This window comes from Lotus japonicus, chromosome 2 (assembly GCF_012489685.1).
Source record: "Lotus japonicus ecotype B-129 chromosome 2, LjGifu_v1.2".
In the NCBI taxonomy this organism is placed as follows: domain Eukaryota; kingdom Viridiplantae; phylum Streptophyta; class Magnoliopsida; order Fabales; family Fabaceae; genus Lotus; species Lotus japonicus.
Genome location: NC_080042.1, coordinates 74,284,684 through 74,428,862, shown reverse-complemented (window position 1 = coordinate 74,428,862; position 144,179 = coordinate 74,284,684). Strand labels below are relative to the sequence as shown.

Genomic DNA, 144,179 nt, shown 5'->3' with positions numbered 1-144,179 from the left:
AATGTGGTCCAAACATGTGGTTAATGCCTTACATGACCGACTCACTCTTCCTCCTGGTCATCCGGCTACCGAGGATAAATGGATGCAACTGCCAGAGATGGGATACCTTGTAGCAACCAGGTTCCAATTGGTTTTCATATCCATCTCCTCTAAGGGTTGTTGGACATACCTTCCATTGAGAGGACTCGGTCCACCAGATGTGCATAATGTTATAGATGTTGGTCATGTGGTTAATCACTTTGTACAAGTATTTTTTGATTAAATACACTAATATCCAATTGGTGAATTAATTTTTGTATTTGCAAGTTATCTAATTTTATTATTATTCTCTATAATGTAGCTCCATCTAACTCCTGGACATTCTATGCCGCCAATTGCTCTCCAGTGGGAACGGTATGTTGATCCTACATCAGTAAGCTGGTGCGCCCCATATGGTACACGTTTAGGCAGATTCACATCAGAATTCGAAGCTTGGCTTGTTACTTTTGGTGTTCCTCTTAGTCACCAAAGCTATGTAGACATCACCTCATATTGACACCACATTTTGTATAATATTCATTTGTAAACGCTCTGTAATATTAATTTGATGGGCCTTGTCCTTATGTTGTTCATTTGCTGCTTTTAATAATATTAATTTGATGGTCATTGTTATATTGATGGGCCTTATTATTTCGATGGACATTTTATATTAAACAGCAGTTGATTGAAACAGCATCAGGGATAATTAACATAGACAACCACTCCGTCATCAGAGTCTTGTCATTTCCAACCACTCCGTCATCAGAGCCTTGTCATTTCCAACCACTCCGTCATCAGAGTCTTGTCATTTTCATCCACTAAATGACGAACTTGAAACCTGACATTACTCTCTACCACCAACCAACCCCAACCACACTTGTACTATCCACCAAACACCATAAATCTTTTGACCATTCTGCTATAAATCTCTCTAGTTTCTCTATTCTTCTTCTTCATTCTTTTCTTCCTGTCTTGTAACGAAGATAAAAAAAAAAACATATAATGGAACAGGACCTGAATGCATTCGTCCGCCGTTGCAAACGTCAAGGCAACACTTCTAGCAACTCTCGTCCTCTCATTCCTGGCCCAGCTGGCGCCGTCCAGGCTGCGATGTATGCCCGTAGATCCAACACTAACACACCACTCATTCCGACCCAAGAAATTGTGAGGTGTGCGCTCGAAGACAGATCAACTGAAACTGATCCTGATTTCAATTCAAATGCTTGGCTTTCAGCCCTGCAATTGGTGGAATCTGCCACTCCGCTGGGCACAATCACAACAAATGTTGAGAGAGTAGAGAATGTTGTTGCTGTTATTAAATCATGCACTCTCAATGGTTTCGGAGATGCCAAAGTTACCCTCAAGGTATTTCCTTGCTTTTGCCCAGGTACTTTAACCGTACATTTTTTGCCTCCTTTTCTCTCACGATTGCATCGATTTAGGACCCTACGGACACCGTTGACGCTAGCATCCATCGCAAGGCCTTCACTGACGGCGAATTTGGGAATGTCATAACTGTTGGATCTGTTCTCGTTCTCCAAAAGGTCTATCATCTATTACCTAAACATTAATCTTGCTTCCTTTGGACAAGTACGCATGGTTAGTTTTAAATCTGCAATTTACTTGCAGGTTGCTGTGTTTTCACCGAGTAAATCTGTTCGTTATCTGAATATAACGTTGACCAGCGTAGTCAAAGTATTTCCACAGGATTGCGGACCCCACGACTTCATCGATATCGCTGAGGATTAATTTTGTTTACGTGTTGCTTCTGAATAATTTCGTGTACCCTTTGAACTGCTTGCCATGGATTATTTATGTTACTTTTCCTGCCTTTGATTATTTACGGTGTAGTTAAACAGGTTTTTTTCAATGGTGTTTGCTATGGTACCTTAACTCAAATCAAGGTATGGTACCCAAAATGAGATAATTCAATAATAAAGAAGCATGTACAAATTATAATTTTGATGTTATTTTATCGTAGTGATGCAACATTTCATTCATAGAGACATGAGATTTGTAGGTTGTGTTTTTTTAGGCTTTATTCATCTGTCAATTATGGTTATTTTACATGCATCTCAACCATAATCGTTCATCTCTACAACTAAATCATTTTTCATTAAAAAACAAATTTCATGAGATGAAATTAATTGAATAGGAAAGTGAAATGCGGAAATGTAAAATTTACCGAAAAAATATAATAATCATCTATTAAATTACTCAATGCGGGTACCATACCCAAAATATTTTATGGGTACCACAGAATTTACCTTTTTCAATATAAGAGTCTAAATATAATGAGTGGAAATAGACAGCCTGATTAATATAAAGAGAGTCATAATACAAAGAGACACATGTCATAATATAAAAATATACAAAAAAATATACAAAAAAAGAGTCAAATATGCAGTCAATCACTCGACCCGACCCCTACCAGCCCCCCTACGACCTCTAGGTCCACGAGCTCGGCCTCCACGGGCACCATCTCCACGGGCTCTGCCTCCACGCGCTCTGCCTCCACGACCTCTGCCTCCCGGAGCTCCAGCTCCTCGGACAGCAGCAAAGGCTACTCCCTGGGTACCAATGAAGGAACTGGATCTAATAAGATCCAGCGCCCTCTCAGTGAGGGATTGGGCATGCGTGCCCACTGCAAGAGCGTATGGCACCTCCAGTGACTGCTCCAACAAGTCCACGGCCCGACGCACAACCATCTGCAAAAATAATGTACAATACATGTTTAGGTACAAATAAAAAATCATGAACAAAAATCACAATTGAATGGAAAAATAAAATTCAAAGTTACCACAGCACTGAGCTCCTCCCTCCTATCATTATGGATGATGAACCGATGGGACACCCCGCTATACCACCTCATGTAATCCTCCACAGCCTCTCCTGAATAAGTAGCAGGGATCCCTTGAGGGCGCAGGTGCGGCACAAAGTCAGCATAGGCAGCATCTGCGGTCTCAGCAAGGGACCCAATCATCTAGATCTCAGAGAGGTGTCGAGGGACATCCTGTATGTAGCCAAACTGGCGCAGAACCCTATCTGGTAGATGTCGTCGAACAGCACAGCCAAATGGCGTCCGGATGTAGCCAGAATACATGGCCCTCGGATCCCGTGGTCGATGAGCCCGATGGTCCTCAAATAGGGTCCATATAATGTCATCCACCGTCAGCTCATCGAGCATGACTAGCCTCTCATCGAGGCCTGCATGCCCGACCCGGGACGTAACCCACCGCCGCGCCCTAGGCTGGTCCTGCGAGTAGTCCGGATCCGCCCTTCGGATAATGACGCAGTCAGAAAGGTACTCGTAGGCCCATCCGAGCAAGAGCGAGCCGAAACCTCCCATCTGTGCCGTCCCCCTCCTGGGCGCTCGACCAAGCTGGTCGTACAACGTAGCAAGCGCAATCGCACCCCACGCGTACTCGGACACTCACCAAGATCCTACAACATCCCTCCGCTCTTGCTAGCAAAGAGCATCGCGCCTAGTTGGTTCACTAGCCAAATCCGCGCAGCATCCTCGTATCAGTGATCTACAATGAAATGAATTGAGTTAGCAATTTATAATAATACAATAACAATAGATACAATTTAATCAAGTAATAATTAAGATATACCCTCCAACGCATCATCATACAACGTCTTCAAGACCCCAAAGCGAATAGTCTGGCTCCTGTTCGTATCAAACTCAGCATGATAACGAGCAGCAGATCCTCCCATCAGCTCAGCGCAGAGCGCTGCACACTCGTCCCTCTCCCCCCTCCCAGGCGTATAGAACCTCGACCCCATGGGGAGATGGAGAAGAGCCGACACGTCGTCCAGGGTGATAGTCATCTCCCCGAACGACATGTGGAAGCTACTAGTCTCCTCATGCCATCGCTCCACAAGGGCCAAAATGAGGCCTGCATCTGTCTCCGGGTATCCGCACTAGGGTAGCTGATGAAGACCCGTCTGCTCAATCAACTCTCGAACCCGCCTATGACTGTCTGAATCACCATCACAAGCAAGGTTCCATACCTTCCCCCCAGCTGTGGCCACCTTCAAGTGTCGACGGTCCTCATACCGATCGTCTGTGCGTAGGAGTGCATGCCACGTCCAGGGAGCCTTGTGATCAACATAATGCGTGAGAAGCGACAGCTCAACAGGCCCCCTCGGAAACGGCGGCAACCTCTGGATCAGGTCCTCCTCGCCACCATGTGCCCCCTCCTCTGGCACGACATCAACATCAACATCAGGAGGAGGAATACTATCCTCGTCGGATGTCTCCTCGCCGGATGACTCCTCGCCTGATGACTCCTCGCTTGATGACTCATGGGGAGATAACTCAACCATGGGAGACGACGGAGAAGGAACTGGATCAGTAGGGTCAACCACGGGATCCAGCACAGTCGCATCCATAGCTGAAGCTGAAGACTCTCCTCTGGTAGACTGCATAGTGGCAACTGGAGCCGAAGACTCTACCATGAGCGACTGCATAGTATCAACTGGAACTGAAGCCTCCACCGCCTGAGTGGTTGCAGCATGATCGTCGCGCCGGCTAGAAGCATGTAAGCGTCGGTGTCTATCCTCAGTAGCCCCCACATCCTCACTACCTCGAGACCTCTTTCTGTTCTTCATTCTCACTATATATTCAGAGCAAACAAATTTAATAGCATTAACATCAATTAATTTTATAGTCTCTCAATTATTAGATCTCTCAATTAAATCTCTAAATAAATTCACTAAATAAATTATAGTCTCTCAATTATTAAATCTCTCAATTAAATCTCTAAATAAATTCACTAAATAAATTATAGTCTCTCAATTATTAAATCTCTCAATTAAATCTCTAAATAAATTCACTAAATAAATTATCTATAAATTCACTATATAATTCACTATCTTAATTATCAATTTAAAAACATTTTCTAAATTTATCAAGCTAATTAGATTTTTGCTTAAAGACTAAACAGACCCAAAATACGGAAAATGAAGTTCCATATCAAATACGGAAAATGATGTTCCATATCGAATACGAAAAATCATTTTCCGTATTGAACCAGAACCTCCATTAACGCCATTGCTGAATCGGAACTCGCCCCAAAGCCAATTTATACCATTTCAGCCAACATAACCTCTACCTAAGCATCAATCGACTACCCTAGGGTTGAAAGATTCACATAATTTCAAGTTAAATGGTGAAAATCCAAACTTACTTACCTCTAGGTTTCAATGCAATGAATGGGGAGAATGGGTTTGATGAATAGCTTTGATGGAGATGATGGAACCCTTTCTAGATGATGATTGAAGCAAGGAGAGCGTCGGAGATCGAAGATTGAAGAGGAAAAAGGAGAAGGTTGGAAGAGAGCGCTGAAATGGGTTTGAAAAAACCCTCTGTCGTTTACATACTAATAGAATACGGAAAATTAAATTTCCGTATTTTTATTCGTTTACATACTAATAGAAAAGGGTTGTTTACAACATACAATCATGAACACATTCTTTTTAACTGCTTCTCTCCTAGCTTAATGACACCACTCTCAATCATCTCACTTTACAAGTCATTACCCTCTTGAGTTCATTCTCCAACACCAGCAAACACAGAGAAACCACCTAATCAATGGAAACAATCAGTATGAGCATCAACTTGCAAACAAACATATTCACAAAATAACTTAAAGGTATAAAGCACATAGGCTTAATCCTCATATTAGTCCCTGTCTTTGTGTCGCCGTCTGAACCAGGTCCCTAACCGGAAAAATTTGTGGATTAAATCCCTCTCTTTTAAAAATGTATGGAGCCAGTCCTCGCCGGAGCTCAAAGCTCCGGGGAGTGATGATGTAGCCTGCTGACTGTGTAAATAAAGGTCACATGGCACTAAAAAAAATAAAAAAATAAAAAAAAGGTGATGTAGTTATTTCCTATGTTGTTCAGCAGGTGTGCTTACACATGCATGCTCCCCACACCGACCGTATGCTTGCTCTCAAGCGTGGCTTACACTATGTTTGTGGCACTCTGACTTACGGTCTTCACTTGTATCCCTCCCCTATTGAGAAACTTGTTTCTTATACGGATGCTGACTGGGGGGATGTCCTGACACCAGACGCTCTACATCTAGCTACTGTGTTTTCCTCGGTGACAATCTTATTTCTTGGTCATCTAAGCGGCAACACACCCTATCTCACTCTAGTGCTGAAGCTGAATACCGGGGTGTTGCTAATGTTGTCTCCGAGTCTTGTTGGATCCGCAATTTACTTATGGAGCTTCACTTTCCTCTATCTCAGGCAACATTGGTTCACTGTGACAATGTTATTGCCATCTACCTCTCTGGAAATCCAGTGCACCATCAGTGTACCAAACATATAGAGATGGATATCCACTTTGTTCGGGAAAAGTTCGTGCGTGGCCAGGCTCGCGTCCTTCATGTTCCTTCCCGTCATCAGATTGCGGACATATTTGCCAAGGGCCTTCCTCGGGTCCTCTTTGATGATTTTCGTTCCAGTCTCAGCGTCGGTGAACCTCTTACTTTGACTGCGGGGGTGTGATAGAATAGAATATTCTTGTATTTATTCTTATGTAATTATACCGATAATTAGGGTTTAGTGTTTATTATTAGTCAACAGTGTATTTGTATAAATAGGGTGTTCACCCATCAATATTATTCACGGAAAACATTTCCTTCAGATACCTTGCAACTATCTTTTTCCTTTTTAGTTGATCATCATTGTTTGATATGGGTAGCTTTGTTCAATGTAGTTTATAGTTTTTAGAGGAGCATCATAGTTCGATTAGGTGGTTTCTCTGTGTTTGCTGGTGTTGGAGAACGAACTCGAGAGGGTAATGACTTGTACAGAGAGATGATTGAGAGTGTGGTCATTAAGCTAGGAGAGAAACAGATGAAAAGAATGTGTTCATGTTGTATAGTGTTATTTTATTATTAGTTTAATATATTCATTTTATAATTTCGTAACCTATGGTTGTTTCATAAAATCAGGGTGACAGCAAATGTGCTCTTGTGTATGGTCAAATGAATGAGCCCCCTGGTGCTCGTGTCGTGCCCGTGTTGGTCTTACTGTTGCAGAAAATTTCTGTGATCTTGTGCTCTTGTGTTGGTCTTAGCTTGCTGTCTTTTTTCTTCAATATTATCCTAGTATAATTCGTTGTAATTGGATTCAAATTTTCGGTAAGCTTCTCCTGGAAAAGGCAAAACGGAACTTTATGACATTTCTTCCGTTTTATCAAAAAGTTCAATTGCTTCTGTGCATGTTCACATGTGTTTACGTACATAAACAACCTTTGTTATGTTTTCAGCTGTTTTGGTAGCAAATTTTCGTTATGGCTTCATATTTGCCTTGGCTTGCCTTGCCATGCTCTAAGCAATAACCTGTTTACCATGGTTTTCCTTCTGAGCTAACTAATACATGATCAATGATTCTTATGTTGCTTTGTAATTGACAGGGTGTGTTGGATGGCAAATATGATGACCTACCGGAGCAATCATTCTATATGGTTGGAGGTATTGAGGAGGTCCTTGCAAAGGCAGAGAAGATTGCTAAGGAATATGCTTCTTAGTCATATCCACACCTTCTGCTCCCATTTTAAATCTTATTTGTGATGATTTCAAAAAATCAATCATTTAGGAACTCTTGTCATACAAGATGACCGGATTGTTCAATTTTTTTTGGTATCAAATTATCCCATTTTCATTTTGATGTGAAGGTGATACCGAGCCCTGTGACCAACTGCCCCTGTTTTAAGTTATTTAATAAGGGGTGAAAAGGTTGGAGGACATGTACATGTTAAACATTTGTTGTTGAGAACATCTGATTAATCCTTAACCTTTCAATTTAATGATCAATGAGTAAGATTTTGTTGGAGAAGATCCAATCTCTTTATTTATTCTTGAGAGTTAATACTATGCATTCCTTTGGGACACAAGGGACAGACAAAAAAACACTGCATAGACCCTCTTGATATGGATTTACATGATTGATGATTAACATAACACTGCATAGACCCTCTTAATATGAGATTTACATGATTGAACATGCATTTGGGTTCTCATCATTAAAGAGAACCATCATCTTCATCTCTGGAGACTTGGGGTCACCCATTGCTTGAGGGACATTCCTCACGAAACCATTTGGTGCTTTCTTGTCATAAGCCTCTCTTACATAAGGATAAGCCATTAAGTTGTAGGGCACAAAGTTCCAAAAGTCAGCTGTCTTTCCTGTGTTCTTCACTTCTTCCAGGACCTCCTGTGCATCTACATAACCAGTGACGGTCAGCCTCTGTTGCTTTTGGTTTACATCAATGGATTCCACCCCTGAAACAAATCACCATTTTCTCATCACAATGGTAACTAAATGAACTAGATCTAGAGTTTGTGTGAAGTAGCTAGTAATAGACCATCTTAAGTGTTTTTAATTTTACATAAAAATTATAGGGCCAAAGGCATGATTGCTTAGTTGTTAATTATTACTATTTTCTCCAAAAACAAAAACATTGCAAACTATTTCACCTGAAAAGGTTGGGTAATTTACTTGATTTGGTATAGCTATATGTATGAAAATAACTATACTAAAATATATGGTATAGCTATACTTGATTTGATCTCTAAGTCTTAGAGATGGATAAAACAGATTTTTCTAATACCTGCAAAACCAACAAAGGTAGAAAGAACAATTAAGAGAGCTTTATATATGTACCTTCCAAGTCTTCCACTGCGTTTGTAACTTTTCTTACACAGCCTTCACAACACATTTTCACCCTGATATTAACCGTCTATATCATAGGAAAAAAATCAAAATTATAATTGAGTAGACAACTTAAAACAAAAGCTTAGTAGGGTAAATTCATATGCATCTGTTAAAATACAGACACACATAAGGATAGCTCAAGTGGTAAGAGCTAGGGACATAAGGGTTGGGTGGGGTGAAGGGTGAAGGGTCCCGGGATCGAACCCGGAGGAGAGATTAATTTACTAACATTTCTAACAACTAACATTTGCATATAAAAAAACATATATAGTGAAAGATGCAAAAGGAAGTTAATGAAGAAAACCTGTTTGGGCATACGTTTCTCCTTAAGTGGATTTGGTATGGAACAAGCAGTGAAACACTCTGGAAGATTGTCAAGAAACCCCATTTCTGTGAATTACTAGCAAACTTGATTGTTTATGAAATTCTCCATGTGTTTGGTCCAACCTTGGGACATATATATAGCAATCACACTACACTACTGCAACATGTTCGTTTATCTAACTAATTTTCCTAGTATCTTCATTTTGATACTACACTTTATTGTTACTTGCACGCCAGTCTAGTTTATATTTCAATGTCAAGCTCTCGTCAGCATCAAGAGCAAAATTACTTCGAAGCAGCATATCATATATTTATTTTAAAACAATTGACTTGACTTAGTTTTGTGTTGGACTTGAAACATAATTGAGAAATTGTACAATCAAATTGTACAGATATCAAATTGTACAGATATTTTTTTCAGATGAGGCTAGAGATAGGAAAAGATCATGAAAGACACATGTGAGATATTATAATTATAATGATTGACATATGATAGATAGAGATAGAAAATTAAGTAGTTTGTAGAAATTTTTGTAAAAAATATTATTCAAATACCAAGGTTTTTTTTTTTGAACAGAAGTTTTTCACATTGATGTGTTGGTTTGAATCGGTCTAAATGGCAGTTAGTTGTCTCTAGTAATTGTTGGAAAAGGTGGGGCAAAAATTTAACTTGTAGGTTTTACATGACTTAATTAATTATAGAACTATTCCGACCCTCTAGGAGTGGCTCATTTTTCTTTTTATGTTGAACTAGGAGTAGCTCTGAACAATGAAAATAGGCTATATTTTACTGATTAAGTCTTGTCTAGCTACTTTATACTAAGGGATTAATTACTTTTCACATATTTAAAAATCATTACTTACATATTTATTTTTGAACAAAAAACTCTTATCTTGGGCCGCCAGGATGCCGTTCAAAGGTATCTGATTCCAAGCCCAAGCCCACAAGTGAAAGGAAAAACTAAGGAATTAATAAGACCGAGTTGTTGTTAGGATTATTGTCATCTTTTATGATTAACTAAGTAAGTTGTGATTAGTTTCCTCCCACTTTGTTAAGTGGTGAGAGGTTCAACTTGTAAACTTAGATTGTTTAATATTTTTGCTTAGGTAGCCTTGTTGTCTTGTTGAGAAGGTTGTAGTTGAGTTTTGTCTCTACTTTTGATCCCTGAAAATATAGCAAATGTTGATTTTAGTTCATTATTCTTTTTATTAGTTTTTAATCCTAGAAAATACATATTTTTGTATATTTTAATCTATGAAATATATACTTTCAGGCTTTAAGGTACTAAAATCAACATTTGTTATATTTTGAGAGATTAAAAACATATTTAAGCCTAAAATTTATCGTGGACGCGGCTAATGATCAAATAAACATCAATATCAATCAATCAATATCAATCAATATATATTAGAAAAGAAGAACTTCCATAGTGACGTGTCAGCACCAGATTAATTCTTAGTGACGTGTCAGCACCAGAGTAATTCTCATAAAAATTATTCCACGTGTCAATTTGTTAGAGGGTAGAATTTTCAGTTGATATATGTTTTAATTTATATATTCTAAACTAATTGATTGATATTATTTTAGAAGATATAATTTTCAATTGATATATCTTTTAATTTTATATATTCTAAAATAATTGACTGATATTATTTTAAAAGATAAGATTTGGTCTTTTAATTTATTTTAAATTTATTTTTAGAATATATTAATTAATTTTTATTTAATTTTCGAATTTTTTATTAATTCGGAATTTTATGAGTTTTTATTGTGATTTTCTAGATTTTGTTAGTTTTTATCTATCTTTATTTAGTACCTTTTTTAATATTAGATTTGATTGGGATTTAGGTTGTTTATTTCTTAATTTATCTTATTATTTATTTAATTTTAATTCCATAAAATATTTTATTTTAGATTTATTTTTAGTTATATTAATTAATTTTTCTTGAATTTTCTGTTTTTTAATTAATTCAGGATTTTATGAGTTTTTATTGTGATTTGCTAGATTTGGTAGTTTTTATCTATCTTTATTTAGTACCTTTTTAAATTTTAGATTTGATTAGAATTTAGGTTTTTTATTTCTTAATTTTATCTTATTATTTATTTAATTTTACTTCCGGGAAATATTTTATTTTATTTTACATTTATTTATAGAGCATAATAATTAATTTTTATTGAATTTTCTGATTTTTAATTAATGCAGGATTTTATGAGTTTTTATTGTGATTTGCTAGATTTTGGTAGTTTTTATCTATCTTTATTTATTATTTATTTAATTTTAATTTCATGAAATATTTTATTTTATTTTTGAGTTATTTTTAGAGTATAAATGAATTTTTATGGTATTTTTATTGAATTTTCATATTTTTATTTAATTCAGGATTTTATGAGTTTTTATTGTGATTTGCTAGATTTTGGTAGTTTTTATCTATCTTTATTTAGTACCTTTTTAAAGTTTAGATTTGATTAGGATTTAGGTTGTTTATTTCTTGATTTTATCTTAATTTATTTTATTATTAATTTAATGCTAATTCTAAGAAAAGGGAGTTGTTTTGGTGCTGAGGGTCCACAAAGCTACCATGGACACGTAGATATTTGATAGCTGCTATTTCTACCTCTGCCACATGTCGCGATCAAGACAAAGGTATGTCATAAGATGATGTTACGTGAAGTAGAGTTTATCATGTTGTGATTGATGATTTGTGCCATTTCAGTTTATCTTTTGTTCGTAATTTAATCCTGGATTCTTAAATTTCACATATTTTGTGTGTTTCGATCCAAAAGTTTACAAATTTTTTGCATATGCAAGGGACCCTTTAACGAATTATTATTGAAGACGTAATGTTTTGATTCTGATGTAATGTTTTTTCTATTGTTCTCCTTTCGCTTTCGTATTTTTTTAAACCAGATTTTGGTATAGTTTGTAGAAATCCATGCGTGTGAAGTCATTCTAAACCAGATTTTAGTATAATTTGTAGAAATTCACGAAACTTATGATAGCCTGAATTTATATTCATTTCTCAAATTTTGCTCCTTTTTATTCATCATGTTTGAGCTGTGTGTATAAGCATACTATTTGCACTGTATGTGAATGATGCACAACTTACTAATTTTATTTTTTTTATGATGCACAAGTCAGTCAAATTGATGAAAGCATATGAAGAGCTCATATTTAATCTTCATGAGTATGTTTAGCCCATTCTTAAGGTTGGTTCATGTTTTCCTCAAACTCATCAGTTTTGCATATAATCATGTTTTAGTATGCCAATTGGGTGTCTTATCTTACTTTGCTATATATATTTTCTTAAGTTCAATTTAAATTGATTGTTAGTATAAGTTCATTGGTGAAGTAACCACAATTATTTTGGGTGGGAGAATTATTTTGTTTTTTTCTCACATATATAGATAATTTGTTGGGGTGTGCACATGTGGGGCATTGCACCATTTCTTGTTTCTCTTGACTGAAATGTGCCTTTGATTTTTTGTTTCACAAGGGTTCCACCCCAAGATTAACAAATACACTAGATACAATTCTTTCACCACAGTCCTTTCAAATTGGTGAAGGAGGGTGTTTTTGTTCTTCAAGACTTCATTTTGGGTTTCTGTTTCAATCTTCTTCATGAATTAATTTTGTTCTTCAACTAATTGTAAGACGTCATATGCTTCAAGGATTCCTGCTTTTCTCTTCTTAATCAAAAGCAAAAGGATTGAGGAAAAAAAAATCTTCTGGGTGCAGAGTATTCACTTATTGGATCTGTTTTCAATTTTTTGAGGATTATTTATTTGGACCATGATATCAGGTCGTTGTGCAGCTTGCAAGAACCAGGGAAGGAAGTGCCTTTCAGATTGCATTTCTCTCTTACTTCACTCCCAATGATCATCAAAGATATTTGACAGTTCACAGAATCTATGGTGGCAGTAACGTTGGAAGAATGCTTCAGGTAATCAATTCATAAAATTCTATGTAAATATACATATAATGACCATATTATTTCATTTGTTATAAATAAATTTTGTGTCCTTCTAACAAACCCCTTGACGACATATAGTAGTGTTACAACCAAAGATTTTGGATGCAACACTACTATATTACGATGATTTTGGTGCATTTCCTCTTGTATCTCATTCTTATGTCTTTTTCTGCTTCATGTGGATTAATCTCTGTATTAAGCATCTTTTACTATGTTAATTAATCAAGTCAGATTATTTAAGCATAAGTAGAACTGTTTGAAATGTTTTTATTGTACTTTTCCCCTTGACAAGGTCCATCTTTTTTTAAAACAAAATTGGTGTTGTGGATTGAAGTGAAAGATTCATGTTTTGATTGTTTGGGTTACTTTTGGTTTCAGAGACATGGTGAGCATATTTAAGGTATCCCAATGGTATGTTTTGTTTCAGAATCCTTCTCCCCACCATCAACCTCTTCGTCCCGCAACATAATAAATTCAAACGAACACGCATAATCACATTCATGATTAATTGATGTATCAAATACAATAGACATATTCCCTGTGCAACGCACGGGAAAAAAAACACTAGTATATTAGAAAAGAACAACTTCTAGCATGACGTGTCGCTCTCACAGGCCAAGTTAGTGACGTGTCGCTCCCAGATTAATTCTCACCTAATATTTTACATGTAAGCTCTTTCTCCTTGGCCCCACTTGGCACATGTGCCCTGATTTTTCCTTACCTTATTTCTCCTTAATAAAAAAATACATTTTTAAATTTTAGATTTGATTAGGATTTAGGTTTTTTATTTCTTGATTTTATCTTAATTTATTTTTGATTAATTTTTAGAGTATTAATTAATTTTTATGGTATTTTCATTGAATTTTCGGATTTTTAATTAATTCCGGATTTTATGAGTTTTTATTGTGATTTGCTATATTTTGATAGTTTTTATCTATTTTTATTTAGTACATTTTTAAATTTTAGATTTGATTAGGATTTATGTTGTTTATTTCTGTATTTTATCTTAATTTATATTATTATTTATTTTTAGAGTATTAATTATTTTTATGGTATTTTTATTGAATTTTCGGATTTTTAATTAATTCCGGATTTTATGAGTTTTTATTGTGATTTGCTAGATTTTGATAGTTTTTATCTATATTTATTTAGTACATTTTTAAATTTTTTATCAATATATATTAGAAAAGAAGAACTTCTATCAGGCAGATTTATTGACGTGTCATTTTCACGTTAATTCTCAGAAAAAATTCCACGTGTCATTTTCAGGTTAATTTGCATAAAAAAATACATTTATAAATTTTAGATTTGATTAGAATTTAGGTTGTTTATTTCTTGATTTTATCTTAATTTATTTTTGATTTATTTTTAGAGTATTAATTAATTTTTATGGTATTTTTATTGAATTTTCGAATTTTTAATTAATTAAGATTTTATGAGTTTTTATTGTGATTTGCTAGATTCTAATAGTTTTTATCTATATTTATTTAGTACCTTTTTAAATTTTAGATTTGATTAGGATTTAGGTTGTTTATTTCAGGATTTTATCCTAATTTATCTTATTATTTATTTTTAGAGTATTAGTTAATTTTTATGGTATTTTTATTGAATTTTCAGATTTTTAATTAATTCAAGATTTTATGAGTTTTTATTGTGATTTCTAGATTTTTGTAGGTTTTATCTATCTTTATTTAGTAGCTTTTTAAATTTTAGATTTGATTTAAAAGATTTGTCCTAATTATCTAAGATTTACCTAGATTACTCCTTACTAAATTTATTTCATCATGATTTAAATAGATTATTAATATCTGAAAAAAATTTTCATAAAACTTTAAAAGATTAAAAAACTAAAAATTCAATAAAAATACCTTAAAAATTAATTAATAAAAACTCATAAAATCCTTAATTAAATAAAAATCCAAAAATTCAATAAAAATAAAATAAAATTTAATTAATACTCTAAAAATAAACATTTTTTTAACCTAAAATTTATTTCCATAACAAATCTTGAAACCAATTTTTTAAATTTAATTTTAAATTTGAGAAACTTTTTCATAAAATATTAAAATCTTAAAATATTTGCCTTAATTATCTAAGATTTACCTAAATTGCTCCTTACTAATACTGCATCAGTCATCTCCTCCCCTACATGTCTCTACTGTGAACCGGTTGACATGGAGGAAAAATGAGGAAGATTACTCGAGTATGCAACTTGCTTAATGTGGTGTTGATAATTGTGTAAGTGTTTGACATAAATGTTTATGCTTCGCTTCCTAAAGGTTTTTTGTTACTGAATTTGATTGACCTAATTAGTGAGCACTATATTTGGTAGTGTTGATTCAATTCCTAAAAGCCATGTCCTTTAATTTTCTCTTAATTTGTTCATTGATCCCTATTTTGTGATTGTTTTGTTTAATTTCATATATGCTTAAGTATTTGTTGGTGGTCTCTGTGATGCTTCCATATCTCTTAAATAAACTAATGTTGTGATGTTTTTTTCTTATGCAACCCTTATTCTGAATGTTCTTAATCGGTCAATTGATAGCAGACTTACATGCTTTTATCCTTCCCATTGCAAGTTTATTTAATTGCATCATTGTCTTCCAGTTTTTGCTGTCAAAACTTCATCTACAATGTCAGCATCATGAAGGCAGAGAAACTCTTTCAGAAGAAGGGACGTCCAACAAATTTGACCCAAGATCTCAGTTAAAGAAATGAGATTTAGGTAAGATACTTATTCATATGATTGCTTTCAATTTCAGATTTTGCTATTTTTCTTATTAATTAATAGCTTTTTTTTGTTTTCAATTGTAATTCGCTTTTAGACATAGCTATAGTCTCTTTTATTTTGCTTTACTATCTCAATAGTGGAAGCTTTTTTTCAATTAGTACATGGGTTAAAATTCTAAACTTGCTTAACTAAAGGTCTGATTCTATTTGATTTTCAGGCAGTTTCCTATTTGGCTCAAGAATGTTTGGGGTTATGGTCCGGGAACTGCATCTTTATACCTGTCACATCCATGAGTATTAGTTGTACTCATAGCTGCATCTTTATAACTCATAAGTTACATTTAGTTTGGCTTCATAACTGATACTTGAACTTTTGCTTTGTGGGAAGCAAGCCTTAACACAGTTAATGAGCTGAATGGAAAGGGAATGTGGATAAGGAGAATGAATCATATAAAATTTCCTTATTTTCATTCACCAATTTATGGCCTTTGCTCTTGCTATCTCATTTCTTGCTGATAAATTTATAACTATTGATTTGTGTTGATTTTGGATCTTAGAATTATTAATCTGATCAAATAAGTAACTTTTCCAGCATGTGGTTCATTATACTTTTCGTCTCCATTTTTTTACTGCAATTCTTGATCTGATGTGGAATGGAGTTAGGATATAAGATTGGTGGCAGAATGAATAGTTCTTGGTTCATATAATGAGGATAGGGACTTTGCTGAGCTCTATGGACATCACTTCTCATCCCAATTTTAGGTAAGGGAAGAAATTTATTATAGTCTTCACACATTCTGATTGCTTAGTACAAAAAGATTATTAACTCTTATCCGGGTTTTATGGACTTGCATGTCTGTTGCTCACCTTTTTTTTTGGTAATTCAATTGTTTTCGACTACCTAAACATTATTTCATTGTTCCTCTCAATCTGTTTTGTCCATCTCACATGTGCAATGTAAGCTCTTGCTTGGTTTGCAATTTGGTTTTGTATTTTTTTTCTATAACATATGCATCATCTTGCACAATTTAAGATCATTCCCAATGTTGTAGAGTAAAAGAAAGACATTGATGCTCCCAACTACCAAAGAAGCATGACGATGATTGATGATATGTGATGGATTTGCAAGAAATGGAGCATGAGTTCTACACCAAGAATAGTATAAAATGTGTTATTCTAAATACAGTTGGTGGCTACTATACAGCTCTAAAGGACCACACTTCTTGATAAATGGTGGCAAAAAAGAGCATGCAAAGATCAATGTTTGTTGTAATGATGTTTCAAGGTGTTGCCACCTATGTATAAGTAAATCCTTCTCCTATTTTGACATGTGTTACACTGAAAATTTTAAAATCTTCTTTTTAACTTTAGAGATTTTTTTATGCATATGTAACGTGACATATTGTTTTATATAAAAAGTATCATTATATTTTTTTTAAACAATCATCATACTCTAAACTAATTGATTGATATTGTGTTAAATTACAAATAAAATCAAATGAGATACCAACCGAATGCATTCAGTTATAAATGGAGAGGAGAAATTTCTGCACCAAAAATTTATTACCAAAATAAATCTATGTTGGCTAATTTAAAAAATTTAAATATGAGAAACTTTTTCATAAAATATTAAAATCTTCTTTTCAACTTTAGAGATTTCTTTATGTATATGTAACGTGAGATTTTATTTTATATAAAAAGTATCATTATATTTTTTTTAAACAATCATTATATTCTAAACTAATTGATTGATATTATGTTAAATTTCAAATAAAATCAAATGGGATACCAACTGAATGCATTCAGTTATAAATGGAGATGAGAAATTTCTGCACCTAAAATTTATTGCCAAAACAAATCTATGTTGGCTAATTTGAAATCTATGCAAAATTATTTTTGTCGGTTTAAGGTTCGTAAATATTGTACAAAATCTGATATATTGCTATTTTATGACTTCAAATAAACAAAATGATGTCATATTTTATGATTTATCTTTCACAACTCTAATTTGTGCTACTATCACATTCTTTTTTTCCCATGATTAATATGTGTTTATCATCTGCTTTATTATAATTGTTCTTACATTCTTGGTATGTTAAATTTTTTATAATTTAAAATATGATCGATGTATCAAATACAATAGACACATTCTTTTTTTTTCATGATTAATATGTGTTTATCATCTGCTTCATTAAGATTTTTCTTACATTTTTAGTATCTTAAATTTTTTTATAATTTAAAATATGATCGATATATCAAATACAATAAACATATTCTCCGTGCAACGCACGGGTAAAAAGAACACTAGTTAGAAAAGAAAAGAAAGTTCCAATGAACTTATGTGATTCCAGTCAAGTCAATTCAGTTTGATTTAATGAATAGTAATTTTGGGTGGACATCCACGTTTTACCTAACATTCAATCGACATAAACTGCTGCAAAATCTTATGTCGATTAATATTTTGGTTTAATTAAAATTAGTTTACAAAACCTTACCGATACAACTCTAACAAGGTTGGTTGATTTATTTTTATTTATTAAATTTGATCCAATCTGACAGCCGAATGATCTGATTTTAATTTTGGTTGTTTAGTGTTTCGATCTCACTTGAGTGTCGTAGGCCTATTGCTAATATCCTACCATGGTGCTCCGCCTATCCATATATATTGCCGAACACCACTGCAATTACTTTGGAGTACGAGCTGCTAATCAGGAACTAGAAGTTTTGGAAGAACAATTACCTATTGGCTCTAGTTGTCCCTCTTTCCAATCCAACCTAAGCAGGGCAAAAAGACTCCTTAGTCTCAACTGCAAGTCAGAGACTGTGTGAACATTAAGGTACCTTAGAATAAATTATAAACACATGGAAATTATTGAATTAAGCAGTAAAAGAGTGACCATTTGGACACATATAAGGAGAATCTTCGCCAAACTTTGCTCCTCATGTAGAAAATTCCAAGCTAGTTTGTTGCTCATGTATTTTTAAACAAAGATCACAACTAATATGATAGAAACATGGTTGCTAGTTATATGACAAAATAATAACATACTGACATTATCTTTTCAAATGACAAACTCAGACTGTATTTACTATTTAAGTATAGAGCCTTGAACATATTATCGAAACCTTATCAACCAACATGAGGGAAGCTTCTTTTTCTATTTATCGATTGATGACTTGCAAGTCACCATCCTTCCTAGTTTTATATACAATTTGTCAAAGAACTCGGGCTGAGCACACGTAAGCTTCCGAGCCCATTTGAGTATTGACTAATTGAAGCTTAAGCTTCAATAAATTTTTTTGGTCTGCTTTCAAACGGTAATAAGAGGCATACGTCTTCACCAAAACCTTAAAATATTAGATATATGTGTCATATCTATTATACCGTTTTAATCTTATCTACCGTTATTAACGTTTTCACACTTGTAGTTACAACCACAATGATAAAAAAACTTTGAAGATATGAAGGTAAAGGTCTCTGCTAATCTGGAAATGAATTGAGCAAAGTATAGAATGGCCCTTGGCTTCAAAGTATTACAAATTGGCTTTGAATCAATTTGTAAAGTATGACACATTCAATCAATTAATCAAACACAAATTTATTGCTCTGTAAAATTACAATTAATTCCCTCACTTGATTATACTTAACATATCAAGCTTTATTCATTCCCTAGCACCATGATATCTCACTTTCTATATCAGAATATCAACATTTCATACACACTGCGAAACTTATGTATTTGAATTGAAACATTTGGAAGATGCATATATAGAAAATTACTTTGAAGAACAGCTACGACTCCACTTCTTCTTAAGATGCTTGTACCATATGCCTAATGCCAATATAAGCCCCAGGACCCCGACCGCAATTCCAATTCCGAGGCCAAATGATTTTGTTGATGAAGAAGATGAAGATGAATCATCAGATGATGCATACTGTGACGCTGGCAAGGGCGGAGTATATACCCAAGGCTTAGGCATCGTCGGAGTGGCCGGTGGTGGTGGTGGTGCATAAGCATCGTACGGTGGAGGAAGAGAAGTTGATGACATTTTAGTAATGAGATAAAACTCAATTGAAGTGAAGTGTTCTTATGGTGAAGTTTCTTTTAAAGAAACTCAAGTGGTTTAATTTCTCTCCTTATGCTCATGTGTTTCTCTTGAGTAGCTATCACTCAAAGGAGGAAATAATTTTATAGGAGCAAACAAGTAGTCAAGTATAAGTGTTGATTACAATTTTTTTTATTCTTGACCAGTACTCTTTCATTGTACAACTTGCAAGTTTGTCATTTAACAAAAACGAATGAAACTTCCTCAGGTACAGATGCTCCAAGCTACTGCATGTGGTTGTTTGATTAATCAATAATTCATTCTGTAAGTTTGAATCAATGGAGTTTAATTGAATTAGGTACGATCAATCTCCAAACCAATAATTGGATTGATCTACTGCTTTTAAGAATTAATTTAAGTACATCAGGCTGGGACCAAACGAAGGCAAACCAAATTATTAAATAGATGGGGTCAAAACTTTTTAAAACCTATTTATTAAAAGGCTTAATTGCAACTTTGGTCCCCGACATTTACCAATGCCATAATTTTGGTCCCCCACCTAATTTAATTACATGAATAGTCCCCAACGTTGTAGGTCGTGTGCAACGTTAATCCTACCGTTTATTTCTTAATGGAGGAGGCTTACGTGGACGTCTAGTTGGAGAGAAAAAGGAGATCTGAGGAGAGAGGGAAGCACGTGAGTATCACGTGAACTCACGTGAACCTTATATAAACCCATTATACCCAAATCTGAAACCCTATGAATCTAAATCGTGTTACCTTCTTCGTTCTAGGGAGGTCAGGGGTTTGGGTATAATGGGTTCAGATAAGGGTCACGTGATACTCACGTGCTTCCCTCTCTTCTTATACCTCCTTTCTCTCTCCAATTGGACGTCCACGTAAGCCTCCTCCATTAAGAAATAAACGGTAGGACTAACGTTGCACACGGCCTACAACGTCGGGGACCATCCATGTAATTAAATTAGGTGGGGGACCAAAATCGTGGTATTGATAAACGTCGGGAACCAAAGTTGCAATTAAGCCTTATTAAAAAGACCATACTTAGGCCATTAAGAAAGTCATATATGCTTAACAGACTGACTTATTTATATAAATATATTTATTTTTACTGAATTTTCGCTATAATATCTTAAAATTATTATTAACCTATTTATATGATTAAACATATTAGATTATTTAATAATTTAATCAGATAAACCTATTTAGAAATGGGATAATGACCTATTTACTTTCACTTAAACAATATAATGATTTTAATATATTTTAACTCGGTAGCTTATAAATTTGTTGACATGTTTACAAATAGATTTCCGGTCCACTCGAATATCTTAGTATAAAACAAGTCTTTAAATAAGTTACTAGACCAAACTTTAAAAAAGATATGGCCCGGGCCTCAAAGAAAGCCTATCAACAAGTTAGACTCAAGTCTTGAATATTTTAAAGAGTCCAAACCTATATAAGCAAAGTTCGGTCTAACTCAACCAATTTCTACCCTTTAGGTTAAGGGAATTGTTATTCAGACCCCCCCACAACTATTTAGACCCCTCAAAAAATGCAAAAATACTAAACTACCCTTAATAAAAAAAATCATCACCCCACTCCTTACATTCTCTCTCCTCTCTCCTTACCTCTTTCCTATTTCTTCCACCACCACCACCCACCACCACCACCACCCACCATCTCCGCCACCACCGCCGCCGCCGCCGCCACCACCACCACAAACTCCATCTTATGTCATTTTTTAAAATTTCAAACATTATGGAGTTGATTCTGTAGTTTTAAATTTTTTATGCAATTAAACGCACTTTAAAAGTACGTAGTTAACGCACTTTATAAGTGCGTGACAAACCCCCCTTAAAAGTGCACGTACTTTAAAAGTGCGTAGTTAAGGCACTTTTAAAGGGCACGCACTTTAAAAGTGCGTGAGTCAGACACTTCTAGAGTGCGTTTAATTGCAGAAGAAATTTAAAACGACAGAATCAACTCCCTAAAGATTGAAATTGTAAAAAATGACATAAGATGAAGGTTGTGGTGGTGGTGGCGGCGACGGTGGTGGCGGCGGTGGAGGTGGTGGTGGCGGGGGCGGAGGTGGTAGGTGGTGGTGGTTGGTGGAAGAAAGTGGAAAGAGGTAAGGAGAGAGGAGAGATAATGTGAAGAGTGAGGTTACAATTTTTTATATTTTTTTTATTAAGGGTAGTTTAGTATTTTTACACTTTTTGATGGGTCTAAATAGCTGTTGGGGGTCTTAATAACAATTCCCTTAGGTTAAACCAATTTCCACCCTTAAGGTTAGAGTAACACATTTATTTTTCTCTTAAAAATACATTTATTTTTCTCTTAAATAAGTTTTTAGTCTCTAACTTTTAAAGAAAATTGATTTTTATAAAAAAAAAAAACATTTGCAATAGATTCCTGATTTTTTATAATTGCAAATAATTGCAATAGGTCCAATTGAGTTCTCTTTACTTACGTGTCATTACTTTTGCCAAATCATATGTTTGTGTTGTGAGCCCAATCACCTTAAGTGTGATTACATAGACTTTTTCACATTAATTTTATTCACTCTAAAAAATTATTTTAATCACATCCCAACCCTTCTCTTCCCTCTTCTTGCTCTTCATCATCCCCTTTTTATTACTTCCCAATATTGGAATCATCTTTAGCGTGTCTTCCTATGGGTAATAGAGAAATCTGAGCATTCAACATCCTAATGCAATTTTGGAAATTTAAAAATTTAATGAAAAATCAGACAAAAATATGATCTCAATTAATTGTACTAAAAGTCTTGGAAACAATTACAATACTTTTTTTTAATGGGAAAAAACAATTACAATACTTAATTGGCAGCTAATGGTAAATTTTTAATAAGGGCTGCATCATTGGTCATCTTCTTGACACGAAAATATTTCTCATGATACTTCAAATTATTAGTGGGGAATTGAAATTGTCAGTGTTCTGGATTTATTGTTCAGCGAATATGGAGAATGTGACACACGTAGAAAAAAGAACCTCATAATTGATTCTTAAAATTTCACGTGGATGATCGGAGTATTCTAGAAGTCTCAATACCTCTCTAAATTAGCATAGTGATGACTCTCGCTTTCGTGCTATAAGAACGTGAACCTTCCAATGTCTATATATACATCGCGAAACCATATTCTTGAAGTGAAACAATATTAAACGCTAGGAGATATGCATGCATATATAGAGGATTGCATGTTTATTTTTATGACTCGAGATCCTCTCTTCATCTTACCAGCTTCTTCTTATAACATGTTAATGCGAACACTAAGGAGGTAAACACAATAAGTGCGAAGAGCCCACTCAAGATTCCAAAGATGATGCCAAATGATGGTGTTGATGAAGATGAATCATCATACGACATTTTCTAAGGCTGAATCAGTGACCAACGATGTATAGTGTAAATTTCAATATGTAAAACTGATCAAAGTGCTCTGTAATTTCTTCCTCTGTCTAAAGTGTTTCTTTTGAGTTGTGCAGCAAGCAAGTAATTAAGTATAAGTGCCAGCATGAACAATTTTATAATTTGTAACCCACACCTAAATATAAATGAAAGCAACAACACTGTTTATATATAAATTGTAGTCACACGCCTAGTGCGCAATCAATTGCCACACCAATTAATATTTAAAGTTTCAATTATTAAAATTTAAAATTATGATTTAATATTAATTAAATAATTATTAATCGAGAAGTTTTTTAACTAATAATAATAATTTAAATTGGCTTGACCTTTACATCAATAATATTTTAAGGATATAAATAATCATTATTTAATAATAAAATTTATTATATTAAATAATTACTAATTCTAAGTTTTTTCCATGTTTTATATTTAAAAATAAAAAAATTTAATTATTAATCACAACTAGAGTAAAAAAATTTAAAAATAATAATGATATTAGTAAGTAAAAGTAAAGTTGACACACATTAATAAAAATATTTTTTTTTTTTTGTACATTGGAAAGATAAAAGTAAAATTACTCCCTCCATGAAATTGATCTTTGGATCATTCCCTCCCCAACTCAACCCATAAGTCTAAAGTTCTTACCACTTGAGTTGTTCTTTGTGGTTAAGGCGATAGCCTATAGAGGTTCCTCAATTTGTTGGGAATTTTATGCAGATGTAGCCTGGAGGTTTGTGGAATGTATTGGGTGGGGTTTAATGTTTGCCTACTTGAGAAGGTTGTTCTCAAGAGATTTCAGCATTTGATAAAAGTTGACTTTTGCTTTCAATTTTTTTCTTGAGTTTCTCATATTTTAAATTAAAATTTAATATTATTTCAATTTAAATTATTAATCACAACTTGAGAAAAAATTAAATAATAATAATTTAAATTAACTTGACATCTATATTAGAAAAATATTAATCAGTATTTAATAATAAATATAATTTTTATTTATTAATAACCTTTTATAATATTAATTATATTAATTACTAATTTTTTTTTCAATTTTACATATTTTAAAAAATTATCATTATTTAAATTTCAATTATTAATCACAAGAAATGAAATTAAAAATAATAATGATACTAATAAGAGAAAGTAAATTGACTCACACTAATAACAATATTAACTTATCCTTTGATGATTTCAAAAAAAAAGCTTTTATATCATTCATTATATTTGTTTTTTTTAAGTATTATACTTGTTACAAATTGTAAAAAATTTTAATAATAAGATATTTTTTATTGATAAATAATTTAGATATAATATTTTTAAAATTTTAAAATGACGCTATAGGGTATCTACAATTGATTATAACATTAATGAAATATATGAAAATAATACTTGCCGTCAATGATTTGTGTTAAGATTTTTCTCTTTAAAAAAAAAAAAAGACTTGATGTGTTAAGGGCTAAGTTGGCTCTTTCACATGCTATACCATGTCATTTTCATGATAAACTTGCGACTAGCAAACTCCTACAAATTATAAATGAAGTTTTATTTATAAACTAAGCGTTCTAACTATTAGTACTATATATGGATAAATAAGTACATTAATTATGACACATGTCTTTTACAACCCTTCAACGTCTTTCTAGAGTTTTCATGCGTCGTGCGACTTAGACTTCACATCTCCACGTGTTCTTAGAACATTCTCGCTTTCCTGCAGCCTTGAAATGCATTTGAATTTAAATTAAAACATTTTCAATTTTTTTAAAGAGGAAACTATTGTCGCTTTTGTTTTCACAACTTAAACATTTTCAATTATACTTGGATACAAGGTCATCTGTCTCTTTTTAAGAAAATAAGTTGCCTCTCGTATTCAAAACTTCGACATTTTCTCCAAGTTTAGAGAATACATTTTCAACCTAAGTTAGAGTTTTTTGATGAATATTCTAGCACAAACTCACCAACTCTCTTGTTGCTTGATAACTTAACTCCACAATTCGATATAAATCTTCCCAATTGTCTTTTTTTTCTTGATAGTTTTATATTATATTTTATTCTCATAACTTTAATGCAAACATTGGCATATCTAGGCATGGTCAGGTAGGGGTCACGTACGGCCCTCCAAAACATTTATCTTTTGCTGTCTATATAGACTTTTTTCTATAGAATTTTTTTTTCTTAGTCCGACCCTCAATGATTTTGTAGACTTTCTAGAATGTAAATATATTTATTATATTCCTATCCATTTCAACTAATACTCGTTGTGGCGGCTAAAAAAATTATGAAGTTTATGAATTTTTTAAAAAATTGATTGATACAATTAATGTGGTTGTGCATCACCAAAAAGATATGATGAGCTACAAGAGCAGCAGACAATTAAAGATATATAGTTGTGTTGATCCCTTTTGATGAACTTGAGACTGGAAATTTTTTGAATCAATTTTGTATTTTACAATTGATAATAACAAGTTTGGTAAAAGCATGTTTGGTACAAGTGCTGCTGTTCTTGAACATATTAATGAAAATGCATCTAATTTCTTATTGATGAAGAGACGTGAGAGCAACTTCTCATAAATTGATAAATTTTGAATTTGTTTTTATGTAATATGTGATAAAAGAAATATTTGAAATCAATGACGATAGTCTTTATCCAACCTTATAACGACATTCTCAAAATATAAATAATACTTTGAATCTTTTGCTAACTAAGAGAGAATAGAGAATGAGTGAAACTTATGTTATTGAAATAAAATAACTAATAGCAAACGCTATAAGAGATTATAGATGCGCGCATAGACAAACAATTGCAGCATCAGCTCTATGACTCAGACTCTGGAATTGGATCATTCACGCGCTTCTCTATTTCTCAGCTTCTTCTTCTTCGACCTCTACACGGCCCACAAGGCTGTGATAAGCAATAAGCATAAAGAAAAATTCCCATGCCCAACATCACAACTACCATAGCTAAGATGCTGACTAATAGTAGAATTGATAAAGACATTGTTGCCAATACTACTTACTCAATGAGATTTAAACTCGATTTCAGGAAAACTAGCTCAAGTACTGATCTCTCTTCCCCTGCCTATATATACGTTTCTCTTGTTGACTAACTATATATAGCTATCAATCACGGAGGAAATAAATTTATAGGTGCAAAAAAGTAATCAAGCATTATAATTGCTTGCATGAAAAGTTTCAAATTTTGAATCAGGCCTAGTATAAGATCATAATTCATTTTATCAGTAATCAATTTGGTATCTTAGCAAATAGCAACCAAAGATTTTAGAATGAATAGACGTTCTTAATTATAGTTAATGCTTTGAATCTTGTGTTAATAAATAAATATTTTTTTGTAAGAATCGAAAGGCAAATGGTTAGAAGCTACTATACAAGAGTGTTTCATTATTTTGTAACTCCACCAAATTGAATTTCCTGACATGAAATTCCTTTATTTGTAAGGAATGATGGTCATAAGAAATAATATGAAGATATGTAATATCATTATAGAATAAATATATTTTATTCTACAATTAATTTACAACTATTTGAATTAAATAGAAGATTAAATGTAGAAGTAATGAAATTTCTTATACTCAACTCAGCTTTTGGAGGAAAATTTTAACTCATTTAATAGTGAGAAACTTATGTTATTGAAACAAAACAACCAATAGCAATGGATGCATAGGCAGACAATTGCATGTTTATTTTGATAAAGCTTAGTTCTATGACTCTGACTCTAGAATTGGATCATCCGCTTAGACCGCTTCTTTATCAGAAGTACCTTCACTATTTCCCAGCTGCTTCTTCTTCTTCTTCACACACGTCCACCCATAGTAAATCAAATAACAAATTGTCGTGAACACAAACGCAATCACGATCGCAAACACGATCACCATTCCCATAAATGATATAGGCGGCCCCGACATTGTTGCCAATACTAATAAAATAAAAAATGTGAAGTACTTTTTTCTTTCAGGAAAACTCAAGTGCTGATCTCTCTCTTCCTATGCCTACATGTTTCTCTTATTAACTGTATATATAGGCTATAGGCTATAGCGATCAAAAATCAATCACGGAGGAAATAAATAAGTTTCTAGGTGCAAATAAGTAATCAAGTATAATAATTGCTAGCATGAAAGTTTCAAATCTTGAGTCACGCTACTGTATTTGTGTAGTTTATACGATCACACCTAGTCAACATAATTCATTTTATCACCTACTCAATGTGGTATCTTAGCACATAATCAACTTTCACAGCAATAAACCAATAAGGTTCAGCATCATAATTTTAATAGATAATTGAGCTTATTAAACATTTAGTCGAATAGTTCGATTTTATAATTACGGATGTTCTTTCACAAGTCAAAATTTGGGTGGCAGTACGTACTCATAGCAAGTGTAGTGGGTTTTTGACAATTAAGATGAGTTAAACACGTGCGGAGCAAGACAGTGAAGATACCTTCAAAAGACATTTCGACACTCAAATCAGGGGGCAAGGGATATGCATAAAGTATAGAAAATCAATGAATCGATAAAGTCTATCTTTCTTTTTGTTGAGCTAGTCGATCTCGTCTCTTTAGTTTTCAAGTGCAAATGGCAATGTCTAGATGACATAACTAACCAATCATGTGGCATTATCACTTAACCATAGTTATAGCAGCCTAAATGGTCCAGCTTAGTTGGCTAGTTTTATTAGTGAAATCTCGGTTTTCCTCTTATCTAGTTTGAGTTTAGCACATTATGTTTAGGCCTTAGTCATTTGGGTCGGCCTAATGGCCTTCAGCCAGTTGAAATGTCCTTTCTTTCCTATCTTAGAATCATAGGGAAGGAACTCACACCTTCAATGCTGTGTTGAAATTCCATGAGTGCTCATTGTCCATGACAATAAAAAGACAACAAATCTCGAATATTGCTTCATCCCAACATTCCATAGTAACTTGTATGAATTTATTATTTATTTTCAGTTGTTCAATTCTCAATAATATCGAAATAGAATCATAGCGAAGGAAATCATTCACAAAAAAGAAGATACCCAGAATGTAACTGTGGCATGTTACTAATAGAATTAGATATTTAAATAAGTTTTTGATCCCTATATTCACATGACCTTTTAATTTGTCCCTTCACTTTAGTGGCTTGTATGCAGGGGGGAAAGAAACTGCAATTTTCATCTTCATTGCTAGGACATAATCTAGGAGGCTTGCAAGTTCTACATAAATGTATTGAAATATTGGTCCAACCTCATGTGACCCAGTAAACACTTTTCAGTGCAACTCAAATTTTGGATGAATTTTATAAGGTCCTAATTGTATGTATGGCAGCCAAAGATTCTCTACTGCACACAAAGGAGTGCATACAAAGTGGTGAGAAAGGCCATGGCCAAGGCTTGGAGATTTTAAGGCTATTATCAAAAGGGAAACCTCTCTTCTAGCATCAAAAACCAACAAACCATGGCCTTGTTTAGCTTGCTAGAAGAAGTCTAATCACAATATCTGAGTCATTGTTGAATTTTATTTCTGGATCAACACAAGCAAAACAAGGCAACAGGTCTTTGGTTTCCAAGCTAATCCACGCCGAAAGAACATAAGTAGCAGATGAAAGTGAATTTCCTCAAGTGGACGCAGCGATGTAGTCCTCTGTACTCATGTCAGTCATGTGACAAGCAAGTGAGACAAAATCCTAAACCTAAACTCATGTAGAGCTTAAAATTCAGAATATAAAAACACTCTCAAATAAAACCTGACGCATAATATAAATTTGTAGCAGAAAAACTGATCGTATTTACAATTTCTAATAGCATCAAAATTTGTAATAAAAACCACATATACGAAAGAAACCAGTTAAGACAGTTGCTCAGAGTTATTAATCATATAAAATAATTCAAAACACTATTTATAATAGAGGAAATATCAAAGCACCAATACGCATCTACTTAATCAAGACAGCTTCATAAATAATTAATGCCAACATGAGTTGAAAGAAGTTCATACCTAGGAACAACAAATACAGTACATAATTGATACAACTATCAAGAGGAATAAAGAGAACAAAAGAACAAGGGGACATAAAACTGGAAGACTGCTTAAATATGATCATTATAATGAGACCATCAACTTCCACCAAACATTGTCGTTGAATGAATATCATGTTACCCTATTCAATTCCATGTACATACCATTCTTAAGCATTTACTGCCATTACATGGACAGACATACTAGTTAAAAGTAATATAATTGCTGCATAGCTAATTTATTACATAGTGCAATTTGAAATCTCAAGTTTGATAACTCAAGCAACATTAAATTGGAAAATTTCTCTAATGTTGTCAATGGATCTATAAAAGTCCAGAATCCTGCAAGTGATGAGCTCTGATAGGTTAAAATAAACAAATAATACAGTTTATTAAGCTTCAATTTCACAAACTAGAAAAAAGTTACAAACTTCCACTTCTCACTACTAATGATGGGCAATTTTCATCAACAATACAAATCCATGTTTAGGACACAATTATAACTTGAAGGACCCAATATATAGCAACCTCCTGATGAAAATTAAGTGATTGAGCAACTAACTGTAAAACAAGGTTCACATTTTCTCTCTAGTTTGTGAGTTTCTTTTGTATGCATCTCCCCAATTTTAAACCGCAACATTAGAACATGATAACGCTCCTTCTCAACCCATTCAAAACACACACACCCTCTTGCTTAAAGTTGATGGTGTACCTGAGAATGTCTTGCTTCCTACACAAATATGTATGGCGCGGAAAGGTGTTATGAACCTTAGCGGAGGATCCAGTCACAGGTTTGGACACAGAGGTATCCTTCTTGCGACCTACTTTGAATAAGAGAAGCAAATCATCCTTGACAAAGCCCTTTTTAGTTGCACACAATTTTTTAGAAATTCTTGATTGATTTTATTCAATTCTGAAATCTCCTTTTCACAAGGGTTGAGTACAAGGAAATGGGGAAACTAGAATCCTATCCAATTAAAGGAAAAAGATCCTAAGATCTTATCCAATAAGATAAGAAACAATTATATTCTATCTAATAAAGAAAACAATCCAATCCTAACTTTTTTTTGGTACATCGGGAAGATAAATTACACTCCAGGGATTGATCCCTTCCCCTCCCCAACCCATATGTCCCCGGACAATCCAATCCAAACTAATAAAGATATAATAATAAAAATAGAAAAATCCTAAATTAACCTAACAAATCAAATCTGCATATTACTGAAACAAATAAGAAAAATAAAAACAAATCAAATCAGCATCCATATATTAATTCAAATCCGCATCAATATCAAAAGGTTTCTATTTCTATAGATTGAAGAAGACACCCAAATCATGTGAGAAGTGCCCTGCTCTTTGATGACATGTGTAAGATGAGAGCAGTTCCAATATCCTATGTGGATTATTATGGACGTGTTGGCAAGTATGATAGGCAACTCAGTTAGCCATGTCACTATTTAACAAAGGTTTAGTATGATGAGGAACTAAAACATTCCTTTGAAACAATTAGGGACAAGGACTATAAAGAAAAGTTGTTAGGGACTAAGATAACAAAGCCATACAAATATAGGGACTAATAACATATTTAAGCCATAATAAGTTTACTAATGAATATAAGTTTGTTGTGCATTCAATGACAACAGAGCACAGAAGGGATCTAACTTTTTATTCCAAGCATTATACAAGTTTTGATGGATACAAAATGTGTATCACTAGGCTTACAAATGATAATCACAATTATCATGCAAAGAATAAGCACCATTGTAAAAAAAAAAAACTCTTCCCCAAGAGGACTATGAAAAATGAATTAAAATAATGGGGTATGATTATGTCAAAAAAGGGCAGCCCGGTGCACAAAGCTTCTGCATACACGGGTCTGGGAAGGGGTCTATGTCAAAAATTAATTTAAAATATTTTGACAGAGGAGTGAGTTTAATCTGTATACCACTAGCCTTCTATGCATAATGTCATTAATGTGACATATCTCTGAATCTTTGTTGATCCACACTCTTCCAAGTATTAACCAGACAGAGTATTTAACGTGTGAAAACATTTGAACAGTTGAAGTTTGGCCATCAATCATCAGAAACAACCATTGGCATCTTATCCTGTAAACAAATCGAAAATGTATCAAGGCCAGAGGAATATAATGGTTACAGGAGGTATCAAGTATCTAAGGAAAAAAAGGGAATTCTTACCATGACAGACACATAAATATACACGATTATGTCTCAGGAACTTCACACCTCAACGAGGCAAAAACCCATCCAAATGTAGGGATGTCATCAGTCATATGGGAATGCCAAAACCAGAATAACAAATAATCATTCCTTCACCTTTACATCATAAGTTTATTCACCACCTCCAATTACACTCTCAAGATGCTGAAGTGCATGGAATTTATAGTCTTTGTTTAGATGCTTCAACAATAGTGCACTATGTGTGCAAGAATCAGGTTCAATTTCTCTATCTCGCATTTCCCTATACAACCTCAAAGCCTCCTGCCATCGGCCTAAGTTGCAGTTCTCATTTATTAAAATGGTGTAGGTGTACTTATTTGCATAAATACCCTTTGCTTGCATTTCCGCAAAAAAACTGTATGCCAGATCCATTTTTCTCACTTTGCAAAATCCATTGATTAAAGCATTGTAGGTGATCACATTTGGATCAACACCCTTCTCTTGCATCTCAAAAAAGTACTTAAGAGCAAGTTGCAGCCTGCCCCTAACTGCATATGAATGAATCAAAACTGTATAAGTAACAACTGAAGGTAATATCCCTTTCTCCAACATCATACGGAACACCGCACTAGCCTTCCTAAGATGCCCAGCCATCAAGTGAGCATGGATGTTGCTAGTATATGTTACATGATCTGGAACAAGTCCTTCGTGGAGCATTTTATGCACAAGTTCATTGGCTTCTTTCAAATTGCCCAATTTATAAAGCCCATCGATGAAGATATTATATACGATCAAATCAGGAGGAAAGTTGGCAAGCATTTCTTCCTGCATACCAAAAGCCTTAAATGGGTCACCAAGTTTCAGTTCACCCACTATCCGAGTTGTGTATGCAAGACGATCTGGCTGCAATCCTCTATGAAGCATCTCTTCAAATAGCTCCTTAGCCATTGGTAAGTTCCCCGTGATGCAAAATCCTCTGACAAGAGTTGTAAAAGTAAATACATCAGGATGAGGTCCGTGTCTGATCATATCATCTTTTAACCGCCTGGCTTTATCCATGTCCCCCAATCTGCAAAGACCGTCTATAAGCGTATTATAGGTCACAACAGTGGGAACAAGACTTCTATATCTCAACTCATCAAACAAGTGAAAAGCCTCCCCCATGTTGCCCAACCTGCTGTAACCATAAATTAGAGTATTATAGGAAACCAAGTCCGGCATCACATTTTTATTCATCATATCATCTAACAGCGGCCTTGCATCACTCACCCTTCCACACTTGCAAAGACCACACATAATCGTATTGTAGGTCGCCACAGTAGACAAAGCTTCTCTATCCAACATCTCCCATACATCCGCTGCTTCCTCATGCAGCCCTTTCTCACGATACCCGCGAATCAGCGGGTTATACGTGTAAGCCGAAACCTTCAGCCCCAATTTCAACATCTCCTCAATCAGTTTCCTCGCCTGCTCCAACTCCCCTTTGTTAGACCAACCATTCACCAAAATATTATACGTCACATCATCGGGAGCACACCTGGTTAGCCGCATTCGAGTGAGAAGCTCAACCGCGCGCTGAACCTCCCCTTCCTTGCAAAACGAATCCATCAAGGTGTTATAAGTAACAGTGGTAGGTCTTATCCCACACTCAATCATCACATTAAAAACCTCACTAGCTTCATTCACCATGTTCCTATCCCTAAGCATCCTAAGAACCCTATTGCAATTCCTCACACCAGGTAACAACCCATTATGAATCATCTTGTAGAAAACCAACAAACACTTCTCGAGCATCGATTTTTTCGACAGAATAAAAAGCAACAAATCAAGAAGCTTAACCGAAGAAGAAGAAGAAGAAGAAGAAGAACCACTAACCAAAACATCCATGACAGCATCCTCCATTTTCACAGCAACCACATTCTTCTCCATGACCCAATACGCAGACCTCATCCAACCGTTCCTGGCGAGAATATCGAGGATGGCGGCGAACGCCGATTCAGACCCAGTAAACCCGGGTTGCCTCTCGACCCAACGGAAGAATCTGAGAGCAGTTCCGGGTCGGGTTCGGACCGAGTGGAGGACCCGGACGAGAAGCTCAGGCTGGGAAACCGCGGCGCGCAAGTGATCGGAAACGGGGGAAGGGCGTGAAACGGCGTCGTGGTGGGTTGAGGAGCATGTGCTGAAGGAGAAGAGGAAGCGAGATTTGAGGGCTGTGGCTGCTGGAGTGGAGAAGAATCTGAAAGAGAGGGTCATTGATTGGGCGGTGGTGGCGGCGATGCCATCAATCAACGGCGGCTGAGTGGCGGGGACGGTGGTGCAGGTTTTAGGGTGTTGTGATGGGTTTGGTGTGGGAGTGGAAAAAACGAGTGAAACACCCGCACCCGTGGCATTTTCGGAGCCTCTTTTACAACCCGAACACGTTGTGCCTATATCCTTGTCAAGTTTTTTCTTCTTTTGGTTAAATGCTCACTTTTCTTGTTGGATTCAAGTTTGATTTGTGATCATTCAACCAAACCAAGTGGTATTGATCCACAAAAAAACGCTAGAGTAAGTGATTGAGAGTTGCAACCATTAAACTATTTCGTTATGAGATTACGTTAAGTGAGTAGGTTTCTCTCAACAAATGTTTCCCTGTACGTACCACTCAGAAATTAAACTGAAGACTAAATGTTTAAAGAGTTCAATTATCTATCAATTGTGCTACACTTTATTGGTTTCGGTCTCAACTTTTGTAAATGAAAAAACTGAGCTGGTTGTGGGGTGATGATAGATTGGTCTCATAGGCTCAAACTACTGATTGAGGGATACTTTAGTTAAGAATAAAAAAAAGTTGATAATTCACTAAAAATTAAGATGACATTGTTACATAACTATAAATATAAGCTATTTTAACATTTTTTCTACACATTAACATGTAATATATATACATTTTCTCCTGATGAATTATGTGGGCTAAAATGCATGGAAAAACAAAAAACAAAAACCATACACCTTTACTATATAAGGTAGAGGCACTATCCAACAAAAATTGAACATGAAAGAAATTAGAAATGACAAAAAAAGAGTAAATGAACACCCAAGTCTAAACGACATTAAGCTCAAGCATCAACCACATAATTTATTTCTCGAAAAATACGACTCCAAATAACGTGAGAGAAACCTTCAACAAGGATCCGAATCTGAGTAACCAACATCGCACAAGAATGATACCTCTCACACCCAAAGCTCAAAAACTGAAGGCTACAAGCTTAATACGAGTGAATGACAACCTTTTAGAACTCATTTTCATGAGTAAATAAAGACCCATCAAAATACCTCACAACTCTACATGCAATGCCAAGCGGGACCCAAGCTCCTTAGGGAAAGCAAAAACAAAAGTGCCAAAATGGTGCCTCATAGCACCTCCACAAGCTTACATATGTATCAGATTAACGGTTAATCTTGAATTCATGATAGATCTTATAAGAGTTATATAATTTTCGTTCCCTAAAATATTTTTGAAATTTCACTTTGGTCATCCACCGAAAATGATTTGATTTACTTCCTGCATCTCTCAAATGATAGTATGAGACTATTTTAGTACTTATTACAATAGGGGTGCGTGTTATATAAAAGAGATGAGCAATAGAAATATTATCTTATTCAAATATGTGCAGATTACATGAGTATAAATAGAGTATTTTGAATTACACATACAAAACAGAAAATATCTTGTTACAATAGAGAATATGCTAAATTTGAATTTGAAAGTTATTAACAGACTCAATCTGTTTTACTTATTATGCCAACACGCCCCCGCAAGATGGTGGAAGAGGCAACAACACCAATCTTGGATTTGAGAAGAAGATGACGTGGCGAAGCCAGTGGTTTGGTAAGCAAATCAGCCAACTGATCAGAGGATGGAATATGTCGAACTTGAAGTTCTTTATTGGTGACGAGATCACGAACAAAGTGGTAATCAATGGCAATGTGCTTCATTCGAGAATGAAAAACCGGATTAGCACAAAGATAAGTTGCACCGAGATTATCTGAATGAATGAGAGGTTTCTCATTGAGAGGGCAATAAAACTCCTTTAAGAGTTGCTGCAACCACAATAGTTCCATGGCAGTGGATGCAATTTTTCTGTATTCAGCCTCTGTCGAAGATTTGGCAATTGTGGATTGTTTCTTGCAAGACCAAGAGATAGGATTGGAACCATAGTATATTATATATGCTGCTGTGGGCACTCGACGTACCTTTGGTAACAGAATTCAGCCTCTCTTTGAGAGACATAACCCTTGCACGAGACTTGTTGCCAAATGGTTTTTGCAATTTGGACCAAGCATCAAGAGAGGAAGTGGCGGAGGACATGACAACTTGCGCCTCGGGGCCACAGGATCCCAAAAGGACCAAGGAAACATGGTGATCTTGGCGACACCAAAGAGAATAAGCGGGATTGGGAGTTGCATCGACGCCAGTCCCAACCTTTTCATCAAGGCATTGAGTAGTTCCAGTGACATAACCTTAGAGGTTATTGGCTTCCAGAAGATGAGGGATTTGCTTATGCCAAATAGGGTAGTTTGTCGAATTCAGTTTGATGGGTAGGCTAGAGGTAAAGTTGAATTCAACAAGATCAGAGGAAGCAGATGTACGTGTAGTGGGAGCCATGAAGGATCGATGGAAGCGATTAAGCTAGAGAGAAGTCTGATACCATATAGAAAAGAGATGAACAATAGAAATATTATCTTATTCAAATATGTGCATATTACATTAGTATAAATAGAGTATTTTGAATTACAAATACTAAACAGAAAATATCTTGTTACAATCGAGAATATGCTAAATTTGAATTTGAAAGTTATTAACAGACTCAATCTGTTTTACTGATTATGCCAACACGTGTGAGGGTGGTTGGTTGGGTAAAGTGCAACCCTATATGCAACAAGGTGGTGGAGCTTGACTTCATTGGTTTCTCTGTCTCTCTCTGAAATAATTGGTCGAGGCATGCAACTCTTACTATTAAGGCACAAGCTCTCTCTCTCTCTCAATAACACCAATCTCATGGGGAGCCATGACCCCCAACATTGCTCGTGTTGATAACTATTGAGGTGTGACTTGAGTAACAAGTGAAGATATTCTTAGCTCTAATAGAAGGTGTTTCTAGTTTTTGCTGGGCTTTGGGTTTCTTGGGTGGTTTATGGCTGACTGCGAGGATTTAAGGATTTATGTGCGTTTTTTTTGCAGATTTTTATAGACTATGTTGTTCACTTTTTTGGGCTTTTTGCAGGTTTTATGGATTGTTTGTTGGGTCTCTCTGAACTGATTTACATTTTTTTACTCCATTCTTTGGGGCTTCTTTCGGTTGTTTTTTTTTTTTTGGCTTTTTGATTCTTTTAAGGAGGGTGTGTATCTTTGACCAAAAGAAAAAAGAGGGTTTATATCCTGGCTATTTCCTCAACATTATATCAATACAGATTTTAGTTTCGAAAAAAAACCCACTCTGTTTAAGAACCAAATGAGAGGTGTATTTTGGTCTTTTTATTATAACCAACTTGGAGTTTGTGGTGCATTGATTTTTTTTTTCCCGACAACAATGCCCTTATTTAATTGAATTTTCTCTCTCTTTCCACTATCCACGATATTAATAATGCATAGTAATCAAGAAAAATGAGTAGAGTCATTCAAAAGAAATGAGTAGAGGGTGACTTTGGAAAGTTGATATAAATTGATAACAAAATTAATAAAATCATCAGGGTCGTGTACAAATATTTTGAGGCTTAAGGCAAAAATATTTTGGGGCCTAAGTACTTTAAAGAGATTTAATATATCATACAAATTATCAGTTGTTACATTAATCTTCTAGTTTTTGAGCTGCGAAATCATTTATCAGAGTTTTCTAATCAAGCAATTCTTACATGTCACTTTGAATTGATAAGATAACTAACTCATTTATTAGAGTTTTTATAAAAATATCTTTCAGCAATAACAACATTAATAAAATTTTAAAGACAATATATACATTTGATCATTAATACAATATTTTTTCATTTCATCCTGATCCAAAGCTTTAAACTTTTTGGAATCAAATAAAAAACAAAAAATAACCTCATATTGTGATAATTGTTCAAACTGTGTCTCAATAGAATTAATTAAATGATCTAATATGTATAAAAAATACTCACATAAAAAGATTCTTTAGGTGAATATGTGATCTCATTACTAATATTTTCATCAAAACAAAAAAAAAAATTAAATTAAAGTCTTCTTTATCAATGTTCATTTCATAATAAAAATATAAAAAGTCACTTTATCATTTTGTAACTAACATTCATTACTTCATTTCATAATAGGCCTTCATAATATAGTACAATAATTATGGATTTGGGGCCTTTATAATAGTACTTGAATAAAATTGGAATATGGGGGCCTAAGGCCAATGCCTAATTGGTCTTGAGCCTTACACGACCCTGATAATTATTTAAATTAACTAAATTTTTCAACGGGTGTGAAGCGGTTGTTTGGTTCTTATATTGAGAGAGTAACTATTATAAATTATAATGATAAAATAATTAATATTTTGAGATAATTATTATGTTTGATAAAGATAAAGACACTAAATGCTTAAGTAACCAAGTATCCCTCAACTTGATGATTACCTTAAAAAACCATTGGTGCATGTGGAAGTTTGTATTTATCGATTGATGTCATTAGATATATATGATATAACTATTGGTCAATTCAATTATTGTAAAATTATCCATCTTTTAATAACATTAGAAGATCCACATCAAAGGTTATTCCCTTTTGCGCAAAGCTTGATTTGGATTTCGTGATTTGATTCTTCACTTCTTCGGTTGCAGCAGCAGCAGCAGCAGCCAGATTCCATATTGATTTGTAAGTTCCCACTTTCTTCATCCATTGTTCATTCTTTTTCATTCAACTTTCTCATAAATCTTTAGGATCTTATCATTTCTTCATCGATTTTAGTTTCTGTTGTGGAATTTCATTATACCCAGGTATTCTATTCTTCTGGATGCTTCTGCACCTGGGTTTTATCTGAACACTCATTACCGTTTACTTGGTTTGTTCTCTTATTGTGGTAAGTTTGAAACCAGTTTGTGTGTGTGTGTGTTTTTTTAATAATTTTGTTGTATATTTTCTGTAACTCAGTTGTTTTTGAATCTGAGTTTTGTCTTGATAGTAATTTGAATACTGTTTATGGTTATTCTAGAGATACCACTAAATAAATCCTTATAAAATGTATAACAATCATCGCCAGTGAGCTAGTTTTTGGTATAGAGTTAGGCCTAACCCGAATTATAAGATGATATCAGAGTCTATCCTAGATCCCTTTAACCCGAATGTCTAGCCTAGAGTGTGAGGTGAGGGGTGTGTTAAGGTGTCACGTTGACTAGAGATATGATCAAATAAGTCCTGATAGAAGGTAGAGCAATCCTCACTGTGCTAGCTTTTGGTACCCAACTCGAATTGTAAGATTTGAATTGCTTTTATACTGGGTATTGAATATTCATTTATTTGTTCGCGTGTGATTTATTGTTGCAGGGGGAGTTCTGTTCTTTGTCTACAAGTTCTTGGAGGTAAAACATGTCGGGAGTCTTTGTTGGTTTGTTTGGAAACAGAATGATGTCTGGCGGTGCAGATGTGGCAACTGCTATAGTGCCTTTGTTGAAGCTCCTCAGCCTAACAGTCATAGGACTACTACTTGCAAATCCAAGAAAGCAATTCATACCCAGAGCAACATTTAAACTCCTTAGTAAACTTGTGTTTGCTTTGTTCTTGCCGTGCCTTATATTTACTGAATTGGGTGAAAGCATTACTCTTCAAAACTTTGTGGATTGGTGGTTTATTCCTGTTAATGTGCTAGTGAGCACAGCTCTTGGTTGCATACTCGGGCTCTTAGTGGTGGCCATATGCCGCCCACCTCCGCATTTAACCAGATTCACTGTCATAATGACAGGATTTGGTAACACTGGAAATCTCCCCCTAGCTATAGTTGGATCTGTTTGCCATACTAAAACGAATCCATTCGGAAAGCATTGCAACACAAGAGGGGTGGCTTTTGTCTCTTTTGCTCAATGGGTTGCTGTTATCCTAGTATACACACTTGTTTATCACATGATGGAGCCTCCTATGGAGTATTATGAGATTGTTGATGAAGGGAATGAAATTGAGCAAGACCGGGCGCTGAATGATATAAGTAGACCACTGCTTGTAGAAGCTGAGTGGCCTGGCATGGAGGATAAAGAGACTGAACATTCTAAGACACCCTTCATTGCCAGGATCTTTCAGAGCATCTCTGGCATTTCCACATCTGCTATTCCTGAGAATCATGACCTTGACGCGATAGTGGAAAGCGACGAGAATAGTCCAAGGTCCATTAGGTGTTTGGCTGAACCTAGAGTTGTCAGGAGGATCAGAATTGTTGCTGAACAAACCCCACTTCAGCACATTCTTCAACCCCCAACAATTGCTTCTTTGTTAGCCATCATCATTGGCACAGTGCCTATGCTGAAAGCTTTGTTCTTCGGATATGATGCTCCGTTATCTTTCATTACAGACAGTTTGGAGATTGTAGGCGGGGCTATGGTGCCTTCTGTGATGCTTATATTGGGGGGTATGCTTGCCGAAGGACCAAACGAGTCGAAACTTGGTCTCAGAACTACAATTGGTATAGTTGTGGCAAGACTCCTGGTGCTTCCTCTTCTCGGAATCGGTATCGTGGCATTGGCGGATAAGCTAAATTTCTTGGTCGAGAATGATGCTATGTTTATATTTGTCCTTTTGTTACAGTACACTACACCTAGTGCTATTTTGTTGGGAGCAATTGCCAGCTTGAGAGGTTATGCTGTTAGTGAAGCTTCTGCACTACTCTTCTGGCAGCATGTGATTGCCCTTTTCTCCCTTTCCTTGTACACTGTAATCTACTTCAGAATAATTGCGTATATCTGAAGTTGCTGTATTTTTTACTACCTTGGCATTTTGGAGTAGTAGGTTAGAAGATTGTTGTCATTGCACTGTCCTCTGAAGTGTGATATATGATGGGGATAGAATTGTTTCTTGCTTGGTTTGCTGTATTGTTTTGGTACTGATGATTTGGTGAAGGATGCAAATAATGTTCCTTCACTTCCTTCCTTGTATGATTTTGAACTTGGTTTCCCATGTGAACTATGTTAATCTTTTGAACGTTTATCTGATGGAACCAGTAGGTGTAGTTTCAACCTTTTTGGAGTATAATCAGCAAAGCGCACACATTCATATCAGTAACTATATGCTCAAGATGGTGTTTTTTAACTTTCTCTTTGACTAATAAGCTAATTTGGCTGTGAACTTAAATTTAACTTTTCCTTCTTCGAAATATTGTCAATGAACGCCTTATTTATGTTGAGAAATCTATTTGTGTTTCCTGGGGATTATCAAAAAAAAATTTGTGTTTCCTGGGCAACTAATGTTATTTTTCCAAAACTCTGCTACTGGATGCCACTAGTTGCCTTCATTTGCAGTCTATTCTCAATATGATTTTTACTGGTCAATGGATATCCTTATCAATTACCATAAAGATATTATAATAAAAGACTACAGCATCAATAAAACAAAGACATGAATTAGTACAACATTATTGTTTTGTTTATTTAAGTATTTTGGATCGATGCTTCGCCTTGATAATGATACAGAAATGGCAAACAATAACATAATGGTTCAATATTTTGTCCCTTAAGTGGTTAGGGGTTCCAATCCTAACTTATGTGAATGGAAAAAATTTATAGGTCAGCCTCTTACCACATAGTGTGCTGATATGTGATAAGAGATTAGTCTCACAATTATCGACTGTAGGGATACCTTTCCTTCCTTAAAAAAACAAAAAGTTTTTGCTTCCGGAGGTCCTAAGTCTTACCGACATTCATATAGTGTTCAATTGAAAATCATGCAAAACTTCAATGTGTCCTTTTTTATTAGTACAAAGTTGGGCGTTGGCTCAGCCAAGAAATTTCTATTGATCACAATAAAGTGTATCCACCTTTTGACATTTCAGTGCAATCAAGTTTTGTTTGTTTCAACCTGCATGAATGGTTGGTATGTTACCAGAATTAAGATGATAACTTATCTAATATTTTTTGTTAAGGTCACACATTGACAATTGACTAGAGATTTAACTAAATAAATCTTTATAAAAGGATTGGGCAATTCCTCACCCCCAAATTAGCTCTTAACTTCTTAAGGTAGAATTAAATCTGAACCAAATTCAATATGACATCAGAGCATTTTTATAGATCTACTTATTGATTATCCACGATTATTCATTTCTGCAAACTTAACACTCCTGTCCAGCCCTAGGCTGTTTGATGACTAGAGATATAGCTAATTCTCATTCCTATGCTAGCATTTGTGATAGAGTTGACCGAACCAGAATTTTAAGAATATTAACCATTTTATGAAGATAATTGATGTTACTTTTTACTTTTTCTTATCTAAAATGGTAACCTTCAATGCTAGACTCCAGTGTGAAGAAGGATTATCCAGGGAACAGCTCAAAAGGAATTTAGTGGTAGAGTGCTTTGACATGGAAAGTCCTGCTATCATGAGATATCGGTTATGCACTGTTTACATAAGTATACTGAGCCAACACTATATTTTAATGAAAAGATTAGTTTAGAACTTGAGTTTCTTGGCGTTTCCCGTGGTTTAATATTGTATATTCAAATCAAGACAGAGCACTGTTGCTCCCTGTAGACCATTATTAGAGGAGAAATTAAAGCATCAATTAAAAAACAAAAATCAACTCCTGCATTAAGCTCATGAAGACTATTTGTATCCATGATACAATTCATGTGCTAGGGAGATTTTCTCAAATAGTATAATAAACTAAAAAGCACCATGAACTGGAACAATTTTGCATACAAACACAAATAACCAGCAGGATCAGCAAAAATACATCAAAATAGTTGAGAAAACAAAAACAAACCAATTAGGATGGACATGATGAAATAAAAGTTTAACCACAATGCTGTAATGTAAGCTCAACTCAGCATACAGTCGAGAGCAGAAAACATTACATTTATTAGAAGTTCTGATGGGTTTGAATACAGTAATCTAACTTCTTGACTGTTTGGCAAGCTTGAACCATTCAGTGTGGAAAGAGCCCTCCATATCAATCCTTTCATATGTATGAGCACCAAAGTAGTCTCGTTGAGCTTGAACCAAGTTAGCCGGCAATCTATCCCTTCGGTAGGTGTCAAAATAAGCAAGACTAGCAGACATACCTGGAGTGCTGATACCGGAATTGATAGCAAGGCACACAACTCTTCTCCAAGCAGATTGACGATCAATTATTTCCTTGGCGAATTCCGGATCCACAAGAAGGTTTGCCAGTTCAGGGTTTCTGTCATATGCCTTCTTGATTCTGTCCAAGAATATTGCTCTTATGATGCAACCCCCTTTCCAGATTCTAGCAAGCTCACCCAACTTCAGATCCCAGCCCTTTTCAATACTCTTTGCACGGATCAGATTCATTCCCTGTGCATAACTGCAGATTTTCGCTGCATAAAGAGCCTTCCTAACATCATCAATCAACTTCTTCTTGTCAACAGGTTGATCTGTCAAGATCTCATCAAAGCCACCTGATTTGAAGACTTTCGCAGCTTCAACTCTTTCCTCCTTCAATCCACTAAGGAATCTACCATCCAAAGAAGCTTCAATAGTTGGAGCAGCAACTGATAATTCAGCAGCTTGCTGGACAGTCCACTTACCAGTACCCTTCATGCCGGTTTTGTCGAGAACCTTGTCAACCAGATGTCCATCACCTTTATCATCCTTAATTCCAAAAATATCTGCAGTGATTTCAATCAGGAAACTCAGAAGTTCTCCCTTGTTCCATTCTGAGAAGACACTTTGTAGTTCCTCATTTGACAACTTTCCAACTGACTTCAACACATCATAAGCCTCTGCAATCAGTTGCATGTCACCGTATTCAATTCCATTATGAATCATCTTCACAAAATTACCAGATCCACCTTCACCAATATAAGTCACACATGGACCACTGTCAGGGACTTGAGCTGCCACCTTGAGAAGAATGTCTTCTATGTTTTTGTAAGCCTCAAATGAACCACCAGGCATCAAAGAGGGACCATGGCGAGCGCCCTCCTCGCCACCTGAAACTCCCATCCCAAGATAGAGAAGGCCCAATTCAGCCATAGCTTTCTCTCTTCTCTCGGTGTTCTCATACCACTCATTACCTCCATCAATTATACAATCACCCTTTTCCAAGTATGCGGATAGGGTCTTAATGGTCTGGTCAACTGGTGACCCAGCCTTAACAAGCATTATGACGACCCTGGGTTTTTGAATGGATTGAACAAAAGATTCAGGGTCATGGTAGCCATACACAGGAAGATTTCCTTCTTTTTTTGCTCGTTCGACAGTCTCATCAACCTTGGATGTGGTTCGGTTATAAACAGAAATGGGAAAGCCCTTATCAGCAATGTTGAGAGCAAGGTTTTGGCCCATCACAGCCAATCCAGCAAGGCCAATTCTTGTAGGGTTTGGAGGTTGCGCCATGATTTATTTCCTGTTCATGTTCGAGAATTCACATGTAAAAAAACATAGGATGAGCTTCTAGTTTCTGAAGGAAAACAAAAGCTCTGAACTACAATAAATTAAGACAATTGGAACTTGATTGGGGGCATCAACAGACCATGAATAAGAACCTCTATAAAGTACACTTTGTATTACCTATACAAAAACATATTCCAAGAATAAAGACAGGGGAAAAGAGAAGTCCTCTAATTCTAAAATTCAGAGACAAAAAGGTATTATGATTGATTACTAGACTTTGCCCTCAGAAAGTGAGATTTCCAAATGGTCAGAGATATAGAGTCAAAATACTAGAATTCCTTCACCTAGTAATGGAGTTAAGGTGTGTAAAGTTCACCCAACAAAGATAATTTGCTCTTTACCTATCCAAAAGATAAGTATCAAGTATCAACTATCAACCTCAACTACCAAACAAGTTTATAGTTTCCTTCCAAGATTTGCACATATCAAACAAGGGCAAGGCTTCAAAGCAGGCAAAAAATAAAAAAACACAACAATCCAATATGCTAATTGCAATCAAACACACTAGTTTTTCATCTACAACCACAACTCCATTATTCTGTTTTTAATTTTAAAATCAAATATTACTACTATATAGTGTAATCTAACAAATCAAACATTGCAAGAAGAAACTACATCCACTGCATTCAAACAAGCACTACCAAGACCATGCCCAACAAACTGATCCCATCATCAAAACCATTAATCAGAAAGAAATTAGAAAAGAAATCCAGATCAGCAACAAAACAACAGTAAAAGATGCAGGTAAAGTTCAATTATCACAAATAATACACCACAAACTCAATAGTCAATAGTGACTCATGTACATAAAAAGAACCAGACTTTCGAAAGGCAAACCTGGTTTGTAAATGAAATTGAAGAAAATTGAGATCTGGGTATGCCAGAGAATGTAGTATGCATATATAAAAGGAGCAATAAGTACAGAATTATTATTATATAATATGTAAGTACAGTGAACGCTACAATTTGCTATTGGATACACCAACCGCAGCCACCAACCTTTTTGGACAAAGAAAAAGAAGCACTTTCGTATGAAATCAGCGGGTCAATGTTGTGTAGCAAAAAATTGGGGTAGGTGGAGATGCTCCAAGGAATCAAGCAAGGTCTTTGGTTTCAATTTCAATGGTAGAGGTAGCTCACGAGTGATCTCACCAGTCTTTGTTTTATATTAACGTTATTAGGTAAAAACATAAGCAACAAGTGAATGGCCAGTTTGCTCAATAATATTTTAATGGTGCGTCTTATTAGACTTTAAGGGACCGTTTGGTGGACATGATAAACACACAAGATATGATAACTGCTTTAATATGTTGTTTGTTACACCAACAAGATAAGATAACATTATCATATCTCTTATTCTATCTTGTCTATCATGTGTAAAAGTTACCTGATGAGAGAGTTATGATAGAAATTATCTTGACAAGATATGATAGCCGCTCATGAATATTATGAATTTTTTATTTTAAAGAAAAATTTGATACATTTTTCATTGTTTATATCATATTCAATCAATATTTGTCCACCTCAAACGTAGGATATGATAAGAATCTATCTTGCTCTTATCATATCATGTCCTTATCTAATCATTTATCATATCATGTTCTTATCATATCTTTTTTTTGGTACATCGGAAAGATAAATTGCGCCCGCCAAAATTCGATCCATGGACCTCCCCTACCCAACTCATATGTCCTCCAACTCCTACCACTTAAGCTATCCTATAGGACATTCTTATCGTATCTTGACCACTAAACGAGCCCTAGATTGAGCAAAATCTTAATTAAAAATCCATGGCAAGTGGCAACCCATCACTATTTAATATTTATGCTTATGATTCATTGAGTTGGGTGATGTAGCATGTCTAATAATACCGGTGGCTTTTAGGGCAGTGCGCCTTGGGTCTTGCACCACACAAGAGTAAAAATCACCATGATAGTGGATATTGATTGCATATTGATAAAAATATTAAAAATATGATATTACAATTTAGTCCTCATCTCAGACCTGGATAGTGGATTCCCTCAAGTAAGAAAACAAAGGCCTGAATGACTGATAGGGGAGCTTGATGGAGGCAAAAGAAGAGGGAGATGTGATGGCGGTGCTCGGCTCGGAGGTACTCGACGAAGGTCGGAGGTGAAGAGGAGAAGATTAGAAAGAGGTGAAAAATGAAAATGGTGCTTTAATGTCGAAACAAAAAGAATTGCAATATATTAAAAAACCAGAAAATAAGGTCCAACTGGTAACTAGTAACACATCTTGATCATGACATAAAATCCAACTGCTCTAAAAAGTGACTTCATATGTTCATGTAATCAATAGTGTTTGAACAAGGATGTTGGCTTGCGTGGGGGAGAAAAGAGTAGGAAAGTACCTCAGAATCTTTAGGGGAAGAGGAAATGGGAAAAGAAGTTAGGCCATAAGGATGAAAACATCCATCAAATTTCAAATACATCCACTAGACACACTGAGTGGTAACTGGTAAGAGAATTTTGTATTCTATCCTATCCAATGTTGTTTGCAGCACAGCACAGCCTCCACAACAATAGGGCATGCAAGGTTTTACTTTTCATAGGTAAGACCTGGAAGCTAACAAACATTACATAAAAGTAAAAGAGGTCTTGCGTGGGGCTAGCAGAATGGAATGGAACTGGATAATAGCACAAGAAAAAGATATCTTCTATCTGAAGTTATTTCACATGTCTTGGTAATTCTGTAAAAGGTAGCAGCATGTGGCACATAGATCACATGGTGCTGGAGGTTGCAGGCTTGCAACAACAACAACCAGCTACTTATCGTGTAGGAGAGAAAACGAGGGAGATATCAAAGATTATACATAAGCTACTTAACCTAGTATTTGCTCAGTAACAGGTTGCTGCAGTTAGGCAAGATATCTTCATTTTCTAAAGGAGTGCAGAGGGAAGGTTGATATATCACATGTCATTTCCAGTTACCTTATGAGAGTAGAGATGATAATGTGCTTATGGATCTTCCATATTTGGGGTAGAGAAACAGCTTCTTTATGCATTTTTAACTTTTAAAAAAAATCACACTGCATGTTGTTTGGTAAACCAGAACTAGGCAGTGAAAGTGAAACTGCTGATTTCAGCAAAACAATAAAATCAATAAGTATCTGTTAATTATGCAGAAAGGGCAACTTTGTGCTATAAAGCTCTCACCATGCACGGGTCTAGGGAAAAGTAGACCCACTGGAGGATCTATAGTAACCAACCTTATATTTGCAATGACCTGATTCCACAACTCTGAGCAAGAGCAACTCTAACCATTGAGCTAGGCTCCCCTTCTAAACATCCATATGTAAACAGAAAAAGAAAGAAAATCTCAGTTCTCATTTCCTGTTAGGTTCTTTTGAGATCCCAAATCAGTCTTTTTTTTGGCACTATTGACATCTGCATGAAGCGTCTGGCTCAGTACAAAATGGTATCAACCTCAATGCCGAAAGGGTACTGGGTACGTTTGTATATCAAAATGGGCATTTTACTATAAGTTCAACAACATCTTCCTCCCTTCATTTCAGTGCATAGCACCAACATTACTCACTGAGAGAGGAAATTCGAAGAAAGACGCGGGGGCAATAAACAGAGCATCATAGGCTATTTGCAATAGGGCATTATTGAAGTCACCAATTCCTCACCATCGGAGGATGAGCTCTGAAGCTGGGTTCTGTTTTCTGAGGGAATGCTAATCCTTATTTGCTCCACAGAAAGCATGATTCTCAGTTATTAACTGAAAGTGAAGACATCCAAGAGGCAATGCCTAAGAACATGGTAACCAACCTTATGCATGGTATAAAAAGAAGCTGTGTTCAATGTTCATCACTTGAAAGTAGAGATTGGTGTCTCATTCAAGAAAGTTCCCTAGAGTCATTTATGCAACACCGCATACTGTATATTCAAGTAACTGAAGCATTTATATTCAAACAAAATACGACATGATACCATATTCACTGTAAGAAGAATATATTACAGAAAAAAGAGATTCCAAATAATACAAAATTTAAAAATAGATTGACAGAAGAAAACAAAACAAATGTAGATATCAATTTAAAAGAACCCCTCTACAGAACCATCTACTAAATATTCCTGAAAAATGAACTGTCCAATCCATTCATGAATGTCATATTCCTTAAAACAAAGCATTCCCAAAAAACTAAGCCACAAAAACTACCTATCTCAAAGTTGTAAGAATAAAAATCCCTGGTTGAAAATGCAGTATACATCAACCAGATGCAACAAATCCCTGCAGTGCAGACAATGTACGCTTCCACATGGCCTTTCCTTATGATAAGGGCATGCCCAGAAACATATAAAAAATAGCATGTACGAGGAGGTGTGTTGAATAAATAATTAAATAGTAGTGCCTTCTCATTTATTAGAGTCATGAACTACCATTAGAAATAAAATACGTGATACATATGCTCCGAACTATATAAGGAGAAAAATACAAAAAACTATTTCGTGTACAATTTCCAAATTCAGTTTGTCAAAATTATTGTTTAGCATCTGAAAATTATCAACAATGAAATTCTCAGATGGCACTCCCAGTTTAGAAGAAACGTGATGGCAACACAACTTCTATGTGACAAGCAACATTTAACTTGAGATGCCCTATACTGAAAGGATATGGTAAACCACAATGGACATGCCATCTCAAGCTAATACTATAACAGCAGTGTGTTAATCTCAACTACAAGCCAAAATTGCACATCTGAACAAACTCCATATCATTGTCCACATATTTGGTCCAGAGATTTTTGTATTGATTCAAAGCAATATCAAGCCAAGGTTTCATGTTTCCATTGTAATGAATGACTGCAGCATTGTTGATCTCATCCATGCTAATACTGGGATTGTACCCTAATCCAAGCACATGCCATGATTTGTCCAATGACTTGGTTGTGGAGTAGAAGGTGATCAAACCAGGTGAAAGCGTCCCTGATTTCCACAAAGTTTGGTCTTCATTCTGACATCATAATCAATACAAACAAGATTTGTGACTTCAGCTTTACATTAATCCATTTAGCAATTGTACAAAGGAACATATTAAGTATTATTCAGGCAATTGTTTCAGCAAATTAATAGCTTCAAAGAAGGAAATTAACATAGTATACCACTATGATACTAATAAGAAAAAGTTACATGTTATAAGTACAAGCCGAAGAAATTTACCTTGTTCTGCCAATAATGGTAATTTTCTGTGCATTTTTCACGCCTCCAAGCCTCAAGATCAAATATATTCATACCATAGGCCCAAGCACAAGTTTTCGGATTGAAGCTATCCTTAATTAAAGGATGAGAGAAATTCAAGTACTGGGCATACCGGTGGAAAGAGCCAAAACAGATCTCAACAGCACCATTCACCTTCCCATCCAAATCAATCTTCCACAAACCTGTTAAGTCTTTTTGAACCACAACATCATCATCCAAAAGTAAGATGTGATGCAAATTAGGGTACATCTGTGGCAAATAAAACCGAAGGTGATCCAACATGGACAAGTACTTAGCACTTTTAAATTTCATGTCATGTGCATCATCTGTACCATTTTCAGCTGGATTCTCAAAGTAACGCTGATGGATTTTTGCTGATTCAAGTTGCCTCAGTACTGGTACATATGATGAATTTAAGAACGTGAATTCTTCTACTGACTTTATCTCTAAAAACGCGCCCCCTTCAACTGGCCTGATCTTAAACCAAACCTTCATTGCTGCAACATTCATCCTGTTTGTAACTATATGAAAAACATGCTTCCATGGCTCTACTGCATTCTTCACCACAGATCTCACCACCACAGATACAGCAATCACATTATCCGAGAATATTGCATAATGATACAAATTAGGATCTTCAAACTCTGGCTTAGATTCCTCATCCCTATATTTCTCCGGATTTGAAATCTTCTCACCCATCAGCCTCATAGCCAAACAATGCAAGCTCTTGGGAACTGATTTGGCAGAAATCAAGCTAGCCAGTGCCCCATTCTTCTTTGCCTTTGAAAGTGACTCATGAACAGCAAAAATAGTATCCTTCAACTTCTGAATCTTCAACTGATTATCATAATTCTCTTTTGCCTCAACAATCATCATCCTTGCAATCTTCACCCTATCCTTAATCTCCTTCTCAAACTGCCTCAGCACATCCTCATCAATCGGACCATCCGACTCAAACAACGAAGCGCGATACGTCGGCTTCAATGAAATGTCCGAAAAATTATGCGCCAACTCATCAAACATCTTCAACTGCCTAGAAATATCAAGCTTGAGCTTCCTAGCATAAGCAGCATAAGCATTCACTAGTGTTATGTGATCCTTAGCTTGCTGGTGAATCAAATCCACCCTGGTCCTAAGAGGGTCAGATTTCAATGCCAAAAATGTTCGATGCACGTATGCATTACCAGTCGTGGGAAGATCCTGCGTTACACAGGGTTCAATTCATTCAATTTATCAAATTATCATGTGGATTATGCTTCAAACTGAATCTACAATAATGGGTCGTTTCCAAAATACTAACTTGCAAATGGGATTGAATCAAAATTAAGTCTTTGCAACATAACACAAAAAAAAAAACATGAAAACAGAGGAACTTACAGAGTCATCGTTTGGTGTGGATGGATTTGTGGAGAAGAGGACTGAAAGGGTGGCTATGAAAAGGAGAGAAAACATGGCAGAGATGAAGATCCGGAACGAGAAGAAGCCACGGAAGGTAGATCCACCTCTGCCTCCTCTCGCAGCAACTGCCATTGGATCTTGAACTTAGCACACCAAAAAAACTGTTGATTTTGCCAATTGTGAAGAGAAGTGTGAGATCCAAGAATGAAGAATCTGAGTTATCAAATGAGTTGAATATTGGAAAGTGGGATTGGCATGGTATTTTTGGATAGGTGAGTGAGTGGAAGGAGGATGGGGACAAGATGGCGGTGAACTGAGTGCAATGAATGCAATGAAATGAATGAATATGAATGAATGCAGTGTAGTACAGATTTGTATAGTGTGTTTGGTTTGGGTGTTGATGACAGATAGTGCAGTGTGCACAGAATGTGAAAAGGTGGGCTAGTTAATGTTCTGATCTGAGCTGAGCCTCAATCCAGAACAGCTATGGGCTCCATTTCCCTTCTTTCACTCTTTTTTTCTTTGCAAATTTTTCTCTTCTTTATTAATTCATTATATGGTTGTTTTTTTTAAGGGGTCTTTGGATTAAATTGGTTCAACTTTGATGCTAGAAAAAAATTTCTTTACCTTTGTTATTTCTTTATTAAATCATTTGCGCGAGATCGCAAATTGCATTGACCTCTCATTTATTCTTAATTAAATATAAATTTCCTTTATTTTATTAGCGATATTGTATTGGTTTATCTTTAGGTTCTGCATGGCTTTCCTGAAAATTTATTATTATTACTTTCGTTACAAAAATGGTAGAACAGAGAGAAAACACATCTAAACTATCGAGAAAGATGTTAGTAGTAGGTCTGTTCCGGTATGGAACCGCAGACTAAGGCTAACCAATATCGAGAGCAAGCGAGAGTAAACAAAGTGAGTAAAATGCGTGAAAATGATAGGATCCCTGCCGCTTGGGTGGTCCTTCTTTATTTATAGTTGGGTTTTGATCCGGCTGGATCATGGGTTACCCGGCCCATTTAATACATGATTCGGTCAGCCTAAGTAATATACATATTTATCAGCCCATACCAGACCACAAGCCCTCAAGACACTAAGGCTTAGTATAAGGCGAAAGTGTCTTTGATAAGCCCTCAACAATTTACATCACATAAAATGTCAATAAAGGCGTGTAAATTCAAATATTTATAAATCTTAACTAACACATAATGAATATCATCTTTGCACGCTGAACCAATCTTGTCACATCCACTCAGCTGTCACTTCACATGCCTTTACCGTGGAAGATTTCGAAATCATTATTACTTTACCTGCTTTAAGTTCATCAAGTAGATCTTCTGCATATTTTTGGGAACTTGATACTACAATACTATCATATATATTGAAATTCCACTAACACAATCATCAAAGCTGCAATAAATGTAATAAAGTGTTATAAATTTAAACGAAAAATTATACCTCCTCCTGAAACGCACCTAGTCTCGAAACGTCACGTCCTTAGACTATAATACCCCTCACCACTTCTCCCTTAACAAATCACATCCCTTCAAATTCAAAAAATTTCAGACCAACGTATCCCTTTGGTCCAAACGTCAGAACTTTTGCCTCGAACACAGCCCACACGCGAGGACACGCGTCCCTTTACTCACCATTCAATTCACCTTTTCATCTCCCCTCCCCCTTTCTATATAAGATCCGAAATTCTTACCCTTCTCTCACACTCTCATTTTCACTTTTCTTACCCTTATCATCCTCTCCATCCACAACGGTATGAATTTTTCTATTTTCTCCACCAAGTTTGCTTAACGTTCGACGACCCCACTGCATTCATCACCAAAATCCCAGAAATCGCTCAAACTTCTCTCCTTCGCAGGTAAACCTCATCCTCTTCTCCTTTCTAATTTCTACATTTCTTTTTTGTTTTTAAAACTTTAGCCTCACATGAACAACTTACTCTACTAAACCCAGAAACTCAACACAATGTTCTACCTTTCTAGCCAGAAAATCAAAATTTGACATTTCCACCCAGAAATTCAAACTACTTTTTCTCTTGTTCTCACACTTTGAAACTCTTCCATTCAGGAATCCTTTGAAAATGACTACCAAACGTACTCGTAAGGAAGCTTCTGCCTCCACCATTCCATCTCCTGCTGATTCTCTATGGGTTTCTAGTAAAATTAAAAAATAATTTTCTAAGATTTGCACCCCAAAAGTTGTCATCGACTTAGTCACTAAATATAATTTTAGGAAAGATGACCTAGATGCCCACCTGGACATAATTCCCTGCGCCCCTGATGAACCATGTTGTTTCGGGAAAACAGATGGTCAAGGGCGAAACTTTACCTACTTATTCGAAAGTCTGTTCTCCGATCTAAAGTATGATTTGCCATTCTCTGATTTTACTTGCTCGGTTCTAACCCTTTTGAACGTTGCCCCCACTCAACTCCATGGTAATGCCTGGGCTTACTTAAAAGCTTTTGAAGTCCTGTGTCAAACCTTACACATCATACCTACCAGCAACAAATTTTTTTACTTCTTTGAAACATGCGGACGAAATGTGAAGGGCGAATATGTCTCACTCGCCACCGCTAGGGGTCTAGGATTGTTCACCCTGTATAAAAGCCATTACAAACACTTCAAAGGTAAATTTTTCAAACTTCGCGAATCTGATGCTTGCAAAGACATATTTTACTTTGCCGATGGAAGCCCAAAATTTCCTTTCTATTGGACGAACCAATACGAGAGCATCATCAAAATTCCCGATGATGCTCTTACCCCCGAGGAATTAGTAGACTGCAAATTTCTATCTGGCCTAGGCTTAAACCTTACAGATTTTATGGTTGCTCTCTCTAAAAATGCAGTTGAAAAATATGTTGGTAAGGCATTCTAACCTGTTTCGCCCCTTCCTTAAATTACATAAGAAGACTTTACCAAGTTCTAACTCTTGCTCACTCTTTTGCAGGAACAATGGCTCACCTAACTGAAGAAGACATCCTTCGATTTTGCCGCGTGGAAGCCCAAAATTTCCTTTCTATTGGACGAACCAATACGAGAGCATCATCAAAATTCCCGATGATGCTCTTACCCCCGAGGAATTAGTAGACTGCAAATTTCTATCTGGCCTAGGCTTAAACCTTACAGATTTTATGGTTGCTCTCTCTAAAAATGCAGTTGAAAAATATGTTGGTAAGGCATTCTAACCTGTTTCGCCCCTTCCTTAAATTACATAAGAAGACTTTACCAAGTTCTAACTCTTGCTCACTCTTTTGCAGGAACAATGGCTCGCCTAACTGAAGAAGACATCCTTCGATTTCGCCGCGAACAACAGGCTGCTCGCGAAAAAAGGAACCCCGCGAAGTCGGTGGACGAACATGCCACCAGCCACTCTGGTACTGAATCAGGCCGCCCCGCAAAAAAGAAAAAGAAGAATGAAGATCCTACCTCTATCAAAAGCAAAGCCTCGAACCAAACCTCACTGGAGAAGTTCATGGGCAAAGGCGAATCTGCGTTGGCGAACAAAGGCTGTTCATCAAGCACCCCACCCGTTTGCTGGAAAAACTTGCTGAAAGAGTTTGAGGAATTATCCTCGGATGATGTAACTTCAATTTGGGACTCCAAAATTGATTTCAACTCCCTGGTGGAAACAAATCTGGTGTTCGAGGCGGACCGTGATAAGATGAGGAAACTAGGTTTGAAGGAAGCTTGTCAAGCCATGATGACAAAGGGCTTGGAGATTGCTGCTATCTCCAAGATGATCGACCTTGAATCAGCCGGATTCGATGGTCTTGCTTCAGCCAAACTTGTTGAAGAGAAGGAAAAAGAAATTGGAAAAATGAAAGCTACACTCAAGTTGCTGGACAAGTCGAACAAGGCGAATGAAAAGAAAGCCGCGGATTTGGCTTTAGAGTTGGAAAAAATGAAGAAAACCTCTGATGAAAACAATGCTACCCTCCAAACCTTGAATGAGGAAAATGAAAAAATCAAGGCTGACTGCGCTCAATTGACTACTGTGCATAATCAAATGCTTGAAGAAAATTCTCAGATGAAAACCGAAATCGCTGACTTGAAAATTTCCGTTCTGGATCAGTTTGAAGCTGGATTTTCTAAAGCACTTACTCAAGTCACTTTCCTTAATCCTGGCCTGGCGATCAACTTGACGGGAACAGACCCTTACGCCCGCATTGTTAATGGCAAATTGATCGGCCCGGATAACGCGGATGAGGAAAGAGTTGATGAAGAAGAAGAAAAAGAGGAAGAAGAAAACCAAGAAGATGATGAAGGAAATGTCAACAACAAAGAAGGAGGTGGCGAAACTATCTGAATGATCTAGGCTCTGAGTTTGTTAGCCCCTTCTCTTTCAACCGACAATGTAAAAGGCTACAGGCCTCTTTTGCTTTAAATTACTCAACGCTCCTTACCTTATGTAACAATTTCCTTTATCATAATGAAATTTTCTTCAGTATTCACATGAGTGCCTTCTATCTAATTGTTTCGCCCAATCAACTATAATAACTTCTGAAATTGTCATAACTTCTATAATAACACTATCCCTTACTCACCCAAACAACTATCACAATAACTAATTCTATAACTAAGCATATCCTTACTTAGTCACCTGGATTATCATATGACTCAAAAAATATAAGCATAACTTTACCTAGTTATTCAAGTTATCATATAACTTCAAAATATAACTTAACATAAATAACGTTTACTAACCTTTCACCCGAATCGGTCCGCCTTCGTCATTTAATTGAACTCGTTACTCTCACATTTTACTGTACATAGTAAAATACTCTTGAATAGATCTCTTTAAATGTTATAAAATTTAAACTTAATCAACTACTTTGGAATCATAAGGCCTTTGTGTATATAACTTAGTCAAATTTTCATTTTTGACATAGTTATTATTCATGGAAATCAAAGTCAACATATTTAATTTCATTAGTATGCTCGCGTGGAGACTTGTGCTTAGTTTGGACAAGCTTAAATCCAATTTAAGACTGTGCTTATGAATTCGTGGCCGGATGCTCTTGTTTTAAGAGACTTACTTTTTTCTCAATTGTCTGACGTCGCCCAATTGATAGACCTTAGTTGATAAGTTTCCGCTATGGGTAAAAGAAATAAGTAAAATGATAAGCCCTTGATCATTTTAAAAAAGGTTATGCCTCGTTAAAAACTCTCCCGCCTGGGGTAGAGAAAAGAGTGCACACCTGTTATTCATTAATAATTGATGCCTCGTTAAAAACTCTCCCGCCTGGGGTAGAGAAAAGAGTGCATCAAATCTAGTCTTACACAACAAACATAGTCTTAAACGATACAACCAACAAACGTAGACTTCAACACACACAAACTGAAACAACGAAACACAGTCTTGGACAAACATACACTGAAACAAACTGTACAACACAAAACAAACCGAACGAACCACCCTGCACTTCAACTGTAATAATAACGGAGATGCTGTGCATTCCAAGCCCTTAGGACCCTTCGCCCCGATAACTCCTCCAAATGATACGCCCCTTGACCAAGCTCTCGCAGAATCCTGTAAGGTCCTTCCCAATTAGGTGATAACTTCGAATCATCAGGCCCCTTTGCCTTCCTACGCAGAACCAAATCACCAACTTTCATTTGCCTCGGAACCACTCTAGAATTGTATCGCCTTTCCGACCTTTGTTTTACCATTGCCTGCCTCAAACGAACCTCTGCTTGCGTTTCCTCTGCTAAATTGAGATCAACCACTCTATTCATGTCGTTCTGCTCTTCATTATAAGTTGCCACCCTGAAAGTTACATCTTGTAATTCTGCTGGTATCATTGCATCTACCCCGTAAGTCAACTTAAAAGGTGATTCGCCAGTGGTTGATTGAGGAGTAGTATTGTACGCCCAAATGACCGTGATCAACTCTTCAGCCCATAATCCATTAGCTTCGCCTAGACGCTTCCTAATTCCATTGAGAATGACTTTATTCGCTGACTCCACTTGTCCATTTGTCTGAGGGTGCTCAACTGAGGCGAAACGCATCTCAATTCCCATTCCTGCACAAAAATCCTTCACACTCCTGCTTGTAAACTGTGTTCCATTGTCTGAGACAATAGTTGCTGGAACGCCAAATCTGCAAACCAATTTTCTCCAATAAAACTTTTTGACTTTTTCTGCTGTTATTTTCGCCATTGATTCCGCCTCAATCCACTTAGTGAAATAGTCCACCGCCACCAAAATAAATCTGATTTGAGAACCTGCTGGAGTGAACGGTCCCAGAATATCTACTCCCCACATTGCAAATGGCCACGATGAACTCATTGAGCTAAGAGTCTCAGGCGGCGCCTTATGTAAATCTGCATAAATTTGACATTTACCACACTTCTTCACATATTCCATACAATCCCCTCGTAAAGTTGGCCAATAGAACCCTGCTCTGAGCACTTTCGCCGCCAAAGATCTTCCCCCTACATGACTTGCACACACACCTTCGTGAACTTCAAACATGATTCTTTCCGCCTCATCCTTAGAGACAAATCTCAATAAAGGAACTCCAATCCCTCTTCTGTACAATTGATCGCCCAACAATGTGTAACGACTTGCCTCGCGAATTTGATCCTTAGAGAATGTCAACACATCAGAGCCTTCTGCCTCCAAACACTGTTTGATACGCCCCATCCAATCTGAATTCGCTAAAGTTAACACCATCATTGTCTCATCTTCTTCGATACTTGGGCTGCTTAAAACTTCCTGGATGACTGACTTATTATTTCCCGGCTTCTTGGTGCTTGCTAACTTTGATAGAATATCTGCCCTTGTATTCTCCTCCCACGGAACATAATTGACCTGCACTGTGCCTATCTGCTTTATCAATCCCTGAGCTTTCAATAAATACTTAGCCAGCTGTGCGTCCCTCGCCTGATATTCACCCTGAATTTGCCTGGAAACTACCTGAGAATCTGTTTTAATCATTATGCTCTTGACCCCCATCTCGATCGCCAACTTCAAACCTGCAATTATAGCTTCATACTCTGCCTGATTATTGCTTGCTTTAAAGTCAAACTTGAGTGACTGCTCAACTGTCACGCCACCTGGTCCTTCTAAGATTATTCCAGCTCCACTTCCCTTGACATTAGACGAACCATCTACAGACAAACTCCATTCGCCAACTTCCATATTTTTCTCACTGGAAGACATTTCATTAACAAAATCCACCAATACCTGTGCTTTAACCAGACCTTTCCTGTCAAAAGTGATCTCAAATTCTGACAATTCAACAGCCCAGGAAACCATTCTTCCAGCCAGATCAGGCTTTTGCAAAACTTGGCGAAGTGGCAAATCTGTTTTTACCACAATTAGAAAGCCTTGAAAATAAGGTCTTAATTTCCTGGCGGATATGATTAGAGCTAATGCAGCCTTTTCAATTTTTTGGTATCTAACTTCAGCTCCTTGAAGAGCATGACTCACAAAATATATGATCCTCATATCATCCTTATTTTCTTGCAACAAAACTGAACTAACTGCATTATCAGAGATGGAAATAAACATTGATAATGAAATACCTGGAACTGGTTTGGCTAAATTTGGTGGCTTGGATAAATGATCCTTCAAACTTTGGAATGCCCTCTCACATTCTTCAGTCCACTGAAAAGTTTTGTTCTTCCTTAAGCATTGAAAAAATGGTGCTGATTTTTCCCCAGAACACGGAAGAAACCTGGACAAAGCTGCTATTCTTCCTGTTAACTTCTGCACATCTTTAACTGAGGTTGGACTCTGCATATCGAGTATCGCCTTACACTTATCAGGGTTCGCCTCAATTCCTCTCCTTGTGATCATGAAACCCAAAAACTTTCCGCTTTGAATTCCAAACGAACACTTTTCCGGATTAAGTCTCATGTTATGCTTTCTTAGTTCACCAAAAGCTTCTTCAAGATCAGAACAATGCGCCACCATTTCCTCTGACTTGACCACCATGTCGTCTACATAAATCTCCATGTTCCGCCCCACCTGCTTGTCAAACACCTTATCCATCAACCTTTGGTATGTTGCTCCCGCATTCTTCAGCCCAAACGGCATAGTCTGATAGCAATAGTTCGCCTGATTTGTCATGAAAGCTGTTTTCTCCTCGTCAGGCTGATACATTCTTATTTGATGATACCCTGAGTATGCATCCATGAGGCTAAGCATTCCGAATCCAGATGCCCTATCCACAAGCTTATCAATATTCGGTAAAGGATAAGAATCCTTAGGACAGTGCTTGTTCAAATCTGTATAATCTGTGCACATTCGCCACTTGCCATTAGCCTTCTTCACCATAACAACATTCGCCAACCAAGTTGAATACTTTACTTCCCTAATGAATCCAGCTTCCAGTAACTTATTTGTTTCCACCTTTACAGCCTCTGCCTTTTCTTCGCCCATCTTTCTTTTAAACTGAACAATAGGTTTCGCCCCAGGATTTAAAGCCAATTTGTGACATATAAATTCCGAATCGATTCCTGGTAAATCTCTTGCACTCCATGCGAACAAATCCATATTCTCAGATAACAATTTTACCAACCTGTTTTCCTGACTTGTAGTTAAATTGACACCAACTTTCAAGTTTCGCTCACCAATTTGGATCGCCTTAGTTTCCTCTTCTGATTTCATCTTGTGCTCACTGAATCCTTCTCGAGGATCCAAAATAATTTCTGACTGTTCTAAATCCACCTCATAGACTCGATGCCCCTCTTTCACTGCTTTCTTACCCATGTGCCCATACTGCTTAAAACTTTCTGAATAACACTTTCGAGCAACCATTTGATCAGCCTTTAAAATTCCAACTCCTCCTTTGCTCAATGGATACTTCGCCGTTAAATGTCTTGTAGAAATGATCGCCCCCAATCTGTTTAGTGATGGCCTCCCAATGAGTACATTGTACGGTGAAGTACACTTTACTACCAAAAACTTAATAGCAAATGCCTCCGCATTCTTCCCTTCTCCAAAGACAGTCTTCAATTCCACATATCCTCGAACAAATACTTTTTCTCCAGAAAAACCCACTAAAGAACCATCATAAGGCAACAAATCAGATTCATTTAGCCCCAATTTTTCAAAAGCGTCACCATAAATCAAATCCGCCGAGCTTCCTTGATCCAGAAGTACCCTCTCAATTTCATAATCAGCAATCCTCAGCATTACAACAATTGGATCGTCTTCGTGAGGCTGTACTCCCTCAAAATCTCGCACAGTAAACGTTATATCGGGTTGATTGGTTGCCCAACTTCCCCAATCGTTAGAGTAAACAGCATTAATGGAGTGAACGTACCTCTTACGAGCTGAATTAGTCATTCCTCCGCCACGAAATCCACCAAAAATAGAATGAATTCGCCCCTTTGCTTTTCCATCTGACTGTCTATCTTGACCATCGCCCTCAATCTCTTTTCCATCTTCGGTTCGTCTTGTTGAAGTTCCTGCTTCATCTGAATTGCTTCGCCCCTCAAGCTGCTTCATATACCCAGCCTTTATCAATTTATCAATCTCCTTCTTCAAAATAAAACAGTCATCAGTATTATGCCCTGAAATCCTATGATACTCGCACAACTTCTTCTTATCCACGTAACCCGTTGACGGCTTTGGCTGCCGTGGAAAACGAATAACATTCGCCTCCAAACACGTGTGCAAAGCTTCAGTCAAATTAACCGCCAAAGGTACTGCACGGTCATTTTGGTTCCGAGTCCACGTCATCGAATGTCCTGGCCCACGCACTCCATACGGTTGAGCACGATTTTTGAAATTAGAACGGTTATCTAATCGGCCGTCATAACGGTTACGATTATTATACCCTGCGTTGCCACGTTCGGTCCATCCATTCGAATATTGATCTGTAACCGCTCCTTTTCTCGCCTCGAACTGCTGTTTCTGTCCAGTTACCACCGCATTTGGGCGGTTATTCTTGATCCGATCACTTTGCTCCTCTCTAATGTATCCTTGAACCCTTTCGCGTAGGTGCACCATTGTTTCCACCGGTTTCCTGCTTAAATTACCGTTTAGACCGCCCGGCCTCAAACCCAATTTAAAGGCTGCAATGCAAATTTCTGACATCTTATCCTCCAAATGAACAGATAGTTGATTGAAACGCCCCATATAAGATTGCAAAGTCTCATTTACTCCCTGCCGAATGTTGAATAATGTCGCCGGAGTCACTTTTTGTGCACGAATGGTAGAAAACTGAGACAAGAATTTTGTAGATAACTCTGTGAAATTGACGATTGACCTTGACGGTAGAGTTGTAAACCAAATCATCGCCGATTTCTTAAAAGTTGACGGTAACATTTTGCACTTCAACGCGTCTGATGCGCCTACAATGACCATTTTCGTGTTGAAATACACCAAATGGTCCTTTGGATCTGAATCGCCATAGTAAGAATCAAGCTTCAACGTCTTCAAATTGTCTGGGACGACAGTGTTCGCTATTTCCTCTGTGAAAGGTTGAAAGTCCACCACCGTCTCAGCCATTCTTCGATCGCCCTCTCGTAAACCCTGAGTCTGATTAAGATCAGTAAGTTGATTTTGCAACTGCTGATTATGTTGACGAAGTTCATTGAGATCGTCCATGATCCGCTGAAGAACATCGGGAGGAACATCATTTTGTTGAACATGATTCCTCTCTCCGTTCGCCCCGGATCGAGTCACCATCGTGATGAAAAACGAAGCCTAGGAAAGTATCCTTGGGCCCCACGGTGGGCGCCAATGTTCCGGTATGGAACCGCAGACTAAGGCTAACCAATATCGAGAGCAAGCGAGAGTAAACAAAGTGAGTAAAATGCGTGAAAATGATAGGATCCCTGCCGCTTGGGCGGTCCTTCTTTATTTATAGTTGGGTTTTGATCCGGCTGGATCATGGGTTACCCGACCCATTTAATACATGATTCGGTCAGCCTAAGTAATATACATATTGATCAGCCCATACCAGACCAAGGTCGGAGAAAGATTAACCTTGGCCTTGCTCGGTTAAGATATTTTCAACCCTAAGACTAGGAGGTTTATGTATATGTCATGTAGAATGTTGTATGTGCAATTAAGGGTCGCATAGATACGGCATATTCTAGTCATTGCATGTCACGTCACTCCTCTAGTGACACAAGCAAAATTGTTAGTTTTTGACAAAATGATTCAAAGTGCAACGCCAAACAAAGTGAGACACCTAAATCGGTCGTTTTAAAATATGAGGACCTACTTCACAGAGCTTCAATAGTAGGAGGATAAAAAAGGCAATGAAGCCTTCATTCCACCATACTCCCATCTATTTTTCATTTTTTCAATCATAAAAATACCAAATAAGTATAATCTTATTTTGATTTGTGAAAATTCTTCCTTTCAAGTTTTTTTAAACCACAACTATTATCCATTGAGATAATCTTGTTTAAGTCGAATAAGACCTTTATGGACGATAAAATTCATTCTACCAAGTATTTAACATAAGTTAGAATAATACTATGTCTACAAAAAGAGCATGAGCTTTCAGATTAATATATGTTATGAGCTTTCAGTAAAAAAAATAATAATACTATGTCAGTTAATCTACATATTTAGTGGTGAAAAATTCTTTCAAATGAATAAAATAAATTCTATTGTGAAATATCCATATAAATATAATTTCATTTTATTATCTTCTAGTTACTATTTAACATTCAAATTTAAACTCAATTTAAGTGATGATGTGTAGACATACAATTTTAGAGTGAGATATCCATTATACACTAGATATAAAACCCGTGCGTTGCACGGGTATTGGTTTTAATTAGAATATTTATCAACATTATATAAAAATTATGATAGTTTAAATAAAAATAAGAAATAGATATTAAATATTTTTTACTTATAAATTATAATAAAATAAAATAATTGTGTTAAAACATTTTATAATGAGTATTAGAGTTTTCTTTGTGTAAATAAGTAATACTATTCAAATTTAATAATTAGCATTGAAATGATTTTAACAATTTAGAAATGTATATATTTAATCATACAATAAATTATGAAGTGAATTTAAAATATTTTAAATTCATTATTAAGTTTTAATATCACCAAATAAATTATAAGAACATTTTCTTATACGTTTTATCAGCAATTAATTAACTTTAACTTTGATAATTACAATAAATTATAGTTTTAATAGTCGAAAATATTATTTAGTAAATTTTTTTATCTGTAATTTTTTTCTCTGTTATGCGTCTTTTTTAAGTTGATTTTTTTACTAATATATAATAGATCCAAAAATTATATTTAAATAAATTTCTTTAAAAAACACACACACGTCATACTTAATAATGTTAATTTAAAAAAAATTATAAATTATTTATTAATAAATTATAGCGGCATTTTTGAATTTTAAAACTATTTTTCTTAATTTTTCATTAATAAAATTAATTAATTTTAAGTATAAATAAAGTTTTCCATATAAAGATATTATTTAATAAAAGTTTATTCTAAAAATATCATCTTGTGTATACTCTATACACTTTTAATGTATATAAAAGACTATTCTAAATTACTTAAATAATTATACTATATAAATTTTTTATGTATGTAAAATAAAACAAAACAACATTATAGTCAATATTAAACAACACATGTAACTATTAAAAAAATTCTAAGTATATCTTTACGAAAAGAATTTAATCATTTACTAATTATGATATTTTATATATTTATTTTATATAAAATATATTACTCTATATAAATTTAATTATTTTCTCAACTTGAGGTCAATAATTAATATTTTAACTACATATAGAAATTTATTTTAGATTTTAATTAAATGTATAGGAAATGAAGATAAATAAGTTTATAAATATATTATTTAATGTTGGTAGTTCAATAGTTTTTTGACATTACAATTTATTCAGTTTTAATTTTATTATTTAATATATTTATTGGAAATGAAATTCTTTATTTTTAATGTATTTTAATATAGAGGTAGGAATTACTTGATGTATTTAATGCAAAAAAGCTCAAGTCTCCTTTACATATATATATAGATATGCATTTGTAGTGATTATAAACATCGGAAAATTAGTGGTAATCGCTGCGTATGTATATTGAATGTCGGTTGAAATTATATGCATATCACATTTTCGGTTAGATGATTATTGTCGGTGATCATTTGTTACCTTCTGACTTTTATACATTTATATATTTATTTGTGGGCTAACAGTGGCTAAGGCCAAGCCTATTCAGACTTTCCACTACTTGCTTTCTTTATTTTTTTTATGTTTTCATGTTTTATCACCAAACTATTACCTCGCAGAGAATTCCTGCCTAATTTTTGGATGTTAGTTATCTTGTTCAGATGTTGCTCACTCTTAGATAAAAAAATGTTAAGAGTGAGTTGATATTTTTGTGCACTGTGTACTCTCATATTTGCATTAGAGCCTAATAGTTTTTTTATTTTTTTCCTTAAAAGCATTTGTTGCCCCTTATGTTTCAGGTTTGTGCAATTGACACCCCCTATCTATTTTCGTCCATGTTTGTACCCTCAATGATACTGAAAGGTATAGTGAGTACCCCTCCGTCACATTGACATTAAAAAATTAACGGAAGGGACTGATGTGGCTTTTTTTTAATTTTTTTTACCTGCCACGTGAAAATTGAGAAAAAAGGGCAAGTAAGATTCGAACCCAGGCCATGCAAGTGTCAAAAACAACACTTAACCAACTGAACTAGATAGATAATTGTAATATTTAACAACACAATATTATTTATATTATCTACCCTCCTTTAAACCTATACACAGCAATTCAGCAAACTACCCCATGAAGCTTCTCACCCCAAAATCCGAGTACCCCCATCTGATTCCGATTTCGAACAACAAAACCCTTGTTGGGTTTACGAGAATCAACACTGTTTTCTTCCCTTTAATCTATGGAAATCACAAAGCTGTACCATGTCATAACCTCATCCTTCATCATCACAAAACCTCTCATCCTTTAACCACAACTCCCCTGCATCCTGAAAACCTTCACCACCGAATTGAACCACCTTCTTCCATCGCCCAGAACCTCGCCCAAAATAATCACCAACAGCCACCAAAACTACCAGAACAACAACCCAAAATCTCAGAAATCAGAAAACATTCCCAATCACCACAACCATTCCCAATCACCATAACCATTCTCCAACACCTGAATAAATTGAACCCAGAACCTCCAACCGCACAAACCCAACCATCCATAGCCACACCAACCTTCGCCCCAGCCACTATCATAACCAACAACTGAAACCCCCATCGTCAGAACTCAGAAGCCTCCACCCTCCGTTCATTGCAAACTCGCCACCATCATGTGGGTTTACGAGAGAGAGAGAGACCAAATTGAGACCTGAAGGGGAGGAGGAGAGAAATTGAGCAATAGTACAAGGCGAGATCGAGGAGGCTCCACGGCAGCGTGAAGATGACCCGACGAAGAATATGGTGGTCACGCGGCTTCGTGTGTGACGCCACGGTGATTCCAATGGCTGGGTAAGGGTATTGATCAGTATCTGGGTTTGTTGATGATTGGCAGGGATAAGGGTTTCTTTGATCTTCCTTTTCTTTCTGGTTATGGGTCATGGGTTTGGGCTCTGATTTGAAGATGAAAATGGAGATTAGGAGAAGAAAGAGGTTTTTGGGATGGAGTTGTTGCTTTCGGTTATTGAGTGAAGGAGAAGGAGAGAATGTTGTATGTGGATCAGGATAAAGAAGAAGTTCATGGATGAAGATGAAGGGAATGAAATGATGAGAATTATCTGGGTTCAAGTTCATTACATTTTGATGAATAAGTATGCTATAAATAAAACGTTGGTCATAATTTCAACATTTGATTGAGTAGCTTAACTGGTAAAGTCTGTGTTTTGCTAAATCAAGGTCATGGGTTCAAATTCTCCCACCTCCTTTTTCCAAGTTCTGATTTTCTTTTAATGACGTGTCACGCCACGCAGCCACGCCACCCTTTTTAAACGGCAGAATGACGGTGGGGCAAACGGTGCACATTTGTAAAACATGAAGGGTACAAACATAGACGAAAAAAGAACGGGGTGACACTTGCTCAAACTTGATACATCAGGGGCACAAAATGCTTTTAAGCCTAGTTTTTTTCTTTTTCTTTTCCCAATTTTCATTGAAGAGCCATACTATGGGATAAAGTGCATCAGTGGCAATTGAACACAATACACAACTTCTGTTGGATCCCTATCAAAACCAAAGCTTCAGTTATTTTCCAATAATATGCAGTCAAGGTAGCTCAGAAAAAGATTTGTGATAAGAATTGTAGTGGGTGGCCTGTCAAATGTTTTCCTTTTTATGGCAACTTTTGTATCATCAGCCAATGACCACTACAGACACTCTTTTATCTCTGTGTCTTGTCCAACTCTCCCAATCCAATTCCACCTGACATAATCAGTTCTATTATTTTACACATATCATACATATATAGGATTATGTTGCCTTCATATCTTCTTTATTTTATGATCTTCTCTTTTTCTTCCTTTAATCTGCCCAAAATGCTCTGATTATTGCTGGAAGATGAGGTCATGAAGGCTTTCTATATTGTTCTATGGGCAGAGGAATCAATCATGATGGATTTTTTGACCATGCTGGGTGTCCAACAAGTTGATATTAACAATTAACCCAGAAAGTTTATAGATAAGTCTTAAGCCTCTTTAGATGTTTATTTCTAGACATAAAAATCTGAGACAACACCATTTTAAAAAAGATCATCAAAGATAGGTAGTGACTAGTGACCAGTGCCAAATTTATGAACTAAAGGCTCAAATAATGATATTCAAAAGACATGTTATTGCCATTTACCTTCCAACCATACAAGTAAAAGGCTGCTACTTTTAACTTCCACAGAGATAGAAAAACCAAAAGTGAAAAAAAGAAGAAGACTAAAAACATGTTTGGTTCCACGACGAAATGCTCTAGAATCGCTTCTAGTTGGAAGCTGCAACTGAAAGTCTTAGCTTATGAATAAACTTGTATTGGATTCTGTGCAAATTGTGAAACCAGGCAGAGAAAATTTTGGCCTAGCTTGTTTTCAAATTAACCAAGCAGGTCCATGGAACTTGAGATGGATTGGTTTGGAGAATCAGATCTCAGATAGGCATCTTCAAGAGGGGCAAAGGAAGGGCAGGGACTGTGTATCTGCATGTCCCTTAGCATTTGGCGAAGCTCTAAAGCTTCCTCTTTCAGCTGAGCATTCTCTTGAACCACTTGATCATGGCTCTCTGAGGCATGGCTCAGCTTGTCAAGTAGCTGGTGATTCTCATTCCTGAGCCAAACCACCTGTGACCAGAGCTCATCAAGGTGCCTCTGCTTCCTCATGCGCGATCGCCGCGCTGATTCTCGGTTTGATATCATCCTCCTGTGTTTCCTCTCATTGATCAGACCTTGTTGCTGCTCATCTGCTTCATCAGAAGTGGAATTGCTGCTGATACATGAGGATTGAGGACTGAAATCTGGTACTTGAAACAATTGGTTAGAGAATCTTTGGAATTGGAATGTGGGAATGTTGTTCTGAATCATGGTGTAGTTAGCTGGATAAGGAGGTGGGTTTGAAGGGAGCATATAATTGAGTCCTGGTGCTTCTCTGGCCTGCATGGTTGTGATGGAGAGTGAGTTCAATTGGTTTTGAGGAAGAGCAAGAAAGAGTGGGTGGAGTAGGTGTTATATAGTGTGGGAAATTAGGAACTGGCCCCATTGAGTAACCGTTGGTAATTTAAGTGCGAAGTGTGGTGTCTCACATTGATTAAGAACAGATAACGTAAAGTCAGAAAAAAATACGTGACGTCGCATAAATCATGCTTTAAATTTTGGATAAAGAAGTGAATTTGTGCTCTAAGTCATTTTTAGTGTTAGTTCATTGGTGCATGCTCTTCTACTTTGAGCTCTCTCAGTGTCCTCAATACTGGCCCCACTGACTCACAATGTTGAAGTTTTGTTAAACATTAATGGAATGTCCTCGTGCAGATGATGTCTATGTTCTGGGTTTTGTTGGTTGCACTTGTACTCTCTTTGCTTATTCTAAAAAGCATTGCACTTATGTTATGTGTACATCCCATATATGTGACATGTTATGTGTGAATGAATGATGCATGGTGCACAGACACAAGTGGCCCAAAGGGTGAATGCGATTTGTGTTTGTGGATATAATCATTTTGGAGAAAAATATGTATATGTAATAAAGATATATAGGGTCATTTACTCGTATGGATAACTCAGTTGACAACGTTGATAAAGTATGTTGGAAGAACTTCCTAATTTAATTTTCACACAATATATCTGAGAAAGAGATGAAGAGTTGTGACTAAATTTTGTATCTAAGATAGTTAGCATTAAAAAAGTGATCAAGGGCATTTCATCTAATGGGGAGTATAACTCTATTGGAAGACTGTTTCGTAGAAAGCAAGCACAGGACAAAATTTGGACCTCCAAAAGTCTTTTGTTATTATATTTAGTGTGTTGTTTCCAAGCTAATCTCGGTTGGATAGTCTTCACTTAAATGACTAGGAAATCGGTGGAAAAAAAAGGTTGGAAAGGGAATAAGGGATGCTAAGTTGAGGAAGACTTATAGTGTGTTTGGATTTGATTAAGGTTTATGAGTCCATCTCCTTATAAACTCTTCCTCTTATCCTGATTTCCTTAATGTGGGACTTGACTCTAACACTTAATTCCAACAATCTTCCCCTCAAGTGTAAGTCCCCCAACCACATCACTCATGGTCCTCCCGTCTACGGAAGCTATCAGCCGTCACTATGGTTACTATCCATCGGCCCCTCCGCAGAAGTTATCCAGCCGTTACCATGGTCCCGCGAACCATCGGCTTTGATACCACTTGTTGGGGAGACAGGGGAGCCTATGGACCGAGGAGAAAGACACCAAGAGATGTCAACGTCATATCTTAACCCAAAACCTTAAGGCATTAGGTTAATGGGTCAATCTCCTTATATACTTTTCATCTTACCTTGACTTCTCCGATATGAGACTTGACTCTAACACTTGATTCCAACAATCTCCCTCTCATGTGTGAGTCCCTCAACCACATCACCCATGGTCCTCCCGTATGCGGAAGCTATCAGTCGTCACTATGGTTACTAACCATCGGCCCCTCCACATAAGTTACCCGGCTGTTATCATGGTTACTAACTATCGGCCCCTCTGCGGAAGTTATCCAGCCGTTACCATGGCCCCACGAACCATCGGCTCTGATACCACTTGTTGGGGAAACAGGGGAGCCTATAGGCCGAGGAGCAAGACACTAAGAAATATCTGCGCCACATCTTAACTCAAAACCTTAAGGCATTATGTTATGAGTCTATCTCCTTATAAACTCTCCCTCTTACCTTGACTTCTCCGATGCGAGACTTGACTCTCACACTTGATTCCAACAAATCCAAAGCACATCCAAGCTAGCTAGAAGCTACTCACAATATCTTTGAATTGTTTGAGCACATACTCCAAACTCCAAAGCACATTAACAGAGAAACTCTATAGTATTGCGCTTGTGTTAATGTGATTTTGAAATTTAACGTGAATTTTAAACATTCAACCAAATCACTTTTACTACTCCTATTAAACTCTCCTAGAATCACTTCTTTTAACTTGAAAATTTGGCAGGTTTCCAAACACACGCACTCAAGCCATATTTTAAATCGATTACAGTTGTGATTGTAACATTAATATTTTAGAGATCAATTATATTGTGATTGCATCAGCTACATTTGTTTATACTTTTCTATAATTTCAAGGTCAGTAATGTAATCATAATTGTAGCTGTGACTTTAATTTAAAACTGAGACTAATTAAACAACAATTATCACTGCCACATCAGTTAATGAATGTTCCAATTCTGTAGTATTTACTTTGTTAACTGCTTTCTAATGTGGAATTTCTTTAACCCTATCACCACGCACATTTAAATTTCAAACAAGCTCATTTCTAAAGTCATAACTTTCTAAATTCATAACTGAGAGACAAAAACTTGAGAATTTGATGACTCAAGAACCACTTCAACTGGGACCTCCAAAAAAAATAATACAATAATAAGAATTTGATCAGCAATCACTTGTTTTTATTTAGTAGAATTAGGTAATTGGTTCTAATCAAAGTCTATTGACCCATGGGTTATGACGACTTCAATAGTAACTAATCACAGGGAAAAATAGAAGGTTCAGCTCCGCATGCCAATTGTTTGACAGAAATGCTGAATGAATCATGCTGCTGCATTTATTTTAGATGCTAAAAAAGTTATATAGGTTTTACATTTCATCTTTTGTGGCATATTCTCATGGTTATTCTGAATTTCCCTTCATGTGAACGTACACAATGGTGCCATGAGTCATGACCCTGAATGTTATTATAAAGTAACTCTTCTTGAATTGCTCAACAGTTCCACATTCCACACCCTTTTACAATAGGCTAATGTCTTTTAAAAGAAGAATTGACACTAGAGAAAGTTGACAGATATAGCTAGCTGGACTTCTTAAGCATTTAGTTGAGGATTTGATTGGGGAGCAGTGTCTATGAAAATTGATTTGTTGGAAGAGACATACTCATTTAATGTGATCTAAGAGTCTCGAAGGAATTAATCTCAAATATGATCGACGGCGTAGGATACCTCGGTGTCAAAAAAGAACAATATAAAACTTTGTAATTGCTTTTAAGTGATTCATTTTGTTTAGGTGAAATTAAAGATCACATAGTGATTGTTTCTGCATCTTGAGTTGCAAGCATTTGTCATCCATGGCATTACAATCATTTTAATTTCTCTGGGACTACTATTGTAATTTGACTTCCTAATTGGTATGTAGTTTCTGGAATTTGGTTTATATCATTTCCCATATGAATAATAATGTTATGTACACACCTCTTTGAGAGGTGGAAAGAGGTGGAAGGAAGAAAGAGATAGGAAGAAAAGAAAAAGTAAGAGAGAGAAAGTATGAGATGTGATAGATGATTAGAGGAGAGAAATAGAAATAAAAAAAGGTGAAAATAAAGTGTTTAAAAAATGAGGTGTGTATATATCATTACTGTTTCCCATATAGATGGAAAGTTACTATTATATTAACCACTCAAAGGAGTGGAAAAATGTCACTCATACATGACATATATGTGGTGGAAATTAATGAGGAGGAAAGTACTTTGTATTGCATCTTCCACTAAACCAAAATCTTAAATGCATTCAGAAGAATGAGAAGCAAAAATTTCGTTAGACAGAGTGGTTTACCTGCACTTGGCATTTGAGTCTGGTTGGTTGAGTGGACTGAATGGTCAACAAAATCATTAGACAGATTTAGACTCATCTTTCATTCTTGTCTTCCTTTATCTCTACCTCTCTTTCTCTTATTTGTTTCTTCTAACGTGTGGTTACTTACTTAAAGGTGTTTGTAACTCTCACGTACTTATATGCATCATTTCATATCAGCAATTTTTTTTTTCTTTTATTCTATTTTAATTATTCAGTTTTAAGCACACTTGATTCATATTAGCTCACCTAAAATTATTCTAACTTAAGTAGAAAATTTGTGTTCAATTCTCTATGAATTCAGCTGCGTTGGAGAAAGTTTTAAAGCTCATATGATTCTACACAACTCAAAATATGATTGACTTTGCTCATCGATCATCAAAGACCATGGAAGTTGATTATAGTGGTTGGGTTGACGAGGGAGGAAGGTGAGATTTTTTTGTAATTTTAAAATACTTTATACTTGTACTGCATTGTACATGTACTCTCCTATATATGCCTTCGGATTTGTCAAATCAAAATGCTATGAACAACATGAACAACTGGACAACGAAATTTCATAACTTTGCCATTTCTGATACCATATATAATATCATTTTCTTTTGGTAACTTGTTTGTGATCCAGTCGATCCGTACATTTATCAACCAAGTATGGTTTCCTTTCTTTACTTATCCTGTTATTTTGATACCGCAAATGCTAGTTTGATATTTAACCAATTAAGCAATGGACAAAACTTACCATTACTTCATGTAGTACTTTAGTGTATGTGGGGGCACTTATTTGTTGTAATTGGATAATTGTAAAATGTATAGACTTATATCTAAACTTTCAATTTTGTCCTTTCCAATCTTAAGGGCACTTATATATGAAATGCACCCTTGTGCAGTTTTGAATGCAATGATTTGGTTTATAAAAAAAAACTTATATATGAAATACAAATTTGACAACTATACACTCAATATACACATTATTGGTGGTATTTAATAGTCAAAAACGTTAGTGACAGCTAAATAGTACTACCTTCGGTTCTATTTATAAGCATGAAAGAGAAGAAAATTTTTGGTCCTTTTTATAAGAACCAAATGAAAGTTTGAGCTATATTAATTTTTTTTTTTCCATGATGCCCTTATTAATTCTAACTTGTTAAATGTGTCTCATTAATTATTCTCTCTCTTTCTCATTTTTCAACACTAATAACAAAGGGTAATTTTGGAAGTTTATTTTGATTCAAGACATATTTAATGCATTTTACTCCCTTCGGTCCTATTTATAAACATGAAAGAAAAGAAAAACCTTGGTCCTTTTTATAAGAACCAAATGAAAGTTTGAGCTATATTAATTAATTTTTTCCAATGATGCCCTTATTAATTCTAACTTGTAAAATGTGTCTCATTAATTATTCTCTCTCTTTCCCACTTCCCAACACTAATAACAAAGGGTAATTTTGGAAGTTTATTTTTATTTAAGACAAATTTAATGCATTTTATCTAGTTTAACTACATTTCTTAAACTATGTGAATTTTTTTTTGTTGCTTATAAATAGAACCGGGGATAGTAACAGTTTTGTGGTAGTTAAGAATCACCATATATATGTACGTCAGTACGTCTAATGAATATTGTCAGCTAGCAGATTTTTCATGTCTAATAATCATGTCAATAATAAAAAATGTCATTTTTTTTTTATACATCGAAAAAAAAATGTCATTATTGAATAGAAAATGAGAAATAACTTCAATATCATTTTTTAAAATCATATTTTTTCAAAAATATTATTATTATTAATTTTTTAATCAAGGATATTTATACTATTTTACAAACATACATTTTCTTTGCTTTTACTTTTTATTTCACTTTGGCTTCCACCCAAAAACTTAAAAATCATCTAATAATTTTTCACTCTCTTTTCATTCTTTTCCTCTTTTTCTTTAAAATTAAAAATCTAAATTAAAGTTAAGAAATGATTTGTCGTCACAGTAGTTAAAAATAATGGTTTGAATCTAAATTAAAGTTTAGACATATATACTTGTGACTTTTGAGAGAACCTTACTTAATTTTCTTCAGTAAAGTCCTTACTTAAATTTAATTATGGTATAATAAATTTATGACTTTTGATTGAATCACTATATATATCACTTTTTAAGGGTGACCCCTAATGTGGTCCACTTTTAAAGTGGTCTAAAATTAGACCACTTTTTTTTTAACCTGCTATAATAGGTCAATACATCTTTTTTTAAAGAAATTTAATACATAATAAATTTTTAATGATATTTTTTCTTTAAAAAAATAATGTGTTGACCTGCTATACCCAGTCAAAGTAGGTGGTGTAAAATTACACCACCTAAAATTGGTGCATATTAGGTTCACCCCATTTTAAGATCGTTAATTTATAGTAATTAAACTCTCATTTTATAATGAGTAATTCTCTTATGGTGTCGACACTTGGCAGATAACTTAGGAAAAAAAAATAGAAAGAAAAAAGTTGGCAGAGGAGACGAGAAAAACGCGGGCGCACGATAGATGTCACCTGTGGGGTCCATGCTAACGAGCACGCATGGGTACCTATTCCACCACCCCCTAACCCTATTGCTCTCCCTGTCAATTCAATCATCCCTGTCAATTCATGCTAATTAATACCGTATATTTATTCTATTTTATATCAATTTAAATATTTTTAAATATATATATATATGTGGATTTTTATAATATTTGTATTAACCTCTCTTTCGTATATCATTATTCATCTTTAATTATAAGATTCTCTTCAGACGAATACGCTTATCAAAAAATACTCCCTCAGTTTTTTATTAACGGTTCATTTTGAAGAAATTTTTTTGTTTCTATATATCTGTTCACTTAGAGTTTCAAAAGAGCATTAATTGATGTTTTTCCAAGAAATGTCTTCACATAAATAATAAATGAAGAAAAATAAAATATATTCTAAAGAGTGATATAGGAAAACAAATAATACTTTTATGAAAATCAACATAATTAATTGTTTTCCTTAGTTTGTGTGAACCTTCTCTTCCTGGACAGATAAATAGGAACGAAGGAAGTACTGTATGTAACAAAATTAATTAAAGATTTTTTTTTTGAAAATTATACAATTATTCATATGCACCCCTATTTAATGTATTGAGTTGTGTGAAAAAATATTACTCCCTCCGTTCCTTATTAACTATCCACTTTGAAGAAAAAAATTTGTTCCTATATATCTGTCCACTTAGAGTTTCAAGAGAGCATTAATTAATGTTTTTTCAAGAAACACCCTTACAGAAACAATAAATGAAGAAAGATAAAATACATTTTAAAGAGTTATATAGGAAAACAAATAATACTTTTATGAAAATCAACATAATTAATTGTTTTTCTTAATTTGTGTGAACCTTCTCTTCCTAGACAGATAAATAGGAACTGAGGAAGTAGTAATTAGTGATAATCAAAACCTTATAACTACAAATGTATAGTAAATTCAATGCCCTAGTAACGATGGCGCTCGGCCGAGCATGTGGTCAGCATTAGGACCTAGAAGGATCAGTCAGGGCTAACTTTTTTTTTTGGTCTGAAAGTTAAGGATTATATTCATAGAACTGGGCTTAAAGCTCAAAAGCAACCAGGTCTGCATGGCACAATAAGGGACAATAAAGAACCGCCAGCTAGTTGGTGACTAATACAACATAACAGGATCTAGTCGAACGCATCCATGCGACAACAGGGCCGACGGTAGAGGCTCAAATAACAACAACCTCTTGGCCTCATCTCAACACGCATGATCAACACAATGACTGACAACGACCACTCGTTGTCAACCTATTGCATGAGTCAAATGACTTAAATCATGGAACATCAAATCATCACTTGACATCGTCCAATTTGAGTTTCACAAGGTCAACGACCTTCTTCCCAAGAACCAAATGATGCACTAGAGGTAAAAGTGGAGCAACAACCCTCTATTACTACTGTTTGATCAACTGCACCAAGTACATCCTACTAGAGGATCAAAGAGTTATCTTAGTCAACGTTGTGCCTTAAACTCCTAATGACGGCGACCCAACCAGGGATACATCAATCCTGACCCTATATAAGGCAAGACAAAACATGTCATACTACACTCTCCTTTTTAAGTCTTATCGTCTGAATAACTTGGGTATCACAGTGTCTTCTCAGGTACATCAGCAGAGCACGTCAACATGACGTTGAGGGAGCAACCACCAATGAGGAACGCCACCAGAACCTTAACATCTTCTTCCCCACATCCATTGTTCCGAAAAAACACCTGATCTCAGGCGATATTGGTTGAATTTATTCTGATTTAAAAGTTAGAGTTCTTATACATATACATACATATTAGGGTACGTTGACGCATTTTCACCACACATTAAAAATGAATTTTAACTATCGCAAAGTTTATGGTGATTTTTTTGTGTATCAGAAAAGTGTCAGTCAAGTATAAATGTTGACCTATCATTTATGAAAAAATGATAACATAGCTTTTCTTACAAATGAAAATTAAACACTAGTTTATATTAGATTGAATGAATATCTAAACCCACACCAAAATCTTCACCTGTATGCATACCTAACCATTGTCATATGTATACACTTTTATAAAGTTTTGTCATTACATACTCATTTACATATTCATTCTTAATTATTTCTCTTGTTTTTTGTTTTGTGGGGTCTTCATTTCTCTTTTTTAAAATTTGGGGGTATAGGGGGAGTAAGCACGAGTCAGAGATGTCACTTGAAGTTTTGTGCATGCACCCCACTATCACAACCCACACATTTCTTTTTGTGTGTGACAAGAAAGGTTGAGATTTCATCAAATATACGGAGGCATATGCATTTCATAAATCAATTCACTTCTTTTGTTTATATCAACCAAAATAACACAAGCTAAGCATCGGACATTGTTTAGCTATGGACCAACCAAAACCAATTTCACAAATTCAGAGGAAGAAGATTGAGACAGAGAATCTTTGATATTGGATAGTTCTTTATACTAATAAGTTTTTTGACATGACATTTATTTTCAGCAAGAATCTCAAAGGCATATTGCATTTTAATTTGCATGCTTTATGTACTTTAGTATGTACAAAGAACTTCATACATGGTACAGTCAAGTACTCCACAATATCAATGCAGAAGAAAAAGTATAAACTAATTGGCTATTTTACTTGCATGCACAAAAACAATTATTATGATATATTGGCTTACGTACTTAAGGGCACGTTTTGGGGCACTAGCAATATTATGGATAAGAATGGTAGTGGTTCTTTTTTAATGGGAATTGGTCATAGACCTACAGTATTAAACAGTATCCCCAATTTTCTATTGGGGGCAACACAAAAATGTCCTTCGTCATCACATTTAATTGTCAATTATATTATTTGTTGTTGCTTTTACTACTAATGAGGTATCTAGGGACATTTGTCATTGATTATCCAATCACAATTTTCAAACTCTTGATGCCTGTTGAGAATTGGCAGTGTGGTAGATTGTTAGTTATGTCCTGATTTAATCTTATAATGGTTAAGTGCCACTTCCATTAATAAAAATCATATGGTACTCTAACAAACTGTGTAAAAGTTTTCACTTTATTAAAAGATATAACTAGATTAAACCGTCCCTATACTAGGTAAAACAATTTTCATCTAAAAGCTAACTTTTAAATTAAGACTAATATGAAGTCTAATTATATCATAACATTCATATCATAAGTCTGTGTATTGACACATGGTCAAATAATCCAACCAAATGAAGATACATTTTAAGATTTTAAAGAATTAGCACTCTGTCTCAAGAGATTAAAAAATCTAGGAAAACTATCTTCTCCCTATGATTTCATGGAAAACCTGTCATGGTATCATTACTGCTATTATGAAACTTGTAAAGAAACCAACTAACATAAAAAGAAAGTACAAGTTTGAAAAGTTTGCAAGTCTGCAATGCAGCAAAACTGTAAAAGTTTAAGAATAGAAAAAAACCAGCTTTCATCTATCCATGGTTAAGACTTCAAACATACCAACAGTTCAGATACCTTACCACACCTGTGATTTTTCTCTATCTTTTTCTTCTTACATATATAACATTACTTACTTCACTCTCTTCTTTTTCTTTCTCACTTTAATTAGGTGTTTGTTGAATGTGTGCACTATATATATATATGTCCACAAATCACTTTCCGTTTTACTACCATGACAAAACCACAAACTCAATTGGATGGCATAGTTATAAGGAAAATAACCACTTGCTGAAGACATCATTAGCCAAAAACACAGTAACCCTTGAAACATCATGCGTGATCCTTGTTTCTTTTCACACCAGACATGGGATGACACATTGACACACCGTACTTGAATCCTAAATTGAAGTATAAAAAGCTATCATCATACTGAATTATTAGTATGTGATATGCTGTGATATGCACCCTCTTGAGGAATTGCTTCACTGTCTTGATCTTTCATGTCAGTTTTACTCTGTCCCCTCCCCTGCCTCTTGTGGTTTTGTTCATAACTCAGTGCTTTCTAGACCCCAATTAGTTTCTTGTCGTGACACGGCTCTGAAAAACAAAGGTGTCATAAGATTCTGGCGTTGGGAGGATAAGCCTTTTGCTTTGCCTAACATTTAGGATGGGTGAATTTCCATAAGCTTTTTGTGTATTTTTTTTATGTTATTATACAACCAAGATCCATATAGGAGTCAAATATGCGTATTGGTGGGCTACACAAGTTCCTTTTTTTCTTGTACATGAAGATTCCTTTACAACGTATTGGACTTTACATTGATGGTACCTTAAGCCTCCTCAGTGGAGGTTCACACTCAGACTGACCTCAATAGGGGCAAGTTTATGTTGGGTGTGATGCTATGTTTGGAAATTCCCACCCTGACAATTGACAATCATCTTCAAGCTGAATATGATTAGTATGAGTAGTAAAACTTTCATTATAATCAAGTATTTAACATAATTGCTTTTACAAAGATTCAAACACAAAACTTTTACATTAAACTATAACAATTTTGTGCTAGTTGATCTATACATTGTACATTAGGTGGGATTAGGTGGGGTATAAGTTTTAGTTCTACTTACACCTTTATATGACCATTGAATAATTCAATAATTGAAAATTGTTATTAAATAATTTTCCTCTATAGAGTTTTACGTAACTTCTCAAATTTTTCACTTGCATTTACAAGAATGAAAGATCAATTTACAAGTTGTAAGGGTTGTCTAAATGACCCATGATAAAGTTTGGGTTAAATAACCCATCATCCAATCACATTGGAGATAAGTGAGTTGAAATTTCTATATTTTATTTATTAATTTATTTCCAACTCATTTATCTCCAATGTAATTAGATGATGGGTTATTTAACCCAAACTTTATCATGGGTCATTTAATATTTCAGGGATTTAAAGAGTATACTTTACCTACACACATCCAATACTCGTATAATTTTGGGTTGAATTATATGTGCCTCCTTGAATAGGACAAAAGTGTAACAAAGGGGCAGTTGCTCAAGAGACCCTGTATCATATTCAAACCTTTGATGATTGAAGTAATAATAATTCTTAGCCCCCACTTGACCTTAAAAATTATCCTATGGACTGGAAGGGAAGCAGGGTTACTTGTTGGTAGAAATGTTGAACCAAAGCAACTGTCAAAGAGCCACATGCAAGTAAAGCAAGATTTGTTTTCATTGCAAATGGCACAACTTTGTTTTGTTTCTCTCTTTTCTCTGTCTATAGCGTGTTTTTATTAGTGATGTAAGTTGTAACTCCAATTTGTGGTAAAAAGATAAAAATAGAAAGTGGATGGTAAAGTAAATCCACTACATAGAGAATTTCATTCACTTCATGTATAGATTGGCTATAACGGTTGAGACAGTGATCAAGATTCCAGGGTTTACTGCTGTAAGAAGCGACAGCCATTGCAATCCTAACCTTTTATAGATACTTTTAGCATTATGCAACTTAGCAGGACCACGACTTTTATGTTCGTTCACCAATCATGAAGCTAAAAAAGGATATTTAACATTAATGTAAAGCTCAGTAAAAAGTTAAACATTCATATCTGACATATATGGACAAACATGGGGTGATGTTTTAAATTGGTGCATCACATTGGGGGATACTTTTGAAGGTTTTGATTAGACGAAGTAGGGAAGGGGTGATATTTTTGTAAATAGTAGTAACTACTAAACAATGACAAATCACTCCCAACATAACGGTTTTCTACATTCTATTTTGTGGTGGTTAAAGACCTTCATAAAAGTGGTGTTTAAAATGATAGCTACTATTTCATAGTTTGCTAATATTTTATTTTCTATTGTAGCAATTTTAAGATTGTGTTTCCCTTCTAATTGTGCCACTTTAGCTAGGTAACTGAATCTATAATTGCAATTTGTTATGTTGGTCGATTTGGGCCAGGCTGGATGGTCTTCGCTCCAGTAGGTTAGAACGTTTTAATGGTACTTGCAATATGGTCCTTGACAAAAACTGACACTCTACCCGTATATATAATTGAATTTGTTGGGGGTGAGATATTTCTATTATTTGGTGAAGATTGGAATAGTAGAAGATACTTCTTGGCGGTCAGGGTTTCTCTTTGAGTGATTGCCGATTAGCCGACTCTATGTAAGATGTGATGATGTCACATTTTTAATTGTGACATGTAATTGAGTCTAATAAGTCTGATACATAACACAATAGATAATAATTCATACTTATAAGAATTTGACAATTATAATTAATGATAGATGGTGAGACATTCTTCTAAGGGAGGATCTTCCCTTACCTTTTTTTTCTTGACCATAACCTTAATTAAGTATATCTTTTAAGAATTTTTCTTTGATTCCTTGATAAAACTACTAGGCTCAGAAAGCTGGGTCGTACATTTGCTGCTTTTTGACTGTGATTATTGAGCAAATTGGCCTCATGGCCAAGAGGTTTAGTAGAGTGAGCTCAATCCCTTTTTATGATCTCCTCCATTCTATTGCTCTTTATCTCATGATCACTGCTTTTCTTGCTTTAATTTGTATATCTTGTTTCACTTTAAATGATCTCAGCTCAGAAGATGATAAATTTGACCATCTTATCACAGAGTGCATTGAAGGAGGAAAAAGAGAAAAAGTTGGGCTCTTTTGTTTTCCTCCCTTAGCCTCTCAGCCAGCACAATTTTGGGCTTTTACTCAAACTTTGGAGATCAGTATCCCTCAACCAACCTAATATCATAAGCACTTCTTTCAATAGTTCCATTTCTGACTTCAATGATTTGTTTCAACAAAGTTGGGTACGTGCAAGTGTTAGTCTATTATTGAGTTTTAAAAGGATGTATATATGTAAAGTCAGTTTTCCACCCCTATTTTTAACCCATACCTAAATAACGCATAGGTCAAAAAGATTTTGAAACTACTAAGTAAGGTTAATAAAGCAGAGAACTTTTTTGCACTAAAATTTTGGTCTCGACAGTGTCCTTTACTTCCCATTCTCTATGTTTTTCTTCAAATGCAGACATCTTCACGTTCGAATGCTAGCCAATAGATAACACCTAAATGCACATTTTGAATTTGAAGATAAAATAAGAAGATAAACAATGAGGTGAAAGCAAATAGAAGTAAAAGCAAAAACAGAAAGGAAAAAGAGAGTAGATTTTACATGTTATTTTGATTGGAAAAAACAGAAAAAGAAAACACTGCTTGATAATAGAGAGAATAGAGTTCAATTGATTGATCTGAATGAAAAGTGATTCCATTGATTATTAAAGAGTACACGAGAATACTCTTATATAGGCTGTCAAAAAAAAAAGAGAATACTCTCATATAGAATGTACATATAACAAAGAGCTCTAACAACATCTTAACTATAGTTACACCGATGTCTATAGTTACAAGAGATCCAGAACTATCCAAAACTCTTTTTCTTAGGTTGTGTTTGCGAATTGAGTTTTAGAAGAGAGGGAAGGGAAGAGAGATGCTTCCAAGCCCCCCCTTGTTTGTGAGTTCCTAAGAATGGGGGAAGGTTTGAGATATTTCAGGAAATCCTCCAACGCCCCTAAAAAACGCACTCTAAGTTATATTTTCAAGTTTCCCAAATTGGGGTTTTGGACTAAAAAACAAGGGAACAACTTACTCTCCTTTTCCCTCCCTTCCTCTCTTCACCCCCTTCCCCTCAAAGTCGTCCCCTTCGCTAAAAACTCAGAAAACACCCTTAGACTTTGATTGTGTATTTTTAGGGAAGGGGAGATGAAAGCTTTGAGGGGAAGGGAAGGGAGGGGGAAGGAGGTAAGCCATCCCTTTTTTGAAAGTCACAAACCCCACATTTTGGGGAAACTAAAAAATATAACTATAAGAGGGTTTTGGAGGGGTTTTTAGAAATATCTCAAACTAAAAAAGAAAACACTATAAGCAAGGGGGAGGCTTGTGAGAAACATTCTTCCCTTGTTTGGGAAAACTAAAAAATATAACTATAAGTAGTGTTTTCTTTTTTAGTCAGAAACATTCTCCCCTTGTTTGGAAATATTAAAAAAGGGGAGAATGTTTCTCACAAGCCTCCCCCTTCCCTCACTCCAAAACTCAATTTGCAAAACACCCTTAGGTTGTTTGTAGGCATTGTAGCTTTTAGGAGAGAGGAACATAAGACTTTGAGGGGAAGTGAAGGGGAGGGGAAGAGAGGGGGACGGGAGATAAGCCCTCCCATTGTTTGCAAGTTCAAAATATCACGAAACCTCTCAAATTTGGGGAACTCACAAGGGGAGGGCTTCTGATAAGCCTCTATCTTCCCTTCCCTCCAAAACTCAACTTGCAAACACACCCATGAGAAAAATAAATCTTTTTTCATATGATTTGTTCGAGAATGAAGTATTTAATTGTGAGCAAGTACAACTGAGCTGAGATCGTCACAATATATAACATGAGATTGAAATAAAATTTTATCTTAGTAAGGAGAGACTGAATTCAAAGAAGTTCAGAAGGTGATTGTGTCATACTCCTAAATTCTGCTTCTGTGTTGGATCTAGCTGTTTCTTGGACCATCTAGGCACTAAATTTCACCCAAAATATATACAACTTCCAGAGTAGACCGCCTATCACCAATGTCTGTAGCACAATTTGGATCACTGGATGCAGCAAGTAAAAATAGCTGTTTGATGGAAGTTAGTTGAAGCAGTGGACATGATTTATGGTTTCCTTTAAGATAGCAAAGTATGCGCTTTACTGTTGTCCATTGTCTTCCAGAGTCTAGATAGAAATTGACACACCTTATTAAATATTAACTGAGAAGTTTAGTTTTGGGCTGTGTAACATACTGTAGTGCAGCCACGATGTAACCAAAAAGAGTATGATCATGCACATAATTAGCACCATGCTTAGACAAACTACTGTTTTCAATCCCGAATGTATTTTGACCAAGTGAGAAGAAGTGATCCATTATGAAACTTGTGAACTTCAATAGCAAGGAAATACTCAAGTTTGAAGCAAAGTTTGTATCCAACTGGTTAATAAGCTGTTGGACTACATGAGAAAGGATAGATCCAGTTTTTACTACATGGGTGCTTCCGTTCAATAGAACCGTTGTGATGATCTAAACATGGGAAGATATTGTTAAAAATGATTTCTTTATCAATAATATCTCTCAAAATCTGGTTTTTGATAGAGCACAATGGCGTAGTATCAACCATATAGCAGACCTCACTTAGTAGGATAAAACTTCTGTTGTTGTAGCATGATCATACTCTGGTTAATGATTATAAGACTTCAATAATATCTCGAGCACAATGGCATAGTATGAACCATATAGCTGATCTCATTCCAATGCTAAGTTCCATGGGAATAATATGCATGAGATCAGGAGTTTGAGGGTGTATATGAACTGCAAAGTACTTTCGAAACAATGATTAAGAACAAAGGTGTAGTGACATACGAAAAAGGACTTGAGCACATATCATATCCACCACTGTGTTGATAAAACAACCAGTGCTTAAGTGTGTGTTAGGATTCCTCTAGTTATCCCAAAACCATGCTTTGGGGATATCCCAACAAAAAACCAAACATGTTAAAAGCCTTATATGACTGTTTGACACTTGGGACAGGGTTCCTAGTTCCTACTATGCTCTAATTAATATGACACTGAAGAAGACTTACTACAGAATAAACATCACACTTTATTCAAAGGTTGCCATCTGTTTTGGAAGCCTTTAGGTTGCAAAATAAATAAAACAAGCAACCAAGCATTTCTTCCTCTAGGGCAGCTGGATTTCCAAAATTTATGCCCAATACTCAAAAATTGAGTCACAACTGTAGCCTTAAACTATACATATAAAGTACTCTATAAGAAGCTGGATATAAAGCTGAGCAGGTAAAACCCAAGCAATTAAGATTAAGGTCGAATAACGAAATAATTTTAGATGTCAAGTGTTAAACTGACCTGAAGTCAGAGATGATATAGAAAGTTAAAAAGAATAAACAAGGTAAAAATTATTGGATAACAAAGAGATGGAATAATATCTATATAACAATGAAAAGATAAAAGAACCATGCTAACTTACAGAAACTTACAATACCATTCAACTAAGGAATAATATGAGTAAATGTTTTACGTTTCACTTAGAAATGCAATTCCTTAGAAGTGCTAACCTGAGGTGAACTAATGTAGTTATGCAGATATATACAGATGACTAACATTTTACACATCATGATTCAGAAAGATTGATGCATAAATCTAACAATGGTTCATGAAAAGAAATACTAAACCTTTAACATGATCCTTCTTGTGGTATATTTTTGAATATAAACTGAGTATTGACAAGCATCCATTTCTTGTCTATCCAGAGCATGCTATATAGTTAAACTTATTCCAAAACCACCACAACATGAAAACTAATTACAAAACATTTGTTCTCATCATCAGTTGGATATGAGGCAAAGCAAACTGCTATATATACATAAACCAGGGGTATATAACCTGAATCAACAGGTCAAAACTGCATCTCTGTTGCAAGCTCCATAAGACCATGGGCGGCAGCACCCTCGATCTTACTCTGCTCATAATCAGGATCATCCGTGGGCAACTCGAACCGACAAACCGGGCAGGTGTTGCGAATACTCAACCACGGCAAAATGCAGTCCCCATGGTAACAATGGGAGCAAGGTAGCCTCCTCACCTTCTCCTCCAACATGATCTCATCCTTACAAATGGCGCACGCCATATCCTTCCCCCGCAACTCCTCCTCCGTGAGCTCGACCAGGGGGAGACTCTCCACGAAACTCTTGGCTGCGGGAGGGCTCCCTTTCAAGCCACTCTCATTCTGCAGAAGCTGCCCGAAAAGAACCTCGTAATCAGCTGTGGATATAAAACCATCCTGAAACGCGGTCGGTATAAAACTATCATATTCATGAACCGTTAAATAGCCTTCATCAAAACTATTCTCAACTTCATGATGCAATGCAACATCCATCTCCAAATTGTTAACCGCCACCAGAATCTCCCACTCCAGGTGCCTAAACGCCTCTTCCTCTTCATCTTCCTCTTCGAACCCGGACGCCACTGATTGATCCTCAACCTCAACCCCAACCCCAACCCCAACCTCATCAATCACCAAGGTGGAACCTAGCTCTCTCTCATTCAGCCTACTCTCCTCCACCACCTCCTCCCATTCATTGAGGTTCCTCTGATCCTCCAAACAGAGACTATCCCAACACAATCGAACATCAAACTCATCAAACCCACCTTCAACCCTGTCACCACCAATGTTCCCGCCCTCGTCGCCGCTGGAATCAGAATCGGAACCGAAGCCGACAACCCTAAGCCCGCCGGTTGAATGAGCAGCACCGACGGAGAAATCGAAAAGCTGATCGTGGTTTTGGGGATCGAATTCGTCGTCAAAATCAAACCCTAACTGGAAGCCTTGTGGGCGGTGGTGGTGAAGGTCGCAGATGGCACCGGAGAAGGGGTTTATGCTGATGTCGTGGCAGGAGCAACGGCGAGGAGGAGGAGGGTGGTCGGAGGAGGAGGAGGAGGAGGAGGAGCGGTGGGATTCGAAGAGATCGGTGACGAAGCAATTGACAGAGTCGGAATCGGAATCGGAATGAAAGGGATTGGAAGAATAGCGAGACATGTTTGTGTGTTTTAGATACGAACGAATCTAAGAATCTTGTTCAATTTTATTTGTTGTGTCTTCTGTGTGTTTTAAAAAGCAGGATTATAAGATTTGGAGAATTTTGTGTTCCTATTTCGTGACAAATACTTGGCAGAATACCAAGACCAAGACTTCTAAGTTGGGCAAGAAAGATTAGTAGGTGTGAAATCACTTGCACATGCTTCTCAAAATCTTTCACTTCACTCTTTTTTCTATTCCACGTAACTTATGATAATCTATTATAATATAAATATCTTCGATCTTGTCGTTCATTTTAGGGTTTATTTTTGAACTTCCTCATTCTCAATTCATATGTGTCTTCCAATTTTTACCACTGAAATTATTATTGAGAGACGTTTGTTAATAGAGATCTAAACAGTAGAAGATATAATTTTATAATTTGAGAATTGAGATAAAATACATATGAGAATAGTAAGTTTTTTTTTTTCAAAAAATATCATATGAGAATAAGTAAATAACTCATGAAATTTTGATCTTAATAAGTTTTTTTTTTCTCAAGTTTTGCCACAATCGGTATTCATAAGACTAATTTCCAAGGCTTTGAGATCATGTTAATGAATTTATTTTAAATTTATGTGATACTTAAGAATTTATATATGTAATTCAGTTTTTTTTATTAATAGTGCAATTGTCATCTTCCCTATAAAGTGGCTCTAAAAGATCCATTAGAGACTTACCTTCATCCCCATACAAGATTGGCGCACCCTGGTCACCACCTCAGGACTCCCCCAGCATCCGTCTTCTGCTTACATTCAGTTATGATGTATCATGTCCTCTTCAAAATACTATACAAGGTGTTTTATCATAATATAAAACGTCATAATGAATACAAAATATCATATGCTATATAAGATCAAACTAGATTTCAAATAGTTTCAACAAATTAACGAGATCGATTTATTCTAACAACCACTTCTATTGTTAAAAAACTTAGTTAACAGAACAATTCTTCAGAAACGTGTCTTAATCATAGTATTTAAACATTAAATAATATCTACCTAGCAAATTAATCAAAACGGGGATGTAGCTCAAATGGTAGAGCGCCCGCTTTGCATGCGGGAGGTACAGGGTTCGATCCCCTGCATCTCCACTTTTTTAATTTCTTTTCGTAATTCCTACGCACAATTAGTCTTCAAATCGCTGTGAATTAGCTGAAATCGAGCTGGGAATTAGTTTCGAATTGGCTAGACATTAGCTGTGAAATTATCTTTGATTTAGCTCTCAAAATTAGCTGCGAATTAGCTTTTGTATTAGGCATAACTTAGCTGTAGAATAGCTAGGAGACTTTAGCTGCGAAATTTAGCTACGAAACTGTGCATCGGAATAGGCGAATTAGCTACTGAATATGTTTCACAGCTAACTTACAGCAAATTAGCTGTGAAAATCTGCTGATTAGCTAGCAATTAGATTGGAATTAGCTGCTACTTAAGCGGAACAGGATAATTGCCTACAATTGTTCAGAACCGTATAAGAGAAATGCTAGGTGTGTCAGTGTCTTAGTCAGCGCCTCCATGACCACCAGTCTTCCTTTTGCCGCCACCACCACCTTGTCTTATCCGGTGAGCACCCTCACGGAGTAGGCATCCATGACCACCGTCTTTCTCTTGTGTGTTGCTGGCACCTTGGCCACGTGTGTCCTTCCCTTGTGCTGCCAACATTTCATCGTCTCCACTTACACGAGAGGTGGCCTGCAACCGTGAAGTCTCTATTGAACATTATCTCGCACAGGAGGGAGGTCACCTTGCTCGTCAATGTCGCCGGCCGTCTCACGTTGCTAGCATGGCTATGAAGTTTCCAGAGCGGCTCCTCCACCATCTTCGATCTTCATCTACGTTTTAATTAAGGAAATTGTTATTCAGACCCCCCCCCACCCCTATTCAGACCCTTGTTAAATTCGTAAAATCTGAAAAAAGCCCTTTATGAAAAAATTTCGCTCGCACTGGGAAAGTGCGACCAAAACGCACTTGGAAAGTGCGTCCATCACGCATTTGGAAGGTGCGTCTATCACGCACTTTCAACGTGCGTTTTGGTCGCACTTTTCACAGTGCGAGATAAACAAACTGATTTCTTTTTTTTTTCCTGTTTAATTTTTGGAAGAAATTTAGGACTGGCACTTCTTGGTTAAGGTAATAGGACCATTCTGAGCTCAAATATGCAGTCAGAATCTCCAAATTCTGACACCTTGTAGCAGTCACTTTAGAATCAGGAGCGGTGCGGTTTGGAAAATTGGACATTTTTTTATCTCGGATGCGAAGTCGATCAACTGCAAAGTTGAAGAGAAAAATCAAACGATCATAACTTAGCACCTTCTCTGAAGGTCCTAAGATTTGTGTAATTTAGCCAAATTCCTTCATCTGGTATTTTATTTTGAATTTCAAACATTTTTTATTCCACCATAAATCTCCAAATATTTTAACTTGATTTACTGTGGAGTCTCATAATTTTTAAAAATCATCTGACATCAGTTCTGTACAAATTTACAGCAATTCGCCCTTTAAAAGTGCGTTTACGTCGCACGTTATATGTGCGTTAACGACGCACTTCTAAAGTGCGTTTATTTGCAGAAAAAAATTAAAAACGACATAAGATGGAGCTTGTGGTGGTGGTGGCGGCGGCGGCGGTGGCAGCGGCCATAGGGGTGGCGGTGGTTGTGGGTGGTGGTGGTGGTGGTGGTGGGTGGTGGTGGTGGGGGGTGAGAGTAAGAGGAAAGAGGTAAGGAGAGAGGAGAGAGAATGTGAGGAGGGGTGGGTTTTTTTTTTATATTTTTTTTCATTAAGGGTATTTAAGTATTTTTGCACTTTTTTAGGGGTCTGAATAGGGGTGAGGGGTCTGAATAACAATTCCCTTTAATTAAATTTAGCCACTGGTTTTTTTTATATTATTATATCTATGGTGGAAAATGATTGGTCCATCTTCTATAGGCAAACAAGAAATGGTAATATTATGGACTTTCTTTCATGTCCTTAACAAGTGATTTAAGGGAATTGATTTTAGTGTTATCCCAATAAATAGTTTGGAAGTTGTTATTGGTGTCACCCTCACATTTATTCATGTAATTTTTAAAGTGATGAAAATACCAAAATATCTTTAATGAAAAATACTCACTTTGTTAAGAATAAAGTATAAGCAAGAAAGTTCAAAAAAAAAAGTATAAGCAAGAGATGGAAGAGAAAGGAGAAGAGAGAATGCAAGAGTGAGACAAGAGATATTGTGGAATTGGAGGTGTCTGATGCTTGGTGCATCATCCTCTTATTTATAGCATTAGGGAGACAAAGACATATGGGCTTGCCCCATTGGCCTATATGGTCATCTATTTACAACACACTTCAATTTCTCACCACTCATCCTTACCACTTGTCATCCTCCCTCTTCCTTCTCCATTCTATTCTCACCCACACCCACCTCCACTAGCCATCCTCCCTCCTCTCTGCCGCTCCCCGTTGCCCAGCTTGCTCCGTTGACTTTGTCGTTACACTCACAAGTAAGCTCATCGTTGTTTACCACCATTTCTGTTATGCAAGTAAACACATTTTAAAGTGTGTCACGTTAACGCGATACACTTTGAAAGTGCTGGCGAAAAAAATATGAAGAGTGTTTTCGAATTTTGATAATTTAAGGGTTGCATGAATAGTTATGTCATCTCTTTACATAATTTTTTCCCAAAATACGCTTGATACCTAAACCACCCATTTAAAATGCAGAATGTATTTATCACTCTCCGCATTTATAATATGCAATACCTTCCGCACGTCATAAGTGTGGTTTGTTTTTTGATTACGAACTTATAGTTTTACCGAGTGTTGAACGCACAAATAAAATGCTTTTCACGCACGTATAAGTGCGGTACTAAAAACCTTACCGCACATTTAAGTGCGGAATTGGAAACTTTTCCCGCGCTAATTGAACCAGAAAATAAAAAGACAGTACCTAATAAGAGTGGTGAGTATAAGAGCATCTCCAATGGTAGGAACTTATTTTGGGACTTAACTCAATTCTTGTGGGCCCAAATTGCCACATAGGATTTAAGACACTCATAAGGTCTTCATACACATTTCACTCTAGTGGTTGAGATCTTATTTTACTTTTGTCTGGGCCCACAGTACTCAATATATTTATATTATTTATTTTCCTCCCTAATTTTCACTTTGATTATGGTATTGAAGGAGAGAAAAAAAAATATTATTTTATTTAAGATCCTACATTTGAGAGTACCTGAGCTAAGGCATGGATCTTAGCTTTTGCTAAGATCTCATGTCATGTAGGATAGCTCCAATGGTGGGATCTAATAAGATCCGGATCTTATTTTAAGGTCCAAAAATAAGGACTCTATTGGAGATGCTCTAACACAACCAGTCTTGAGGAGTTTTATGAGAAAAACCGTATAATACATGGTTCACCGCTCCTTACACACCACAACAAAATGAGATAGCTTGACATAAGAAATGTAACTAAGTTCACATTATAAGTGAGTTTACATTATAATCATTAGATTGCTTGGCTCAACTAGCAAATGGCTTGTTTTACCACCCCAAAGTTCCAAGTTTGAATCTCCCCACTCCCTTTTGTAAAATAGTGTATTAGTATACAATTGGAGACTAATTGCCCGACGTTTAACACATTCAGATACTAACTTGCCCGACATTTCTCACATCAGCATCTAACAGTCATGTCACATTTATTAGTTGACCAAAACTGACGGATAGACTAACTCGACCGACTTTTGCCACTTTCTTAGACAACGAAATGCATTTTGATAGTTGGGGACCAACTAGTTGTTCTGAAAAGCTCAATGCTTATAACACAAATATAATTAATGCTTTGAATTAAACACCTATCAATAGAGTCAACAAATGAATAATAAACAGAAAACAAATTTCTGTAATAGAAACATAAATAAATCACAGATGAAATGAAACCAGTAAAACAAGAACCGATATGAAAATTCAGGAACCCCTGCATCTATTCTCCTCATACTCCGAACAACTAACATAGAATCTGTAGGTTTTACTTCATTAAATTTTGCATATCAATGTTTTCAAGACCTGCCCACCTGTAATAATGAGAAGAATTTCAATCTATGCACCTTTTTCTTCTGTTGTCTTTAGTTTATTGCAATATTTAAACCTTTTTTTTATCTTGATGCTATTGCTCACAAGTCACATATGTAGGAAGTTATAAACTTCAGACATCAATGATCAATTGTCATGCTTAGTCTTTTATTAGATGGTAATCATATGCACTTTACACAGCATATACTTCTCCCAACAGGGAACCAATTAATGCTCTCTATAGCCCACTGTTGTCCAGATACTATCTTTAGAACAGAAAAACCTTTTTGTAAAATTGAAAACAGAACATATTTTTTTAAGCCAATTAATCTTTTTTGAGTTAACTAGTTAAGAAATCCTCGCCATTCAGTCATTTACATGCACATATCAAAAAACAAGTAAAAAAGTCAAATGTACCAACCTTATGGCCAATGGCTGAAGTCTCACTAGCTTCTCAAGAAGGATCTTTATATGTCTGCATTAGCTTCACTACCAAAATTTTGTTCTCACTTGCTAGGGAAGATAACTGTAGATAAATACAACATTTTCAGTAAGCCAAATAGCAGTAAAACTAGGCCCTTAATTTATTCAATCTATCTTAGCTAAGATGTTGAGTCATAAATATCAGAAGGTTTTCACTTTGGGATATCTCACATTTCAGCATATTATTCACAAAACTCAAGCAGAGTTGTTTAAATGTCATTGTTCATTGATTTTTTCTTCCTCATTTATCAAGATCACTAACATGCTTGAAGAGAATATTGGAGCAACTACATGATACTGCATCAACTCGGTGAGCTGCATACTGCTTAAAACAGACTGTGGAGAAATAAAAAAAGAAATAAATGATGGGCCCACTCACATACTACGCCTATGCACATGAATGAATACATGTATATCAAAAGAAGTAAAATAGGCACGTACATCATATCATTGATGAAACCATCCTATACTGAGGTATCAATTAGTTTATATAGATGAGTCTACGAAATTTTGTGAAATATGAGTAATCAAAAGGTGTTGAGGAGTGAAGTAGTCCTAGCAGTCTATAAACTAGGACACACCATGAAAGATTTATAATTTAATTAACAAGAAATGAATTCTCCATCTCAGTCTTTACCTGCTGCTTCAGACGCTCTCTTTCAATAGCCAGCTGCGTCACCAAATTCTTAAAAAATTCAGTCTGCTTTCCAATCTGCTTCGCAGTTAACATTTTTGCTTCCTCCTCTATGTGCAGAGATACCTCTAAGCATTCCAATCTACTCCCCAAGAACTTCAGTTCCTCATTTAACTTAGCATTAGATTCAGACAATATTATACAATTCTCCTCTGCACTGTCAGCCTGACTCTCAGCTTTAGAAACCTTTGACTTAAGATCCTTTATCACATTTTCCATATCACTAATTGTGGAATACAACATACTTTGCTTCTCCTGACCAGCTTCCGCAGATGCTACTTTATTCCGCAATCGAAGATTATAATAAATTCTCTTGGAATTGTCTCCACCGCCTTTCAAAAGATTCAGCTCTTCATTGAGTTTTGAATTAATCTCTGTCAGTAACTTACACTTAGTTTCTGCACTATCAGCCCTACTTTTTTCATTGGTTACAATTTGTTTCAGGTCAACAACAAGATTTCCCATGTCTCCTACTTCAGAGCACACAACATTGTACTGCTTCTGATATTCATCAGCCGATGCTTTCATATTCAGTCGCTGGGATTCAGATTCTTCTAGCTGCTTCTCAAGTAAAGACACCTTCTCAGTTAAAGTGAAGATTTCAGAATTGGCATGGATTAGCTTATCTTCAGCATCTTTCAGATCAGCTTTTGCAGTATTTGTCTGATCCAGAAGAGAGCTGTTTAATTCAGTACTGTTGCTTTTGATCTTCTCCACAATAACATCTCTGGTTTTCAATTGTTCTACAAGAGTTTCAAGCTTAGCTTGAAGCTCAAATTCATGGTGACTGGAACCATTCAATTTGAACTGAGAAATCTGGAGTCTGCCCAACAGACCTTTTGAAATTCCCATCAGGATCTCACGTGCATTGTTTGCCTCAAACAATCTTTCCCAAACATCAATTGCTTCTTCCTCCATGTGAACTAACTTTTGATCTAAAGAGAACACTCGTAGTTTTAGCTTTCCTTCAATTTCTCTTGAATCATATAAATTCTTCTCAAGATCCATTTCTCTTGCCAATGATTTATCCAGCATTTTCAGAATATACCTTTGTTGCCCAGCTGTTTGCAGTTTTATCTGTCCATTTACATTCAAAGATTTATCACCCTCTCTGATGATTTTATCTGCTTCACCATTACCTGCTGTCATCGAAAATCCCCCAACAAAATAAGAAGAAATATTGAGCCAGACAATTATATTCAGAAGCAGAAACATTCACATAATTGTATTCTTATTTGCTACAAATCAATCAAGAAGCAGCAATATTGAGCCAGTCAATTCAATGTTCTTCACCGCTTTATTTGCTTCTTCCTTCCTTTTTCTAAAAAGATTTTGTAATGAAAGCAATCTACAAAGATGTTATAGTCCCTTTTGATCAACAAATTTCACAGGGAAATTGAAGAGAAACCCCAGAAAATGAGACAGAAATAAAAGAATACCCTTTTTTCTACCAACCTGATGAAATAGGAAAAAGGCTAGGAAAAATTGAGAAGAAATGAATAAAATAAGATCCTCTACATACCATTTTCTGCCTTCTTTAAAGAAGACAAATTCCTCTGGAAGCTAGCTGACTGTATCTTAATTTCAGTGAACTGATGTTCAGATTGCTTCAGATATTGCTCACAGTCAAGTAACTTGTCTTGCATTGTAATGAAAGCCTCTCCCAAATGAGTGCAAGACCACACCCTCTCTCTAGATTCCACAATCCCAGATTTAAGAGTGTCTAAGAATCCATCTAACTCTCTGATCTCTGAACCCAACACTCCAGATAACAGATCAAATTCCAGAACCTTTTCAAAAGAACCAAGTCCCATGTGATCCTTCACCCAAGCTAAGCCATCAAGTTCACTCTCCATGGTTGCTAGATGCATCACAAAAATGCTCAAGTTGGAAACTTTCTCTGAGAAACATGCCAAACTCAAATCCAACCTTGCAAGCTTTGTGCTGCTAACAACACCCGGATCCCCAATTACATCCCCATTGGATGATGAAACAACACCTTCAAGATCAACACTAACAACACTTTCAGCACTTTCAGTGCTCATTTTAACACCCCACTTGTCCAGAAACTTGGGAGTGAATCCACTGAGTTTGGGGAAGGTATAATGGGAAAAGGAAATTACAGAACTGTAGCAAGGATTGCTGAAACAATTTAAATATTAACTGTTGTTTGTTTCAACCTCTAATAAGTAATAATTGATTCAGACACAGATAACATATAAGTTTGTCTTGAAAATTAATTTTAACTTAAAACGATTTTCAAACATAGATTTACTTAGTATTATTATCTGATCTATAGGTACTTGAAATGGAATGGCAATTGTGAAGACATAACAACTGCTCCATTCTCCGTTGTCTTCTCAATTTTTTTTTGAAAGTCTTCTCATTTTCTGTCCCATGTTCTCTGGTTTGTGCACTTCAAATCCCATGTTCTCTGTTTTCATAATGTTTCTTGATTTTTACTCCATTTAAACACTTATGTAATAATTTTGTCTCACCTATCACAGTTTATCTTATACAAACACCATATTTCTCTATCTACTAGTAATGAGCTAGTAGTGGAATTTTGAAGAAAAGAAATGATGATATAGGTGGATTTGTAAGGGTGTAGCATTCAAGTTTTGTATTAGTAAATGATATCTTCCTTTTTATGCATACCCCTAAACAACATTTAAAAAAAAATTGTCGGCTAAATGTTGCCTTAGGTAGATCTGATGTGCAATGGACTAGTTGGGAAAATCAATGCAGAAGTCCAATATTGGTGCAAAATTTAATAAAAATGTTCAATGGATAAGATTAAAACAATGGATAAATAGTGTTAAAAGGGTTTTTGAAACAATAGGTCAAAAGCTCGATCTTTATAACCTATACACTCTTAAAAATATATTTGACATTCACCGCACTCGGCTTGGCTTGAATGACAGAACAATTTAATACACACAAAATAAGTATGCAATTTGTATAAGAGAATTAAATAACTACGGTATGTTTGGGTTTAAGCTACCGCAACGTAGGTTCAAGGTTCCTTTCATGGAAGCACTGAATAGAGAGCCTATGAAGAGTATTAATTTTAAATTATTCATTTTTGAGTGCGATAAATGTCATCATAATTTTCAATTTTTTATGCTCAAATGTCGAAATAAAACATTTTGCAGTAAAATATGTACTTTCCCTCCTTAAAAATTGTTCATCAGAATTCAGACACACCACAACAGCCCATGTGGTCCATTGAATTATCCCCTGGACAACATGTGGTTGCTTTTCCCTTTCTTGTCCTTGTAGTAGTCCCCCCACTTTGTAGTGTGTTTGTTCTCAAGGCCACATTCTCTATACACCCTGTTAATAGCCAACAGCACCCAGGTTCTACTGAAAATTTCTAGTCCTTATGTTGAGACTCAGATCAGATAGAGGATTCTGCAATAATGCCTGACACACCACAACAAAATCTTCATTCATAGTAACTTCATAAGGAAACCAAAGATGAATCATTGGATTAAAAAAAAACTAAAATATGCTTGCGCATTGCTGAATTCTTGACCATGAAGCTGGAAGACCATGCATCAAAATTGGCACTCCTGGAACTGTACCCTTAACACTCTTCCTTTGGAACCAATTAATGCAAAAATTCCTAGTTATGTCTAAGCAGATAGCACAGGCTGTTGTGCTGCCTCTTCCGCCTGCAAACTTTTATAATAATTAACAAGAACCTTCCATCCACTTGGGCACATAAATCCATCTGGTGGATTCTCCCCGCTTCTTGCATAAGCCCGCATCTGGAAAAATAAATCAAACCAAGAAAATATTAACAAAATTGTGAAGAGCAGTTATCCAATGTCAAATGACTTCAGATACCAACTTGATGATACATGTGTGAAAACTGAATGAACAAGATCTAAGGGTGCCCTTACAGGCGAATGCCCACATCCACAAGAAACATCTTATTAATATTTTGCATTTTACATATTATCGTCATACATAGTAAAACCCCAATGCTGTTCTTTATGCCCAACTTTATTACTTCCAAGTTCCAATGTAAATTACTTTTGTTTAAGTTGTAGCCAACTTCAAGGAATAAAGGGAACCAGGATCTGCCATTATAACCTAATATAATACATTGGCTATATACTAATTTAATAAATAACTATTAATCACAAGTTCCAAAGTTAAGGTTGATGGAGCTTGAAATACATTAGTGAATGATAATGAATAAAGAAATCAAATACCTTGGTTCCTGATATAAATAGGAAATCTTGAGAACGGGTTGGATCAAAAAATGCCATCTTTTTGTCCTTAGTGTCATAAGCTGCCACCTGTAATTTAAAATGGCAAACAAGGTAGAAGACATAAGTATTTTCTGAATCGTCATTAAATAAAACAAAATCTCATCAGCATACTTCTTGGTAGCGTATTAAACACTTAAACTTCATAAAGTAATGTCGTATATTAATGAACAAGGAAATCATGTCATTTCACAACTCAAATAATAAGCAACATGACATGCATCACAAAGCATTGTGAAGAAGAAGCCATTCAAAGAACATATTTCATAGAGGAACCAGAACCTATAGCCATGCGTGAAAGTAAGAAAATATACCCTGAATGGCAAAATGTTAAGCTTCTCAAGACCAGGAGCCATGCTGAGCACCTTTTTCCCGTGATCAGGGTCGTACAAATCCCTTTTCTCAGTCGGGTGACCCATACCAGCAGGATCACGACCAACAATATAGAAGTTAGCACCTGCATTTATTCGTGCCTTGGCGTGCCACTGCACTTCCGTTGGACCAGCATAATGCATAGGTGATGGAAAGATAGAAACTATGGTAGTCTCTGGATCAAGAACTCCATCTTCTAGGACCTAAGAACAAAAAAATAACTTTATATCTTCATCCAAGTTTTTTCGCGCTAGGCGAGGTCGGTTAACTGAATCAATGTATACTAAAAAGAACTTGATATTAAGTGGATAAAATTCCGTGGACTGAGCAATTACAAATAAACAGGTTGCTGAAATTAAATGACAGCTTAATCACTTACAAGGTCATTTCTAAGCATATATTATCATAGGCACATGAACATTGTTAATACTCCATGTCATATAAGAACAATGGAAACTACCTTGCTATGTTGCTCCATCCTGACATCTAAGGGCACATCATCAGCCTTTGTGAAACCTCCAAGAGGATGAAGCAATAAGATTGGATTTTTGTAACCCATTTCCAACAGGCGATTACGCGTATCGTTCATTAACAAGGCATGGCCATTGTGCACTGGATTTCTTAACTGAAAGGCAAAAACTGCATCAGCTTCACGCCTATCGAATTCCTCACGAAGTTGTTTGGGTGAGAGCCTGTAGTGATCAAGACCATCATTATATTTGATAGGTTTTAGCAATTCCAAATCTCCTCCAATAAGCCAATTTCCAGCTGGGGTAATCACCTCTTCAACATATGGCAATCCTGGTGCAGTTGTTCCCCAAGTTCTAGCTATTCTTTCTTCCTTGTTATGCTTGTAGATTTGAATACTGCATAGGAGTTTAATGGTTAATTAAAGGTAAAAGAGACCACGACAGGGATTTATTTAGATAGCCAGGGCAATTCAACTTTCTTAATTTCAAGATGACTGCATGACTTACACTAAATGCAAAATAGAAGACTGAAAGTTGAAGGCATGTGAAATGAACATGTGAGACATGTCAAAAAAGCATGTAACTTATGATAAGTCAATATTTCATAGAAATTATTACTTCATGTCTTTCACTCAGCCTTTTCCTTAGCCTGCGACTAAGGTTCTTAGCTGTATAAAGTCATAGTCATGTACAGTTCAAACAGACAAGTGAGAATGCTTATTGTTCAACTTTATATAGTATCAGAGCAGCATGCTTCCCCTGCATGTTGATACCTTTTCACCTTATTCCCTTAACTCTTCAGGTAACCCAGAGCATGCCTAGAAGAAATGCAATTACGTGTTAACCCGGAGCATGCACATAATGAAATCTCCCATGGAAGTTTTCGAAGTAACGCTGTCCTGTCCGGTACGACCCTTCGAATTTCAAATCCATGTCTCTGAAGAACAGACACTAGATACTGGTGCTTCTGATCCATGATCACATGGTAGCCACTGATTTATCTTGTGACCATTCGAAATGATTCCATAACCACATACCATAACCTACTTCTGGAATTTTATCTTCCCCCACCATACCTTTTTATAAAAAAACCAAGCCCCATTCCATTACCTTCTAACTCTCTCATGAACATACCCAACATAAAGTACTCTGTCATTTTGTTTGTAAACAAGTTCAAGCACTGGAAGTACCTCCACCACACAATGCTTCTAACTTGCAGTTTACTACCATCATCACCAAAGAATTCATATATAAACTATCTTGCTCAGCTAGTTTGGCATTTCGAATCCACATGCACCAACTCAAGGGGATTATTAACATGCAGGACATGTAAAAAAATGTGAAATTCAACAAACATAAGTCAATAGACAATTTTTGTGAATCAAACTTAAGTCTTTTAATCTGTGATCCAATACCCAGTTGAACCAACCCCAACACTTGAGAATCTGTTCCTTTCTACACTTGTAAATTGTAATCATTAAACTATAAGCTAAAACTCATGTAAATAACAACTGAATAATTAACTAGAAAACACCAATTAACCAGAAAAAAAAAATGGCAGAAAAAAGAAGACTAACCTTCTAAGAATTGCAACACAATCACCATCAGGCCCAATCAAACTCACATTTGACGACGACCCAATTTGACCCTTAGTCTCATCATCAATAGCCAACACAATGGGAAGCGACATGTTCACCACAGAACCACCACCACCACCACCACCACCCTCCACTCTCATGGAATTGAAATGCAAGCTCTGCAAATACTCATCCTCCCTCATGAAACCCCTCAAAGGACTAGCCCACCCTTCCCCAATCACATGTACCCACTCAAGATCAACCCTCGTCAGCCGCACCTTCGGCAGCGCCTCCGCCTCCACCGCCTTCAACCCCCTCTGGCTCTCCGGCACCACAAGATCCACCAATGCCCCTCCATCAGGCTCTATCAACGAGCTCCTCACACCCTGCATTCTCGGTAGCTTCAGTTTCCTAGTGGTTGCGATGATAAGAGAATTGGAACTGTAAATCGGTTCAGGACGAATTCTCACGTTGTGGCGGTTAGAACCTGACACGTGTTGTTTTCTGGTTATGTTTTTTGTTGGTGCTGCATGGTGGCGGTTTTGGTTGAGAAAAGGAAGTAGTTGTAGTTTGATGGTGAGAGACATGCTAATGCTATTATTGAAGAGAAGAAAGAGGGACACCACAACACAAGGTAGAGAGAAGAAGTGAGTAGTAACAAGAACTAGCAAGATGGCCTATGAGTGTGGAGAACATTGTGGAGTGATAAGGAATTTTGAGTTTGTGGATGAGAAATTTGTGGCGGTCCGCATGATGCAACAGGAAAGAAAGAAAGATGCAATGAAATTCGGTTCTTCAGCTTTTTGCCTTTATAAAAGCAGCAGGACAAAAGTACTACAACCGTTCTTTGTTCAATGGGCATCAAGTTGAATCGGTGATTGGAAGGGTAGATAGGTCTTTTTCACTGCACTATAAGGGTGGTTGTGATGATGAGATTCACTGTAGAGTACAGAGAGCCCTTTGGTTGAGAACAGATAAGGGTGGTTGTGTCACTATAATAACTGCTATTAACGGTGGATATTTGTTTTCACATGCAACTAAGTGAGTTGTGCTTGCTTTGAATGCATATATATGGGCCATAACAAATATGATATGGCTGATAAAAAAATGAGTTGATGGACTAGTTTGGATTTAAGTTTGTAAAATAGAATTTGAGTTAATTTGAGTTTGTAAAACGAGTTTGGATTAATGGGAGTTTGTTGTAACTAGTGCGACTAGTGCGATTACCCGTGCGCTGCACGAAATTTTATGTTAGAATTTTGTAATAAATAAATTAGTTTTCATATATGTAATTTTAAATTATAAATATGTCAATCATGTATAAATTAACCTTGTAATAATATATAAAGAGAAAAATGGAATTAAAAAATTAATTTCTTTTAAGGAAAAATAAATGAAATTGTGTTGTATACATCAAACATTTCTAAAACCTTTCTTAAACACTACATTTACAGTACTGGTATGTTGTTTTCCCAACTCATCCAGTATACAAAGTTTAAGACCCTTTCTTGAGCGTACTCTAGAGAGAGCTACATATATCTGACCATGAGTGACGACGGCTCTCGGAAGAAAGAACCCAACCTGAAATAGTGTTTATCATTGACTTTTGTTTTTTGTCATCGTAAAGCATACTGCAATTGGAAACTATCTTCTCCTGAATTTAATTGGAAATTTAGAATCAGAAGAAACCAAGTCCACAATTAACCTGGTTTCATTGCATAAACCTGCTACATGGTCTATATTTCTCAAAAACATGATTGGAGTACTGACTCTTAGTAATAGTTTGTGGTTAGGCATTTTTGAACATTTAGTTTCGTTCAAAAATTATATGGTAAACCACTCACCTTTGATTTCGGAATTCTCATCAGATCGCAAGGCAGAGTCAAAGCTCAAATATTCACGTTCTGGTGCAGCTATCATGTCAATCATGTAAGAGTTTATCATTTCAACAACATGCAGTGTAGGGGCCAATATAGCTCTATCTGGAAAGAATTGCGGGCCTTTCATTTTGTGCGAAAGGTCATGATATGTATATTTAATCAATTCCATTAATGAAATGAGCAGATCTAGCAGGATTTGAACATTATACTGTCCTACTCCGGAATCAGTATGATCGTCATTTCTAGTTTTTAGAATTCAATCCGCAAACTCTTTGATTTGTTTTGCTTCATCAGTCGTCGCAGCTGCGGTTAGCCGTTCTTAGACAATTTTATAACTTTGCAATGCTTCCACAGTGATAAAGAGTTCACAGTAGCTTCCAACTTCCTGCTACTTCTCTTTTATATGGTTTTGTAACCCTATGTCGAGTATCTCAACACTTCCATATTACAATAAATCTATTGCAGTTGAAAAAAAATATACTCCTTAAATTATGAAAAATATACTAACATTGTCATTGTATTCTTTAGAAATTATTTTCTCTATTATTTAGTTCACATAATGTATCTAGATAGTATCTAAGTCATTATTCTTTCATAGAAGAGAACACAATAAATTTATCTTTTTTTAAAAGAAATCGATTCGCCTCCCCCTTATTATTTCAGTTATGCAAAAAATCTTTCTTTTATATATTTTATTAGTATAACACATATTAAAGATTAAAACATAAAAAAAAAGTTAATATATGGATTGATAGGGCTAAAAAATAATTCAAGGACTTTAATAAAAAGCAGTTAAGACTACAATATTAGCTAAAATTACATTAAAATCAGTTCTGTCTTTTACATCTAATAACCGCAAGCCAGAAGCTCCTTCAAGGCCAAGAAATCTGCTCATATTCCCAATGGATTGTGTTATGGTGTTTGACGATGGATCTTCCTATGTCATCCCGACTTGTATTTGAAAGTGGTTCAACATGATAGATGTGAGGGACCTTCCACGGTTTATTCTCTACAAAGCAAAATTGATCCTCACAATGTGGAAAAAATACACTGTCAAGACATCGTTCATTAACACATAACACATGTTGCAAAAAATGTGCCACTACCCCAAAATTTCCAACTCAATGGCATTCATCTTATTTATCTTTACCTGTCTTTCATGCTTCTCAGTGCTACAGAGTGCATGCCCATTACTCTACAAATTAATGCATAGGTAAAAGATTCATAACGCTAATAAAAACTAACAAACAACAACCACAAAGTGTACCAATCAGATGGGAAAATCAAGCATGCCTCAATAGATTTCATTGAGAGGCACAAAAGTTGGAGATGCTTAACAATCTGAGGTAATGGTCTAGCAAACTGTTTGCTCTCGACATTGCTGCTTAAACAGTTAGAATAAGCACAAAAGTTAGATGAAAATGAGTAATTGAACAACTAAAAAAGACAAAATAAATTGATAACTGAAAAAACTTAAAGAGATGTGGCAGATCAAGTAGTCCACGGAAGAGATGGGAAATAACATAAAACTTGTAACAAACTCTGAAAATTAATATCAAACTGAAATAAACCCTTGTAACATGAGATATTGCAGCTAAAGGAGGAACATTTACCTGTGCCACATTTATTTGGAAACACTTCGGCCACTTTCAGCAGTGTATTTGTACAACGACAATCCAAGCAGTGTATTTGTGGAGAGTAAATAAAAGCGGATGAAATTATGCTCTGGCTGCCTCTAGTGCTGCTGAGAAGTGATTTTCCTTTGCTTCTTGATCAGCAGAGCCCCTAAAGAGCAAAATGGCCATGCTGCCTATGCAGAAATAGATGAAGGAGCCACATCAATGTGTCATAAAAGAACCAAAATCAGTTCCCACAATACATTGCCAACCAGGTCCATGCATCCTATCAAATTCCTGCATAAATTGAATCAAATTAATCAATCTCAGCTAATTAAGGAACCCAATTTCTTTAACTAATTAATTATTCTCATAATCAAATGAATCTCAAACACCTTGGCTTAATTTCTAGTTTTTATTACCTTCTTTATAAATCTGGCTATCTCAATCGCCTCAGTGACATCGAAGAAATCAAGTGCTTTGGATGCTAAATCAAGTGCGTTTTGCTGCATAGTTTGAAGCATGTCTGTTTCACCAATCACTGCCTTGCCTTCTAGCATGATGAACAACTAAACAAAAATTTACAACAGAGGAAAAAAATGAACTGAGGTGCTTGTAATAGGATTAGGTAGCAAGGTTGATTAAAGGTAAGGGAATTGTGAATGATGAAGGAGGAGGTTATAATGTTATATAGAACCAGATAAAAGGGGGTGGTGCTAATGGATCAGCCACCGATGACCTTTTTGGCCACCACAATAAATCAATAATACGCTTTGCAATTTGCTCATTTTACCATATGTCATAAACTGGTCCCACTGGGTTAGTTTCTGATAGGAACCCAAATATTAGTAGTCTTAGTATTGCTAAGGTATTTGTTCGGAAGGGTAGAAGGGGGAATAAAATTGATTCCCACTAGTGATAACTGCCAAGCTGATGTGGCAGTATCTGCTAGGAGTGTGAAAGAGAGAGAATGCTGAGAGAGATTGGGGATTATATAAGCATGTTTTGGGTGAGAGAGAGGTTAGGCTTGAATTGGGTAGAGATTGCAGTAGAGGCGCACCACTTGAGCTTCGTCTTTCTACTGAGAGTCAGAATTGGGGCAGATGGAGATGGAGATGGAGATGGAGATGTTGAAGGGCGTTGGTGTACGAAGCTTAATTTGGTTCCTTTATGGGGGCATCTTTTGTAGCTGAAGCATATTCCATTAACATGTTTCAAGAGCAATTAAGGAAAAAAGGAAAACCTATGGTAAATTACTGGTATATTCCGTGAAGGCAATTATGAATTCAAAATATTGTGACTTATTTGATATTATTGTGGCATTGAATATATTAAAACCGTGTGGTTCATTTCTAAATATAGCAAAGCTTTTAAAATTCAAATTTACGTTTTTTTCAAAAAATGAACGCATATTTCCTAAATTTTGGTCAACCAAAATAACATTAATTGTTTGTTTCAAATATTTATTTATTGATTGATTAATTTATTATTGCATTAATTAATTTCGACCAATCAAAATTCAAGGATTTGGACCAACCAGCGAATGTCATGTGGAAATTCGTTGAAACCAACCAATAGAGATGTAACATGTGGAAATTAGAAAGCATTATGACCCACTTTTGTGGATGAGCTTTATATATTATTAAGATGAGATGTGAGTTATGTTTGAATATTGTAAATTTAAAAGTAAGTTTGATAATTCAACTTGTTTGAATAATTTTAGTGAAAAGCACTTTTAAATATGTAATTACCAAAAAGGGTATGGATTTGTAATAAAATAAATATTACCATGTTGAAGGAAGATTAGTTTTGTCACTCCATGTGAATTTTAAAATTGTTATTTATGAATCCCAACAATTGCAAACAGAAAAGTGGCCATGAGGGAGAGTTGAGGTAAATGTGCTTTTAAGGGATAATGTGGGTTTGGAGAAACAACAATGATTTATAGATTATTAAATGAGTTGTCTAAATGACTTATGTGGGTTACAAATCCACAACTCAATGGATCAGTAAAAATTTTTATAAATAAATTAATAAATAAATCATAAAAATTTCAACTGACTTATTTTTAACGTGATTGGATGATGAGTTATATAACATAAATTTTCTCATGAGTTATTTAAACAACTCCATTATTAAATGTTGTAGATATTGTGAGACTTTTTTTTTTTCTTTTTATCTCTTTATTCTGGTCACATCATAATATCATATATCACAATTATCACTTATATCTCCCCTTTTTCTATCTCTAGTGATCTACCCTCTTTAAATGTACACTAATATTTAATTCTTTGAGAAAAGTCCATTTGGATTTCCCAAACGTTATGGCACATAGTTACACATAAAGTAAACAATATTTGAAGGGCCAAACAAAAAAACAAATAAGTCCACAGTAGCTCATCTTTTAAGCTAGATGTTGGAGATCACACATTCTATTTGTGGCATTGGAATTCGAGATCACACATTCCAACCCCCAAACGTGAAAGAGACTTTAGACCTCCGTTGAGTGAAAACACTTTCAAACTGAAAATCAAATAGGCGTGAATTCGTTGTTATTCCTTGTCGTAACATTAAGGATTTCGATTTTAGAAAAGTGATTGGCTAAAAATGCAATTCGTTGGATTGCGTGAGAAGAAAAATCGAGCCAAGTAGCTGTATTCATTTTTTACAGTTAATTAAGTGTGTAAATTAATAAATTTCAAAATGATTAACTATTATAGGCTTAAATATGTTTTAGTTCAATTTCAAAATTAAAATGTTTTGGATCCCTCATTTTTTTTAAATTAAATTGCGTGTTTGATTTTTAAATCCTTTGAATGTTATCCTGTCAATTTTTTTTTTTTGAACTTTAATTCAAATTAAGTCTAATTGAGGATGTGTCATCAATTTTGATTGATCAGTTCACATGGTGAACCTAGTCAACTCGGAACGATCACGTGGACTTTATAACATCACTTTCCGTCGTTGTAATTTTTTTAATCACATATAATCCTTCCTCTTATCTTTTTCCTCTTTCACCATCATCCTATTCTTTCATTTTGTTCCCTATAAGACTTACCCAGATCAAAAAACCTCAAATAAAAAATTTAGATCACTTTCATCTTCTTCCCTAAAATCAACCCACATTATCTCTTTCCTCCTTTCCTTATCCACTCTCAAATAAAAGTCATACTCAACACAGGAAACCCCATTCATCCAAATTAGCTACTAAACCGAAGTCTAGCAGTTGGGCATAAACTTCTTAGGACATTCACATTCACAATCTTGTTTATAACTTCAGAACACTTAAATTTTGTTAAATATGACAATATGACATCTTTATCAAAAGGTAGCTGCCCCCATTTAGAAGATTGGACCACAGTCTCAAAGGAAAAGAATCTATAAGACTATAACCATATTTTTCTAAACACATTTTTTAAAGTTTGAAAATATACTTTTACTTAACGAAAAAAATACACAAACAGGATGAAACATGTTACTGTGAATGTTAACACACTTATTTTTAACTCAAAGGGGAAAAGTCACAAAACAAACTTGCTGTAATATGTTTCTATCAAACATTTATCTGAAAAAAATATTTAATTACATAAGATTTGAACAATGCAATTAAGTTTCCAGAAAGTTCTATTTCTGGAGAAATTTAGAGCACAAACTATCAACAAATAACAAGTTTTCAATCTAAAATAAAAACAGGAACAAAAGCAGATCCTTCAAGTTGTTGTTTTGCCTTCCCTGCTTGAACTAAACCATTCTCTCACAATCACAATCCATATGGCGATCCTTGAGTCCCTTAACCACTAACAACATGTACTTCTCTTATATATATGACTTATGAGGGAGATGGAGCATAGGAAATAGAGGCACAACCAAGAACCTCTACAATTACAAACAATAGCAAAGAGCATATTTACAAAGGTTGAAGATGTAGCAGGCCTTCACAGACTTCAGAAGAATATTTGTACACATTGCACCCCCTTGTTTATATTATAATCAACCCATCAGAGCCGCTCAATAGACCCTGATTTTATTCGTGGTCAATAACCCTGCAAATTCTGTCCCTTTAATTTGTGGGTAGGCTATAAAAGAAAGTTTCAACAAATCTTTACACTAAGCTTTTTTCTTCTTGGTCATGGCATAGGCATCACTGTATATAGCCACAGCGTTTGACAATACTGCCAGGATTATCATAAAGACAGATAGAATCTTGTCTGTTCTAGTTGCAATGTTGTGTCGATCCCTGTCGTAAAAGAAAATGCTTAATAATGATTGTTGAGTTAATTAATATCAGCACAAGAATAAACCGTAAAACATAAGGGAATTATAACTATATCTAAATTCTTAAATCCTTATTTTACCATGTAGAAAGCTTTTAACATTTCCACATGATTCCTTTGTACGGACTACATGGCCTATTGTGGTATATGCTTGTAGAAGACAAAGGCACAATGAAATTACCAGCATTTTCGGCAGTTTTTTATGTCTGGGATTCTGATAGTTCAAAATAAAAGAAGTATTTACTAAATAATGTAGGTTAATGCATTCTTTCTTGGCTAGTTATCTCCTCTCTGAGTAAAGAGCAAAATCCTACAATCAAAGTGTGTGTTTGTATACCCCGTTGAGTTAACGTGAAAGCACATTCATCCTAATCTATAAGAAAAGTTCCGTTCACTTTTTGCCTCAAGGTGAGTGACAACGCCTGTTAGCTCTGACGCATGCATAAATCAAGAAAATATAAATTGCTATTTACCCCCCCCCCCCCCTTCTCCTACTAAATAAATATCTTAATACAACAGAAAAACCATATTAGAAACCAAATCCATTGCTGAATTAAAAGAGTTCAGTTACCAAACTCACCTAAGAGTGATGGCAGCTGGAAATATGAATCCTACACAAACAGCAGCTGTTGCTCCAGTGAACTGGAAAATATCCCAAATGCTGGGTATGAAATTTGCTCCCAGGAAGATAATGGCGACAAGGGTACTAGTGATTGATGCAAATCTAAAGTTATCTAGAGCCAAAGGCCTTGATGAAGAAAATAAGAGACCATCTATGTTGACCCGCACTGCATAGAAGACTACTGGAAACACAAGCACAAGATGTGCAGCATAGCTAAAACGAACAGCGTCATTGAGCACAGAACCAAAAGGAATTCCAAGATCAGTATCAAAATTGGCAAGCACGTCGTCAAGTGTTCCGTCACCAAATAGGAGGAACCCAAAGAAGCTTGTCAGTAAGTACACCGAGGAGCATAGAGCAAGGGAAGTACGTACAACCCCATGCATTTGTGATGAGTTTTCAAGTTCATTATCTATGCTGTGAACTGCAATGAAGAGTGCACATAATGCAACTATCAGACTATATTTCCATGAAGCAAACAAGTGGATTTAGATAGCTTAGTGCAATCATGTCAGGCTCCCAATTCAGAAACTTTTGTAACAGTCAATTGTTTAATAGTACTTGCAAAATCGGTTTGAAATTTATATGACCACTCCATGAACAAAGCATAGGATTAAAAATGCATACTTTCATTTATCATGTTGCTAATTTAGAATATAGATTGAACTAAGAAGAATATGATAAATAGGATGAACAAATTTTAGTGTGCCAAGTTTGGAGGCATGGTGCTGCGCCAACCAAACCAAAATAACCTAGATGTCAACTTTAATGGATTGATATTTTCTTTTCTAATTAGCTGGTCATGGAATGAGATGATGCTTATGGAAAGAGTTGTGAGAACGACCTCAACATTTTATATGCAAGTTAGTAACCAAATTAGAGTTACATAAGTCTATTCTGCTTAAACACATTAAAACAGGGCCAAAGAGTTTGAAACAAATGTCTGAAAATCTTTTGTACCATTGTAGTGGCAGATAAAAGCAGTCACTAGCACAGGAACTACGGTGAATAGTTCAAAAACTGACGCTGCATCAGTAATGATTGGAAAAAGTTTGGGCATCTCAAGGCCTCCACTTATAATCTTGATAATTGAGATTCCCACAGCAATGACAAGAAAAACAATTGCTAGTCCAACTGATAACGCAGACGTGAATCTCAATGAATCTGCAAAAACCATAGAGCAGGCATGTAAAAAATCTTCATGGATTTGTTAAAAGCAGTGTTGCTTATTAAGATATAAGCCTAAATATATCATGAAAAGACCTCTCCTATGATCCCATCATATAAATAGGGTGCAATGACATGAAATCTATTCCATTCACCAACTTGGTGTATGAGATGGAGTCAACTGATTGATCTCCTTATCGTTCTTTTTACTTTTCAAACAATAAAATGAAACTTTTAATCCCTTCTATCATAAAATATCCAAATTATGATATGGTAAGTTTATTTATATTCCATGTCATTCCACTCATTATTAGATATCGAATCAAAGTATAGCTTAATCAATGCTAATTTAAAATAGATTTCAGCACTTCAACAAATACTTTTCTGTACTTTGAGAATGACAAACAGTGTTTTTAGGAACCTCATAAAGTGGTTAAGAAATTAGAACTTATGCATGTTACTCTAAGCATGTAAGCCAATCATCTTCCTAACTAATTTATGACCTGTAGTTTGTAATTGAATAAGTGACATAATTATGCTTTTAATAATTGGGAAAGAAACAAACACTTACCAATTCGCTTAAAGCTGACCAAAGGTGCAAACACAGCTAATGTTACAACAACAAGAACAAATGCACGCCCAGTCCACCAATGGACCCCAAACCATCCTTCAAGGACACCAGAATGGTGAGTTCCACCTGAAGATGTTCCAGAAATCACATCACCTGCAATATGTACAAAACAAAACTGAATTAGAAAACCTTAAGTTCAACTAAAACCAAAACCTGTGATAACAATGAAAGTCCATCCAAATAAACTTGTAACTACTAGGCTTAAGAATATGGTATTCAGTCTTTACCAATAATAATCATGTAAACAATCAGCACGCCGATGTTATTGATTACAACACTTATCTCCGACAGAGCTTTCCCGAATTTCCCAAACGCGTCTCGCATGAGATTTCCATAAGAAGAAATGTTCCCTGCCCTGGAAAACCTAATCATGAACTCAATTGACTTGTCTGTCAAGAATGCTGTTAAGATTATAGCAAGAAGACCAGGCACCATCCCCAACTTTTTCACACATGCAGGCAAACCCATGATCCCAGCACCAATGATTGTGGTCGACAAGTTGAAAACAGCCCCAGAAAATGAAGCTCCATTAAAATCATCATACCCAGCATCATCATTTTCCTGAGTCTTGGGAATCAAAGGTGCATTCTCATCAACAACAGCCTTGTTCCTCCTTGATTTTGTCTTCTCTGGCTTAGGTGGAAGACCCCCTGTCGTCATTTTCAGCTTCCAAGTTTTTCTCTTCTGGGAAAATTCCTAATCAGCTCAACAACTCTGTCAAAATTCAAAAAAAAAACACACCCATTTCTCAAAATGATGAAAAGATTCAAACTTTGAAGCAACCAAACAAAGAAAATGAAATCAAAATTCAAAACTTGATACCCAATTGAGATTGAATGAAAGCCAAAAACCGCATGGATCAGAATGCAGAACCCGAATGTGTCAAGCAAATTAGGCAAATCCAATGACCCTTTTGGGTGTGTTCAAGAAAGGTTCCAAATTTGCAACCAAAGAAGAAAAGAAGGAAAGAATCAGAAGCAAGAGAAAATGGGTGGTGAAGATTGACTAGAGAAGATGATTTTGATTTTTGATTTGACAAATACATACAGTTTGCTAATTTGAGAGAATGAGAAGCAGAATTAGTATTGAATTATTGATTGAAATTGTGGTAATGTATTGAGCAACAGTGAGAATACGAATTGACTTTGAGAAGAATCAATTCTGTGTGCAAATTATGAGGTTTGGATTGGAGTGTTGAATTGAATTTGAACAACCACACGCAACTACATTATTTTTGGAGGGACGACTTTAAATAGTAGTACACATCTTGAGTAAAATAATACTATCAATTTCTGAATTTTAAAGTATGCACGTTGATATTGTTTTTTCTTTTAAATAATTGTACAATACAATTATTTTATTATTAGATATTGTTCGGTGGTATAAATATACTTTAGTACTGATGACGAGCGGTTAGTTCGTAAATACGATTTCGAGTTCGAATCTTATAGATGAAAAAATCGTTGTTATGAAAATTAACCTACCATGATGTGGATGTTTCGACTCAAATATAATTGTCTCCCATGGAGGATACCCGTAAGCAGAAAAAGAAATATGTGTCCTATACTTGACTATTTGAACTATGCCAAGTTGTATCAAATTTGATAATGTTTAACGCAGAAGTAACTATTTATTATGAGAACTGGAATTAATTTTGTAAAATTAATTATGTTTTCTTGGTACACCAAATATTATTTCAACTAGTTAGAATTGATTTTAAGTAAGTAATTCGATAAAATTGATTGTGATTTCCAGTTTTAATTATAAACCACACAAAATACAATAATACATGTTTTTCGAATAGATTAAAAAAGAATAATGTTCCATTCACTCCTTTCTTGAAGGTGGAATGTGGTGGAATGAAGAGAGAAATAGGAAGAAAATGAAAAGTAAGAGAGAGAAAATATGAGATGTGATAGATGATAATATGAGAGAGATAAAAATAAAAATGAATGGAAATAAAATGTTTTGAAAATGAGGTGTGTATATATCATTGTTTATCGGCTTAAATACTCTGTAGGTCCCTGAAATTGTACCCCGTATCAAAATAAGTCCCTGAAATTTTTTTTTCCGATTCCGGGTCCCTAGAAAAATTTGTTTGATCAAAATAAGTCCCTACGCCGGAGAAGACAGTGGTTGCCTCCTCATTGTTTCCACAAACCATGAAATAACATGTTTAAAACACTCCTAGAGCTTCATATATCTGATCTGGGCGAAGGAATCGCAAGAAACAAAGCTAAAACGAAGAAACCGAGAAGCTCCATAAATTCCAGCGAGAAGAAATCAACTTGCGACTGGCCTTTTCTCTTCAACTGTGACGACCCAGCCCACGAGACCACCACCACTGAGTTCCTGAGGACGAGACGAAGCCGGCCCAACACCCTGGTCGTAGCGCCGCCATGACCGCCGTCGTCAACCACCATCTTCTCCGGCGTAGGGACTTATTCTGATTAAAAAAACAATTCCAGGGATCCGGAATCGGAAAAAAAAATTTCAAGGACTTATTTTGATACGGGGTACAATTTCAGGGATCCCTAGAGTATTTAAGCCTTGTTTATTAAAAAAAAGTTTAGAAATGAAGGTGTAAAAAGTTTAGGATAGCGACTTATTTTATACTCATTTTTTTTTCTCCTCTCTTCTTTCCACTCTGCTTCTTTACAAACCTTTTGATGATAATTCATAATGGTTTACTTAATACCCACTACGCTCCTGTGAGATTTATTCTCAAAAAAAATAAAGGAAAATAAGTAATACGAAGAAGAAAATCTTATAAGATAGAGGGCACACCTGAAGAAGAGTATAGCAACGTTATCATCGAAGTTAAATTACGCATGATATTTGACATCAAAAGGATGTTGTCTATTGTCTACAATTACACAGAAAGTTACAAAACTGCCATCCCAGTAACTAGGTGTTTATGTACAACCACTGTCCTGGAGCAAACCCTAATTCATCTTGGATAGAATATATACACATACAGCAAATGGAATTAATTATACAATCATGGGTTACCAATATTGACCACAAAAGGGACTAACTTTTTGTGATCTTTTCTCTTACCTAATGCACTTCTGTCCAATACCCGACCGAGAATCAGACGAGTATTCTGCAAAGTTACCTCTCTTTGCGACATCCCAGGCTCAGTTGGCCCACCCTGTCCAAGAACTGAGACCAGTCCTGAGCCCATACCGTACTGCAGGGGCCCACTGCGGGCCTTGAACGAGGTTTGCGGAGCAAGCAACTTCTCTTCAGTTCCACCAATTCCGTTCTCAAATGAACCAGGCTCAAGTGGGTGAGAACCGGTCAATGAACTGCAACTTTGTAGAAGGGCTTCTAACACACTCAGTGCCTCCCAACACAAAGTGCTTTCCACCAGTTGGGACACAATTGCATAGATATGCGGGCTCTGGGCGGCGTCCATTGGAGTGTGCTGGAGGAGAGCTTTGAGCATGAGTAGAATGACACGTTGATACTCGACTGGTCCCTTTTCTAGTAGCCTTAGTAAGTGTCCAAAGGCCAAAGTTGAATGTTTTGGAAACCATTCATTGCATAGTAGTGGTGAAACACAAGCCAGAAAATTATCAATGCTCTTAATCTCTCCTCGAGAGTAAATCATAAATACAGTAGCTAATTCGTCCTGAGATTTCGCTCGGCACCAAATTGCAATATTGGAAGCAACAGAGCAAGCCTTTTGATATTGATGTTGGAGGGGTGAAGCAGGACCCATCACTGGGTCTTTGCTGAGTTGAAGACAGAGCCAAGGAAGTAACCCTATAATGTGCATCAGGAGTCTTGTCTCAGTATCACCAAATATAGAATCACAGGAATGCACTGTGATACGAGAGAGGACGTCGATAGAGACGCAGTGACTGACGCTCGACATAAGTCCTTTAAGAACAAGAGGCTGCACCCCTTCAAATGCTGGCAAACTCCCCTCTTGTAGAGGTTCATAGCCACTTTTAGATTCTGTACGTTGAAATTCTCCTATATCACCTGTCTCAAGTTCATCCCTAGGCATGCTTGAAAGGAGCACATTTTCTGTTGTGCGGTCACGGAAAGATAAACGGTCAATCACCTTAGAGAAGAGCTCTAGAACCTGGCGGTAGACATGTACAAAATCTGTGTGCATCATAGCAACACACCCCCAGAATAGCTGAGGATAGAGTATCACTTTCTCTGGCTCCATATTTTCCACCATAACTTGCAATGTCATTAAAATTTCCATAAGAAATCCCAAAACTTGAGGTACTGGATTTCCTAGACATCTATGGAGGCACCGAAGAAGGGATACACAAGCATCACTTGTTACACTCGGACGAAGTGCACGGTAGATCTGATGTGAACGACAGGCAAGGTGTCTTGATGTGCACTCCATAGCCCACTTAAGTGCTTCTTCTCCCCAAGTCTCACGAAGGTCTCCTTGGAAGAAGATAGCATCCACCATGCTCTGAACTAGGGCAGAAAGAAGAGCTGCGCTTGGAAGCTCGGTTCTGACAACTGTTGGATCCTCATTCTCCCACATCATGCTTCCTCGCTTTGATTGAACATATTTAATCAGGCTCACAACCTGTTGTTTGTTCTCCCTATCATTATTTTCCACCTCATACTGCTCCAAGTGGCGGCCAGCAAGGGAATATAATAGATTAACCAGCAAATGCTGACAATGCTCTAGCACAATGTCTTCGGAACTATCCATTGAAACAAAGATGACATGAAAGAGTAGAGGCAAGTATTGGCGGAAGTCTTCATCATTCTCATATGCAATTTCAGCAAGAAGAATCAGTGCTATGTCTGCATGCGTAAGTGAATGCTGCTGATGACCCTGTAAGGCTGATTGTAATTCTTTTGCATTCACAGCTCCCCCTGCATCTTCACCTGAATTTGGAGTATCAACAAGATAATCTCCACTGTCCCGGGAAACATGGCGGCTCCGCAGACTCCCTGTTGAGCTTCTAACACCCATCAAGGGCCCCGACATGTTAACCAATGATGGCAGAAGTTGCCCTGATCGCCCTGTACTTACTGGAACAATATTTAACTCTGGAGGCATAGGACTTAATGGACCTGATACACTCCGGCCAGTCATACCAGCTGTTCTCCAGCTCAAGCTCCCGCTAACATTTCTTAGTGGACCATCAAGAGAACCTCTTACAAGCAATGGGGACATGTGTGGTTGGTTATCCATGACAGATGCCATTTGGGCCACAGCAGGACCTTGTGAGAATTCTAACACAAAATTTGCATTGCAATCACCCTTACTTGCACTTGGCCCAACTAGCTCAATGCTATCCTCTAGTAGTCGCTGAGACAACTGGAAAACTAGGTGATCTATAGTCCGTTGAGGGCATATTCGCGCTAAATATAGACTTACCCGCTTTGCAACACTGAAGTATGTGGCAAATGCACCACTTATTTCAGTTGATGCATTTGAATCACAATCTTCAATTCCTTTTGTGATCAAGAAATCTAAAACAGGACTGATATTCCTATTTTTGCTAGCAATTGTGCTCCAAAGTTTCTCGATTTCATCAGGAAACTGGTCTCCATGTCGCGATGTTACATAGTAAAAACTTTTCAATAACCTTTCACTCCAGCCTTCCTTGAGTTTCCAGAAATTAAGGTTCTCAATCCATGGAGCCATGCATGTCAAGACCTGATGCTGAGCAATTATATCAACAGCATCTAATTGCCTCAGCATAATCTCCTCGCAAAGAAGTTGGCTTAATTCAGGATGATCTTTGGCTAGTTTACAGGAAAGCTTGTACTGGAATTGTTGATAGGAATCAGGAAGATTACCAACAACAGCAGCTCGATAACTACCTGAGCCATCAATGCCATCCTCAGCCCATTCACGCACAGAAAGTGTCTCAAGCATTTGAAGGGCATCATCCCGAATTTGTCTAGATGGATCCACAACCTTGTAAAGGATCAGACTCAAGAGTCTCTGTATTTCACAGTTTGGTATCTCTTGGCGCATGTAGACCTCTGCCAGTACACTGAAGTACCCATCAGCTACAGAAGAATTAGAGTAGTAGCACTGCAAAAGACAATGAAGTTGTATGAGCTTTAATGTCATTGACAAAAGAGATATCTCCACATAAGAAATAGTACAGGGGAAGCATGATCTAATAAGAAAGGAAATCAAACAGACAAAACCAACAGGCAAGGATTAAGGAAAATAGATCATGCAAAAAAATTAAATCAAAACTGGATATAGAATGAAATGATCTCTCCTCCCAGTTCATGTATTTGACTTCCAAGTGTGTAGCTTCCTTACGATCTCTAAACCTTGCTTTTAAAATCTATATACATAACAGAAAAATAATAATCATAGAGTGAAAATAGGGCATATCATATCATATGGAGACCATGTATAAATAGGCTATCGCCCAAAAAGAGGCAGCATGATTGAGTTCCATGATACATGTTATGGCCTTTCAGATTAATGCATCACCATTTATAATGGTGAGGTTTGGGACCATAGTTTTTGTTTAGTTTGTTGACTATGCCTAGACCTAGAGCTTTTAAAAAGAAAACTGGCTTGAAAGAGTTTCAAACCTTCTTCAAACCCGGTTTGCTTTCTGCTTGATTTCTTCAATTGAGCTTTGGCTTGCTGGTGGTAAAGTATGACTAGGTGAAATATATAGTAAGTTTACAATCCATAGAAATTATGGAGAGGGACTGCCTCCAATGCCAAATTGCAATTCCTGACTTCAATTCAAGTTAAATCTACCCATCAATTTTTCCCTCTCTAACAGACTAGCAGATTTTTGTTTCATCAATGCACAATTTATTTCCCATTTTCTAACAGTTAATGCCTAGCAACTGTCCTTTCTCTACTGCCATCTGACAACTTTATCTTTAGATTAGCTATAGGTTATGCTGACTGCTTGCCAATCATGTCTATAGAAATTGATCCATTCATTGCAGAAGCATTATGTTTTATACTAAAAAATATTTTTTAAATATTAGCATACTTTTATAAAATAAATGTTCTGTATAAATATCTTCCTCAATCATAAATTTCCTAATGAATGTATTTTTTAATGTAGTTGTTATGAAATACTAAATACATTACCACATTAAGCATTGAGTAAAACATACTGATATCATGTTTCGCATGGCACTATGATTTCGAAAAGTACATCTAACAATGGGCAATAATAGAGGCTATCAAAAATTTAAACATCTTAAATTTAATTAAGAATATTTGTGTATTAAAATACAATTTTACAATAAATCAATATAATCTAGTATATTGAATTAATATTAGTAAAGTATGATATCAACATTATATTGTGTGAAGTAAAAATTCAAAATTGAATGAAGAGTCCACAAAGAAGCCCATTTTATACAAAGTGCAGAACTTTTATAAGAACAAAATTGAATGAAGAGTCCACAAAGAAGCCCATTTTATACAAAGTGCAGAACTTTTATAAGAACAATGAGGACAGTAAAGACCGATCTACTAACCCCATCATGTCAAGGAACAAGTTTCTTAAAGGCAATGGCGGGTTTGTTCAAGTTCTGTGATTGGCAAATGGACGTTTGTAAAAGAAGAAAAAATTAGCTTCAACTGATAGTAGAACCGAAATCAGTGGTTTTGGAGTTGTGATAAATCTCACATAAACATGCTATAAGCGTGAAAGTTCATGAATGGCTTCACATATCATTAGCCCTTAGGCATTGTGAGAAAACTTACTTGCAATAATACATTTTTTAACCTTGAATAGTATAAAAACACCCAGCCAGTGGCTTATAAACAGCTACGGAACTTTGCCAATCCTTCAGTTGAAGAAAAATGCTTATTGGGATGTGATGCAGAATGCAAAGTAAAAGTACCTGATCAATGCAGGAGGGAAACAGGTCCAAATTTGTAAGCAAAAGATTCTTCAAAGCTAATTTTGCTAAAGAGACACGGTGATGGCCACCCCTAAGCCTATCACGACCAGTGTTTCCCCGGCCACCTTCCCCCTGATACTTGGTATATGATGGAGTTCTTGGATCAGCTGGTGAGAAACCAAATGGAGCCCTGGGTGTGGGTTCCAAAAACAAAGCATTAATCCAATATATCACACGTCCACTCATTTTCTTTGCACTGTCATCAAAACACGGTCCATATAAAAGTGAGGCTATAGCATTCATGGATGCCCACTGGATTGCCTCAACCTGTTCATTCAGTTCTTTGTCAAATGATAATTTATCCACAGAATCTTTTGACCGTGCATGTTGAGAAGACTTGTAACGATCAACTTCACGTCTATAGTCACTTACACCATCCTGACCCCAAGTACTGCCTGTGTCATCACACCACGAGAGAAGAAGATCAAATAGGCGCTTTCTGGTTCTAACGTCAAATTTCTCAGATTTTGAATCAACAAATTCAGGGGCTAAGGATCTTATAACACAAGCAAGGGCATAGCGGAATGGTTGCGTGTCTTGAAAACTTTCAGAAGATGTTGATATCAGTCTAGTTGTCTCTTCAATGAATTTAAGATAATGGAGACGGAAAACTGGCTTGCGCACAAGCATGCCAGGCCAAACATTTTCTGCAACAGTACGATAAATATTTGCAATATGGACACGGAGTTCTTCCCGGCGAGACTTTTGACTCTGTATCCATAAATGTTAATTGTAAGTACAAAAATCCACTTCAAAAATTGGAGAAGAAACAACAAAAGCAATAATTAAACACAGGTTTAATTAGTTTACGTTTTTTAAATTGAAATACGGAATATTGCCCATAACTAAGTGGGCATCTGCTAAAGGTCCAAAGAATTCAAAATTATATTTTTTTAATATTACATTATCCTTATCATTTATAATTTAAGATTACTACCTCCCTCGATGACTGATAGAACACACAAAAAACAAAATTTACAGATTCATAATAATACCTTCCACTTTGGTTTTCCTTCTGTTTCGGAAGAAACCTCCTCAATAAAAGAAGCAAGCTCGCTGAACATGATTTCACATGCTTCCAAGTGTGAGCGGCCAAGAGCCATGGTGGCTGCATGCTAAATCACAAACATCCTCAGCAATGCTAAATGACAAACATCCTCAGCAATATATAGATTTGATACATAAAAAAATAGCAGGAAAATGAGTGATAGCAGAATATTTCAAATGCCTTTAAATCAATAAAATTGCAGATATTAACAGCCATCAGTCCTCCTAATACCGTTCCCATTGAAAAAAAAAGAATAATCAGAACTAGCAAACTTCAAAGGATTCCTTTCAACAGTAAAGAAGAAATCTAACAAAAGAAATTTTCAACAGGCACAATGCAAGTAATAAAACATAAAAAAACCAAGTTCAGCTTCCTAACATCATATAAACTAATCTGGTTAGAAGAAAATGGTTAAGCCAATAAAAATATTACAAGGAATTTGGAATAAAGAGATCATCCACATTTGTGCTATAAAGCTCCCAACTTTGCAGGCTCCAAGGAAAGGAAAGACCAGACCTATTGTGGGTCTATTGTAGGCAGCCTTCCACAAACAAGAAAAACAAAAAATAACACAACCAAGAATAACAAAAAATCAACGTATAAAAGCTGCCCCCATTGCCCTACAACTGTGTTAGAAAAATCCCTTGAAAACTCCAAATCATTTTCCAACAAGCACAAGTCAATCCCTTAATCTATCTCCAATTAGCTGCTGGACCAATAATACTTCCATTAAATTACAAACAGTATGCTCCAGTCAAAATATCATATAAACTATTAGACACATGAATCCTATGCATGCATTTCCATGCAGCTTATTTTGGGAATAGTAAAATAAGTGTTTGTGAGGGACATGCACAAGAATTTTCAGTATTTTCTAATAAGCATGCTGCAAAAAACCTTTGGGAAAAGGACGTAGGTAATGATCATGGGCATGTAAACATCTCTCAGGTCTTCAGCATAAAAACATAAATGACTAAATATCCCACTCAAAATACCACTCAGCACAACTGCCAAGCTAAGATGGATAGGAGAGAGGAGTGCAAGGCTCATGTGATGTGGGCAAGGCCTGTGTGAGCATAGGATCTGGGGTGTAAATAAAAGAGAGATAGGAAGGAGAGGGAGGGAGGTAAATACTGGGTCTGGGATTGGGGAGAGAAAAGGAACTCCCTAACTTGCCTTGCTATAGTTCATTTTCTTGTAATTACCTTCTTTGAACCTGGGTTTTCCCAGTTTCCAGTTCAATTCAATTAAAATTGGTTTCTGTTCTACATTTCTTCTCTTAGATTCCTTCTGGTACCTATCAGTTCCTAAGCTTTTACAAATACATTGGTTTTAATATTCAGGCCGACACGGTTGAGCTACCAAACCATAATAACCCAGTAACCATGTCTTGAAAATAAAGCCCTATCTCACACGAAAGAGAAAACTTAATATCTTAGAACAAGTACAAAGTTAAAGTATAACTTCGAGCAAAAAAAAATCATTTAAAATTATTGGGGATAAAATTCGGGGGTGGATATGTAAATTAGGTTATTCGAAGTTTACCTTCCCCCAGCATTTATACGTCAATTAGAAAAACTACAAAGAAAATCGAAGAGATAAAGTAAAATGAAGGAATAATATTTGATACTTCTTATAAAAGTGTTTTAAAACTGGTGGGCACAAAAGTATATAATTAAAATAAATCAATAGAGAACACTAAGTATGAAAACTTAACACAAACACTAAGTAACTCAAACACAACTTTATATTGAATTTATTTTTTCAAATGAAAGACTTGATTGATCTTTCTCAATTCTTACCATTAAATCTAGTAAGGAGCTAAAAACAGTTTTAATAAAATGAAAGCAAAATTGGAATATGGTAAAAAGAACACAAGAAATTCTCAGCTTGTTGTATACTTTTTTTAGTAAGAAATGTGGAAATAAAAAATAGAAGACTTATCAAAGATGCACGCAACTCTTCATATACAATGACATAGTCAGCTTGTCATGCTATACTTATATATAAGTTTAGTTCGGTGTACTTACAACATGTGCATCAGATCCCGATTTTAGTGAAGGGAAAATAAGATGGTAAAGATCTTTGGTTGCTCCAATTCCACTAGACTCTCGAGCAACTGGTGGGCATGAACAGACAAACATGGCATACATAAGCCACTGGTCCAGTTTATTATCAACATCCTGTGATTGATGAGCTTTTCCACCCAATTCAAAAGGTGTGATATGAGTAAGACGTTGCATAACCTCTATCCTGCCCATAATAAGAGATATCACAAAGTTTGGCCAGGGAATTAGAAACAGACTAAATGGGGGAGGGAGGAGCAATATAAGTGAGTAAAGATACTTTTTCTCCATTAAAATCGTGAATCATTCGGTGCAATTTTTATTAAAATAATGAACATGAAAGTTACTGGTAAAAATACTATAACATTAGTTTAATCATTACCCTAGAAAACTCAAGTACCACACAACAATTAATTAAATGGCTAGAATGAAAATTTTAAGATTATACAACTGATAAAGCCTTTTTTCCTCTAAGCGGGGTCAGCTACATGGAAGCAAGCCACAGCTGCCCCACCCTTGCATTCTCTAAAAAAAACACAAAAAGGAATCCAAGACAATTTATATCCCTTGCGGTAAGTGAGTAAAAAAGAGGGGAGAAGTGTATGAGTTACAGTCCATGTTGCCTATTATTTTTCACTAAAATATCTTAGTTCTTCGAAGCTTGGACTTCAACAAAGGCAGAAAAATGAAAAAGAAACACATACTTACTTTGCTTCTTGGACGGAGCTTGGACAAAGCTCAGCAGCATACTTGACTAACTCACTGAGACACCGAGCCCACCTGTTCTTGTCTGGGCTCTCAAAAATTATAGATTGAAGAGTCACTTCAGGAGGAATGGCATCAGGTTCTCGTTTTAAATCAAATGGTCGCCCTGAGTCCCAGTAGCAGTTCTGAACAATCTCATCCTGTAATACCCATATATTCGAAGTTTTATTCAGGAAAAAAAGGCTCAATATGACATGATTGAACCTCAATATAAATAAATAAATAAAATAAAGGATAAAGTGTAGCCAAGAATAAGACAAAGAAAAACATTCTGAGAAAATTGACTTTGACATAAAATAAAATATAAGGGAAATTTGAGTACCCCATGTTCTTCCAGAACATCAATAATAAATATAGGTTCAGCTTCATATTTCCAAATATGATTTGGTTGCTCCTGTATAGTCAGGTCCCGAATATCATTCCTCAGCGCACGAACACAACGCAATAATTCTAATGCTGTATGCCTAATTTGACTATCAACAGAACTAAGGAATATGAGGCCAACTGCATCAATTTCTGATGCACGAAATTCAATTGCTTCGCCTGATTGTGGGAAGGTAGGCTTTCTGAATCTCTCAGTTTCATGCCCCAGAGAGTTTCCATCTGCATCAAGTTGCATCCTATCGTCTATTAAACAAGATCTCCAAAACCGCATGAGTTCCAATAGGCGACCTAATGACGTTTGAATGAGAAGAGGAAATTCATCAGGAAGTCTTAATATGAAGTTGGCCATGCCCTTCATTACTGCAAAACGACGGTGGGGTAGGTATTTCACAATACGGTTTAGTACTTGCACAGCTTCCTCACGAACACCAGGGTCAATGCTTATGCCATGTTGTGGTATTATTTCAGTAATTTTATCACTTCGACCAACTTCTTCGATTAGATATGGGATGCACTTTAGCACAGAGCGGAACAGATACCCTTGAGACTTTTCCTTGGTCACCGCATCTGCAAAATATTACTTCTAAATGTGTCATGACGGAAGGAAGATATTCAGCAGTAAAGAAAATATAGATTATTCTAAGTATGACAAATAATAATGAACAAGAAAGAAATTCAGACCGCGTATAAGTTCTACTTTTCAATTTCCATCATTTTAAATCCTATCATATTTTGCAATGCCAATAAGCATAATATCTGAAGGAAGACCTGAATATCTACACTTCCCATATAACTCAAGTAAAAGACTAATTGCCCTTAAGACCTCAAATCTGAACATTTTTTTTTCAATTGTAACTTGCACTTAATCAATTCCATATATATAATTATACAAGTTATGCTTTTCATTCACTAAAAGTTTTAAAAATAAATCAAAATTAAAAGAAGAAACGAACACTCAACTCAAATCTTAGACACCATACACAAGACAAACTACTATGTAGAAAAAATATGACTTACAGAGGTAGCCTTACAAATCAAGAAACAAGTATGTTAGCATACCAATATTCTATCATGGATAATGCCTTAGGTGCATGATTTTTATAAAAAAAACTTGAAACAAAAAAGGAGCAAGTATCAAGGTGAAATGCAACTATTACTGTAGCCAAATCAACCCTAAAGCTAAAGCTTATGCAACTATGTGGAGATGTGTCAATAGTCATCTACTCTCACTCACACAACATCCCTTTAAGCTTGAATTGTGAACAATACATAGAACTACTTAAGCATTTGCTAAAATTAATTAATTATGAAGAACAGAGTGGCTTGATTGTTATTATGAAGAATGGCTTAGCAAGGTTTTAAGTGATACTATCATTCTCAGGTACTCAAGATACACTAATATTGACTACTTGATTGTATAAATTTTAAATGCCCTGTCAAGAAACCAACTTTCAACAAAGTTCAGATATTCAGTCTGTTATTTGTCATGAATATACCATTTAATTGCTAATTAAGTAAATAAAGGTGGTAACTTGTAAGCCTATAGAGGTAAATATAAGTAAAATAATTTATTCTAAATAATTTATTTAAAGGATCATAATTTGTTTATAATACCATTTTCTGCCCCTACTTTTCTCACTGTTCTCATTCCTTGTCTCCAATATCTTCTCTTTTTAATGCCTCCATCATCTTTTCATATATTTCTCAAAATAAATTATTAAGTTGAATTTTTTATGCGCACATAAATTTATTTGTATATCATAAAATAAAGAGGCATCTTGCAGTAGACTTCAACACATTAAATAACATACAATCAAAGTGGAATTCTTTACAAACTAAACTCAAAGGCCTAAGGAAAAAAACATGTTTTACAAGAAATAATTTGATTTTTAATAGGACAAGGGATTACCTATTGTGGTCCTTGAAGATGTCAGAAGTGCTTGACTATAGGTTTTATGACATGACCTTAATATTGACTCAATGGCAGCTTTCACTTTCGGAATGTAGTGACCAATACCATGACCTGCTCATTCAACGAAATGTAAAGTTTTACTGCAGAAAATAGACCCAGTCAAATATAACCATACAATTATTCTAGGTGTATAACTAACTGTACCTTTAAATATATCCAAACCAAAATGCGGACTTGAAGGCAGCATGACAATGGCAAGCAATGCACGAAGACCAATAACCTTTGCTTCACTGGGGCTGTCTTGCTTAAGCAACTCTAGTATCATATGGTTCATGGTAAAATCAAGGTTATGTTCAGCTATAGTTACACAGAATTCAACAAGTTTATCATGTTGGACATCCTGAGTAAGCATTCCTTTCCTTAGAGCAGCTAAGAGTTGCAATGTTACACTGTCTAAGTAATCCCAAATACGATTTGGGGCCTGGTTAGATGCATGGACAGTCAAATAAAACCTTAAAACTCGATGAAGACAATCCAAAGCCATGAAACGATGGTTTTTATCCTGCATGATCCAACAAGTGAATAGATTTTAGATTTTTTATATAATTGTACATCATAATGGATAGAAATAATAAAGTAGCTATGAAATCTGATTACCCTCTTATACATATTAAGAGCTTCAGGCAAATATCTAGTATCTGCATACTTTCATCAGGGAAAGAAAAGGACACTTTATGGTCCTTCTCCATCATGCCTATTCCTTGAACTAAATGCATTTGAGAACTCCCTAAAAGAGGACGATGGTGTATTGTACAAATTAGGAATCTTTAAGATATATAAAAATTAGGAATATGGATTATACCATTTTGACTGTTTTGAAAGTTATGATGTTTGAGGTATCCATAGGTATCTCAGGTGATAGTTGGGTTGACTATTTGAATAATCAAAGTAGTTGAAGACTTTAGTAGATGGCCTACGTTTTTTATGAACTGAGATGAATTTTCATCAGATATCTCTCTTCTCCTCTCCCTTTTCTCCCTCCGGATTCTCCATTGCATTGCTCCAGCCCCCTACCTCCATTTGCTCCCTTTTTCCACTACTGTGTGTTTGTCCTTTATCAGAATGATTCAAATATGAATTTGCCTACATCCTTTAGGACTTTGACTGAACAATTAGGATTACTTAAAAAGCCTATCTAAATACTTTAAATCATAGAGCAACCCAGTAATTGATTTAATCATTAACCAAGTGAAATTGCTTTGGGCCAAAGCCTGAACATAGCATATACCTGATGCGGACCTAGATAATGTTGTTAGGAAGGATACAAGAGGGAATACATTTCATTCCCACTAGCACTAACTGCCTTGCTTATGTGCTGATGTAGCAGTAGTCTAGGAGGGTGCGTGTGTGAGAGTGAGGAGAAAGGAGAGGGTATAACAGCAGGGAGTGAGGAGAGTTGAGGTAGGCAGAATCATAGTTGGAATTGGGAGGGAGAGACATCCTCTAAGTTGACTGAGTCAGTTCTATCTTATTAGCCACGGCTCCCTCAAACTTTTTAAGAAAAAGCTTATATAATGAGTTTCATCAAAAGCTTTTTTGTATTTGTGTACACTACATAAATATAGAAGGTGCAAGTATAAGATAAAACCCGCGGTGTCCTAGTGGTCATTGTGATTGCCTCGACCTGTCGATACAAGTCTTGAACCTTCCTTGTTTCCTTTTTAGTAATATTTTCACATTATTTCTTTTTTAACCAGCTGGCTCCACCTTTACCTTCTCGATGGTAATCTTTATAGTTTATACTATTAATTATTAGTACATCTACCACACAACCTCAAAATGAATCATAATAACATCTTTTTTTCTTTAAAATATAACAACAGTATCCTTAAACAAACAACTATATACAATGTGATAAATTTCTCTCATAAAACTAATCATAAAAAAAAGTAAAGGATTAAAAAAAAATTCTAGAGAAAGGCTTCTAAGTAATAAAAAAAATGATATCTTAAGGGAAAAAATATAGAGAATCCAAAAATTGAATAATTGAGAAGCAAATTTCCAAGATTATTAACGTAACTTATAACAAGTTTCCAATATTCATGTGAACGAATATGTGTGTATTGCTGAAAAAAATATTTAAATTTATATATTGAAATCTTATATCACCCCCCCCCCCCCCAGATTTTTCTCCAAGCTCTACCACTGATCACTAATGTGCTAAATTTTTAAGAGAATGATCCCCAACCCAAGAGAGAGCGGGAGAAGAAAGAATAAAGAAAGGAAACTAAAGAAGAAGAATTATCAACTTTTGTAAATATATATTTTATCTTTCTTTTCTCACCCAAAATAAGTTTAACAAATGATGGGTGATACTTAGGTAAAGCATGAGCAACTTATCATGCATGCTATGAGATATTACAGTTTAATATTCAAGATCGAATCTCATTTAATCTCCAAATAATAAACTCAGCAAATTTAATTGTCTGCCATGATAAAGATAAGATGTAAACAAGGCATGTGAGAGTTAAGTTTGAACTTACCCTGAGATGTCTATAGAGTTGCTCCATGTGAGAACTCAAGTTGTTGTGGAATATTTGAGGATCCCCAAGACAAAGAAGAATAGTTACCAATGGGTACCCAACCTGAATGACAAGATGATCATGATATAAAACCTTTTTCGAACTGGGCATTGGATGGCAAGTAAAAATAATAAAATTGGCAAGACAACCACTTACTGCAATGTGTTTGTTCTGTTTATCCATCCAATGCATGAGCTGAAGTCTTATACGTCCAACAGCTTCAAACCACAATTGGAGGGCTGGCTCTACACCAGTAGGTGGCCACTGGCCTTTCCCACCATCTGCAAGAGGCGCTAGGATGTTTGAAAGCATATTGCACAGAGCATGGTGGAGCTCACTTTTCCGTTTATGAGGAGCACGGTTTAAAGGATTTGCTTTTGCCACAAAGGAGGCAGATGCATTCAATCCACCCTCGGTTTTAACCTGAGAAGCAGCTTATAATTAATATCAATATCATGTAATTCCACAAAACATTTAGTTTTTACACACACCCCAAGCTTCAGGTAGCGCATCCCATTAATGATACTAAGTGTTTCACTCCTAGCGGCACTAGTGTCAATCCGACGGGTGTTGAGTTCCATGAAAAACCGCTCTGTAACAGAACTAAACCTACAAAAACAAGATAGGAATACCATGAAATAACATAAGGTTTTGTAGATGAGCCACAGAGCAAGACATTAACGACCAAATTTCATATTCTTAGCCATGACTAAACTGAACCATAGTCAAAATAATCAGAAGCAGAAGCACCCATTAAATTTTAAAAGTTACTACATACACACCAAAAGGTAACCATGTAAAATTACAAAGCTATATTATTCAGGGAGACAGGGAGAAAAAATGAATAACTTCACATCTGAACTGGAGAACAGAAGTACAGTTGTACACGATTCATTTCTTCTAAATCAGTAAATGAATAGATTATTTGTTTTCAGATACACCCTGCTCTCTGACAGACTGTAACTAAGCCGACATTAATGTCAGGCGCCCAAAGGGCAATAGCAAGTAGCAACCCAAATATAGAATGTAAGAGAGAGAGCATGAAAGACCCAATTAAAAGCATACACATATAAGAAGTCAATCCGATAGGCACCAATTTCGCTATTCTGACAAGGAAAGCCAGCTCTAAAGGTAATAGAAGGGGATTCTGATCTCATAAGGGCACCTAGGTGTAAGTATACCAGTATTTCTCTTTTGCGTAGAATCTTTTGCCATATATTTATTCAGAGTTAGTTTTAAGGCATCAAAAACCAATAAAGACGGGGAACAGTATAAGGTTCAAGTTCATGAAATGTCCATGCACAATTCACTCAAGGATAAACTATAAAACATTGCATTCCTCTCCAAAAACTAGTAGCTTACATTTGTCAGAACTGAGATCAATATCTCACCTTAAAAATGAGTACAGATTATCAAACTTAAAGGTCATCAAGAAGAAAATGACATAGTAATCCTAACAAATTTATAAAATCAGGTCAGTTCAGTTTATAATTCATCAAACCTAGAAAAGTTGTGTGCATGCATGAAAAGCAAATGAATTTGATTAACATGATGGTCTTATCATTAAATGTGTCTTAACCTCATAATGGTCAAAGAATTGTTTATCATACTCAGTTGATTTCAAGTACAACTCAGTGATAAATAAGATACCTGATACGTGATAGAGCACCGAGGAGTTGAGCAACTAAGTCCAGAAGAAGCCCCCTCAGATCAACCAGTGAGGGATACTCAACCTGACTAACAACCCTGCAATAGAAGTTCACACCAAAGTTTCATATATATAAATAAGAGGATAAAAGTATGGAAAATTAATCAACAATCTTTTTACTTTCGATTCTGAAACTACATTGAGCACACCCAATGTTAAGCACCCTAAAATCAAAATGAGAAGAAGAGTTGCACGAGGACTACACAACTATTACAGACATGAAGACTCCAACAAGCAATAGTTACGATCTTAAAGCTCGGAAAAACTTGCCCGAAGCTCTTATTTTATTAACAGATGTCCATATTTAACATTTTAACTTTTGTTTCTTCACACAGCTGCAACATTCTACATGGAAACGAGCAATAGCATAGCAAGAAATTGGAACTGTTAAGTGAAAAATGCCCAATAGCTCAAGGGGCTGTTATAGTATACTATTCAGACACAGAATGAAAAATGCCCAATAGCTCAAGGAACGGTTATATATAGTTTTTGTACCTCCCGAGTTATCTCTTACAATAACCCGGTCGAAGAGACACTTTTTACTATGAATATATGGTTTAGAGAACCACGTGGCCAGCGAATAGAAACCCGAGAGTCAAGAAAGCCATAACTGACGACAATAAATAGCCGCCTGTAACCCCCGAAGACATTTAAGCTAATCAATACTCCACTTAAATATGTAATAACCGACATCATTATAGCAACACGTGTGGTAACACAAGAGACCATGGAAAAGCCTATAAGAAGCTAAGAGGATCAAGAGACCAGCATCTCCACTCTAACGCTAATCCAGGACCCGAACTTGGGACCCTTCCCCCCCGGAGTTTACGGAGAACAGTTATACTAGAAACAGATTATTAACTATGAGCATTTTCAAAGTAGCTATTTCCATTGATAACAGCATTACCTGTCCGCATTGATTAGCCAGTCAAAAACAAAATTTTCAAGTCCAGACCACAGCTTCTCTGCAGAAAAGAACAAAGCCGCAACGTCATAAGGGTAAAAAACTCATCCTGACAACAAATTGCAAAGCACACAAAGTGTTGAACAAACAAATTACAAACAAAACAAAGTACAAACCAGTAAGCCCCTCTTGCGGACAACACTCCACGAAGCGAATGCAAGCCGAGCAAAATATGCACTCCACCGCAAGCTGAACCCAACAACAACAACAACAACAAACAAAACACACAATCAATCACTGATCTGAAACCTAACTAACTAACCCTAATCAAAACCGAAACATGAAGAACGAAGGACATGTAACCAACCTTTCTCTGGAACGTAGATGCATCATTAGCACCCTTTGGTGATTCACTACAAAGAAATTAAAACAATCAAACTGAGTTAGCATTTAGCAAAGCAATTAAGTGAATGCAGTACTTGGTAGTGAGGGTTTTCGACTCGAAATTGCGAGAACAATTTAACACACCAAAATTGATTGATTAGGGCAAAATAAGAAGAAGTACCTTTCTCTCCATCTCAACAAAGCTTCAAGAAGAGGAACAGGAGTGTGGCGAGCAATCATGGCGAGGGAATCGAGAACTTGCTCGTAAGCGGGATCAGATGGACGCAGATACTGGCCATCCTGAGCTTGAGCGGTTTCGATACGGCGTCGTGCGAGAGGGAGGAAGCGCTGAAGCAGAGCGTCGACGATCAACTTGGCAGCACTCCCTGCCTTCATTTTTGATTCACGTTCTTCTTCTTCTGGTTTCACTTCCACAATCACTAGATTGCGAGAGGAAGAAGAAGAAGAAGAAGAGAGGAAATGAAATGAAATGAAATGAAATTCAGAGAAGAATGATGAAGGTGGATTCAATTCGAGGTTAGGTTCAGAATTTGAGAGAAGGATCTAATTGTAATTTGTAATTTGTAATTGGACACCAGGTTCTGCTGCAGCTTCGATGTCTGTCGTCGCGGTGACCCTACTAGTACTACCCCTGAACAAATCATGGTTTTTTTTTTCCAAATATATTTTTTATTGGCCTAAGTTGATTTTTCTTACTTTGCTTTTTTATGTTTATCTAATTTCTTAAAAATAAAAACTTTTAATTTAGGATGACATTCACATATATAACACTTAGGAGGTGAAAAAAAAAAACTCTTGGTCAAGCCCCAAGGGGATGCTGCTTTCCTTCATGTTGTGACCTTCGTGGCCTGGATGGAGGTTGTTCCTCGAGCGAGAGGGACGGAGTTCTTGGTTCATGTTTGGTTTATTTGGCGGAGATGTTGTAGATTGGTGTTGGAATAGGTATAGGATATGTGGCGATTAGTGTTGCATTGTGCCACTTTCTAGGAGCGTACAAGACCCGACCCTACCCGTCAATCCGTCCCGGCCCAAGCCTTTAGGGCTGGGTTCAACCCGGCCCGATCAATAAAAGAGATCGGTTTCGGGTTGATCTTCGAGTTACCCGACTTCGGGTAGGGTCGGGTTTGGGTTGACACTCGGGTCACCCGGCCCGTCCCACATATATATTTTATAAAATTTTAATGTTATAATAATTATAATGTGATACATGGTCCTCAAATTTATCTTACCATGTGGATGAGAATAAAATGTTTAACATCTACCTTATGAATTCGTTGATCAAACTATGGACACTTTCATGCTCTAACAAGAGAAAATCATGTGTGTGTATTATGCACACGTGAGACAAGTGAAGAATGATCAAACAAAATGAGTGACACGTGTATATAGATCAAACAAAATGTAAACCTCTCAAGTGCAATAGATTATGAAGGAATTTAATCATTTCAAGTTCTTTCTTCCAAAAAAAATAGTTCCAACTAATTATAACTTTTTTTTTTGAAATGTCCAACTAATTATAACTCTTTTAATATGTTATTATCTTTAAATTTTACAATTAGTATCAAATAATCATAGACTTAAAGTCTCTCGGCCCAACCCGGTCCCGTCCTACATATATAGACCCGTCCTAAATTGGACCCGCATAATGTCAGGTTGCTTCGGGTCTAGGGACGGGTTAGGGTCTATGAATTGGCCCGGTCAATATTTAGGGTCGGGTTAGGGTTAACCAAAACCCGTCCCAACCTGTCCCTTGTACACCCCTACCACTTTCGTTTTTCAAATTCTGGTGTGGGGGTCGCAGGTTTTGTTGGAGGTTTGCCGGGTGGCATGGCGAGCTCCTTCAAAAGATTTGGGTAGCTTTGAATGTTGATGGGTCATCCTTAGGAAACCCAAGGCGTGCAGGAGTTGGCGGTGTCATCAGGGTTGTCGGCGGGGAGTGGAGGCTGGGCTTCTCGGGCCATATTGGGACGGTGGAGAATCTTAAGGCAGAGCTTGTGGCCATCCTTTATGGGCTAAGGCTCTGTTGGGAGTGTGGTTTTCGACAAGTGCGTGTGTGCATACGAATTCCATGGTTTCCCTCACGTTGTTGCAAAATCAAGATGTTCCTTTCCACTCGCATGCTGCCTTGTTAAGGTTAAATCAGAAGCTCATTCGAGGTGGTGATAAGTCAAATGGTTTTGTATGCAATCTTGTTTACAGAGGGTGATAAGTAATTCTAGCTCGTACTATTTTATGCCAAGAAAGTTTTTGGCGGTCTATAACTGTCATTGGAAACTGACACATTTTTAATGGCTAGTAACTCGTGTTGACTAGACTCATGTTAAAGTCGATAAATTAGTGTCAATAGCCTATAAAACCAACGCTAAAAATATATATTAGCATCGATTTTCCTATCCAGTGAATATAATCGTATTAGCATTTACTTTATAAATGACGCTAAAAAAGATTGTTACAATGATTTTAGCGTCCGACTCAAAGTTGACACTAGATCAAGTTTAGCATCAGATTTTACTAGGGATGTCAATTGGTACGGGTGAGCATGGATAGTATATACCCACCACCCGCTCCACATGTAAAAATTTATATTCATACCCGATCCATACCCACATGAATATCCATTTAGTGGGTTTTAACCGGATTTTAAACTATCCGTGGATATCCATGGGCACCCGACACCCATGAACATAAATTAATTCACATATATTTGTTCAAAAGAAAATTATGTTAAATATAAAATTTAACATTGGACTTTACCGTCAATCAATGTGTAAAGGAAAATACTTCTTTTCTACTCTTTTTTGGGTCTAAGGGCTTCTTTTTACCATTACCACTGTATAAGTTTACTTGAAGGAGAACTATAACTCAAACACAAATTCATTAGATATTTAATATACATCTATGTATATACATATAAAAGATATTTTAGTATTTTATATATCGGGTGGATATCTGTGAGTATGGATACATCAATATCCGTACCCGCCCCATTAATAAATGAATAGTGAAAATATCCATGAAATAAATCCGTGGATACCCGTGGGCATGGGTAATTTTACCCATAACGGGTTTTTATCCGCGGGTATCCACGGGTGTGGATAATTTTCACATCCTGGTTTTTACCCTGTTAGCATAGATTTTTGACCCACTAATAACTGATTTTTATTTTAGCGCACAGTTAGAATCATGCATCAAAATATAATAAAATAAATATTATATGAGTTGCACTAGTAAAATTATTTAGTCACTACTGGGATTAATACAATACTTTTGATTATAATCTAAATACAAAGTAAAAAAAAAAACTTAACCTAAAATTCTTACTCTACAAAGAAGACATACATCATTATGTCTTAAGTACGAAATGCATGTTCACATGGTAAACTAACAAGTATTTCATCATTTTCAAAATTTTCTCTACATATAGTACAACTAATTGGATCATGTGGTTCGTTAAAAAAAAATTGATCATGTGGGAGAGGATTATTAGAGTTGTATGAAAACTCAATCATCCTCTCACAAAATTTTGAAAAAGGTGGGTTTCTTTTTCTAAAGTGACAAAAAAAGGAAATGGATAAACATATTGCAATTACAATAAACTGCTACAACTATAAGTGCTGAGGCAAGTGGACTAGGTTACCAAACCACCATGTTCCTGAAAAAAAAGAAGGCAATAATCACGTAACTTTTAAAATCATCTTGATTGTTACAATTAATTAAGCTAATAAAGTCATGATAACATTAAGAATAGTGTACATATGTATTGCTAACAGATATTATTAAATGGAATTAACAAACTTCATTCAGTAGTTTCAAAAAAAAAGAAAACTTCATTCAATGGATTAAATTAATGACAAACAAAAGCTTTTGAATTTTGATCTAATCATCATTGGTTTGACATGTGACAAAATAATATCTTTCTTCTTATCATGAACTGTGAAAGGAAGAATAAGTGAACCTTAATTCTGGACAAACAAAAGAAGAGAGTTACATTCATATGCAGTGATAGAACTAAGATTTTTAAATTGTGGGGGCAATATTATGATTATGCAAACACACGCATGCCGCACACGCACGCGCGCGCACACACACACACACACATATATATATATATATATATATATATATCGTTTCACATTCAATCATTTCTATTTATCAATAAGATTTTACCACAAGTATTACGAAACAACATTAATGCTTTTATTTATTAAAAATTATTGAGTAGCTTTCATATAAACATAACCTTCGATTTTTCTACATTATTAATAATTAGAGGAGTGTTACAAAATCTATCTCTTTAACCATTTTTCATTGATTAATTGAAATTCATGCAGATCTCATACATTTATATGAACACATGAACTTCAATCAATCAACGAGAGTGTTCAGAAATAAATGATTAATTCTCTTTTAAATTTTTAAAAACCACAAATAAGTAAGAAAAAAAAATTAATTCATACATTTTTCATTTACAATATTTGGAGAAAATTCTTTAGGTTGATGCAATATAAATAAAGACATATTCAAAATAGAGTAGATATACAAAAATATGGAATAAAAATTAACTGGTACTGAATAAAATTTTAATTAGTAGTGTGTTACACTATAGCAAAGTTTTTCACGTTTTAATAAACTTTAGATGTATGATTCATTTATACCCTCACTATAATTCCATTTAAAAAGAAAGGTAATATTGGGGCGAGTAAATAGCAAAAATATATCCATTGGCAATTACTTAAAAGAGTGTACGCACTATCCGCGCATCGCGCGTGGTCTAAGTGTAGTTTTTCTTAATGGATTGGTATAAAAATATATATTGATAGAAGGAATAAACCATGAGAACACTCCTCTCATACTAGAGAAACAACCAAACTCAAAGTTCAAAATATTATGAGTTACACTAGTAAAATTATTCAATCACTGCTAGAATTATAATAAAATACTTTTGATTATAATCTAAATACAAAGTAAAAGAAAAACTCAACCTAAAATTCTTACTCTACAAAAAAGACATACATCATCATGTCTTACGTATGTAGACATACAATTCCGATGAAAAGCATGTCCACATGATAAACTAACAAGTATTTCATCATTTTCAAAATTTTCTCTACATATCATACAACTAGTTTGATCAAGTGGGAGATGATTATTAGAGTTGTATGACAACTCAATCATCCTCTCACAAAATTTTGAAAAAGGTGGTAGGTTTCCTTTTCTTTTTTTAAAGTAACGGAAAAATAAAATGCATAAACTTATTGCAATTGCAATAGCTGCAACAAGTATGAGTGCTGAGGCAACTGGACTAGCTTCCCAAACCCCCATGTTCCTGAAAAAAAAAAAAGGCAATCAACAGTTCTAAGACAAATCCATCCCAACTCTAAAAAAACAACTAAAATTGTCATAAGCTAAAGTCATGATCACGTAACTTTTAATCAGCTAACACATAGTACTAGAACCAACATTTTTATACTACTCTGTTTCTAATTAACTGAGGCCATGGGCCACAGAATAATGTATTCAACCTTAAAGTAGACAGTGTGATGAATTTTCGCCCCTCCAACAAATTAAATGGGCATATGTCCAAAATACAATTAATTACTACGTATATGACTCTTGATCATCTCAACTCAACTGTAATATTCTCTTGCCATTTATCACACCATTTCAATCAAATCCTAGAGTCCTATATGTATATACTGGATATATATTATATCCGTGCGTTGCACGTGTTTACTTACAATATTTTTTAATATTATATAAAAATTATTATAGTTTAACTAAATGAAAATTAAGATTTTTTTTATTATAAATATAAAAAAATTGTGTTAAGACATTTCAATAAATAGATTTTCCGAAGCACAAAAAAAAACATTTCAATAAATATTACTAAAGTTCTTTATATATAAACAATTAATATTACTCAAATTTAATTATTAGGCATAGAAATAATATGAAAAATAAAAAAATTTATATATTTAATAATATGAAAAATTATTAGGTTAATTTGATATATTTAAATTACGTAAAAAATATTAAGTTTTAATATCATTTTTTATACTTTTTACCTGGAAAATCATATGCTGAGACATGACAAGACCAAGAAGAATAAATTAATTTTAACTTTTTGAATTATAATAAGTGATAACTTAAATATCCTTTTGATAAAAATAGCCTAAAATATTATATTGTGAATTTAAAATTTTCAACTTATTTAATTTCCGAATGTTTTCTCACAACCGATTATGCAATGCAACTCGCACTGCACCGCCCTTGTAATTTTTGCACTAAGTTTTTGCTCTTACAATTAATTAACTCATCACGTACGTCTTTCCATAATTTTTTTTTTACATAGCTGCTTAAAGAAAGAAAAAAGAAAACATAAAATTTATTAAAATCATGGCCAATTAATTACAACCATAAATATTTAAATTAAATAAACATATTAATCACATTGGTGAATCCCTCATACGTGAAATTCAAAAACACATTATGAGAGGAGGTGTGACAGTGACAGTGCTATCCCTAGCAGATTCAATCCTTGAGCTCTGATAAAAAAAGGGAAGTTATCTAAACAGCAAACACCAACTAAAATAGGTGAATTCTTTGGTACTCAATTTTTTTTTGGCTGTGGTACCTCGTATAGTATTTTAAGTTATAATTTTGTGATCAATTTACAAATTCACTAAAACAGAATATTCTAAATAAATTGCTCATGTGAACACAAAAAGGTAACAATTAATCCACTGCCATAGTTAATTTACAAAAGCAATCCTTGCAAAAAGTCACAAACAGAAACAGGATAATGAAACATTATACAAGTTAAACACTATAATAGGAAGTGAAGTCTTAATTACACTAACAACTAATAGTTGTGCATCAAACACAAAACAGGGGAAGGTGGCCAATAGGCATTGCTTGAAGGAGCCATAAAGAGTAAAATAGCAAAGAGAAATATCAGAGTCATAAAGTTTGGTGAGCTGAAAGCAGAATGACACTGCTGGATATATTTATAAATGCAGGCTGTGTGTGAGAGTGAATGAAAGAAAGAGAGGGATTACTCAAATCTTGATAATAATATAATTTAAATATATCTTCAGCACCATAGGATTCATTAACCATTTGTTATCCATTTGTTAGATTCATGCAAGCTTGATTAGTTAGACTCATAGTAATCATTTCAGTAGGAAATAAATTGTACATAGATCAAATGCTCAAAATGTCTCGCTCATTTCCAGATTGCCTACAAGACTGTAACATATATATTAAGGAAACATTCTTTTTATTATTTCATAAATTTTTAGTAGAATATTGGTGGGGGTTCAAACAAAGTGTTTGTCCTCAATTCCAATTTTAGTCAGAAGCAGAACATTATCTCCAAATTTATCACCGTACATAAACAGGAAATCTCTCAAAAGCTTATTTAACTATGTGACGTCCTTCTATCTAAAAGAGAAAGAGACAGAAAATTAGACTGGATATACACCACCTAAGAAAACTTTTGCTGCAGCCATAAGATCTTCAGTCTTTCCACTAGTGCATGATCCAATGTATATTCTGACAGTTTTCACATGGTTACACTCCCTTGGCAAAGCACAATTCTCACTAGTTTGTTCAAACTTGAGTTATTTCAATGTGACTTTCAAGTAAACTATTTTATTTAGTGCCCAGTAGGATGCATGTTAACATATGTCATTATGAGTACTTGATAACAAGTGCTATCTATTCTTATCACCAGCAATTGCTCCATTCCCCATCCCATGAAGTAACTCTAAATCTTGGATTCTCATTAGTTAGCTAGAAGAATCAAGTATGCTAATTTGTATTTTTTACTGGTTTAATTGTTTCAGCATAATTTTAATTCTGAATTATTTGTAAAGCCCAAAGGTTATGAGTTTATCTTCATCTTCAGTAGTGACATGTTTGTCAGGGATTCCAGGTGGTGACATCAAAACATCCCCTGGGCAATGGTTGATGAGTGGTGGGCCACAAAGCCCCTTATTCCCAATATGTGAAGAGGCATTAAAAGATTGCAGTTGAGTGCTTAATGGAATTTCCCCATATAAGTTGTTGAAGGATAAGTTCATGTAGCTGAGAAAACTCAAATTCGAAAAACTTGCAGGCATTCTTCCACCGAGATGGTTTCAAGTAGCCAAGTGATGAGAAAATACAGAAAATGTGTTTTCTCTATGCTTCCAATGTTCTTGAAAAACAGCTTTTAAATATAGAAACTTAAAACTGCAAACAAGCCCTTTGCCTCATTGTTTTCAATTTTATTATTATTCTTTTGAAAAGCTTTAAGGAATTGAAACCTGCATTACAGGAAGTAAGAGCATATTAAGGTCTTTGTATTCATTATTACAATGTTATTTATTTATCATGTTCAATTTTAGTCAGAATGTTCTACTCATTTTATTCTGTCAATCTATGATGGGAACTGGAATTCAGTGAGTATTATTATTCTTACAACAAAGTGAACATACAACATAAGAAAATCCAAAATGCATTCAATACTAGTGAAGAGGTGCTAGAACCCAAATACAAGATAAGGTGATAATCATTTATCAGAACAGAGATATCACTGATAACTGCAAAAAACAACAAGCTAACAAGAGAAAGACAACAAATTATTGAACTACACAAAGCCAACTCTTGGAGGGCATGAACCTTAATACCCAACAAATACCACAGACAGTAGCCACCCAAAACCATGAAACCTCCTCATAGTACTCGAACCATTTCCTGGCTACCACAAGATCCTCAACAGCAACACATCATCCTGGAATCAGATTTGCACACTCAGCTTTGAGGTGATGGGAAAGGGAGTACAAGAAGAGGTAATGGAAAGTTTAAGATAATGCTCTAGAGAAAACAACATATAGCAGAAAACCACCCACAAAAGAACCATGACTCCGTCATATTAATGAAGACATAAAAGCGTGACCTGCAAAGTATTGGAAATAAAAGACATCATCTCAACTGGATTCAAATACATGCAATAATAATACTCTTTTGTGCATAATAAGCAATGAATCATTCCCATATTATAAAATAATTAGGAGGCATTAAAACTTTATTTACCTGTTAGGCTTGGACTCGAAATCTCCTTTTCATTCTTCTAGCAAAAACCATTATTGTCACGTACATCCAGTCATTCATGTCATTGAAGAATTGGAAATAGGCATGTCTCCAAGAAGCTTTTATGACTAAAGTTCCACAAACTCCCCAAAATCCAACAAAAAACCCAAGCACCAGGGTGATGTAAAACCCAAAGGTTATGAGTTTATCTTCGTCAGAGCTTCCAGTTGGTGACATCACATCCCCATAGCAACGGATTGAGAGTGGTGGACCACAAAGTCCATCGTTTCCAATATATGAAGAGGCATTAAAAGATTGCAGTTGAGTGCCTATTGGAATTTCCCCTGATAATTTATTGAATGACAAGTTCATGTAGCTCAGAAAACTCAAATTTGAAAAGCTTGCAGGCATTCTACCGTAAAGATGGTTTCCTGACAAGTCAAGTGATTCTAACCTTTCCATTTGACCAATACTGTTTGGAATGAATCCCCTGAGATCATTCCTTGAAAGATTTAATCCAGCTAATGCCACAAGTTTTGTTATACTTTGTGGTATTTCACCAGTCAAGTGGTTGCAAGAAAGATCAATGATAGTCATGAGTCCAAGATTTTTTCCATATTCCCAATTTTGTCCTTTCCATGACAATATTGCTTTCTCATCAAATGAGCCAATTTCAATAAAACCACTGGAAATAGCATATGGTCCATATGAAATGGGAATTCTTTGAAATTGAATATTTGACAAAGAAATCATGTGATTGAGGCACTGCGGTATTTCTCCTGTAATATTGTTCAAAGAAAGATCTAAAACTTGAAGAAATGATAGATTACACAAAGTTTCAGGTATTTTTCCATGGAACTTATTTTTCCGTAGACTCAAAACAATCAACCGAGGCAGGTGATGGCCTACCCATGTTAGTAATCTTCCTTGGAGATTGTTATTCCCTAAATCCAAGACAGTCAGGCTAGTACAAAGGGCCAAAGATGGAATTTCACCTGAGAAGTTGTTGTTATTTAAATGTATTGACACTATATGTTGCAGAGTGCCAAGTGACTCGGGTATCCTCCCTGTTAATTTATTTTTTGCCAAATTTAGAAATACTAAATTTGTGAAATTCCCCAAACAATCCAAAAATGGGCCTGCTAGTAAGTTACTAGATAGATCCAGATAACTTAACTCTTGTGGTGGGGATGCACAGAAAGAAGATAAAGACCCAGAAAACCTATTATTTGAGAGAAATAGACCTTGTAATCTTGGAAAAGGAGGTAGTGGACCAGATAAGTTGTTGAAACTAAAATCAAGTGTCTGCCATACCTTTGTTCTTGTCAAACTTCGCGGTAAAAGTCCACTAAGTTGGTTATGCGAAACATTCACAGAGTCTCCGCTATAAAACAGGTCCCAAAACCAATCAGGAATTGAATCTGAAATACTAGTATTAGAGATGTCTAGGTATACAAGTTCACTTTGATGTTTGAGCCATGTTGGAAACTTAGGACCCAAAATACAAGATGATGCATAGAATACATCTAGTTGGAATGGTGGAACCCAATTTAAGCTGAAATTAAATGAAAGTGAATTTTGATGCACCACTAGTTCTCTCAATCCAGACATACTTGATAGATGTGTTTCATTGATGACACCACTCAACTTATTTGAATAGAGAATCAAATAATTAAGACCAGAGAGTTGGCCAATACCATGTGGAAGTGATCCGTTCAACTGATTCCCTGAGAGATCCAATGCTGATAACGACCAAAGTTTAGTAACCAGAGATAATGACCCAACAATATTGGTATTCTGAAGTAACAATACCGAAATTGATGAATAACCTGAAAAATTAGGGAGTGGCCCACTACTAAATGGGTTATTGCTGAGATCTAAAAGCTCTATATTATTTTGTGAACAACGTAATTGTTGCATGCTGTCACTGAGTTTGCCAGACAATTTGTTGGAACTCAGGTGTAACTTTTTAAGTTGACACAAAGTCTGAAAGGATTCTGGTAAGCTACCCTCAAGTTTATTAGATGTGAGATAAAGAACTGTGAGGAATTTGCCAACATTAAGCACCACCGCTGACACAGTCAAAGAGGTTAAGTTATTATCTGGAAGATATAGCTCCTTGAGAGAAGTGGAAGAATTCAGATGGAGTGTGGGTTCAATATTGACTTGAGGGAGGTTGCAGTCAATTAAACGAAGTTGTGACAGAGAAGGAGTTTTGCTTATTGATGATAGCCAACCAACAGCTTGACTAAGATTCACATTTGACAGATCAAGGTATCTCAAATTAGGAAGGTGAGAAACCCACTCAAGATCATTTGCAACCAAATAATAATTTCCCTGAAGTTTGAGAGTTTGCAAATTGGTAAGGTTCCCTAAAGAGGGAGGAATGCCACCAACAAATTGGTTACCTTCAAGTTGTAACTCTATCAACTGACCAAGTGAGCCAATGCACTTTGGGATCTTTCCTGCTAAGTAATTATGACTGAGATCTAAGGAAGTTAGATGTTGGAGTTCACATATTGAAGAATCTAACTTACCTTGCAATTTACCTTCAATAGCCAAACCGGTTACATGACAAGTTAAATTGTCACATGAAATTCCTTCCCACTTGCAGAAATCTTCACCTATCCATGAGGAAAGAACTTCCCTTCCCTTAGAGAAACCACCTTTTAACCTGAGAAGAGCTTGCCTCTCTGTCTCCATGCACTTCTTGGTATCAGAACTTTCAACAAAGAAAGAGATGCATAGAATGGACACCATACAGAATAGAATGAACTTGCACCCAAACATGATGAGATGGTTGTCCACTCAACTCCCTTGGAGAATATTTTCTGATGTAATTTCAAATTGAAGTGAATCTAGTTTTATAGACAAACAACAATTAGAAGAAGCTAAACCACTCACCAAACAAACACGTGAATAATGCCAACTCGTTTCTACTGCTCATTGTCAAATTTCAGAATTTGGGTGCTTAATGACTTTGGTCCCTCTTTTACTCGCTTTATATGTTTTTTTTGTGCAGTCATCATTAGTATTAAGTGGCTAGTTTGAATTCAACTAAACGTGATTAAGAGGGTGGAAGAATTTTTGTGTAACAAAATATACTAATGTGTAGTGCCCCATTATACCTTACCTTTTCTTGTGTAAAGTTTCCCAGCAATAGCAAATGCATACCTTCCCATCTTCTTATATAGCAAATTAAGTACATTATTAAAAGAATAAGTTTTTTGGAAAACCAGTAATGAATTGACGAAAAGCAAGCATATATATACCATTTTAAATCTTTAGATTAATAAGTCTAGCAGAAATTACTCTTAAGTTATTTTTTTTGGTACATCAGAATGATAAATTACACCCACCAGGAATTAATTCCTGGACCTTCCCCTCCCCAACTCATATGTCTCCCAGCTCTTACCACTTGATTTATCATTCGGGATACTCTTAAGTTAGTTAGAGGAAAAGATTCAATGAGATATGTAATGAATCTCAATTTTCAGAGTTGCTAGCTGCATAGACAGAAAGCAATTAATATCTGCAAAATACATCACTCAACTCTCTTGGAAAATATTTTGAATGTGTGAGTGGAGAGAAAACTAGCTAGCTTTATAGATAGATATACAGCAATTAGAAAAGGCCAAATCATGAAAAATGCCTACTTGCGTCTAGTGCTCGCTGTCAAATTTCACAATTTGGGTGCCTAATGGCTTTGTCCCTCTTTTTCTCGTGTAAAGTCAAGAAAATAGTAAATTATTGTATGATATATATTGCTTTATATAGTCCTTTTAATTTTTTCTCATGTAAAAAGCAGCTTTTTCACATGTAAGTGCAATTAAGGTATATATTTTCCTACCCTACTTCCTTCTCATCTTCTTGGTGCAATATTAAAGCAGTTAAGATTACACAAGTGATTAAATATGAAATTCCCACCCTCTTTAAATGCTTTACTTAATACGCAGATCAATCTGGATTGTAAAGTGTGAAATTTTATTATTTCATAAACTTTAGTCTCATTGAGTAAGAAATGCTAGCAAACATTTTCTTTCCAACACATTCTCTTCCTGCGATCAAGTTGTGGATCCCTCCATTCTCCTTGTGGTGTTTTCAGGCCTTGCACACGATAGTGAGCTTGTTTTCCACCGCGGAGCACGACAAGGGAGGTACCTGCATAAGACACTTCGACGCTCAAGTCAATTTAGAGTCCGAGAGAGAAAACTCAAAGTCCAAAAAGAATATAATAAGCAAATGAATAACATTTACGTAACTAGACGATCAAATCTGTATTGATCGATAAAGTCTAGTTTGAAGTGTAATTGAAGCACCTAACCTTGATAAAGCTATCATGGATTACTTCCCAGATAATAGCTACTTGGGCAGACTTTGAATCACTAATTGTGCTGACTTAGCCTTTTTTTTTGGCTAACTGTGGGACGAGATAAAATCTCTCTTTGCAATTGGTAGTTTTGGCTAGCTAACATGACGTGCACTTGACTGTGAATATTCTGGGTCGACCAAGACGATATTAGACCTTATGACTATTTAAGACTGCCGGAACAAGAGCTCCCAACTTCTCATATGTAATATAATGTTGTCAGGTTTGACAAATTCATACCAAATATAATGGAGCATTTAAAAATAAAATTGTTAGTTCTGAGATGTATAATGCAAACAATCCGAGATAAATAATAATTACTTAGAATTGTCAATTGAGTATGACACTCTTAAGTGTGGTTACATTCCGTTATTAAGATTACACTATTTTAGTGTAAAAAACCTTTTGAATTCTCTTTAATTTTTTTTTTTAGAAGGGAAAGTTATGACAATTTAGTGCAACACGATCAAATCAGGTAACTTCTCAGACTGAATTACTTGTAAGGTCATGTTGTCACAGTCCTCGCTGAAGAATTTCTACAATTTCTTGATTAGGCTCCACAATTATTATTTTCATTCTTTGTTTGCTTAATCTGGTTCTCATTGTCAGATTAGGTTTAGCTTCTTCTTATCAACACATTAGCCAACAACTTGGATATCAAAGTTCATCCTTCATATGCTATAGAAATCTGGTTTCAACAACACAGTGCTATAAGAATAATGGAGCTCTTGACATTCTCTGATGTCATACATGAAATCTGTCAAACTTTTATTATCATACAACAAACGTACAGCAGAGAAAAATCCTCTGGAGAGCGCAGAAACATTGTGGACAGAATTAAAGAAGAGGTGATGGAAAGAGAAGTACAAGAAGAGGTGTTAAATGAAGAAAAGGACCAGTGTATAAATTCTATAGAAAGCTGAGGACCTTGTTGTAATAACTAGTAGTTAGTTACTTTACTATAAATACAAGTTTGTTATGTTAGTTTTGTAATTGATTGATTGTAACAAACTATCAGATTGAGAATTTATCAAAGCTTCGAGCTTCTTCTTCTTCAACCTCTGGTTGTTCAATTCTTTGATGGTATCAGAGCCCTAACAAGGGTTCTGCCATCACCACAAGCTTCCGCAAACATGGTGAATACCAGGAATCTGCACAATAATGGAGAACCAAACAACAATGGAGGACCGCAAGTTCATGTGGTACAGGATCCGAGTCAGAGTACAGCATCGCCGTATTACATACATGCGAGTGAGAATCCATCTGCAGTCATGGTGAATCCGCCACTGAATGGTCGAAATTACAACGGTTGGGCGCGAGCAATGAAGCGCGCATTGGTAGCGAAGAACAAATTTCGTTTTCTCAATGGAGAAATTCCGGTGCCAAACCCTACAGATTCAATGTTCGATGCTTGGGATCGTTGCAACAGCTTAATTCATTCCTGGATACTCAATTCGGTAACACCTTCTATTGCTAGCAGTATTGTTTTTGTTGAAAATGCTTGTGATGCATGGAGAGATCTTAGGGATCGATTTTCTCAAGGAGGCCTAGTTCGAATTTATGAAATTCACAATGGGATTAGTTCGATGAAACAAAATTCTATGTCTGTTGATGAATATTATACAGCTTTGAAGTCTTTGTGGGAGGAATTAGAGCATTATAGGCCAATTCCTCAATGCATGTTGAAAGAATTTTTACTTAACCACTTTCGAATCCTTCAAGATTCAATCGTAGTATAGCAAAGGGTTTTTATCGTCCTCAGGGAATTGGAAATACAACGCCGTTCTTTAGTAAAACCACTTAAGCAATGAATTTAACAAAGTTTTTGATTGATTGTTTCGAAATATGTCGTAAATATAAAGAAAAGCGATAATAACAACGGGTTTAAACAGGTTGAGAAAACTGTTAGGATTGGGTTTCGCACCTTAACTGTTATGAATCCGTAAATTCAACACATATGAATCATTATATTCTTGATTCCATCACACCAGTTCTTATCTAACTCATTAATTCCTTACATGAGAAGATTAACGGTTCGCTCTCCTAATTACCGATGTCTCGCATAACTAACAAAGCGAAGCGTGATTGATTCGGGTGTTTAACGACTAACAAACCTAACTCTATGTCTAACAATTAGGATTATTAGATGATATAACCTAAATCCAATTCAAATATGTAGTTTTCACTCACACATCAAATCTCTAATCAAGTTCTAATTGATCAAGTTAAAACAAGCTTTAAGAACAAGATTATACCATTGAAATCAAGAGATAGATAGATTCATATGCATAAGAACTAAATTAGATACATAGAGTCAAGGTACTACACCAAATCCTAACAAAGAAAAGCTTAGCTATCCATAGACATGGAAGCTAGACAAGCTTACAAGAGAAATAGGATGGAAGTGATGATCCGTGCCGACTTCGGCGTAGCTCCAGCTCGATGGAAGCTTACCCAAGCTCTAAGTTCCTTCCCTTTTTGTTCTCTCTCGAATTCTCTATCCAAAAACCCCGTTTTGTTCTGAAAATGAAGAAAATCCTTTTATAATGAACTTTTACATCTGTGCAGAGTGCTGGGCGGCCCTTTATGGGCGCTGGGCGCCCAATTACTTCAAGGTTGGGTTTCTGTAACCGCCCCAAGCGCTGGGCGGCTACTGACAAGCGCTGGGCACCCTGCTGATCCAGAAATTCTCTAAGTCTCATAAAAATATGTCTTTTTCCTTGAGAATTTAGACCCTACATCAAAATTTGAGAATATAATCAGTCATAAAACACATTTGAGCTTAACTCTCAATCAAATAACAAATTCCAATCAAGATGAGAGAAACTAATAGGGATTTCTCATAAACC

At 35.7% G+C, this 144,179-nt stretch overlaps 13 protein-coding genes, 1 non-coding gene and 1 pseudogene across 17 annotated transcripts; 3 read left to right on the top strand and 12 right to left on the bottom strand.

The window, feature by feature from the left end:
* Positions 1-1,020: 1,020 nt before the first annotated feature.
* LOC130737025 (uncharacterized) lies at positions 1,021-1,767 on the top strand. The gene is made up of 3 exons (XM_057588796.1): positions 1,021-1,383; positions 1,461-1,562; positions 1,648-1,767. Exons 1-3 carry the CDS (start codon positions 1,021-1,023, stop codon positions 1,765-1,767), a joined length of 585 nt encoding a protein of 194 aa, XP_057444779.1.
* Positions 1,768-7,864: 6,097 nt separating this feature from the next.
* LOC130735672 (heavy metal-associated isoprenylated plant protein 22-like) lies at positions 7,865-9,245 on the bottom strand. Its single transcript, XM_057587585.1, has 3 exons — positions 9,061-9,245; positions 8,706-8,781; positions 7,865-8,323 (listed from the first exon to the last, which is right to left on the bottom strand). The coding sequence occupies exons 1-3, from the start codon at positions 9,142-9,144 to the stop codon at positions 8,031-8,033; spliced, it is 453 nt and encodes a 150-aa protein (XP_057443568.1). The 5' UTR covers positions 9,145-9,245; the 3' UTR covers positions 7,865-8,030.
* A 21,677-nt stretch (positions 9,246-30,922) lies between these two features.
* LOC130739508 (pentatricopeptide repeat-containing protein At1g22960, mitochondrial) lies at positions 30,923-33,950 on the bottom strand. Of its 2 annotated transcripts, XM_057591816.1 has the most exons (3): positions 33,334-33,950; positions 31,477-33,048; positions 30,923-31,386 (listed from the first exon to the last, which is right to left on the bottom strand). In XM_057591816.1, exons 1-2 carry the CDS (start codon positions 33,709-33,711, stop codon positions 31,630-31,632), a joined length of 1,797 nt encoding a protein of 598 aa, XP_057447799.1. In that variant the 5' UTR covers positions 33,712-33,950; the 3' UTR covers positions 30,923-31,386; positions 31,477-31,629. The 2 variants fall into 2 exon arrangements, with proteins under 2 accessions (XP_057447799.1, XP_057447798.1); XM_057591815.1 differs by having other exon boundaries at positions 31,477-33,950.
* Positions 33,951-38,122: 4,172 nt separating this feature from the next.
* Positions 38,123-40,648, top strand: LOC130739507 (protein PIN-LIKES 2-like). The gene is made up of 3 exons (XM_057591814.1): positions 38,123-38,332; positions 38,455-38,537; positions 39,002-40,648. Exon 3 carries the CDS (start codon positions 39,044-39,046, stop codon positions 40,406-40,408), a length of 1,365 nt encoding a protein of 454 aa, XP_057447797.1. The 5' UTR covers positions 38,123-38,332; positions 38,455-38,537; positions 39,002-39,043; the 3' UTR covers positions 40,409-40,648.
* Positions 40,649-42,332: 1,684 nt separating this feature from the next.
* Positions 42,333-45,276, bottom strand: LOC130739506 (6-phosphogluconate dehydrogenase, decarboxylating 2-like). Of its 2 annotated transcripts, none has more exons than XM_057591813.1 (2): positions 45,071-45,276; positions 42,333-44,024 (listed from the first exon to the last, which is right to left on the bottom strand). In XM_057591813.1, the coding sequence occupies exon 2, from the start codon at positions 44,012-44,014 to the stop codon at positions 42,548-42,550; it is 1,467 nt and encodes a 488-aa protein (XP_057447796.1). In that variant the 5' UTR covers positions 44,015-44,024; positions 45,071-45,276; the 3' UTR covers positions 42,333-42,547. The 2 variants fall into 2 exon arrangements, with proteins under 2 accessions (XP_057447796.1, XP_057447795.1); XM_057591812.1 differs by lacking the exon at positions 45,071-45,276 and adding an exon at positions 44,909-45,062.
* Positions 45,277-48,423: 3,147 nt separating this feature from the next.
* Positions 48,424-51,158, bottom strand: LOC130739504 (probable galacturonosyltransferase 9). Its single transcript, XM_057591811.1, has 3 exons — positions 50,674-51,158; positions 49,258-50,496; positions 48,424-49,051 (listed from the first exon to the last, which is right to left on the bottom strand). Exons 1-3 carry the CDS (start codon positions 50,824-50,826, stop codon positions 48,776-48,778), a joined length of 1,668 nt encoding a protein of 555 aa, XP_057447794.1. The 5' UTR covers positions 50,827-51,158; the 3' UTR covers positions 48,424-48,775.
* Positions 51,159-66,476: 15,318 nt separating this feature from the next.
* Positions 66,477-67,353, bottom strand: LOC130739503 (basic leucine zipper 43-like). Its single transcript, XM_057591810.1, has one exon. It carries the CDS (start codon positions 67,298-67,300, stop codon positions 66,743-66,745), a length of 558 nt encoding a protein of 185 aa, XP_057447793.1. The 5' UTR covers positions 67,301-67,353; the 3' UTR covers positions 66,477-66,742.
* A 16,319-nt stretch (positions 67,354-83,672) lies between these two features.
* LOC130739502 (uncharacterized) lies at positions 83,673-85,197 on the bottom strand. The gene has a single exon (XM_057591809.1). The coding sequence runs from the start codon at positions 85,052-85,054 to the stop codon at positions 83,915-83,917; it is 1,140 nt and encodes a 379-aa protein (XP_057447792.1). The 5' UTR covers positions 85,055-85,197; the 3' UTR covers positions 83,673-83,914.
* A 916-nt stretch (positions 85,198-86,113) lies between these two features.
* Positions 86,114-86,186, top strand: TRNAA-UGC (transfer RNA alanine (anticodon UGC)). The gene has a single exon. It is a non-coding gene; the product is annotated as a tRNA-Ala (tRNA).
* Positions 86,187-89,886: 3,700 nt separating this feature from the next.
* Positions 89,887-94,235, bottom strand: LOC130739499 (WPP domain-interacting tail-anchored protein 1-like). Of its 2 annotated transcripts, none has more exons than XM_057591806.1 (4): positions 92,844-94,235; positions 91,265-92,463; positions 90,566-90,670; positions 89,887-90,146 (listed from the first exon to the last, which is right to left on the bottom strand). In XM_057591806.1, exons 1-3 carry the CDS (start codon positions 93,364-93,366, stop codon positions 90,599-90,601), a joined length of 1,794 nt encoding a protein of 597 aa, XP_057447789.1. In that variant the 5' UTR covers positions 93,367-94,235; the 3' UTR covers positions 89,887-90,146; positions 90,566-90,598. The 2 variants fall into 2 exon arrangements, with proteins under 2 accessions (XP_057447789.1, XP_057447790.1); XM_057591807.1 differs by having other exon boundaries at positions 91,265-92,460.
* Positions 94,236-94,420: 185 nt separating this feature from the next.
* Positions 94,421-98,823, bottom strand: LOC130739500 (ATP sulfurylase 2-like). Its single transcript, XM_057591808.1, has 5 exons — positions 98,021-98,823; positions 96,434-96,839; positions 95,916-96,176; positions 95,545-95,631; positions 94,421-95,094 (listed from the first exon to the last, which is right to left on the bottom strand). Exons 1-5 carry the CDS (start codon positions 98,605-98,607, stop codon positions 94,960-94,962), a joined length of 1,476 nt encoding a protein of 491 aa, XP_057447791.1. The 5' UTR covers positions 98,608-98,823; the 3' UTR covers positions 94,421-94,959.
* A 1,825-nt stretch (positions 98,824-100,648) lies between these two features.
* LOC130739501 (uncharacterized) lies at positions 100,649-102,784 on the bottom strand (annotated as a pseudogene).
* A 2,266-nt stretch (positions 102,785-105,050) lies between these two features.
* Positions 105,051-109,410, bottom strand: LOC130739498 (amino acid transporter AVT6A-like). The gene is made up of 6 exons (XM_057591802.1): positions 109,033-109,410; positions 108,438-108,924; positions 108,151-108,303; positions 107,373-107,576; positions 106,371-106,836; positions 105,051-105,753 (listed from the first exon to the last, which is right to left on the bottom strand). The coding sequence occupies exons 2-6, from the start codon at positions 108,868-108,870 to the stop codon at positions 105,624-105,626; spliced, it is 1,386 nt and encodes a 461-aa protein (XP_057447785.1). The 5' UTR covers positions 108,871-108,924; positions 109,033-109,410; the 3' UTR covers positions 105,051-105,623.
* A 1,598-nt stretch (positions 109,411-111,008) lies between these two features.
* Positions 111,009-128,448, bottom strand: LOC130739497 (uncharacterized). The gene is made up of 16 exons (XM_057591801.1): positions 128,047-128,448; positions 127,849-127,894; positions 127,658-127,730; positions 127,485-127,542; positions 126,520-126,615; positions 125,361-125,478; positions 125,026-125,292; positions 124,831-124,932; positions 122,492-122,849; positions 122,285-122,398; positions 120,314-120,942; positions 119,935-120,131; positions 119,191-119,413; positions 117,108-117,227; positions 116,053-116,823; positions 111,009-114,247 (listed from the first exon to the last, which is right to left on the bottom strand). Exons 1-16 carry the CDS (start codon positions 128,259-128,261, stop codon positions 111,212-111,214), a joined length of 6,423 nt encoding a protein of 2,140 aa, XP_057447784.1. The 5' UTR covers positions 128,262-128,448; the 3' UTR covers positions 111,009-111,211.
* Positions 128,449-136,316: 7,868 nt separating this feature from the next.
* On the bottom strand, positions 136,317-139,938 carry LOC130739496 (receptor-like protein EIX1). The gene is made up of 2 exons (XM_057591800.1): positions 136,965-139,938; positions 136,317-136,827 (listed from the first exon to the last, which is right to left on the bottom strand). Exon 1 carries the CDS (start codon positions 139,749-139,751, stop codon positions 136,968-136,970), a length of 2,784 nt encoding a protein of 927 aa, XP_057447783.1. The 5' UTR covers positions 139,752-139,938; the 3' UTR covers positions 136,317-136,827; positions 136,965-136,967.
* Positions 139,939-144,179: the final 4,241 nt, after the last annotated feature.

What these genes read in the sequence shown, in the direction of transcription:
- LOC130739496 (XM_057591800.1), bottom strand. Translation starts at nt 139,751, where the DNA reads ATGTTTGGGTGCAAGTTCATTCTATTCTGTATGGTGTCCATTCTATGC.
- LOC130739499 (XM_057591806.1), bottom strand. Translation starts at nt 93,366, where the DNA reads ATGAGCACTGAAAGTGCTGAAAGTGTTGTTAGTGTTGATCTTGAAGGT. An exon ending in TTTAAAGAAGGCAGAAAATG is followed by an intron (nt 92,464 to 92,843) that starts GTATGTAGAGGA and finishes TTTCGATGACAG; the next exon opens with CAGGTAATGGTGAAGCAGAT. An exon ending in GAGAGCGTCTGAAGCAGCAG is followed by an intron (nt 90,671 to 91,264) that starts GTAAAGACTGAG and finishes ATTTATCTACAG; the next exon opens with TTATCTTCCCTAGCAAGTGA.
- LOC130739498 (XM_057591802.1), bottom strand. Translation starts at nt 108,870, where the DNA reads ATGACGACAGGGGGTCTTCCACCTAAGCCAGAGAAGACAAAATCAAGG. An exon ending in TGTTTACATGATTATTATTG is followed by an intron (nt 108,304 to 108,437) that starts GTAAAGACTGAA and finishes TACATATTGCAG; the next exon opens with GTGATGTGATTTCTGGAACA. An exon ending in GGTCAGCTTTAAGCGAATTG is followed by an intron (nt 107,577 to 108,150) that starts GTAAGTGTTTGT and finishes TGGTTTTTGCAG; the next exon opens with ATTCATTGAGATTCACGTCT.
- LOC130739504 (XM_057591811.1), bottom strand. Translation starts at nt 50,826, where the DNA reads ATGGCAGTTGCTGCGAGAGGAGGCAGAGGTGGATCTACCTTCCGTGGC. An exon ending in CCACACCAAACGATGACTCT is followed by an intron (nt 50,497 to 50,673) that starts GTAAGTTCCTCT and finishes TGTGTAACGCAG; the next exon opens with GATCTTCCCACGACTGGTAA. An exon ending in ACCATTATTGGCAGAACAAG is followed by an intron (nt 49,052 to 49,257) that starts GTAAATTTCTTC and finishes TTATGATGTCAG; the next exon opens with AATGAAGACCAAACTTTGTG.
- LOC130739508 (XM_057591815.1), bottom strand. Translation starts at nt 33,711, where the DNA reads ATGACCCTCTCTTTCAGATTCTTCTCCACTCCAGCAGCCACAGCCCTC.
- LOC130739500 (XM_057591808.1), bottom strand. Translation starts at nt 98,607, where the DNA reads ATGTCTCTCACCATCAAACTACAACTACTTCCTTTTCTCAACCAAAAC. An exon ending in GGATGGAGCAACATAGCAAG is followed by an intron (nt 96,177 to 96,433) that starts GTAGTTTCCATT and finishes TTTTGTTCTTAG; the next exon opens with GTCCTAGAAGATGGAGTTCT. An exon ending in TTAACATTTTGCCATTCAGG is followed by an intron (nt 95,632 to 95,915) that starts GTATATTTTCTT and finishes TTTAAATTACAG; the next exon opens with GTGGCAGCTTATGACACTAA.
- LOC130739503 (XM_057591810.1), bottom strand. Translation starts at nt 67,300, where the DNA reads ATGCAGGCCAGAGAAGCACCAGGACTCAATTATATGCTCCCTTCAAAC.
- LOC130737025 (XM_057588796.1), top strand. Translation starts at nt 1,021, where the DNA reads ATGGAACAGGACCTGAATGCATTCGTCCGCCGTTGCAAACGTCAAGGC. An exon ending in ATGCCAAAGTTACCCTCAAG is followed by an intron (nt 1,384 to 1,460) that starts GTATTTCCTTGC and finishes GCATCGATTTAG; the next exon opens with GACCCTACGGACACCGTTGA. An exon ending in CTGTTCTCGTTCTCCAAAAG is followed by an intron (nt 1,563 to 1,647) that starts GTCTATCATCTA and finishes ATTTACTTGCAG; the next exon opens with GTTGCTGTGTTTTCACCGAG.
- LOC130739507 (XM_057591814.1), top strand. Translation starts at nt 39,044, where the DNA reads ATGTCGGGAGTCTTTGTTGGTTTGTTTGGAAACAGAATGATGTCTGGC.
- LOC130739497 (XM_057591801.1), bottom strand. Translation starts at nt 128,261, where the DNA reads ATGAAGGCAGGGAGTGCTGCCAAGTTGATCGTCGACGCTCTGCTTCAG. An exon ending in CATCTACGTTCCAGAGAAAG is followed by an intron (nt 127,731 to 127,848) that starts GTTGGTTACATG and finishes TGTTGGGTTCAG; the next exon opens with CTTGCGGTGGAGTGCATATT. An exon ending in TGCGCTACCTGAAGCTTGGG is followed by an intron (nt 125,293 to 125,360) that starts GTGTGTGTAAAA and finishes GCTGCTTCTCAG; the next exon opens with GTTAAAACCGAGGGTGGATT.
- LOC130735672 (XM_057587585.1), bottom strand. Translation starts at nt 9,144, where the DNA reads ATGGGGTTTCTTGACAATCTTCCAGAGTGTTTCACTGCTTGTTCCATA. An exon ending in AGAAACGTATGCCCAAACAG is followed by an intron (nt 8,782 to 9,060) that starts GTTTTCTTCATT and finishes CCTATGATATAG; the next exon opens with ACGGTTAATATCAGGGTGAA. An exon ending in CGCAGTGGAAGACTTGGAAG is followed by an intron (nt 8,324 to 8,705) that starts GTACATATATAA and finishes GATTTGTTTCAG; the next exon opens with GGGTGGAATCCATTGATGTA.
- LOC130739502 (XM_057591809.1), bottom strand. Translation starts at nt 85,054, where the DNA reads ATGTCTCGCTATTCTTCCAATCCCTTTCATTCCGATTCCGATTCCGAC.
- LOC130739506 (XM_057591813.1), bottom strand. Translation starts at nt 44,014, where the DNA reads ATGGCGCAACCTCCAAACCCTACAAGAATTGGCCTTGCTGGATTGGCT.